The sequence below is a fragment of the Cryptomeria japonica genome, chromosome 2, assembly GCF_030272615.1.
Source record: "Cryptomeria japonica chromosome 2, Sugi_1.0, whole genome shotgun sequence".
Classification (NCBI taxonomy): Eukaryota; Viridiplantae; Streptophyta; class Pinopsida; order Cupressales; family Cupressaceae; genus Cryptomeria; species Cryptomeria japonica.
This window is the reverse complement of record NC_081406.1, coordinates 256,668,986-256,813,164: the sequence shown is the minus strand read 5'-3', so window position 1 is coordinate 256,813,164 and position 144,179 is coordinate 256,668,986. Positions and strand designations below refer to the sequence as shown.

General features: G+C 37.5%; 1 protein-coding gene across 1 annotated transcript; it reads left to right on the top strand.

Moving 5' to 3' along the window:
* Positions 1–45,991: 45,991 nt before the first annotated feature.
* LOC131047115 (AUGMIN subunit 4) lies at positions 45,992–138,373 on the top strand. Its single transcript, XM_057980958.2, has 13 exons — positions 45,992–46,314; positions 46,388–46,435; positions 46,516–46,644; positions 48,480–48,830; positions 93,153–93,252; positions 125,375–125,420; positions 135,120–135,213; positions 135,465–135,536; positions 135,762–135,820; positions 137,442–137,510; positions 137,596–137,647; positions 137,859–137,936; positions 138,033–138,373. The coding sequence occupies exons 1-13, from the start codon at positions 46,174–46,176 to the stop codon at positions 138,108–138,110; spliced, it is 1,317 nt and encodes a 438-aa protein (XP_057836941.2). The 5' UTR covers positions 45,992–46,173; the 3' UTR covers positions 138,111–138,373.
* Positions 138,374–144,179: the final 5,806 nt, after the last annotated feature.

The window sequence follows — 144,179 nt, the reverse complement described above, 5'->3', positions numbered from 1 at the left end:
CATTTGCTTTGAGCCACTTGTATAGCCTCATGGTTGGAGGCCAGTGCTCTCAGGACGTAAGCAGTTCCTCATCCTCTTGCATCAAGCCAATTCACTTCATTAACCTTCATATTCTACCCTATTCCACCTATTTATCCTACCCTACCCCTATCCTAATATATTCTCGCCTATTTCCTATCTCGCGCTATCCCCAGGATATGTGTACATCCCCTTGAATCTTCCCTATCCCTTTCTGATTTTCCATTTTTCCCCTCCTAGCTTCCCCGATGGAGATGTTGATCCCCGGTGGCAGATGCGTTCAAAACGCGATGCATATGTCACACCACAGGCAGAGACATTCAACCACAGTCTTTGCCCCCTTTTGACCCCTTCAACCCGGAATGGTGCCTACACATGCGTTAAGCTGCAAGCGTTGGCGTCGGGTTCCATTTTCTAGACCTTTCAATGCCTACAGAGACATTGAACCCCTGCAGAGATGCTAACATGGCGATCAACATCTTCGCCCCACTAATCTTTTGGCCTATTTATTACCCTTCATAAATATTCTAACCTACTAAATCAGGAAGTGGGGTCAAAGTACCTACCGATGGGTCGTTGTGCTCTAATCGCTGGTGTCGACAGACCCTCTCGGTGCGGTGTGTTAGGGTTTCAAGCAGATCCAAAGCAAATATGAACTAACAATTATATGCAGATTTAAATACAAAAGATAAAGAAATAAAACAAGACACAGATAACACAGAGATTTAACGTGGTTCACCCAGAATGGGTTATGTCCACCATACACAACCGTCCAATCTTTCTTATTATTCAACAAAAACAGTACATCAACCTTACAATGCCTTAAGCATCCCAGTCGCTTATAACATGCGTTTTTAGGGTAAAAACAAAGTCGGCCTTTTTAAGGTTTTATTACAATGTTGGTTTTCATCAAAAAAATACCCAAAAAAATTTTTCTTGGGGGCCCCCGAACCCCTGCCCGAGGCGAGGCCCAGCCCGAACCCGGACCCCGATGAGGATACATGCTGAGTGTACAGTACTTTGCTAATCAATCGCCACACTTCAACAATCTCCCACTTGGAGATTGATCAGGCTCCACATCGAACAATCTCCCACTTGGAGACTAATACTACATGACACCACTGTACATGCAACATCCGCTAGATAAAACACTAAGACTCGACTGGTATAAATTCCATAATTATCAATCAAGAAGACCAACAGAAACTAATGAAGAAATCAGCTTCTCCTGTGGGACTACCTTCGTGAACATATCGGCAGGATTCTCACTTGTGTGAATCTTCTCAAGCCATAACTGACCCTCCTCCAAAACAGTCTGGATGAAGTGGTACCCGAGCTGAATGTGCTTTGTCCTTGAATGAAAAGCAGACTTCTTCGCAAGATGAATGGCACTCTGGCTATTAGTATACAATGGGCTATCCTCTTGTGTCTGACCCAATTCCTCCAGAAAACATTGCAACCAAATCATCTCCTTGCTGGCTTCTGTAGCAGTAACATACTCAGCTTCAGTGGTTGAAAGTGCAACAACCTTTTGCAGCCTAGAAATCCAATTGACTGCAGTTCCCCCTATAGTAAAAACATACCCTGTAGTACTCCTCTGTGAATCAATATCACTTACCAACTCAGAGTCAACAAATCCACTCAGAGCAGCATTAGGTCCTTTGAAACATAATGCCTTCGTAGTAGTTCCTTTCAAATACCGAAGAATCCATTTCACAACATTCCAATGCTCCATACCTGAATTACTCATAAACCTGCTCACAACTCCCATTGCATGTGCAATATCTGGCCTTGTGCATACCATTGCATACATCAGACTGCCAACAGCTGATGAATATGGGATGTTAGACATTTTATTAACCCCTTCCTATGCCTTTGAGCACATCTCCTTAGTCAATTTGAAATGACTAGCCAAAGGTGTACTAACTGCTTTTGCATCTTGCATGTTAAATCTTTTCAACACCTTCTTTATATACTCACTTTGGGACAAATTCAAGGTTCTATTTTTCCTGTCTCGTGTAGTCCCCATACCGAGAATTTGCTTAGCTGCACCCAAATCCTTCATAGCAAATGACCTAGCTAATTTCTGTTTAAGATCATTTATATGTTGCATGTTAGACCCAGCAACAAGCATGTCATCAACATAAAGCAACAGGATAATATAGTTGCCATTATCAAACCTCTTAAAATATACACAATGATCAGAATGACATCTATGATAACCGTGTTCAGCCATGAAACTATCAAATTTTAAATACCATTGTCGGGGTGCTTGCTTTAGGCCATACAGACTTTTCTTCAACCTGCACACCAAGTTCTCATTACCTTTGACCTCATATCCCTGTGGTTGCAACATGTAAATTTCCTCCTCCAAATCTCCATAGAGAAAAGTTGTTTTGACATCTAATTGTTCAAGATGTAAATCATCTGCAGCCACAAGACTAAGTACAGTTCTAATTGAAGTCATTTTTACAAGTGGAGAAAATATTTCATCATAATCTATACCCTTTTTCTGTGCAAAACCTTTTATCACAAGTCTGGCCTTATATCTTTTCTGACCTCCTTCCTCCTCCTTTAGCCGATAAACCCATTTGTTAGGCAATACTCTTTTTTCTGCAGGTAAAGGGACTAAGTCCCAAGTCTTATTTTTCATCAAGGAGTCCATCTCCTCTTTCATGCCTAGCTCCCACTGTTGTTTGGCATCTACCTGCATTGCTTCTTCATATTCTTCTGGTTCACCAGAATTCGTTAATTAAATAGAATACAAAGAAGGAGAAAATCTTTCAGAGGGTCTACTTGTCCTCGTAGAACGTCTAACACTTGCAGGAGTTTGTGAGACAATCTATTGTTGCTGAGCATCAGGTACCTGTGGCATTTCATTTTCAGGAATCTCATCCAACACCACATATTCTTGTTTGTCTTATTCATGCTTCTTTTCCTGCATCTGTTCTTTATCCATGACCTTCTCATTGAATATAACATCTCTACTTGTAATTATTTTCTTATTTTCAAAATCCCATAACCGATAGCCATATTCATCTATCCCATATCCAATGAAGGTACATTTATGAGATTTAGCATCAAGCTTGGTTCTATTTTCTTTATCAACATGGACAAAAGCTTCACAACCAAAAGTTTTTAGAAAAGAATAATTTACCTTTTTACCAGTCCATGCCTCCTCTGGAATACCACCATCCAAAGGGGTTGAAGGTCCTCTATTTATCAAATAGACAGCAATATGTACATCATCTGCCCAAAAATGTAAGGGCAATCCAGCATGCAATCTCATGCTCCTCGCGCGTTCCATAATAGTCCTATTCATTCTCTCTGACACACCATTTTCTTATGGAGTTCCTGGAACTGTCTTCTGCTTTCGAATCTCATTTAAGGAGTAGTAATCTTCAAATGCTTTGCTGCAATACTCACCTCCATTATCTGATCTGAGACACTTCAACTTTTTTCCTGTCTCATTCTCAACCAAAGCTTTCCATTTCTTAAAAGTTTCAAAAACATCTAATTTTTGTTTTAGGAAATATACCCATGTTTTTTCTGGTTGAGTCATCAATAAAAATAACATAATAACAAGAGCCACCAAGAGATGATACCTGAGCCGGTCCCCATACATCTGAATGCACAAGCTCTAACTTCTCACTCTTCTTCTCTTTCCCAACCTTGAGAAATCTGACTCTTTTCTGTTTGCCATAAACATGGTTTTCACAGAACTCTAAATCAATCTTCTTTAGTCCTAGCAATAGATTTTTGCAGTGAAGGATTTTCATTCCTTTCTCACTCATGTGCCCAAGCCTATGGTGCCACATTATCGAATTTGTTCTTGCAACATCTATTGTTGTTGTCCATGCAGTAACTTTATCTGTAGCAGATAAGGTAGAGTAAGTGTTACCAGTACACAGATATAATGTGCCTACCTTCGCACCTTTAGCTACTACTAATGATCCTTTACTGACCTTCCAGATACTGTCTGAGAAGGTAACTATGCAACCTTCACTACCTAGTTGCCCTGCATAAATTAAATTTCTTCTTAGGTTAGGAACATGTCTTACCTCCTGCAGAAACCAGTCATTTCCATTCTGCAACTTGATCTTTATCTTTCCTTTTCCAACAATTTGACAGGGCTCATCATCACCCAAATATACCTGTCCAAAATCACCTTGAACATAATCTAGAAAATATTTTTTATGGGGTGTAGCATGAAATGAAGCCCCAGAATCTATTACCCAGGAATCATTAACATTATCCAAACATAAGATTAAAGCATCTTGTAAATTATTACTTGCAATATTAGCTTCCTTACCGTCATTTTCATTTTTGTCTCCTTCTTTGTTTTTTCGAGACCAACAGTCTTTCTTTAGATGACCAGGCTTTCCATAGTACCAGCAATCTTTCTTTCCTCTAGATTGAGAGCATCATTTCTTTGACTTCCCTCGTGACTTCTCATTCCCAGGGCCTTTTCCTCTTTCCTTTGATCTTCTTCTATTCTCTACATTCAAAACACTACCCGATGATGTTGGAGTCTCACCTATGCTTTTCCTTCGCATTTCCTCGCTTAGGATAACACCAACAATATCATCAAATACCAAAGTATTTTTACTAGAGACAGAGTTACTTACAGCCATAACCAAGCTATTCCAGCTTTCTGGCAAAGAACATAAAATCAAGAGAGCCCTAACCTCTTCTGCAAAAGTAATTTTTACTGAAGACAATTGACTGGTAATTGTATTAAATTCATTTTAAGTGCTCCGCTACATATCCTCCCTCACTCATTTTCAAATTAAATAGACGCTTCATAAGAAATACCTTATTCAAAGTCGAGGGTTTTTCATACAACTTAGCCAATGTCGCCATCAAATCTACAGTCATTTTTGCTTCTGTTATATTGAATGCTACAGACAGTGCAAGACACAATCGAATGGATCCCAGTGCCTTTCTATCTAAAATGTCCCACTCTTCATCTGACATTGTAGTCTATTTCTTTGTCTTTCCTTCCAATGGCCGCCACAAATCCTTTTGATACAGGTAATCCTCCATCTGCATTTTCCATAACTGATAATTCTGGCCGTTAAACTTTTCGACCTTGAATTTGGAATCATCCATTGCTCCCACTCAAATCTGAAAGTCCTGCCAATTTACAAAAAACCTCACTCTGATACCAATTGTTAAGGTTTCAAGCAAATCCGAAGCAAATATGAACTAACAATTATATGCAGATTTAAATACAAAAGATAAAGAAATAAAATAGGACACAGATAACACAGAGATTTAACGTGGTTCACCCAGAATGGGTTACGTCCACCATACACAACCGTCCAATCTTTCTTATTATCCAGCAAAAATAGTACATCAACCTTACAATGCCTTAAGCATCCCAGTCACTTATAACATGTGTTTTTAGGGTAAAAACAAAGTCAGCCTTTTTAGGGTTTTATTACAATATCGGTTTTCATCAAAAAAATACTGACATTGTAATAAAACAACTATGTGACAAAGCAGAACAGGGGAATTGAAAGAATAGTCTGAAACTTCAAAAGACACAGCTGGAGTGGTAATTGCTGACACTTATGCTGGTAAGGAAATGCAAAAGAAAGAGGATCAACCTGAGGAAGGGAGATCCCTGGCTCCCAAGAAGAAAAGATGGATTCTTCCCCACTCATGATAAGTTCTGAAATACAAGAAGCCCAAAAATGTGCTATATTGGGTATAAACCTTTTGGATTTAGATTAGAACTCAAAAATAGTAAACAATGTCTCACATGATTCCAGATTCCCTAATTGGGGAGATGAAGATGAAATATCTAGAATCCTCAATAATCCGGAAGTGGTTCTTGAGAAAGAAGTTGACTGGAAAATACCAAAAAATAGGAACAAGAAAGGATCCACTCCCTCGACTTCTCAACTAAGGAAATCTAGCAGAATAGCTCAAGTTGATGTTGGGTATATCTCCTCTTCCCCAGGATGACCTTCTAACCATAAAGCCAAAGACAAGGAGGCCAATAAGAACATTGCAGATGGGACCCAGAAGACTTTTAAGGAGTTAGGAATTGGTAAGTAACTATGAAGATTATCTCTTGGAATATAAGGAGACTTAACAATCCTCATAAACATGATATCGTTAGGAATATGATAAGGGATAGCAAACTTGATGTTTTTCTTATTCAAGAGACCAAAATGAGTAGAGAAAAAGTTGAATCTTTGAAGTTTTTTAAAAATGAGAGTATCAGTGGTGGTAGTTCGGAAGGTGCTTCGAGAGGTATAGCTACCATTTGGAATCTTAATAGTGTCAAAGGCCATGTTCTTATTCAAGAAAAAAAATTCTCTTATATTAGATTTGAGCATTTAAAAGATGGAACATCATGGGTCCTAGCCAATATTTATGCACCAAACACCTTGAAAGCCAGAAACTCCTTATGGAAAAAACTTAAAGAAGTTAGGGACAGTTTCAAAAATCTTAGTTGGTTGGTCATGGGAGATTTTAATACTTCTTTGAGAGAAGAGGAGAAATTTGGTGGAAGCCCCTCTCAGTTGGAGAGTAGGTTGGCCCTTATGGACTTTATAAACATTCAGGCTCTCAATGATGTGGAGATACAGGGATGCAATTATACTTGGACTAACACGAGAACTGGTAATGATGTTATCCAAGTTCTCCTTGACAGGGCTCTTATCTCCGATGAATGGTACAAACATTATTTCTGCTCCCTGTCTGCCCATATCCGGGTTGGGTCAAATCATTTTCCTATCACCTTCATTGCTGACCCAATTAATAAAAGAAGACATTTTCCTTTCAGATTTGAAAAAGTGTGGACTCATCACCCAGAAATCACTCATAATATTCAGAATTGGTGGAATATCCAAGTTGAGGGAACTGCTATGTATAGAGTTGTAAAGAAACTTAAAAGTGTAAAGGACAATATAAGACTCTGGAATAAATCCAACATTGGGAACATTTTTTAGGCCAAAGGCAAAGTCGAGGATGACCTCAAGAAAATACAGGTCCAAATTCAGAAGGATGGCTTTAGTACTGTGTCTATTGCTGAAGAAAATGAGACCCTTAAAAAATACCATGAAATCATTGCTAAAGAGGAAACTTACTGGAAGCAGAGATAAAGATGCATTTGTCTAAAGGAAGGAGATAGGAATACAAGATTTTTTCATATTTCTATGATCAAACATAAAGCGGCAAACACGATAACTAAACTGACAGTGGACAATGGGGAGTTGGTCAAGGAGGAAGAAATTAGGATTGAAGCCAAAAGGTACTTTTCAGAACTTCTCAGGAGGGATCACAGGTTGGATACTGATGCTCAAACTTCTTTTCTTCAAAATATTCCTTGTCTTATTGATGAGCAGATGAATGTCTCTCTTTCTTCTATTCCTTTGATTTTGGAAATCAAAAATGTTGTTTTTTCTTTTGATGGTAATAAAGCCTTCGGACCAGATGGTTTTCCCATGTTCTTCCAAGAATTCTGGGACATTGTCGAGAAAGATGTTTCCAATGGGGTCAAGGAATTTTTTGGGGCCATAAGACTTTTGAAGGAAATTAATGGCACCTTCATTTCTCTTATTCCCAAAACCCAAGGTGCTGACTCCATGGACAAGTTCAGACCTATCAACATATGTAATTCTTTCTATAAGATCATCTCCAAGGTTCTTACTACCAAAATTCTGAATGTCCTTCCTTCTTTGATTAATCATCAACAAAATGGTTTTGTCCTAGGAAGACAAATTCTCGACTTCATTATTACTGATCATGAGAATATTCATTCTCTTGTTAGGGCTAAGAAACATGGTCTCATCCTCAAGCTTGATCTCTCTAAGGCCTATGACCGGGTTGACTGGTCTTTTCTTGTGAAGGTTCTTGTTGCTAATGGTTTTTCCACCAAATGTGTTGACCTCTTTAGTCAACTTATTACCTCAGCCTCTTTTGTTGTTCTTGTGAATGGCTCCCCTTCCCCCTTCTTCCAAGCATCTAGAGGACTGAGGCAAGGGGATCCCATCTCCCCTATCCTCTTCATTATTATGGTTGAATGTTTTGGAAGGTCTATGGAAAATATGGTTATGTGAGGTTATTTTAAGGGACTTCAACCCTCTTCAATTGATCTTATCTGCTCCCACCAATAGTTTGTGGATGATACCATTGTCATGTGGGAATCAAGTATTTCTGAAGCTAGAACCTTGAAGGACACTCTTTGCAAGTTTGCCTCTGCTTTTGGTCAGCTCATTAATTGGGTCAAACGCAAAGTTTTTTTTATCAATACTCCAGAGAGAAGACAACAGAGAATCAACAAAATCCTAGAATGTCATATTGCAGATCTTCCTACCACTTATCTTGGCCTCCCTTTGGGCATTGCACCTCCTAATTCTTTCTGGAGCTCTCTAGTGGACAAATTTCATAAAAAGCTAGTTGGTTGGAAAGGTGCCCTTTTAAGTCAGGTTGGAAAGCTTCAACTTCTAAAAGCTTCACTTCAAAGCATACCTATCTATGCCCTAAGCCTTTTCAGAATTCCTGTTAAGTATGTCGATGCAATTGAGAAAATTCAAAGAAAATTTCTATGGTCAGGGGTTGAGGACAAGAAAAGAATGTCTCTTGTGGCTTGGGAATAGGTATGCAGATCAAAAAGTAAAGGAGGTTTGGGACTGAGAATAATCCGAACCTTAAATGAACCTCTCCTATCCAAACAAGTTTGGAGAATGTTCCACTCAAATAATGAATGGTGGAAAATCTGGTGAAGTAAGTACTCTCTTCTGTCCTCCTCTCTTTCATATTTTATCAATTCTAAAATTAGCATTAATGGGTCCCACATCTGGAATCATGCCTCTAAGTGCAGAGATAACATTGCTAAAGGGGTTACTTGGAAAGTTGGCAATGGTAGGAAAGTTAAATTCTGGGAAGACCCCTGGCTTTTTTATAAACCTTTGACTGATATCCCAGAATGGGGCCCCTATGCCTCCTCCTATATTAGATCTTTTGTTCCTCTAGTTGAAGGGTATTGGACAGGCAATAATTGGCTGAACATTGAAAGCATCCACCCAAGCCTCATTAAGCTTAAGAACCATCTGTCTTTGGTCTAGTTGAATAAAGAGGAAGACTCCCTCATTTGGAAATATGAACCCAAAGGTATCATTATTGTCTCTTCAATGTATGGTGTTCTTTCCCCCGCCCCTCCTGATAATCCTTTTTGGTCTAAAGCTTGGATAAAGGATCTGACCCCCAAAATCAACTTTTTCTATTGGACTATTCTTCAAAGTAAAATCTTAGGCTTATATAACCTCAAGGGTAGAGGATTTGCCTTTCCTAATAGATGTGCTCTTTGTCTTAAGGATGAAGAGTCAATGGACCATCTAGCTATCCACTGTTCCTATTCTGCTTCGATTTGGGAAAGATTTCTTAAGAGTTTTAGCATTGATTGGGTGTTTCCTAATACTATCAGTGAGTTGTTCTACTCCTGGAATTACCATTGGTCTAACTCCTTTTTGAGATCTTTGTGGCAGCTATCACTCCCTCACATTCTGTGGGGACTATGGAAAGAAAGAAACAATCGTATCTTTAGGGACACCACTCTTACTCAAGATATTGTGTTCCAGAAAATTCAATGGGCGATTGTGGAGAACATTGGGATCATTGGGGGCCCCTGTTTTTCGACCAACCCTCTAGAATCTCACATTTTAAGTTCCTGGAATTTGAAGAATGCTGGCAGTTCTGATCCTAAGCAAAACAAAAGACTTGAAGTAAGGTGGCAAAATCCCCCTCATGGTTGGTTCAAAGTCAATTTTGATGGTGACGCAAAAGGTAATCTGGGCTCTGCGGGATGTGGAGCTATTCTTAGAGATGATAAAGGTATATGCAAGGAATTGATTGATGTTCCAATAGGAAGTCAAACAAACCACAAAGCAGAAGCAATGGCAGACTCCAAGGTATTCTTCTCGCAAAAAGATGGAATTTCCCCTACATATGGATTGAAGGGGACTCAAACAACATCATCAAATGCCTCAAGGGGACCTCTAAGCCTTCATGGTCTATTAATAACATTATAAAAGCAACTAAAGACCTCATCAACATTTTTGAGAAAAGCTACATATCTCATATATACCGTGAAGCTAATGGGTCTGCTGACTGGGCAGCCAATGTGGCGGTCAATCAAGATGAAATGATTACTTGGCAGGGTGAACAAGGCCTCCTTAAGGAAGTAAGATTAATCATTTTCAAGGACTGATATCATAGCATCCCAAATATTTTTGATGTACAAACTAATAATGAAACAAATTAAAACGAGCGCTTCGAGCAATTATAATATTGTCAGCACCATTTATTATAACACTCAATCAATCACTTCCCACACTTTATGGGTAAATTTGGTAGCTCCGAGAAACTTTCAATCTAAAGTTCTCTGCAAGTCTCAACTTTCTACTCTAAATAGTGAAAATATGGGTGCAAATAGACACCGATACGAGCCTAGCAGCTGCAAGGAATGGAAGAAAAAGGAGGCGGTCTGGAACATACTGCAGAAGGGTGGTTTTTCTAAATTTATGGAGAGGCTTCATGGACGGGACGCCACAGTCACCAATTTCTTTTGTAAAAACTGGAGAAAGGGTATTTTGAAGATGGGAGACCAGTTTGTTGCCATAGATGAAGACCTTATTGCCCAGGCCACGGGGCTCCGAAGGGAAGGAAGCAACTACTACAGAGATAGAAAAGTGAGCAAGGAGGCCATTGATAGATATCCGGAAACTGAAAAGGAGAAAAAAGGCCTGGTGAAGCTAAGTAAAACTTACTATCCCCGTAGGGCTTTTGTCAAACCATGGAGGGAGGTCCTTTTTGTTATAATGCGCTATATTACTTTAGATGGTAGATTCACTAAAGTATACGGCTACCATTTTGTTTTGCTGAATCATTTTAGGCATGACGAGAAGGTTAACATTTCATATTTTCTATTATGTTCTATGAATGCCACCATAAAAGCCTATAAAGAGAACCCTACAGGGGACATTGCCATGCATCAGGGTTTAATGGTTCTTATTTATGACCATCTCAAGGCTAATCAAATAGCCCGCCCCCAGCCCTCTATTTCTGAGTCTGAGGAGGATGGGTCAGACTCTATTTTTTCCTTAGATGAGGGTTCTGATAGTGATCCAACAAAAGAGTCTGAGGAGAGTATGGATGAATTGGAAGTCGAAATAGGTAAGAAGAGGAAATATTTGAAAACCAAGCCTTCCTCCTCAAAGGGAAAGAAACCCAAAGACAAAATTCTCCAGATTAGCTCGGAGGAGGAGGAGGAGGGCTCGAAAGATTCAGAGAAGGAGAAGCCCCAAGGTTATCAGAAAAAGAAAACTAAAGTCCATACATAGACCAGAAACAAACAAAAGAGAAAGGATGAGAATGTGAAGGAGCTGGAGGATCATAAGTAGAAGAAGATTCTGAAAGCTGACCAGAACTTGGAGGAGGTGACCACTAGAGAAATTCTTAGGGCTGATGACAAAGCTACTATTGGTGACACCCCAAATAAGGAACAGGACAACTCTTGCAAGATTGATCTCTCTATAAACCCACCTCCCCAGGGTATGAAATATTTTATGGACACCATGGAATGGTTATTAACCAGTTGCAAGAAAGTTGTGGATGACAACAAAAAGCTCAGCCACAAAATCCAAACTCTGGAAACTATTAACATAGGGGAAGGGAAGACTATGGCTGATTATATGGAGGATTTGACAAATACTGTTGCCAAAGTTGAAAACATAAGAGACTCCTTCAACCCCAGATTCAAGAAAATCGAGAAAGACCCGTTGGAGAGGAAAGCAAAAGCCAATGCTATGGATCAAACTATGTCGAGAACTGTCAGTAAAGTCAGCAAAATTGAGGAATGTCTCAAAAGTATCGCAGAGCAAAGCTTGAACATTCTAAAGGTCTTTGCTAGCAATACTAAAACTCTCATCAGCAAATTGGATGAGGAGAAGGATACCCTGGACATTAACCCTGACTTTGAAGGCACGGGAGATGTTCAAGGACCCAGAACCAGAACCAAAGGAAAAAAGAAAGAGAAGAAGCCTAATAAGGACCTAGATGAACTCAAAGTTGTTGCAGCCTCCTATGACTAGCTGGTGATTAAGGTGGAGGACCTTCTGAAGAATCTTTAATTGTGCAATATTTTCCTGGTTTCTGTTGTTTTGTTGTTCCTATCTTATGTTGTCTTTTCTGTTTACTGGCTTGTTGCTAGTCGTTTTGTATCTGGTTTTTATGTTTTGGAACTCTATGATGACATTTCTTAATATCCTGTGTTAAAGGTTTCGGGTCCTGAAAACCTATTTTTCTAATTAATCAGAACATTATTTCCTAATTTTTAATTCCTCCACTCATTCTCTCACCTCTTGTCAAATCCTCTTACAAATCCCACTTCCCTTCTAATCTTTTATTATCCCACCTAATCACCTCCTTAATCATTTGCTAGTGGCTAATCTCCATGATTAGCCATCACATCAACCAATGGCCATAAATGGCCAAGTCCACTTGTCCCCTCCTCACCTTCCAACCTTAAATGCACCTAATTGGATCATTTCAAGGATTTCAAAAATTCTCATTCTCCCATGCACTCTCATCTTCCCAAGGAATTTTAAATTCCTTTTCTCATTTCCTTTCCATATGCACTCTATTATTTGAGAATTTTTAATTCTCTTGTTCATCCCCATGGAATTTTTAGTTCTTTCTTGTCTTCCTAATGTACTTGGGATATCTTCCCCATGTACATTATGGAGTGTGAAGACAAGAAATGCCTTTATGAAAAATCTCTTGGTCTCCACACCATGTCCTTTTAATCCATGTGCTTCCTCTCCTTCAATCTCCACCGTTGAGACCTCTTTAATATTGACCGCCCATTTCTCCCCTTTCCAATCCATAATTTGGGGTCTCCTCCCCTTCATTTCACATCTTAAACTTATGCAATCTCATGTTGTCCATTTGAGCTTATAATTCATCCCTAGCAACCTCATTATAGTCATTTTGCATCCATAGTCACTTAGCAATCTAGTCCACTCATCCACTTTGGTATCCATCAATTCATCTCCCATCCATTGTTGTGCATCTTAGAGAGTAGCCCACAAATCCACTAAGGACCAATCCAAACAAGTCAAGGAGGGGCACATTCTTGGCTTCATCAAGTGTCCAATCCGAGGATCAAGTGGTTTCATAGCAAAGGTATAAGGTTATTTAGTGTTTTATTTGAATGTTTATGCTCATTTTGATTTAAACTAACCTTCTCACCATTTCATTGTTTTCCTTTTGTTCAATTGGGACACCCTTGGCTCAATTCCATGAAAGATATACATTCTACTATTCATAAAATCTTGGAATTTCCTCACTATGGGTGAGTCACAATGATCAATCATAGTTTTCTTCAACTCTTAGCCAATGATGGAAACTTCACCCTTGAATTCTTTTGGTCTCAAAAACCTTAACTTTTGAAACCTCATCAAGATATCATTTTTCTTTCCTATCAAAAGCGCAAAACTAATAGGATATCAGCCTTTAGTAGACCTTTGAGGTCCACTTCAACTACTCTTCCTAATGATTCTTCATTAATGGATATAGAAATAAGTGTTCTTGTCTCGCATCCTAGACCTATACTTCTTCCCAATCCTTTTATTCCTCCTATATATGTTGCAATTCCACTTCCCTAATTTTATAAAGGACAAAGAGAGTAAATCCCAACATCTTGTATCTATCAGCCTAGTGTAGTTTCTTCTAGTCCTTTTTTAGTTCCTAGAATAAAAGAAGAAAAGAAACCAATGTTGAGTGATCCCTAACCTTCTTTCATATGAGCTTCAAGATGTAATAAACAAAACCATGCAGTGAAAGAGAACATCAATGAAGATGTCATGCCAAGGCTCTTGATCTTGCTTCTCAAAATGTTCCTGTTGTCATGAAGGATTGCACCCACGATGCTAAACTTAAAGCTCAACAATCCTATGAAACATGGAAACACCTTCAAGCTTGTGGGTTGCTCAAAGTGAAGATGAATCTCCAGATTATAGGTCAAATTTTTGTATTATGAATCTTCTGCAAACTAATTTATGTTTAGAAAAAGGTTAGAAGGAATACTGAAATTAAACCTATCCTATGAGGTGATGCACCGAACATTCTTTTTGAGACCTGCAACTTGCTTAACTCACAAAATCCTTCAACTAGTAGACTTAAATCACTCACAACTCAACTAAACATGTGATGCATCAATATTTCATAGAAAGGATTGAATTTCGAGTTTGCTTGAAGGACAATAATTTGTTTTTACAACTATGAACTACTAAAATCAGCTAGCACAATCTATAACTTGCACCTAGCATGTAACTAATGAATGAGACATAATTAAAGGATTTAAGCACAAATTAGAATAATGACATTAAATCATTCATCCATAACACAATACAAAAATTGTCGAGAAGGAAAATTTTGCTTTTTTATTAAAAAATGAAGGAGTTGATGCTGTTACAAAACTTAGAAAATGAGATTTCATGCTCAAGGGCAGCATTGTAGCTCACATTTGCGAGTTTGTAATAGCAATGATTCCTTTATTTTCAATAAAATAGCAGAATTTTCCTTCTCAACACTTCTTGTACTGTGTTATGGATGAATGATTTGATGGTATCATTATGATTTGTACTTAATTCATTTAATTATGTCTCATTCAAATATGATTAGTGTGAGTAGTTACATGTTAGGTGCAAGCTATAAATTGTGCTAGCTGAAATTAGTAGTTTGTAGTTCTGAAAACAAATTGCTTTCCTTCAAGCAAGCTCTAAATTCAATCCTTTCTATGAAATATTGATGCATCAAATGTTTAGTTGAGTTGTGAGTGATTGAGGTCTACTATTTGAAGGATTTTGTGAGTTAAGCAGGTTGTAGGTCTCAGAAAGAATGTTTAGTGCATCACCTCATAGGATAGGTTTAATTTTAGTATTCCTTCTAACCTTTTTCTCAACAGAAATTAGTTTGCAGGAGATTCATCATACAGGAAGCCGACCTATAATCCAGAGATGCACCTTCACTTTGAGCATCCCACAGGCTCAAAGGTGTTTCCATGTTTCACAGGATTGTTGAGCTTTAAGTTTAGCATCACAGGCGCAATCCTTTGTGACAATAGTTCCCTCTCCTAAGTATTTATACGTTGAATAGGTCACATTTTCCCAACCTTCACCTAATCCTAGGGAGGTGCTTTATCTTGATCATCCTTGTCAAAGATTAAATTTATCTAGACGCAAAATAATTCTTCTTCATATTATCCACATATGAGATCTCCTATTATGGTTAATTTGGATGATGATGTTGATAATAATGATGTGAATTCTAATGGGGTTCTTCCTATAGTGTGTTGGTTAAGTGGTGGTACTGTTGTTGTAGCCACCAAGGTTCAAACCCTCGTTGGACCATGGTGATTGTGAGCATGTGCCTTTATTGATCTAATGTACTTGTGGGTTTGAGCCTTAGCTTTGTTATTTGGGGATGGAGTCCCCTATTTGTGTTGGACATTGCTACTGCTAGGATATGTTGTTGTCATTGATGTCAACATATTCCTGTGATTTATTGCTCCAGTGATTGCAGATTGGTTTATTGGGATCATGGTTCGATGTATGGGATATTTATAGTATCAGTATATATTTTTGTACTAGTTTTAGTGAACCGAGAAGCTTAATTGATCATATCAATGATCCAGTTTGCATTTTGTTTTTTCTGATCAATGCTTTGCAAAGTTCAGTATTTCCTCTAGTATATTCTAGTGTGATCAGATCTTGAACTGAGATTTTGGTAGATTGTTTTGGATATTCTTGTGTATCTTCATTGCAGATGGTTCATGATTTGGTGCTCCACAAGTTATCTTTCATCGTGACAGTTGCTACTATTTGAATATTCTTGAGGTTCAGATGTTGATTGATGAAGATTTGATAAGTAATGTTGGTGCAACTATTATTGATGATTCTAATGTGCTTGTTGGTGTTTGCTAATCATTTCTTATTTGTTTTGATGATTTGAATTGATCGTTGTGCAAGTTTTTGGTGATTTTGTTGAATCGGTGATGTTCTTTGTGTTATGCATTATTCTTGGTGGTGTAGCGTGTTGCGGTTGATCTTAGCGTGATTTTTGATGGTGTTGTGTGTTTGGAGATTTGATTTAGGTCCATGTTATGTGGTCTGGTTGTAAAACTTTGTATCATGTGATGTAATATTGTATTTGTGAGTTGAGGGTTTGGTCGACCTTGTTGTTAAGGTTGATGAATTGTATAAATAGGTGATATAGTCATGTAATTTAGGTGTCGAGGTTGTGTCTGCATTATTAGAGAGTGGTATATGTGTGAACAAAGGGATTCATCTTTTAGTGTGGAGTATTGAGCAGAGATTGGTGAAGAGCAGACATATGTGCTTAACTGGAACTGCCATCAGGCATTAGTAGATCCTATTATTGCAGTTCATTCCTTCTGGATTGTAGTCTGAATCTTGTTGTAAGTTAGTGAGACTTCCCTGAGGGTTGCAACCTTTTGGGTTATTGTATCTTGAGCAAGTGAGCTTTAGGTATTGTGCCTAAATGTTGGTGCATTCCCCATTGTAACTATTTATGCTTAATACTGCAAAGTATCATGTTATTGTGGGTAGGTTCCCACCATGGTTTTTCCCTTAACCGAGTTTTCCACGTCAAAATATTGGTGTTGTGTGTTGTGTTATCCATTTTCTTATCTTTGTTATTGTTGCAATTTATGATATTTGCTTTTGTGGTTAAGTTTGCCAATCTGGTGAAAACTGATTCACCCCCCCTCTTAATTTTCCTTCATTGTTGTTGCCAATAGTTTGTAACCTCATCGGTTCACAACTCTAGGTCAAAAGTGTTTCATGTGGAGCCAAAAGGCGTGTCATGACAACATCACCAGCCAAATTAAAAAGTTTACTAGACACTTATTTAAACAAAATTGATGTGAATTCTAATGATTTTGATATTATGTATGAAGTTGAGTTAATCAAGAGTTATCTTAAACATTTTCAAAAGGTTTAACTTTAGCTCCTAGTGACAAATATTCATCATTAGAGTATGGTCCTTGTTTGACAGTAGTGATAGCTCCATCTATTGTACTAGTTGTGGGGTATGTGTAGGATCATGGTGTGCCAAAACAAGCCCTTATGTGGCAATGAAATTTCATAAAAAGCAGAGTTATCCAACTTGACATGAAAATTTTAATAAGTTATGAACATTATTTTTAAAATATGTAAGAAGAGAATCTATAGAAAATTGAATTTAGTTTCTAAGCTACTAGTTGTTTTTTGGGAAAAAAAAATCATATTTGATGAAAATTTCAAATTTCAATGCAATCGTACTAAAATTTTAGGAAAAAGATAAGAAGTAGGCGTATGTCTGACCACCCTAATCACAATCAAATCATAATATTTTTTAATAAGATTTATAATATAACTATTAGACTCATGTCCGGATGTGACACATATTTAATGTAATTTTTTATAAAGTAAATAATAATTTATGAATTTTTTACTACAACTTTACAGAAATTCAAAAACTCCTACGTCTGACCACCTTAACTTGGTCAAAACCTTATGAAATTCATTTTTTAATTTTTTCCCCCTATAGTAGACAAGCATAGGATGTCACGCATGTTTCGGATTCAAAAAATATTATACCATTTGAAAGTTATGAGTGTTTCAATCAATCTATCAATCAGGACTTTTTTCAGAATCCAATTAGAAATAAATAATAATTATTTATTAAAGTCAAAATAAGACAAGCCTTATATTGTTGTAAAGTTGATAACGTCCTTAAAAAACCCTTTTCATTTTATCAATTTTGGTTATAGAAAAAGTCGTCAACCACTAGTGTAAAGTCTGGAAAATTATGGAATACTGAAAAACATGTTTTTTCAGTTGACTTTCTAGGCTTGTCACTTCCAAGCCAAATCCCAAATCAAACTCGAGCCAAAATTTGAAATTTGAAATTTGTACAACAAAAATCGAATATTCAATTTTAATAAGTAAATTCAATAACTAAATTTGCACATAATTAATGTATTGTTTATTAATATATTAATATATAGCATATTAATATGCAATATATTAATTTATAAATATATTAGTATATATATTAGGCACAGAGAGAGAGAGAGAGAGAGAGAGAGAGAGAGAGAGAGGGAAGGGGGAGAGAGATTAGGGGAGAGGGAAGGAGAGGGGAGAGAGAGAGGGAGGGGGAAGGGGTCATATTGTGTCCTATGACCCCTTAGGACACCATATGACCCCTTAGGTGTCAAATTTTTGTAAGTAGTATTGGCACTACTTTTTATATTGTAATAATGGTTCATCTTTCCACCTAATGACACACTATGACCAATTAGGACACCATATGGTGTTGTTAGGGGTCATATGGTATCCTAAGGGGTCATGGGATACTGTATGACTCCTAAATACAACATATGACCCCTTATGACACCATATTGGGTCCTTATGGGTTCTATGGTGTCCTAAGGGGTCATATTGTGTCCTATGACCCCTTAGGACACCATATGACCCCTTACGACACAAAATTATGTCGTTATGGGTCATATTGTGTCCTAAAGGGTCATATTGTGTCATATGACCCCTTAAGACACCATATGACCCCTTAGGACATAGTATGACCCTTTACGACACTATATGGTGTCATTATGGGTCATATTGTGTCCTACAGAGTCATATTGGGCCCTATGTCCCCTTAAGACAATATATGACCCCTTACAACACCAAATTGTGTCGTTATGGGTCATATTGTGTCCTAAGGGGTCATATTGTCTCATATGACCCCTTAAGGCACCATATGAACCCTTAGGACACAATATGACCTCTTATGACACTATATTGTGTCATTATGGGTCTTGAGGGGTCATATGGCCCCTCTCCCCTAATATCTCTCTCCCCCTCTCCCCTAATCTCTCTCTCTCTCTCTCTCTCTCACACTCCCCTAGTCTCTCTCTCTCTCTCCCTCCCCTAATCTAGATTAGCTTTTCTGATGTAGTAAATTCTTTTGTGTTTTCTTGCATGCAATGTACTCCCTATAATGTGATTCTTGGTGTGTCTTTGTAATTTGTTAAGCTCTCTTTGGATGACCCTTGTTTCTCCCTTGGTTCAAGGAAAAAAAGGGACTGACCCTATTTGTCTATTTGTATCTCACTTATTTTATATATTGTATACATTATGTGTACTAAACATGCTTTTGTGTTGTTTACTTGGGGATGATGTAAAGTGTTGAGATCTCTCTTTTTGGTCTCTTCCATGTTGACCCAAAAAGACTTTTGTATTATTCACCTTATGTGATCTTCTTCCATTGTGCTCATAGTTTCACAATATTTAAGGGATGAGGTCAATTTATTACAATCATATTTTATATAAATTATTTCTTTGATGCATATATTGACCCCAATTAGTGGATTTTTTATGTTATCTTTCATGTCTTGTGAGCCATATGCCTATGTTTGGGGGTATTTCAATATTGTGACATGCTTGTCTTTTGGATGTATGTATGCTACCTTAAAGTAATTACCAGTGGTAAGAAATACACAATCACTTTAACATGGGAGAATACACTCTTCTATATGTTACACTTTGTATACACACCACAAGGTTTGGTTTGTACACTTTGATCATACATAATGATATGCTTGGTGCACAATACAATGCCCATTTTGTAGTTAATCTTTTTTGGATTACTTTACAATACAAGGTTTGTTTAGTAATATTTGTGCTTGGTGCATTCTGCAACACCCATTTTATAATCAATTTTTTGCAAGATTATTTAGAAAACTAAGTTTTTACTTCATAATATCTCTTTGTGCTAACATGACTCATAGTAAGTAGCTCCTCTCTCTCTCTCTCTCTCTCTCTCTCTCTCTCTCTCTCTCTCTCTCTCTCTCTCTCTCTCTCTCTCTCTCTCTCTCTCTCTCTCCCCTTTCCCCTAATCTCTTTCTCTCCCTCTCCCCTAATCTCTTTCTCTCCATCTCCCCTAATCTCTCTCTCCCCCTCTCCCCTAATCTCTCTCTCTCTCTCTCTCTCTCTCTCTCTCTCTCTCTCTCTCTCTCTCTCTCTCTCTCTCTCTCTCTCTCTCTCTAACTAAAATATGAGTACTCCAATTTCTGCCACTACCATTAATGTGGCAATAGTAAAAAAAAAAAGGCGGCAACAAGAATTATTTTTGGGACCCCAAACTTAAGCTTTAAAATCGGATATCCGATTTCTGTAAATAAAAAAGAGCCTTGTGAGCCATTTTGTGGATTCCAATAGCTCACATTCTTCACAATCATGTGTTTTTAGACGGGTTGAGACAAATTTGTGCTTTTGAGAGATTCTTAAAGTCAAATCTTACATTGTTAATCATTTAGGAGCATCTTTGTGGAGGTAAATGGGGAGTAGTAGTCGTCGGATGTCTAAACGCAAAAGAAAGATTTAAATGACCAAATTGAAGTGTATAGATAAATAGATAGAGAAGGTCATAGGAGGAGAAGACAAGGTATGTTAAATATTGCTAATGTTACTTCAAGTGAACAAGAAATTGAATTTGAAAATGTTGAACAAATTATTGAAAATGAAAATGTAGATTTTGGAAGTGAAAATGTTGAATATGTTGAAAATGCTCAACATGATGTGAGAATGGAAAGTGAAAATTTGGGAGTTGACAATGAAGGTGTTCATAATTTTGTTGTAAATATTAAATTTTTTGACATTGAAGGTGAAAATGTAGAAAATTTTGACATAGGAGGTGAACATGTGGAAAATTTTGACATTGGACGTGAAAATGTGGAAAACTTTGACATTGAAGGTGGAATTGCTCAACCAAGTGAACAATATGTAACACCTAATTACTTCAAAAATGAAGATCCTCTCATGGATGAAAGACAAATTCCAAATCCAAGATCTTCAAGAACCCCAAAACGGTTACTTGAAATTGATGAGAATATTATTGTGAATCTTGAAGGCAAGAGGTCAACAAGAACTGTTCGATTGTGGGCTACACAATTTTTTGACCAAAATTTTAGCAATAAGACATTTACCAAGCAATGCCAACTTTTTGTTCAATTGCTAAAGATGATAAAGATGAGGCCATTGCTAAACAAAATCAAGATTCGTATGAACAAGAAGATAGAGAGAAATTCTATTATTGTCAAAAATCTATTTAATACTCTCAATTCTATTGGAAAGAATACCAAGGAAAGAGATAAGAGAGCCGCTCCAAGAGTGATTACAACCTCCTTAGTAAGCCATCAATTGAGGAAGGCTTGTCAAATGAGACAAACTTGTGTTGATTTGAATATAAACCATAAAAATTTGGATAGAGCACTTGCACGAAGACAAAGACTTGACGATCCACTTCAACATGATACATGGGCTTTTGGTGGGAGGCTTCCACGGGTTGATAGAAAGTTGATTGACAATGTGAAGGAGGAAATTAAACAATTTTGGCACTCTAATTCTAGAGTATCACCCAATGTAAAAGATGTTTTTAAATTAAGAATCGACAACTGAGACCGCACACCACATCCTAAACATTTCTTGGAATCTAGCCAAACAATGTTGTACAATTTTTTTTGTGAAGTACATCCAACTTTGCAAATATCAAAAAGGGCATTTGAATCTTTGAAGCCATTTTATTGTGTACCTCTTAAGATTCATAATACTTGTTGTTGCAATTACCATGTGGAGTTTTCAATGTACCATGAACTTTTATGCCATATTCGTTCTATGATGCATACTAATAAAATGTTGCAGGAGTGTGGTGCAATGCTATTTCCGAGATCATCAAGAGACTTGCAAGATCTATTTTTATGCCCTAGAGATGATGGCTGCTATTTCTATAGAAATGATTGTTTGAATGAGAAGTGCTCGCAATGTGGTGGGTTGTCAAAGTTTGTTTCATGTTTTCATGAGGGCAGCGAACATGAGTTTGGAAAGAATTATGTTGAGAAAAAAAGATATGAGACAGTGAAATATACTTTGAAAAGTGGAGGTGAAGGTTCTAGATGCGAATTAGTCTTAAGAGAAGTGAGTGTTGCTGATTTTATTTTGGATTTTAAGGAAAATCTTTTCTACAAGTATGCAAGGCACACCTATAGGTCTCAGTGGTTGGATCAATAGTTCAGGATGTGTAAGAACTCTTTCTCGATTGACACTATTGTATCAGTTGTTGATTTTGTAGAGAAGTATACATTGCAACCACATAATGAGGTATAGTCTCAGTACTACAAGTCAATCCAGATTGCCATTTTGATTCACATTACATATAGACATGCTCCTGATAGTACAAAAGAGGACAAGAAGATAATTAGGGAGTATCATTTTTATGCGAGTGATGATAGATCACACTCCTCCGAGAACATTCTTTCAAGAATTTTTTTGAGTTCTTCCATGAGAAAGATATTGCAATTGATCAACATCTCATATGGTCAGATAACTATACAGGTCAATTCAAGAATGCTTGTATGTTTTATTGGTTGAGTAGAATGCATGTAGAGAGGCGTATACCTCATATTTGGTGGTTTTTTTAGGCAGGGCATGGGAAGGGGGAGCATGATGGAGCAGGTCCATGTTTGAAGAGAGCTCTAGTTAAGGAGAAATTGAGGATTTTAGGTATAAATTTCTCTGATGCACATTCTATTGTTGATTGGTGTAGTTCAACATTGTCACGTGGAGGTACTCTTGATTCAGTAGTGACCATATTATTTTGGTTAGTTGAGGTGGGCATAGTGGGAGACAGATTGGATTGTCAAACAATTAAATATTCTTCAAAGATGCATTCATTTCTCAGCTCAGATGCAAGTACATGGACCATTTGGACATGAGTGTTGGCTTGTTTTTGTCAGAGTTGTGTTCGATGTGATTGGGATCAATGCGAGTCAAGTGAGTGGGCTAATATGTGGGTTCCATAATATCTAACTCCTTTATCTCAAACAATATCCTTGTCAAACGATGACATGGAAAGTTCACTTGAGTATGACCGTCTATCACATATTGTATAGCCATGATATGTTTTTGTAGTTGTTGCACCGCAAGGGAATGAAGAGAGATCGGAATATTGGTTGGCACGATGTGTACAGGGAAAACATAATCTAACACAACTAGTGACAAATGATGATGGGTTCACATATCCTACAGGTTCAGTTGTTGTTGTGGGAACTTGTGCAAACATTTATGATTAGAAAGAATGGCATACCTGCATTTGAAGACTATGAGAGACACAAAACCATTCTCATGTATTCACACCTTATTATAGCTATAAATGTCAAGTTGTTGAGGGATCAAGCAAAATTGAAAACCAAAGAGCTATGGACAATGACTACTGTTGATCATGAAGCAATACTAGATACTCTTAAGCAAAGAGATGACCCTTCAGGCACACTTGAGTAGTAGGTCTTTAATGGTGTATTATTTTTTTATCATGCATTTCATTTCAAACAATGATCGAAAAAACCTTAATGTTCAAAATGTAGGTCTATTGATGAACATTTTTTTTTTGCAACACGATTTTTGCATGCACATAGTGGATACACTCGATATAATTCGAAGGGACATATTTTGCAACATGCCTTATTATCATGCATTTGATGAGAATTACAATTATTGATAATAGACAACACTATTTGACCATTTTTGATGATATAATTATCGCAAAACCTTTATGCTCATGCAGGTCTTTTTTATGATATACAACACTATCACATTATGATTTTTGTGTCAACATAGTGGGTTCACTCGATATAATTCAAAGGGATGTATTTTTACAGTATAGAATCCCGCCTTTTCATTTATTATCATGCATTTCAGTTGAAGTGATTATCATAAAGCCTTTATGTTCATGCATGCATTTTATGTGTAGACTAAAAATTCTTAAAAATACATGTTCATGCCAGATCATTCGTCGTTGACTAGTTTACTCTTGGTGATGGTACATATTCCTCGGGCTTATCAATATTTAGCTACTTTTTAAGTTTTCTTTTCAAGAATTGTAAAAATTTACAGCCAAACACAAACCGCATGCTCTATGTGCATTAATGAGATTAAAATTTGGGTGTAAACACTAAGTCCCTCACTTTGTCAATGTGATTAAATTTTGTAAACTTTCACACACTATGTCAAGTGAATGTATTGCCATTCAGAAATGACAATATCTACCATCATCTTTAACCATGCAGAGAATGCAGTGAGAAGGGCTTTAATCAACATGTGTCTTTCTTCAAAGTTATGCTTGTAGACTTTGTAGAGAAACTGGTAAGTTCTGTAATTATACAATCTTGTACGTCGTAAAAATGTTTCAAATGATCTATTTGTAATTTGACAAAATAATTTGTATTAAGTGTTATAATTTGTTTCTTATAGCACATTCATTCCACATAAAAAGGTTGCTTATTTTGGTCTTCATTTATATGCACGCATTGCTCTACGTAAGCTTTTCTCTTAGGACATGAGGATGTCTGATGCAGATGAAGTGGGATGTTGTATTTGTATATGGATGTGAATTGATGTAACTTTGTTATGATGATATACGATGTCCATGAGCAAACTGGTTTAGTTATATTGATGATATACAATGTATTTGTACATGAGTACATTGGTGTAGTTGTATTAATAATGATGAAAACTCATGTTTGCATATTCATTCATGGATGTCACATGCAAGTGTAATGGTAATTATGTGTATACAATACATGGAAATATTGATGATCATTATGTGTCTATAGTGTAATGCTTGTTTATCTATATTTTTTCATTGAATGAGTATACGACATTTGATTGAATGAGACTGACAATTTTTTCACCAACTAAAAAATTGTTGCCCTAATAAAACCATAGGGAATCTTGAAAAACTGAGATAGGCTTTTGTAGGGACCACTCTCATGGCCCTGTAGGTTTAAACAGATTGTTTGTAGGTGCCACAAATTCTGAGTTAGGGCCCATCAAAGTTTGACAATTTTTAGCACTTAGGGCGCTCAAGGGACGACGCTGATAGGGTATGACCCCGAGCGTTTGACCAAGTGGGGGGGGGGAATAAGAGTATGAATAGGGTAAGAATGCCTAACTGGAAATGTCATAACCAATAGTTCATGATCACGATGAGCAAAATGAGAAATTGGCAACGTGAGAACATTTGATTGAAGGAGACTGACGCTTTTTTCACCAACTGAAAAAATGTTGCCTTAATAAAACCATATGGAATATTGAAAAACCGAGATACACTTTTGTCCTCTCATGGATCTATAGGTTCAAATGAATTGTTCACGGGTGCCACAGATTTTGAGTTAGGGCCCATCAAATTTTGACAATTTTTAGCACTTAGGATGCTCAAGGGATGACGTCGATAGGGTATTACCCCAAGCGTTTGACCGAATTGGGGGGCAAAATAGGAGCATGCATAGGGTAAGAATGCCTAACTGGACATTTTGAAACCAATGGTTTGTGATCATGACGAGCAAAACAAGAAATTGGCCACGTGACAACATTTGATTGAATGAGACTGACGATTTTTTCTACAATTGAAAAAATGCTTCCCTAATAAAACCATAGGGAATCTTGAAAAACTGAGATAGGATTTTGTAGGGACCCCTCTCATGGCCCCGTAGGTTAAAATGGATCATTCACAGGTGCCACAAATTTTGAGTTAGGGCCCATCAAAGTTTGACAATTTTTAGCACTTAAGGCACTCAAGGGACGACGCCAGTAAGGTATGACCCTGAGCATTTGACCGAGTTGGGGGGGGGGGGGGGATAGGAGCATGCATAGGGTAAGAATGCCTAACTAGACATGTCAGAACTGACGGTTCATGATCACGACGAGAAAAATGAGAAATTGGCCATGTGACAACATTTGATTGAATGAGAGTGACAATTTTTTCACCAACTGAACAAATGTTGCCTTAATAAAACCGTACGGTATCTTGAAAAACCAAGATAGGATTTTGTAGGGACCCCTCTTGTGGCACCATAGGTTTAAACGGATCATTTTTAGGTGCCACAGATTCCAAGTTAGGGCCCGTCAAAGTTTGACAATTTTTAGCACTTAGATGCTCAAGGGACGATGTCGGTAGGGTATAACCTCGAGCGTTCAATCAAGTGGGGGGGAAATAGGAGCATGCATAGGGTAATGATTCCTAGCTAGACATGTTAGAACTGACAATCCGTGATCACGATGAGCAAAATGAGAAATTGGCCATGCGACAACATTTGATTGAATGAGTGACGATTTTTTCACAAACTGAAAAAATGCTTCCCTAATAAAACCATAGGGAATATTGAAAAACCAAGATAGGTTTTTGTAAGGACCCCTCTCATGGCCCCGTAGGTTCAAACAAATCATTTGCAAGTGCCACAAATTCCAAGTTAGGGCCTGTCAAATTTTGACAATTTTTAGCGCTCAAGGTGCTCAAGGGACAACGCTGGTAGGATATGACCCCGAGCGTTCGACCGAGTTGGGGGGGGGGGGGGGGGGAATAGGAGAATGCATAGGGTAATAATGCCTAATTGGACATGTCAGAACTAACGGTTCATGATCACGATGAGAAAAATAAGAAATTGGCCATGCGACAATATTTGATTGAATGAGACTGACAATTTTTTCACCAATTGAAAAATGCTTCCCTAATAAAACCGTATAGAATCTTGAAAAACCAAGATAGGATTTTGTAGGGACCCCTCTCATGGCCTCATAGGTTCAAACAGATCATTCCCAGGTGCCACAGATTCTGAGTTAGGGTCCGTCAAAGTTTGACTTTTTAGCACTTAGGACGCTCAAGGGACGACGCCGGTAGGGTATGACACCGAGTGTTCGACCGAGTGGGGGGGAAAAATAGGAGCATGCATAGGGTAAGAATGCCTAACTAGACATGTTAGAACCAACGGTTCATGATCACAATGAGAAGAACGAGAAATTGGCCACAAGACAACATTTGATTGAATGAGACTGACGATTTTTTCGCCAACTAAAAAAATGTTACCTTAATAAAACCATAGGGAATCTTGAAAAGTCGAGATAGGATTTTGTAGGGACCCCTCTCATGGCCCCATAGGTTCAAACAGATCATTCACATGTGCCACAAATTCCGAGTTAGGGTCTGTCGAAGTTGGACAATTTTTAGCACTTAAGGTGCTCAAGGGACAATGTCGGTAGGGTATGGCCCCAAGTGTTCGACCGAGTGGGGGGAAAAATAGGAGCATGCATAGGGTAAGAATTCATAACTGGACATGTCGAACTTGATAGTTCATGATCACAACAAGTAGAATGATAAATTGGCCACGCGACAACATTTGATTGAATGAGATTGATGATTTTTTCACCAACTGAAAAAATGATGCCCTAATAAAACTATAGGGAATCTTGAAAAACCAAGATGAATAATTTCGACACATGAATCCCCCATCGACATCTTTTTACAACTTTTGAGCAATTTTGCCAATATGAGTAACCTATGACTAGACATAACAAATATTGGTCTAGATGACCTTATTACATAAAAAATGATTATATTTCACCTTATTTACATTGAGAATCCATCAAAACACTTGTCTTCCAAATTTGACCTCATGGAGGCCTAATGAGCAAGGAGGTCATTAAATTTGGTGAAGTTGCCAAAGGCAACCAAATTTAACACTTACGATTTAGATGAAATGAATTATATATAATCTGAAGATTATACAAACAACGCTTACAACGAAATGAAATGAATTGTATTGTTCATTAAATAACTATTATTAACCATTGTTAATTATTGGATTGAAGATTAAAGTTTAAAATGATAACACCGTGCACACATGAGCAACAATTTATATGATCAAATATCAACTTCTGTATATATGAAAATGTCAAATGATTACAAGTGTATGTCCATACACAAATATGGCATAAACGCCAACTCAAATAAAATATATGTCTGTATATGTGAATGTATGTCCATATACAAAATATACATGCCAACTAGACATGTAAGCATCCCAAAACTATCTATATAACTCACATTTGAAAAGTTAACATAAAAATGAACTATAATTGAACTATTCTTGTTTACCTCATCTCCACGTTTTCTCTTCGACTTTGGAGGACTCTTGATGTATGTCTTCGGTAGAGGAGGTATGTTTTCAATATTTTCATACACAACCTACATATTTTCACAAACATGATATTGATACAAGTTAGCATATAATTGTCACTGATAATAACAAATTATATCTACTAAAAGCAAAATAAAATTAACACATGTACCTGAGGCATCTCTTCTTCTTCTTCTTCTTCTTCTTCATCTTCAGGTATAGTGGATGTAGTCAACAAGGATGCGAAGCTAAGAATTTTTTGTACATATATACAAGTATGTGAAACTATCAATCTATGTCTAGACGTGTATAATCATTATGTTATTTAAACTATTCATTCAATCATATTTGCATTCAATTACCTTTCCCTTGTCTCCATTTGCATTACCAGATCTCAAATCGCACAACCCCGCACTCGCACTACTTGTGCCCTACAAGAGAAATAATATATACATGCAAATTACTACATAATCTAATTAATGCCAATATAAATGATGAGCATGTATGTACAATAAAATACAAATGTGCAATAATATATTGTAGCGTCCTAAAATTGTGACACTTGCAATTTCGACTGTATTTAGGTCTTCACGATGGCGACGCAACACAGAACCTGAATGGAGACCCCGAAACTTGTCCATGACACTAAAAACTGCATTTTTCCTGCACCCTGCCTGATCCCTCCTTGCACCCTGCTGTCCCGGGAGGTGGGACCACAGCGCCCAGCGCCTTGGTCCTTCAGGACTAGGGCGCCCAGCGCCCTATTTTGGGCCCGGTCTCCTATGGGGCTTCGGGTCTTTATGTTTGCAAATTGGAAAATAATCTTTCTTGGTCGGCCTAAGGTCGGAAAGATCAGTCTATCAGCCCTAATTGACAAATATATAAACTCCATTTCCTCTTCCATTTTGGTAGATGAGAGGAGGAAGGACATATGTGTACAAGACGCGGAAACGATATTCAAACATTCAAGCATTCAAGCATTCAAGCATTCCTTCAAGCAATTGATCATTCTAAGTCTCCATTCAAGGCTAAGTGTTGCATTCAAGGCAAGGATTCAACCATTGAAGAGGAGATCACATACAACTTACAACATACAACAACATCTACACCTTCGCATGTAAGAATACAAACATTCTTACAACAAGGTACTAGTACTTGTTTTACATTACAAACGTTTACATTTACAGCATTTCTCATTTCTTGGTTAATTCCAAAACTGGGGTTTGACCTAAGGGCAAACCCCTAATCCCTAACCCCCCAATCGTCTTCGCTTTTCTGTGTGTAGGTTGCAGGTACGCGGCTGAAATTGAAGATCTGGAATCCTTGTGCAGAGACGAACAGATCCCCCTTCGTTTCGCGGATTTTTTGGAGGACCGTGTGCACGCCGGGTGCCATCGTCCCGTCAAATTTCGCTCAAATTTGCAGGACAGCGTCGTCTTGACATTTTACTACTAATTCCAGGTCTGCAACTTCATCCTATATTCCTATCTCTGTTTATAAGCGAATCTTTCTCACTTTACATGCATTCCTAGTTCAATCTTTCTATCTACATTCTTTACAAAAGAGGGTAGCCTTGCTATCTTAACCCTTGAAACTCATTTAGAATCCAATCTTGCATTTTGTGGGATTGGATCTTGTGGGTTTCAACCCCTCTTTTGAATGTAAAGTCTCCCCTAAGTGAAAACCGCCAACCCTAGTGACCTCCCTTCTCTCTCCTTGGAGTTGGAAGAGGGGAGAGCAACTAGGGTTCGATTTTTCCGCTTTACATTTTGGTGAACCCGACGTGAACATCCTTTCTGATTATTCATGGTTAGATCTGAAAATTGGATTCCTTGATTGCATTTCCATGTTTGATCTTTTGCAAATTTTAGAGGTTAATTGCATAAAAACCCTAAATTTTCTTTTTAGTAATTGAGCTTGCGAAATGTTTAATTGTTAATGCTTGTTTCAGATCTGCCCTTCTATTACAAATTGTCAATTCATATTTGTGCTTTAATTCTAAAAATTAAGTGGTTAATTGTCAAAACCCTAATTTTTGAAACCCTCTTGATTCAACCTTTGACTGACAATTTCACTGATCAAAACATCTCCAAATCAGCTGTAACTTTGGATTCCGCAATAAAATCACAATATCTTTCATCCTTGAAATTTTGGAAAAAAGTTGCGAGGACCGTGTGCACCCCGAGCGCCATCGTCCCCGACATTTTTTCCGAAATTTCGGGAGCTAGATCTTACTGTATTTTTCTGCTAAAATCCAGAATCTTGGCTAATTTTATCAATTACAACACTTTCAAAATTAAAGTCAAAGTTGGTCTTGTGATTGCTTGGATTAAGGCTTCTAATCATTCAAAAATTGTTGAAATTGAAATTTTGTGTCAAAATTGTGTTCTTACTATCCTAAATCTGAAAAGTGTGTTTGCATTCATTCGAAATTTCAATGCTTTATTCAAATTCTTGCAATTTGTGACTTTTGAAATTAAGTGTTTAATTGCAACAACTTTGATTTTCGCTTTCAAAATTGAATTTTGCGTGAAATTGAGTCAACTTTTAAATTTCAAAACTTGCATTGCTTTTGGTATTCCCTCTAAAATCATAAAATTCAAAATTTCAGTTTCCCTCTCTTTTTCAAAATTCAAATTTTGCATTTTTCAACAATCTTGGTAGGGTTCAATTTTGAGATTGCAACTTTAATTTGGCCTATCTACAGATCGTAAAATCACTCAATTTTTTCAGATTAGCTTTAAAATCATCATAGCTTTCATCTCTGAAAATTTCGAAAAAAGTTGCGAGGACCGTGTGCACCCCGAGCGCCACGATCCCTGACATTTTTTCCGAAATTTCGGGAGATTGTTATGATTGCATTTAACAGCCTAAATCTAGGAGATTGGCTGATTTTATTGAAATTTGCTACCTCTAAATTCGAAATCTTCTCTCTCTCTCTAGTGCATGAGTTTTACAACAATAAGCCCTACTTACACTATTCCCGTTAGACGAAGCCTTAGAATTAAGTCTTTCCAAGGTTTAATTACCGAGGAGATGGAACCTAATTTGAATAGCCTTTTTAACGAGGACACGGGTAATTTCTCTAATCCTCGTATTGATGAAGAAGCTCTCCATGAGGTTTCTGTAGAACAACTTTCGAAATTGGATAACCAATTTGATGATTTTCAGCAATGGATGTCTCATGAGTATCCTGATAGTCAATCTCTTTCATTAATCGAGGGTCTAAAACGTATGGTTCAAAGTGATAAGAATGGAATTGATATTTTGCGTGGTATTGCACACATTGTGGATTCAAATGTGATGCCTATGAAGAGTTGTGCCGAAACTTTAGGTTATACACAACCTCCCACTCAAGTCAATCATTCTGTTCCTTTAACAACTTCTATTGCTGGCATACCTACCTTTACATCAAACATAATGACCACTTCAATACAAGATATTTCTCCTATGATCACCAGTCATGGGGGTAATCCCTCTTCTTCAATTAACCCTCTTCCTTCATTCAATCCAACTTCTTCATATATTCCTTCAATGAGTGTTCCTATTACATCTCCACAAATGAACATGACGCAAGGGGGCAATTCATTTAACCATTCAATTCCTCCTTGTAGTGCTCCTCTTTTCCAATCATCTCCTATGACTAACTATCATAGTGTCCCGCCACCTTACTCTCAATCAATGCCTTCTTTCAATAACATAACACCTCCATCACAATCTAACACGTCTAATATGAACTCTTCGACTGAAGCGACCATTAATAATCTTGCACAAACTGTCTCTTCTTTACAGCAACAAATCGCCTCTATGAATCAATCTAAGTTTAGTGTGCCCACATTTGATGTTGCGAGCCCACTTTCTCTTGACATTGTTCGAGCTATCCCTCCTAAGCATGTTGAAATCCCGCATTTGGAGCTTTATAATGGTAAAGGTGATCCTCTAACACATGTTAAGACTTTTCAAACAATATGTACTGATTTTGCTTATGACCAAAGGTTGCTTGCAAAACTGTTTACTAGAACATTAAGAGACAAAGCCCTACAATGGTATTGCTCATTGCCTTCTTATTCTATTACTTCTTTCGAACAACTTGCAAATGCTTTTATTCAACAATTTCAAAACAATATAAGTCCTAAAGTTACTTTGATTGATTTAATGCATTGTAAACAAGGTGTTAAAGAAAAAGTGACTGATTTCATTGGTAGATATAAGCATTTGTATGCTCAAATCTCTTTTCCAGTGCCTGACAATGATATTCAAAGAATCTTTATTTCTAATTTACAAAAAGATATTCGAGACAAACTTCTGTTTTCTGAGTTTACTTCTTTCCAACAGTTGTGTGCAACTCTTCACAATTATCAACTGACTGTGAGTCAAATGGAACAATCACATCCTATGGCTCCGAGTGATAAGGGTGATAGTAGTCAACAACCATTTGGGAAGTTTAAACCAAACAGAGAGTCTGTTAAATTCAATGAAAACATCATCAACAACAATGTGAATGCAGCATCAGGTGTGCCTTCTATTTCTAAGTTTTTCAAGAAAGAAAGAAAGTTTACTCCTTTGAATGAATCATTGCATAGTATTATGAATAAGTTATTGGAACAAAATGTGCTTACTCTCCCTCCTATAAGGCAAATCGATCCTGCAAAGATTAATTCACCCTATTTTGATAACAAATCTTTTTGTCAATTTCATCGTCAACCTGGGCATGATACTGAAAAATGTTTTGCTTTAAAGGGTAAAATTCAAGATCTGATTGATAATAATACTATCTCTGTTTCTGGAGTGAATGATAAAGGCAACACATCTGTAGCTCCTCCTAACCAAAATCTTCAGATTTTTACTGATCCATTACCTTCTCATACCTCTAATGCGATTGAGGCTAATGATTCCTCTTTCTCATCTGATGGTCTTGTGTCTATGACTCCGAATTTGTAGAGCAACAAGAAAACCCTAAAGAACCTTCCATAACATTTGATTCTAGTGAAACTATTAGAGCACCTGATGGTCCTTTATACATAGTTGCAAAAGTCAAGAATACACCTTGCCGTGGAGTGCTTATTGATCCTTCGTGCATGGTTAATGTTATTACTGAAGAATTTCTCTTTACTTTGCAATTGAATCAAGTGATCTATGACAAAACAGATGTGATTGTGAAATTATTTGATGCATTTTCTTCTCCTGCAATTGGTTCTATTACATTACCTATCGAAGTTCATAACAAATCCCTTGATGTGAACTTTGCTATTATTCCTTCATCCGAACAATTTCGTGTGAAGCTTGGCTATCCTTGGCTATCTTCCATGAAAGCTATTGCTTCTCCTATTCACAAGTGTTTGAAATTTCCCCATAATCGTGAAGTTGTTACTGTCAATCATAGTCTCTTTAAACCAGCTGAAAGAACTTCTAGCATTCCTATTGATTATTTTTGGCCTAAACAATTCCAATCTCTTCCTCTGCGAAGTGATCATCTTTTCAAATCTTATCAAAAGTGGAAAATAGATATGATCCTATCTCTAAGTGAACCTAGAACACCCAAACTTGATATTCCTATCGTTCTTGAGAAGGAAGTTCTTCCTTTGAAAGATAAAACTAATGTCTTTCCTCAAGAAGATTCCCAACCCATCCCTATGGATGTAACTATGTCTATGCCTAATAAACTTTCTAAAAGCAGACCTATACCTCCTCGTCATGATGGACTTGGTCTCCTTCCTAAACTAAATATTCCTCCTTTATATGGAGCAATTCCTCCTCCTTCCTTTTATAAAGAGAAGAGACCTTCCTCTTCTCCTATTTTCCAACCTAAGAGACCACAACCTAAACACCCAAGTGATAAGGATGAGAACATTCCTCCTCCTCAATCTTCTCCACTTCCTACTAAGACTAGACGAAATCGTTCTGCACGCGAACGTCGACGAAAGCGTCGTCTTAGAGCTCAGGCAGCTGCTTCTCAAACTTTGCAATCTCCAAAAACACCTTCAACAAGCATTATTCCATTTTCTCCTCAACCAGAAATTGAGCCAAAATCTCCTAAACATAAGATGCATGATGGTCTTGATCCTGTGCGTGTTAAAGATCCTATTTTTATAAATCTTGATGATGATATAGATGAAAATGTTATTCATGATGAAAATGTTACTTCTCTTGCTTCTGATAGTGAATATGAACTTGTTGATATTGATAACCATTTATCTAACGAATTTTCTAAAGCACTTATCCTAGCTCCTAGACAAGAACAACGTGGCTTGGAACATGAACATAGCCCTTGTTTGGATCTTGTGATAGCTCCATCTGCTGTGTTGGATGTTCCTCCTCTAGCGTACTCCCTGCCTTCCCGAAACATTGATCAGCAAGATCGGGGGGTAGATGACGTGCTAGACTAGTTTCATTAGCATAGCAGATTCTCTCCTCCTCTCTTTTGTTACTTCTTCTATGTTTTATTCTCATTCTTCTATTTGTTGTCCTTAGTGTTGTCTACTTGAGGACGATGCAAAGCATTGAGATCTCTTTTGGTCTCTCTCATGTTGACTCAAAAGACACATGTGTTCCCTTCTTCTAGGTGACCTTCCTTGATTGGGGAATGAAGAACAATTATGCATACATACATATGATATACATGAATTATCATACAGCATACTGACCCCGAGGAAAGTGAAGTCACCTCGTGATTCATGTTTTGTGTCTATTATCCTTGGGTTTATCTCACACTTGGGGGCTAAATCTTTGTGATAACGTGCTCCTTTCCATTCTCATTTCTTATGTGTATCACTACCTTAAAGCAATCACCCCCGTTGAGGCGTGTGCGATCACTTTAACGTAGGGGGGCATACACCCCATCTATCCCTTCAGGATACTTGAAAATTTCTTGGCGAACTTAGCTTTGCCTTGAAAATTTTTGGTATTTCTCTTGCATGACTCATAGTGAGGGAACCTTACTACTGACAGTCATGGTTCTCCCTCGTGATCTTCCCTTTTACTTTGTCAATCGAAGCCGTAAGATCCTTAGTCCACTGGGGGCTTGGTGTGTCTTGCCTCCTTGACGTTGTGAAAGTCTTTCAATGTTGTTTCCTTGTACTTTACCGGAAGTATGAGCGTACGCTTATACTCCCGCTAAAGTGGGGGCTAAATGTAGCGTCCTAAAATTGTGACACTTGCAATTTCGACTGCATTTAGGTCTTCACGATGGCGACGCAACACGGAACCTGAATGGAGACCCCGAAACTTGTCCATGACACTAAAAACTGCATTTTTCCTGCACCCTGCCTGATCCCTCCTTGCACCCTACTGTCCCGGGAGGTGGGACCAGAGCGCCCAGCGCCCTGGTCCTTCAGGACGAGGGCGCCCAACACCCTGGTCCCCCAGGACCATGGCGCCCAGCGCCCTATTTTGGGCCCGGTCTCCTATGGGGCTTCGGGTCTTTATGTTTGCAAATTGGAAAATAATCTTTCTTGGTCGGCCTAAGGTCGGAAAGATCAGTCTATCAGCCCTAATTGACAAGTATATAAACTCAATTTCCTCTCCCATTTTGGTAGATGAGAGGAGGAAGGACATATGTGTACAAGACGCGGAAAGGATATTCAAGCATTCAAGCATTCAAGCATTCAAGCATTCCTTCAAACAATTGATCATTCTAAGTCTCCATTCAAGGCTAAGTGTTGCATTCAAGGCAAGGATTCAACCATTGAAGAGGAGATCACATACAACTTACAACATACAACAACATCTACACCTTCGCATGTAAGAATACAAACATTCTTACAACAAGGTACTAGTACTTGTTTTACATTACAAACATTTACATTTACAGCATTTCTCATTTCTTGGTTAATTCCAAAACCGGGGTTTGACCTAAGGGCAAACCCCTAATCCCTAACCCCCCAATCGTCTTCGCTTTTCTGTGTGTAGGTTGAAGGTACGCGGCTGAAATTGAAGATCTGGAATCCTTGTGCAGAGACGAACAGATCCCCCTTCGTTTCGCGGATTTTTCGGAGGACCGTGTGCACGCCGGGCGCCATCGTCCCGTCAACTTTCGCTCAAATTTGCAGGATAGCGCCGTCTCGACATTTTACTGCTAATTCCAGGTCCGCAGCTTCATCCTATATTCCTATCTCTATTTATAAGTGAATCTTTCTCACTTTACATGCATTCCTAGTTCAATCTTTCTATCTACATTCTTTACAAAAGAGGGTAGCCTTGCTGTCTTAACCCTTGAAACTCATTTAGAATCCAATCTTGCATTGTGTGGGATTGGATCTTGTGGGTTTCAACCCCTCTTTTGAATGTAAAGTCTCCCCTAAGTGAAAACCGCCAACCCTAGTGACCTCCCTTCTCTCTCCTTGGAGTTGGAAGAGGGGAGAGCAACTAGGGTTCAATTTTTCCGCTTTACATATATGTACTATAAAGCTATTAAGGTCAAATGAAATGACCGTCAAGGTGCCCTCTTGGATCTGTGTCAACTCCTCCTCTGTCATCAACTATTAAATAGACCATGTAAATAAATATTAGTACTTAATATTATCTAGATTATAATTCATTTAAAATATAGAATGAACTATGAAAATACAAATCTTACCACTACATCATCAACGTATGATGAAGGTGTCTCCTCGCCTCTAGCATGCGAGGACTCTCCAAGGTATCCTCCAGTCCCTATCATAACATTTAGTGCATCGTGCATCTCATGCACCTCATAATATGCAGTGTGCGTAGGAGGATCAACAAGTTGTACAACTGGACCCAAGCATAGGTGCCCACACATGACACAACTATGGGGCACACAAATGTGTGGAGCTGAGGAGGTTGTGTCAGTACCACCAGATGCACTGCTACCATCAAAAGAAGGCTGAGCTACTGCCCCAGCCCGAGAAACCAAAAGGCTATTCAAAGAGTGAATAGACAATATGGTTTGTGACGCCACCTCACAGATGATATCTGGATGTTGCACCAGAGGTGGGGGATCAATAGGAGGAGGGGGGACATATGGGCCATGGACTACTTTGATTGGCCTAGGTCTATCTTGGGGTATACCCAAACCCACACCCTAGAAAGGTTGGATGTCAAAGTAGTTCACATGTTTTCCTAAAACAAACTCAACATACAATTTTTTGATGAAGTAGAAGGGGACATCAAGATTGTTGTTGGGTGGTTTATTGAAAACCATTCACCAACGATCCCAAAAGTTTTTCACAATATCATCATTTGTGCACCATTTAATAGAAAGTTTTGTTTTTTGGGGGTCTATGGGTTGATCAGTGTGGGGATTCACAAACAATGCAATGATATCAACTTTGGATATCTCGAGATCCTTGATCTCCTTATAGGACAAGCCATCTGCATATTTTTCCCTCATAGAATCTCGCCACAAAAGAGCGACATTGTCCTCCTTAGTGACAGTTTCTATACTCTTTATGATGGGCGTGAGGGGATCAAATATTGGGTTCAGGCGAGGGATCCTACGATAGACATTTGTAATCCACCTCAATTGGTTCAAATTTTGTGCAATTAAATCTTGAATTGAGGGGGGGTTTGGCAAAGGAGGGTTTTGTGCAGGAGGGTTTGGTTGTTGCGGTTGTGGTTGATCAATTTTTTCACTATTATCCCCCATTTCTAACCTAATTGAATGTAAACAAATGAATTTAGTTAACAAATTGGAATAATTTTGTATTTGATTTAAAAAAAACCTAGTTTTCATGAAAAAAACATATTTTGAATGAAAAACAAATAAACATTAAAAAAATATGAAAATTTGAATGAAAATAATGAAAAACAATAAAAAAATCCTACCTTTTATTGGATTATTTTGCAAATTTGGGTCACAAAATCGGATATCGAGTCCAACCGGATATCGGATTTGCTTGAATTCATGCAGCCAGTGGGTAAAAAATAACCCACAGGCTATCACAATCCTCTTTTATTGTCTTAGAGAAATCGGATATCCGATTTTTATAGTTAAATTATTTTAAAATAACAATATATTATATAATATATTATGCATTATATAATATATAATATAATATAATAATATATTATATATTATTGTTATATAATATATAATATAATATAATAATATATTATATAATACGTATTATATAATATATAATATATAATATAATATAATAATATATTATATAATACGTATTATATAATATATAATATTATATTTTATATTATAATATAATAATATATTATATATTAATATTATATAATATATAATGTATTATATAATATATAACGTATTAAATAATATATAATTTATTTTTTAATTTAAAATTACCTATAGAAATCGGATATCCGGTTTGCCCAGGTGTTTACCATCCCAAGGTGTATTGTAGTACCCCTTCTCGATCAACCTCTTTTGTATGTTTTGAGTTACTTTAGTGACTGTTCTGTGGAACATTTTGTATTTTGATTCGGATATTATGCGATGTTATTTCATGCTTTATCTGGAGTTATGGTGTATGATTTTATGCAGTATCTCAGTGCTTATAATTAATGTTATTTTATGGATCATTATCATGGACTGACACTTTTCCCTTCTATTGTGATGCGTTATTTATATGTTGTGTGTTTGCAAGTGTATTGGGATGCGAGGGGATGATTTTCCTTCACTCACTTCGATGAGACAGGGAATGTCACAATTCTCCTTCATCGGTGTGCGTGTCGTGTCGTGTCTGTATATATATAGGTCTATATGCACGTGTGGTTCTTTGGTGCAGGATATTGCAAGTACTAGCATCGGGTAGGTACGGGGTATTGACTCCACCTGGTTTTGCAGGTCTGAGCATGCCTTATATATCCGATGGGAGTGGAGGAGATAGTTGTTGTACCCTAGCTTGACTGCAGTTACACTTGTGTGAGTGTTTTCAGTCGGTTGTGTTTCCCCCATCTGGCTGTTATGCATGTCATGGTGCCTTGGTTTGGTCATTTGAGAGTCGTCATTTGATCTGTCTTGGTTTTGCGTGTTTCCATTTATTTAAATGGTTATTTAATTTAAATGGATGATGCTATCTTGTGTTGGTGTAATCATTTAAGTATTATGCTCTGTGATTATTGATTTATTAAATTGATGAATTGCTAGATTAAATGGTTAAATGGCTTAATTTATTGTGTTGAGTTGCATTGATATTTTTGTGAAATAAATAAATTGTCTAGCCATTTAAAAAGGTTAAATGCTTATGTTGAAGGAAGTATTTATGGAAAAAGAAATAAATACAAGTTTTCCTTTTTATTTTTTTCCATTTGGCCTTTTTAATTTAATCATTGGAAAGAATTATTATTTTTTGGGAAAGAAATAAATCTGATTGCCTTTTAGTTTTAAAATATTTAAATTTGTTTGGATGAAAACTTTAACCTAGAAGCTTGGGTTAAAAGATATTTTGGGCATCCATTCCGGGCATTCACGACAGGAGAAGAAGAGGATTTTTTGAGAGAAAATTCTGGAAAAACTTCTTGAAGGAGCTGGAAATTCGACCTGGCTGCAAGACTGGAGTTTCTTCATCCCTTTTGCTTTCTTATTGCTTCAAGGTTGGAGGTTCCCTTCTTGTTTTGAATTTGTTTTTGAAATTTTCAGTTTGCTTCCTGTATATGGAAATTCATGTATTCTGCCTATAGATTCTTTTTGGAATGTTGAAATGGAAGAAAGATTGCTTGATATAGTTGATTGTGTGATGCTATAAGCATATGGTTGCATTCAGGAAAGGAATTTGTTCATTTCTTCTTTGTTGTGTGTTATTTGTTTATAGCAAACAATTTCTTGATTTACTTCTTCTTGGAAAGAAAGAATTTTAGATTGGGCTTGTTGGGTGCATCCTTGTTTCTATTCTGTCATGATTTGGCTAGCTATTCTTTCCAGTGTGTTTATTTCACCATTTACCTTGCTGGTAAACTCTTCCTTGAAATTTTGGAAATTGGTACTGTATGTGTGTGCTCGTGAAATAATTCTGGAAATGGAATGTTCCTTGTGGTTATTGATTTTGTGTCTTTTGGCTTTTAGAATGCTTGGAGGCATGTTTCTTGTGCCTCTCTTGTGGCCTTTACCGCTCCCGTGATGGGCTTGCCTCATCATGTGGGTCGGTAGTGTCTGCTACTCGCAGGTAGCAGAACTACCGGTCGGCAGTACCGCTACCGATTGGTAGTGGTACCATTACCGGTTGGTAGTGGTAGTGTTATCGGTTGGTAGTGGCAGTGTTACCGGTTAGTAGTGGTACCATTATCGGTTGGTAGTGGTAGTGTTACTGGTTGGTAGTGGTAGTGTTATTGGTTGGTAGCGGCAGTGTTACCAGTTGGTAGCGGCAGTGTTACCGGTTGGTAGCGGCAGTGGTAGTGTCTGTTTCCCCGACAGTAGCACAATCGCGGGTTGGTTTGACCCCCGCTTAGCTTTGAGCCCTCACCGATCTCCAAACCGGTTTGTGTTAAGAACTTAAAATTTATAAATGGAATGTTTTAAAGTGGTATTGCATGATGTAATGTGATTTTCATGTGATTTTTATTATGTGGTTAATAAATTTATCAATGAAAATTAAGGCATGAATTAGAGATTCAAATGGGTAGATATGGAATATTGATTTGGAAATTGATTAGATGTGAAAGCTGGAAAGGAGTCTTTTATTTAATTTTCAATCAACGATGTTGTAAGTGTTTATGATGCTGATATTTTCAAAGATTGTCTGAGTACAAATTTGATGTATTTAGCTATCCTTGCAAGTGTTTATTGTAATATTTTGGTCTATGGTTTAGTCATCCAGTGGTGGTGTAATTGGCACCTTTGACCAAGTGATGTATGTTGGCTTCGTTGTCTTAACCATGTAGTGTCTTTACCTTATGGTTAGTCAAGAGTCAATATGTCCTTGTTTGACCACTTGTTTTTGATAGTGGTGTTATGGTTGTCTGCTTCGCCATAGGGTCCTCGGGGAGTGACCATGCTTGTGTAGTGTCCTTTGAGAGAGTGGCTTTCGCTTGGGGGTTGCACCCAAAGTGGTAGGTATTACGACCCAGCAAAAGTCAGATAATAACTTGTAATCTAATGAATTGATTAGGTGGGTAGTATCATAACATTAATAAAGATAATCGTACCTCGTGCATAGGTGAGTGCTAGTACAAAGCTCATAATGTTATGAGAAGGCCTGGAATGTCAAACCAACCACCTTGTCTTCACGAAAGGCTGGTAGGGTCCGCATGAGACTTAGTTGGAGCCGGACGGTCAGGAGAGGTTACCAGGACAGTGAGCCGAGACCTATGGAGGCTGTATAAGGGTAACCATCTTAAGCTATGCGATGACACTCTCTCATTTGGTTCACTTGTGTTTAGTGATGTCAGTTCACTTGTGTTTGTGAAGTTGAGTCACTTGGATTTTGGTGGAGTCTTATTGTGCTGTCATGGAGTCGTATTGTTTTGTCGACCATGTCATGCTTATGCTTGTTTGAGGGTCCTCAGCTATCTCCTAGCACGGTGGGGTGATTCCATTTGGGAATTACATGGTCGGGTGGTAGTGCCACTTCCCATCGGATGTTTGGATTTGTGCCTTCATGCGAGGATTGGCTTCATAGGTGTTCCCGTGGTTCATGACTCATGCTTCATCTCATGTTTTGAAGATTATTGGTATTTGTAGACCTATGTGGTCATTGCATCATTGTAATATTGATCTTATGTAACCTTGTAATTGGATGAGATCTATCCTTTATGTTTATTGAGAAGCTATGTATTGGAAGAGCAATGTAATCCTATGTTTGGGTGTTTTTATCAGTTTCCTTGATGATGTTAGTAAATGCTTATTGAAGTGGAAATTATATTGTATCCTTTCAATCTTTCTATGATGAATCTTTATTTGCTTTGGCTTCTTGTGATCATTGAGTTAATGATGCATATGTGGATTTATGATGTTGTGAAATTTATTCTTGAAATTAATTCTTCGTTGGTAACCCTTAAGGAATTTAGGTGTAAGTCTTCCACTTGTGTTATCGTGCATGTTGTGTAAATGCACTTATGATGTTTATACTTTAAAAAAAAAATTATTTCACCCTTGTTGTGGGTTTTCCTTCGGGGTTCCTAGCAGGGCATTACATGTACTGACACCCAATCCAAGCAAAAAGTCAACATGGATTTTCGCATTTTTAGGCGAGTGGAAAAGGCTATTTTTTCACATTGCCACTTTTTGGCCAAGATTGGAAGGTGGATGATTTTCTAGATTATCTTCACTCGTGAAGTAGATTATTTTGTGTTTTTGCTTACATGTAATGTGATCCCCATAATGTGATGCTTAACATGTCTTTGTGTTTCATTAAAATCTCTTTGGATGACCCTTGTTGCTTGATCGACATAAGGCAACAAAGGGACATAACTTTTCATGACATTCCTCTTTTGTATCTTACTTATTATATATATTGTATAAATGTTGTATTGTAAATGTGCTTTTGTGTTGTGTACTTTGGGATGATCCAAAGCATTGAGATCTTCTTTTTTATCTCTTCCATGTTGACCCAAAAAAACTTGTGTTGTTCATCTTATGTGCTTTTCTTCCATTGTGAACATAGTTCCACTACCTTCGGGTTGGGGGGTGTGAGGTCAATTCATATAATCATAATTAATATACATGATTTATATGATGTACATATTGATCCCATATAGTGGATCCATTATGTTCTCTTTCATGTCTTGTGACTTTCGCCTTTGATTTGCCTAGATGCTTGGGCACATTTCATTGTAGTGGCGTGCTTGTCTTTTGGATGCATGTATGCTACCTTAAATAAATTGATCCTAGTAAGGCGTAAACAATCACTTTAATATGGGGGCATACACTTTTCTGCATGTTACACTTAGTGCACACACCACAAGGTTTGATTTGTACACTTTGATCACACACCATGATATGTTGGTGCATGCTACAACACCCATTTTGTAGTCAATTTTTGTTTGGATTACTTTGAAAGACGGGGCATTGTTTTGTAATCTTTATGTTTGGTGCACGTTGCATCGCCCATTTTCCAATTGCTTTTTGTTAGTTATTTAAAAAACCAAGGTTTTTCTTCGTAATCTCTCTTTGTGTTAACATAAATCATAGTAAGCGATTCCTTACCAGGCCTAGAAGCCACATTTCTTCTTCTTTCTTGCATGCTTCATGTGTTGATCATTCTACTCCTTTTATCTTGATATTTTAGATTGACGAGACTCTAAGTCCTTTAGGGCTTCTAGTGTTTCTTATCTCTTTAATATTTTGGTGATATTCTTTCAATGTTATCCTATTCTTTGTTGAGAGTTAAAGCATAAGATCATACTCCTGCTAAAGTGGGGGCTAAATGTAGTGGCATACATTGTATCCTCATACAATTTTATATCCATTTGGACCTCACTTTAGTGTTTCTCCTTTCTTGTGCCTAATTATGTTTGATTCTACACAAACGATGCTTGAATTTGAGGTTTTAGCCTTCTTCTATCTCTCTCTAACTCTACTGCAGCTCTAGGAGAACAGGACTACCTAGACACCTAGCACTATAGTCCAACCAAGCATGGCCCAAATTTGAACCTTCAAATGGTAAAAAAAAAATAGGCAAGAAAGTGCTCTCAATGGAGGCCTTCTTTGAATTTTCAAACATGTTTCATGAGGTTAGGTATAAAGAAAGCCTTATCCCATCATTTGACACATCTTTCATCAAGAAATTCAATTCACATCAATAAATTCAATTGAGCAAGCAATCAAGCATCTTCAAGATTGTGAAGGAGAGGTTAATTATTCAGACTTTCAAACATTCACTATGGCATTCTTAATCAAGTTTAGGTGAAGGAATGGATGATCTTCCATCTAGAAACATAGACCTTTCATGAAGTCTTTAAGGTAAGGAGAATCATAAGTAAATGCATAACATTTCAATTTAGCATTTCATTTCAGATTTAGCCTCTACCCTGCAAAGGAAAGCTCTCTTTTTCTTTCTATCATCATTATAGAGTTAATTTTGATCTAGGGTTTAACCTAGGCAAACCCCTATACACCCAACACCATTTTATCTCTCTTGTGTGTGTGGGTTTTGAATTTGGCAAAGAAGGATTATAGATTTAGAAAGTGAAGATCAAGTCAAAGAGATCCAAATTTTGAAGAAGCAAAAAACCCTGGACACTATGGCCTAGCCACATACTTTGAAACTTATTCAATATAATTTCAAAGAGATAATTTGAGAAACATCCTAATCCTGAATTTGCTCATAATATCTACATCAGACACCTTCAATACTAGGTTGCCTAGCCACATAGTCCAACACTTTCAGACTCAAATTGCAGATAAAGGTTCTTTTTGGTCTTTGTTTCTAGATCCGTTCTTAGAGTTTGGATACCTTTTTTGTAGCTTAATGTTTATGTTGGTTACTATCAATTTTAAATCTTTAGACCTATCAATTGCATTTTATTATTTTAAACCTTACCAATGCATATCAAAGAACAAAGAAACCAACCAATTTCATGTGTCCAACTCTACCAAGATTTTGAAGTTGGGCCTATTGGTTGTTTCCCCAATTTATGTTGATGTGAATGGGTTTGATTCCTAGTTTGCGTGTTTAGACTAGTGAACCCCATTCCACAACGCTGCAATCTCTTAATCTAAGCCCCCAATTCTGTTGGATTTTTTAATAAAAGAGGCTTTTCCCCCCATTTTTACCTACCCAGTATCCATATAATATGCATATTGAGTACTTTCTTAGAGCTTCATAGTATCCATTAGCTACCATTATCCTATTTCCATCATGCTTGTATCATTAATCAACCACACTCCATTTCTTTATGCCATCTTGTGCTAGTGCTTAATGTTGAGAGCAAATTCTATTATCCACAAGGTCTTGAAAGATTGGAGAACAGTGAAGCCAAGATTACCATGTCTATAAAGGTATACTTTGTTTAATTTGTTTGCATGCACTTGATTTAGAGCCCTATCGGTGTTATTCATTTGCTTGTAGATTCTAGCCTTGTGGTTGGGTTGTTTAAGAGTTTTACTACAAAGTTATATTTCAAAAAGTGTACACATATCAATTTTATTATTAATCCAATTGTTTTGTAATCCAATCCAATCAAACATAGATCTAACCTATTTGTTTGATCCAAGTCATGTCCATGGATTCAAGGTCATCACTGTAGTCATGAACTTGATTAAGTTAAATGTAAAAAATAAAACAAATTTTTTTAGTTAACTAATTCCATCTTACGCTTTGGTCCTAGATTGACTTTGTAAACATTTTCACACTACGATGTTGTGTTTATGTATAAAGGAACACTCATTGCTTTCATCTAATTATCTAATATGACATGGCATTAGAAAATACTAGAATATATCAATTCACATTTGCACTCAAATCAAACTACTCTATTATATTTTCTCACACTCACCTTAGCACACACCAGCCACCTAACAACAATTCTTTAAATTAGCATATTTGAAGCTTGTTATTTGTGAATGTATTTTTAAAGACAACTAGCTTAATAGTAAAACCCTAAGAGATTAAGAAAATATCATCATCCAATAGTATAGTTAAAAAAATAGATCAAGTTTGAAAATATGAAGCAAATTCGTTGTTGCAAACTTAAACTTAAACTATGAAGGTGATCCAAATAGAATATAAAATAACATTTTGACTCTCATCTATACACATAATTGACATTTCCATATTCCGCGATGCATCAAATTCACTACTTTATAAATTGATTAAAAATTTCAATCAAAGAATTAAATATTCTCTCTTCATTAATTACAAATTATAACATCATCATATTGACTATTTGATATATTATATCTTTAAATTTATTTGTATTTAATTGTGTTTATTTATCCAATTAACGTCCATGGACATTCTCGTTACCTTCATGGAATATTGGCAATAAAATTATAAATACATTGGTAAACTTGCAATGATTTAGGCTGCTATGGTAAAAACCAGTTGATTTTAGCGCTTGTCCTTTTTAAAAGAACGGTCCCTTGTCAAATACCAGTAGGCTAGAGGTTACTATAATACTTAAAATTCAAACCTTGAACTGCACTCTAATATAAATTAATGGGCTGTGTAATACGGAAATTTGGAAGCGGTTAAAGAAAAATGGTGAAGCCAATCTTGATGCCTCCGCCGGGGCAGAGCCTGCCTCCCGATGTTACCCAATTGATCGAGCAGCTTGAGAGGCACTGCCTCGCTCCTGATGGATCCCTCATTGCCAAATCCGCTTACTACGATCTTCAGCTGGTAAATATAATTATGTTACGGCAATTGGTATAGAATTCCCTCTATTTGATTTGGTAATTTATATCTGCAACAGGCCCGTGAGGAGATGGCGAGAGAGAGGCTTCGTTACTTGGAAGCAATGGTAAGCTTTATACCATTTTGATGTTTTCACTTTTTTTTTGTTTTTACCATCATGTAGAATATGGGGGTCTGTTAATGCAGGCTGTATATTGCGAAGCCGTGGCAATGGTAGAAGAATATCAACAAGCGGTGTCGGTGGCAACAGGTCTCGGAGGAATTCGAGATCTTCAAACGCTGTTTTCTCAGTTGGGTTTAAGAAGCTCTCCACAGGTTTTGAACCCTTGACCTTATACATTCTTATTGATACAACCAATTGGCTGGGATAGTTCTTCTGTCGTTGTGGAATTATGTCAAATTTCACAAGGGACAGGCATTTTCATTTTCAATGTCTTTTTTTATTTTATTTCAAAATGTTCTCTTCTCGGGATAATATTTGGTAATAGTTTTCCTTAGCCATATATTAGCTGGGATGCTTTTTCTTTGGCAGTTTGTGAATGCTGAATACCATTGGATGAGTGATCCAATTTCAATACTTAACACATATCCTGGGGTCCTGGGGAGCTGAACCTGGGGCCATGGTTTGAACGCTCAAGAACGACCACTTAGGGAGGGTACCCTTGGAGAGGCTTGCAATCTCCCAATTTCAATAAATCTGCAAAATCCATAATCGTCCTAAATTTGTGGAGCAGCTGCTGCTTAGGAGAATGATTTCCAGAGGAGTCTACCTGCGGGGTGCTGAAAAATTGCATCGTTTAGCTCTGAGGAAAAATGATTTTCTTGTCAGATTGACAGCTGTATATAATTCACTTTTTAATTATACTTTCTTCCACAATAGTTAACTGGCAGTTCTCGTTGCATATTCAGAAAATAGTTTAGCAGAGCAGTTATTTGTGAAAGCAATGACCTAGTCTCATAGACCAGGAGTTTTAGAGATCTGAATATTGAAAATTAAAAGCTGAGAACTAGTATAAACTGTCTTCCTTAATAACATAGAGTAGAAGTTTATGAGTGCAATTCTGTCCACTGGAGCTTAATGCATGCCTTGTACTGTATAGGGGATCGACATTGACTGAGGGCCTTTACTTACAATTTATCTTTGATATTTATTTGTTAGAGGAATGTAGAGGCTGTCTCAGGAACAATAGCTGAAATGTTAGCATAATAAACACTGGTTAGCTCTTGTAATGCTTCAATCCGCCCAGTGATCGATATGCAACTCTATTGGTCCCTGAGACAAGGTAAACCCAACAAGTGCAAGTGCAAAGATCCCCGTACCCTTAACCAAACTGCATTACTCATCTGACCCCTTTGATATTTATTTGTAAGAGGAGTGTAGAGGCTATCTCAGGAGCAAAACCTGAAATTTCAAGATAATAAACACTGGGTAACTCTTGTAATGCCAAAAGCCTCCTGGCGATTGACATGGAACTCCACTGGTTCCCAAGAGATACGGTAAACACAAGAAGTGCAAGTGCAGATCCCCATACTTCTAACCAACCTACATTACTCATTTGCCCCTCGAGATATTTGGTGGGACCCTGGGGCAAGCTTACAGTCTTGATTGTAGCTTTAAGACAAACCTGCCGGGCCATGGCTTTGTGTGTAAACTGTGGCCTAGGCTGCACGGTGCTGCTCATGACTGTTTAGGAAACCTTCACGAACAGTGTTGTGCAGCCTAGGTGGCAACTTTAAGTTAAAGCCACAGCCTGGCCTTAAGTCAAAGCCAAGCCATGGGTTTTTCTTTAAGCTGTAACTTGGGCTGCAAACTTGGCTTGGGTTCCATTAAAGTCCTTGAAGGAGTCAGATGAGGAATGCAGGTTGATTTGAGTTGTGGGAAACTTTGTGCTTGCTCTTCTTGGGTGTACGTTGTCACTCCGAGTCCAGTGAAGCTGCATATTGATCATCGGAAGGATTTTTGGCTGAATGCCCACTTTGCTGCATGCCATGTACGCATTCAAATAATATCATGCCGGTCTCATTCAGTACTGTTTGTGAGTCTCATGAGTATTTGTTTTTTAATATATTTGATTCACACAAGACTGTTTTGAAAGTTTTGGTGTAGTATGTGAAGGGAACTTTAGTCTAATGCCATGGAATTTCTGCAGGTATATGAAGCTTTAGAACAACGGCTGGTTGTTGCAGAGGCTGCTCAACGACTCAGGCTTCCTCTTCTTTCTAAGGATGGTGAAATTCCAGAGGAGGAAATAGAGAAATTAAGTATAATTTCTAGGAGCTCTCTTGACAGCACCATTACTAGCATGACCAGCAGCTCCAGTTCTAACTCAACTGCCAGTACAAGTGTAAATAGTGTTGGGGGTGGGCTTAATAGTAACATATTGGGAGCTAATAGTTCTGATATTCAGGAGCCAGGTGTTGGAGGGGTTGCTAATCGTTTTCTTGGAGTAACTCCTGGCTGGTTACGACAAATTCATCTTCCTCGAGCACATTTTACAGAGGTAGATACATACCACTCAATTGGCTCTGAAAATACTGAAACATTTTCGATTGTCTTTGTGAACTAGTTATCAAATATTGATCCGATTTTTATGATGCAACTCTCATTGCAATGTTCTATTTGTAATATATCCACTTGAATTAAGTTTTTATATCCTCTAATTGGTAATAACCTATTGTTATTTAGAATCATACTGCTGATTTATCTATTTGATGCCTGTAATTAGAGTTATTGGTGTATGGCTTCAGTTACTCTGTATCTACCAAGTTTAAGTCTAGATGGTCAAGGCAATGAACTGTCATTTTGCTGGGATTTCAAATCGTTATAGAGATTTTATTATATTTACAAGTTACCATAATTTATGGGGAATGTTGTAATAAAAGAAACAATTCCTATGATTCATGGATGATATTAGTCATGCTTTCCGGAATATATTTTCCGTTCAAACCAAGGAATGATTTGTGGGCTAGATTTTGTGTTCACAATATGCAAATGCATTTTGGCAGAGTGTCATGTCCCTGCCAAGATAGGCAGAAATTCTTCTTGGCAACCCTTAATAAATATTGATCATAAAACCTAGGCGATAGCAATTCAAGGGAAAGGGCTGACCAAGGGTAAAAGATACAAAATCTGAAAGGGCCGACCAAGGCTAAGGGGAGTATAATAATAATTAAGGGCTGACCTAGGCTAAGAACATATAATTATCTACAAGGCAGTGCTTGAATCAAGAGGGGATGCGTCCCTAGCAAAGGAGATGTTGTTTATGAAAAGAAGCGACCCTTCACCCAAAAATAAAGATATAAAGGGAGAAACATTTGGTTGTGGCAAGAGAATGGGAAAATGGAAAACATGAATGAAATCAGCAGAAATAAAGAATAAATATCAATCAAGGGAAACAAAATAGAAAGGAAATTGGGACCTAAAAGCAGAATTAAATATCGTCTTCAGCAATAATAATATCTTGCTCGATAAATTTGAATAATCTTAGATTATAAATAATTAGATATATAAATATATATTGCAGAAAGCGAGCAATTGCAGCTATTTGTATGCAATTTTATTACATTGCTTTAAGTTTTTTACTAGCAATTCATATAAAAATCTCCTGTAGTATTCTATTTTGAATTTATTAGAAATGTCCTGCAAATAGGAAGGACAGCCAGCTCTATTGTCCGACCAACACAGCCAATTGCCAATTCACTCCATCCAAATTCTGCTCATTCAGCATGTCCATCACAACCCGAGAATCTGATTCACAAATGATCTTCTGCCAACCCAAGGCAACACCTCTTTCCAAAGCATAGAGCACAACAAGAGCTACCATAAAATTATGGTATGCCTTGGAATAAATATTAATGATATTAGGGCATTTTGATTTAAATAAGAAAGATGATTATATGAAATTAGATGCTATCATGGATTATTAATACTAATGATTTTAATATCAGTTTCTAGTGATTAATATTATTTGCAGGACCTAAAACAAGAATGTCTTATAAAGGGCATTTCAAATGGTTAATTTTATATTCATAAATATATTTTATTTCTTATCTTAATTTGGAATTGCTGTTTTAGGGCAAAAATCAGTAATATCCTAAAAGGGGGGACAATACGATTGGTATAAGTGCGTTAATTCTGCCAGCCTGCGGGAAAAACCTACTTTAATTTAATTTATCATCCAATTAGGGTTAACTATTCAGCCCTCTTTTTAATCAATCCTATATTTAAATTTCATCCCAATTATCTCTTTCCAGGTTAACTAGTTGGTGTAAGATACCATCAGTTGCACCAATTAAAGTTAAAATTCAACATCATTCAAGAGTTGATAAATGCATGGGTTACTCTTCAATCATACTATCCATTACTTTGATATTCCTATTACAAAACATATCTTAACATTGGCTAATTACTTTCCAATATCAAAGCTTCAAACTCATTATACATTCTAGGTCTTAAACATTCTTTACATAGACAATATATTTTTTTTTTGGTCAAGTAATAATTATTGATTTTATTAAGAGATTGGCTTTTTGAACTGGCCCGAACAAGGTGGGGCTACATCTAGGGAGCCACCTCCCCAAATAAAAACACACAAAGGTGTCTGACCACAAAGTAGGTCAATGGTTACATTACTGACTTAACTCTACCTTTCTCATGAGAGCAAAGAGTCATACTGAAACCTTCTACCTTAGCTCTCTTTTCTTTCTTCCTTTTAACCTCTGTCCATCCTCCCTCCTGCCCCACATCTTTTAGCTGCTTCAAATTGGAATCTCCCAACATATCCTTCCCCCCCACTTCTGCACTTTGTAAACAGAGTTGAACCCCATTAGTCTCCGCTTCGTTGCTACACTCCTTCTTTGAACAAGAAAGAGCCCCCAAGTTCTGAGGGCAGTCACTGCCTACCTTATCAGCACAATTGTGTAATGTCCCCAAATTAGTCATACTTTAAATTAACCTAAATTTTCCCAAATCTAAAATAGGTAATTAAGTTTATGGGAGTACCTTTGTTTACTGTTTTCCTGCAACACAAAATTGGAGAACACATATGAAGTAACACTTATAAACTGAAACTTATACTAGTGAATTAAAATGAGTGATACAATTCTTTAATGCTAAGTCACCAGGTTCGAATTCGAATTCGAAGTTCGACAGCTTTGAAATTCGATGAAGTTCGATGCGGAAAAAATTCGAAATGTATAAAATTCGAATTAAATTCGCCATATGTAATTTTTAAATTTTTTTTTAATAAATATATGTAATATATCTATAAATTTGCGTAAATAGTTTAACATTGATAAATAGATTTGAAATCATTACAAAAAGATGACACATTTATAAAATATAAACCGTAGGAAACATATGCTTTCACTATCGCAAAGATGTTCTTTTGTCAAAAAGGTACAATAACAGTCAAAAACTTTAGAACTTTAAAATAACTCTAAGTCATCAAGAGCACTTGGCTGGGATGCCAAATCATCATCATCTGTATCACTACTCAGTTCATCATCTACAAAGTCAGGCTCATCTGCATCTGGCATTGCCATGCCTTCAAGAGTTTGTTGTAAAGAAGTGTTCTTTGCTGATTTGTTCATCAGCAATTTCAAATTGCTGCGAACATAGACAAGATCTCCCAACTTTCCAGTCAGCAATTTGTTCCTCTTTTTGGAATGGATGTGGTCAAAGCAACTCCAGTTCCTCTCACAAGCTGATGAACTTGCTCCCTGACTCAAAATTCGAATAGCAAACTCTTGTAGTTCAGGAGCTGATGATCCATAAGCGATCCACCATCTATATCCAGACATACGTGGCGAGTCATATTTGGCTTCTGCCCCTCCAAACATCCCTTCTCCTCTCTTGTATTGCCAACTTTGATCTCTGATTAGTGCTGCAATTTCTGGATTTGGTACATACCTGCTAATGGCTTGGTAAAGCCCTGCCATGATTTCATTATCACCCCTTCTATCAATAGAAAACAACTTAGGCTCCAAAAAGCAAGCTGCTGCATGTAAAGGTGTGTGCATCATTTTCCATCTGCAATCAACTGCCTCCCATATCTGCCTATATTCTGCTTCTTCATTGTTTAGTGCTTTTTGAATAGATTCCTTACACCGGTCCATGCTTTCATAAAGCATGCCAAGGCAAGGAGTGTCACCATCAACCATACGAAGCACGTCAACAATTGGTTCACATACAAGCAAGACTTTTGCTGCACTTTCCCAGAAATTGCTGTTTAAGATGATTTGCTCTATGTTCTTCCCCTTGGGGCCTTTAGAAAGCACTGAACTTTCCCACTGATTGGAACATATAATAGACCTCAAAGCTGCTTTTTCTTCAACCACTCTTTTCAAAGTGATATAATATGAAGCAAATCTTGTTTCACAAGGCCTCAACAATTCCTTTGATGCATGCTGCCTATAAATACTCAATGTGAGACGATGATTCCGTATGAAATTTGCAATTGCTCTCCCTCTATGAATAGCTTCATTTATCCATGGGAATTTAGCCAAGTCATGAAGCAACAAATCGAGACAATGCGCTGCACATGGGCTCCAATATATCTGTGGGTACTTCTCTACAATCAGCCTCCCAGCTCCCACACAATTTGCTGCACTATCAGTTACCACTTGAACCACATTTTCCATCCCTACTTCAAGAATGGCTTCCTCTAATATTTGAAAAATATACTCTGAAGTTTTTTTGTGGTTCATGGTGTCAATGACTTTCAAAAACACAACACCTTCAGGACAAGACACCAAAACATTAATCAATGGCCTTTGACACATATCTGACCATCCATCACTCAATATAGTGCAACCTGTTTCCTTCCAAGTGGCTTTGACATCAGCTAATTTTTCAGTCACTCTATCTTTTGACCTCTGCAAAAGAGTTGTCCTGATAGCCTCTGAACCTGGGGGTGTGTACCCTTTGCCAAACTCTGCAATTTTCTGAACTGCATTGCGGAAATGAGGATTTCTCGCAACATTGAATGGAATAGCACTTGTGTAAAACAAATCAGCAACTGCATCATCCACCTGTTGTTTCTCTACTGGTTTCCAAAAGTTGTTCAGTGTTCCACTCTGTTTTGGTACACTCGCCGCTTCGGATTGCACAGAAGAGGAAGACATGGCAGATGTGAATCTAGATATATCTCCTTCAATTCTCTGTTTCTTTTGTGCCTTCTTCATTTTGCCTACCGTTGAAGCAGCCAACTCTTTCTCTAGAATAGCTTTAAGTTCTGGAGTCGCACCTGTGCATGCTTGAACACCTCCACCTGGACCCCCTTTATTAGCAAGGAAGTGGTCCCTAAGCCTTGTTAAAGTTCCAATGATATTTGCCTGACACATGTTACATTTGATGTGAGTTCCATTTCGGGTCACATGCTTCCATGCCTCAGAAGTTGATTTGGGAGGAGCCATTAAATGAAAATCTGCATGTTTGGAAAGAAAAATTAAAAAACACACTATTTTTATTTCAACCTTTTAAAAATATATAATATTAAACAATATAATAAAAAACCATTAATATAAAATTATAAATTATATAATAATAATATTAAACAATATTATAAATTTATAAACATAAAAAAAATTGACACCATATTAATATCATATAAAAAAATGAAGCAGAGATATGTAATAATAAATTAATAATATCATATTAATATCATAAAAAATAAAAAAAATTAACACCATATTAATATTAAATTATTAATTATTAAACATAAAAAATATTAAACCTAAAAAAAATTAATAAAATATAAAAATATATAATATTATATTATAAAATATAAATATAAAGCATAAAATATATAATATTATTATTATATAAAATTACATTTTTAAACATTAAGTTATTAACTATTTAACATTATAAACAAAAAAAAAAAATAATAAAATAAAAAAAAATACCTGTGCGGCGGACGTGTGCGGCTGTGCAGGCGGCGTCGCGGAGTGTAGGCGGCGTCGGCACTGGTGGCGGCGTCGTCGCGGAGTGCAGGCGGCGTCGGCACTGGTGGCGGCGTCGGCACTCGGCACTGGTGGCGGCGTCGTCGCGGAGTGCAGGCGGCGTCGACACTGGTGGCGGCGTCGCAGACGGGTGGCGGCCGAGCACCGGTGGTGGCGTCGTAGAGCGGGCGGTGGTCGCAGAGCGGGCGGTCAGGCAGAGCGGGCGGTGTTAGCAGCTCGCGTGGGTGTGGTTGCAACGTCTGCGGCCGCCTATTTATAAAATCCGCCAAAACAAACCCTAAAACGCAAACCCGAAAAATTAAAAAAACACTTTAACAAACCCTAAAATCGAATTTAATCGAATTTAATCGATTTTTTTAATGGTTTTTCAAGTTCGCCGAATTTCGAACTTCAAGGTTCAAATTCGGTCGAACCTGGTGACTTAGCTTTAATGTATTAATTACCATTAGTATTATATTTGTTAGATAAAATCAGATTGGAGGTTAGTTGCCATTCTTTATTATCCAATTATTAGTGCACTAGGGTAGGCTAGTTGGATAGGGTGTCCAAGAGACCCTTCACCTGGGCCCAAGAGCAGATGCTACATCCCTCTTGGCTCCATTTGGTAGGTGTTAGGCATCCATCATGGAGTGGCATACCCAGTGAGGTGTCCTATCGCCGTTCCCCCTCATCACAACCACCTCCTCTCTTAAGCCCAAGAGCAGATGCTTCATCCCTCTTGGCTCCATGTGGCAGGGGTTAGGCATCCTTTATGGAGTGACGCACCTAAGAGAGGGTCCCACACACATTTAGCAATGAGTTTGCCATTGATATAATTTTATAACAGGCTTGTAGGGGTTACAAGTTCCCTTAGTCTAACATTATTATACCATCATATTAACCAGTCCTTATATTGTCCATATTATTGTGTTATATCAGATTTTATGACAGCATTAAATTACATTCATTATCAGCTTTATAAGTTAAATTCATCACATTATATTTCAAGTTATCATCATTATAGAATTAATTCCCATCACATTTATATTTTTATTATATCTGATTGTGTTCATGTATCAGATTGTAGTGTCCACTATATTTACTGTATAACTGTGATCATTTATCAGATGATCACCTATATCACTGAATTATATTCATTTGAATGATCATTCCCCAGATGATCAATTGTATTGCTATATTATATTCCTTGTGACTGTGTCCATAAATTAATTATTTATTGCAGAGACCAATTCCATTTATCATATAGTTATCTTGTGCACGTACCTGGGCTGAATGTCTGCTTGAACAGTTCTTTCTTGCCGTATTTTCTCTTTATCTTTTTCAGTTTTCTTCTTCTTTTCCTTCTTCTATTCCCCCCCTTTTCTCCACATACATCTTACCATTTTTATATCGTATCCTATCTCTATTAAGAGATACAACTCCTCGAATAGTGATGACCATATGAAAGGTCACACATCCATCGCTGCCCTTTAGTTAACCAATCTAATCACTCCATTTCATGTGTAATTGTTACTTATTAGGATATATCAATCATAATACTGTCTGCCTTTATGAAGAGTTAATCGCTGCTTGTAATAACTTCTGACTTTTATTAATTATAACTTTTGCCTTTGTCTAGATTTAAAGTGATTGTTGCCTTTTTACCATCATAATCGCTGCCAGTAAACACTAAAGGCTGATTATCATTGTCTATTTCTGAGGAGACAATCTCTGACACCTGTAGTCCACCTAGTATTTGCTTTAAAAATTAACTTAATTTATTTTGCAGGTTACCGATCAGGATGAATGCAATTCTTTTAAATATATTTTTTATTAAATGTATCTTCTGAACCTATTTATTATTATATTGTTATGATAATGAATATTTACTTATTACATTTTATTTTGTTGGATTCATAATCGGGGACATGGCAAATTGTCAGTATTACCATTGTCCATCACCACAGCCCCAGAACCTCTTGATTTCACTTTAATAATCGCCAAGCACTCCGGTGGGCCAGAGCTCTCTAGGGTCTCCATCTCCTCTTCACTAGCTCCAATCGCTTCACTCAAGATTGGAGAGATTCTATGCTTTTCATCCACTTTCTCCACTGTATAATGAAGAGGGGTCACTTCCCTCCACCAAGTAGCTGATTTCTCCACTCTATGCTTGTCACAGAGGGCAACATTTTTGACCTGTTTTGAAGCATCGCCTACTTCTGAAGGGAACTCCTTCAATGCCCAAGAGCTGCACCCAACTTCCTTTTGAAGTTTTAATAGAAATTTTTGGCGGAAGACCTTTGGAAACATCCATTTCCACCAGGATCCAAGCATAAGTAGTATGCAATAAATTTAAAGAGCCTTCATCACCATTAAAAATCTACCCAACGAGTTCCCAACAGCTTCAAAACAGGAGTCAAACTAGAACTGCATGGGGAGGTTTGGGAGCCTAACCCATAGAGGAATCCGATCAAAAGATTCAGAAATGGGGTTAAAAGCTAGATGCCATGGTTTCAGCATCAAGGGATGATTGTCTTCCCAACACCATTGACTGTCGCAAAGGATCTTACTTTTGTCCTCATTTTCAAAAACTGTTGAGACTATGTAGCTTCGGTAAGATAAATGATTGAATGAGAGACTTCATTCATCTCTCATTCAATCATCTATTCTATCGATAAGACTACAAGCTAATGGTAGACATCATGATTGATTGAACTTGTTATAATCATCTTTATATGCATTTCATGTTTCAAGCATTTCTAATCTATTGTTGATCGAGATATGATCGTATTTCTTATGCAGAGATTTCAGTTATGTTGTGAATGTGATTGGATCTGTATATCTATTATAGTTGTCATATGACAACACTAATTAGTGTTGTCATATGATAACTATAATAGTTATCTTATAAACTTTGCTCTTATACCGATCCTCTATTTGATTTACATAATCGAATTACACTTACCATGTTTGGTATCGATTATCATTAATAGCATTAAGAATAAACCGATTGGTTATCGGTTAAAATGATAATTATATTGCATTGGAAATAAACCGATTTGTTATCAGTTATGATTATGATTAAAATAGCATTAGACATAAACCGATTGGGATCGGTTATTATTCTTTATGTATCGGCATTTATATAAACCGATAGTTATCGGTTTTTCTTAATGAAAAGGCACCTCTCTTGGATTGATCAAGACATGTCTTGATCGGACATGTCAAGAGACATGTCTGGTCAAGGCATGCCTTGATCTTTCAAGGCTATGCGTATATATTTGCCATGAAGAATGCTGTAGTAAACATCGAAATCAATAAATGTTATCTACAACAATCTGCAATATAAGAAGGAACAGTCAATACAAACTGTAAAAGATGAAATATATTCCTTAAGCATTGAAGTAATTCAATAAGAAAGTAAAAGAATATCTAAATTCTTACAACTTCAGATTTTGAACATAAATTTGAATTACATTTACATGGTATCAGAGTCAGGTTGATCGAACCTAAGGCATTCAAATTTGAGAACTTCAAATCGAGGATATAAACATCACATTTCCCATGGCTAATGCTATCAGATTTGAGGATAGACTTGAAGGAGGCGATAATTTCTCAGCATGGAAATTCAGAATTAAGATGATTTTAAAAGAGAATAAAGTTGAATCGTTTGTAAGAGTTGAATCTAAAGAACCAGAGAATGAACCTGACAAATCGACATGGATTGAGGGAAATGAAAAAGCCATGAAGATCATAGTCGATGGAGTGAGAAATCATATTATGCCAATAATAACAAAGCATGAGACTGCCTACCATATGTTCAAAGCACTCGAAAGTGCATTCGAGATAACCAATGCAAGTAGAACCTTGGCTCTAAAAAGAGAAATAAATCATATAAGTATGAACAAAAGAGAGTCAATCAATGCATACTTGTGTAGGAGAAAAAGTGACACTAAGCAAACAGGCCCTAATCTCACTTTCAACCACACACTTGTGGAATACGAAAGAGCCTAGAGGTATCACACAATTGGCTACTTCTTTTTGTGGAAGAGAGAGAGCCACGGGCTACCTATTAGGATTTCTATTCCTTTGTTGCAAATGATAGATAAAATGATGCAAGTTCAACTATTAACCCTAAAGTGTAAGTATGAACTAATAACAAGATTGCAGAATTGAGTTTAAACAATGGAAAGCTGTAAACACAAGGACAAGACAGGAATGCAGATGCGTACCCGGAGTTAAAATCTAAGTGAAAATGTTCGAGACGGGGGTGCGGGCGCCACTGTCCTGATTCTGCCCCTGACACTGCTCCGGAAACTGCTGTTTTGCAACCTGAAAAGCTGTCGGAAATGCTGAAAACTTGTTGTTTGACAGAGGGACCAGGGCGCCCAGCGCCCCTGTCCTGGCAGGACCAGGGCGCCCCACGCCCCTGTCCTGGTCTTCTGTTCTGAAATTTGGTGTGTTGCTCGGTTTCCGTCTGCTTCTCCTGGATCTGTAACTTGCGGCGTCGTTCGAATTCCGAAACCTGCACTTATATCTAAAAAGGTGTGGTGGGCGGCTATATAGGGTTTTGCCTTAGTCAAACCCCCGCTTTGGTGATTTCCACCTCCACGAATAGCCAAGTTGTATTGTAAAAGTAATGTGTGTGCAGACCTTGTGTGTGTGCAAGATCCTAAAATGCAAGTAAGCAAACTAGAGCAACCTAGAAAGTAAACCCTAATTGCTTGTAAATGATAATGTAAATGCTCCAAATCAAGATGCAAAGTGATCTAAAGCATGGATACACATGATATAATGAGGCTTATGCAAAGACATGAAAACAACATGAAATCATACCCAACCCCAAGGGAGGGGTACAAGCCAATCTTCAGTCGGTAATCTCCTATTGCTCTTCAATGTCTTTCAAGCCCTAAATGGATGAATGAAATTGATGAATGCTTGATGGATGGATGTTGAATGTTGTTGAAGTCTTCAAAGATCTGCTCTTTCGCTGCATAGAAGGTCCCTGAAACCAAAAATTCGGATCCTTTCAAATGAAGAAAGAGAGTTCTTATATATGAAACCCTAGGTCTTAATTTCAACTTTTGGCCGACCTAGAGATTGAATCTCCCGCCAATTTCTTGGGGTTAAGCTTTATTTTATGATTGGATCGCGCTCCTAAAATTTCGGGAAAAATGTCCGGGACCATGTGCACTCCGGGCGCCATGGTCCCGACAACTTTTCACCAAATTTTCAGGGCCGTCGGATATGATGATTTTAGAGAGAATCTCGAAGTTACAGGTGATTTTGAGATGTTCTGACCCCCGAAATTAGGCCTTAAAGTTCAAAATAGTGCCTAATTAGGGTTTTTGATTAAATGATGTATTGGAGGAATAACATGAAAAGGGCGCACTTTAATGAAAGGGCCCAACTTTATGATATGGGAGATGATAAAATAGAACCTTAGACCTAATTAATTTAATTAATTAAGTGCTAAAGGGGAAATGTAATGCAAAATGCAAAATGCGTCAAGGCGGGTGCTAAACTAGGTGTGAAATTGTACCACCCTAGCAAGTGCGTACAATTTAAGACGCTACAATACTTAATGCGGATATCAGCCCTAAGGGATGAACTGGCAACGCTTGGATATGAGATCCAAAGCAAAGAGCTAACACTCATTGCTCTAGATGGGTTGCCTAGTACATGGGAAACATTCGTCCAAGGCATTAGTGCAAGGGCTAAATATCCGAAATTTGAAAGGCTAAGAGCAGATTGTCTTCAAGAGGAGTCAAGGTTAAATAAGAAGGGGATCAAGCAAAAGACCATAGATGAAGATCTCCATGTTCTAAATACAAACTCCAACAAGAAAAGCAAGAAGAGAAAGAACCGACATGAGAAAGGGTCATCTAAGAAAGACATCTCCCACATTTAGTGCTTTAGGTGTGATCAATATGGGCACTATGCAGTAAAATGTCCGGATAGAATTAAACAACAAGCTACATTTGCAAAAGTGAAAAGGGAAGAACATGACTCCGAGAAGCATGTATTTTACTCTGCCCTCTCTAGCCAAGTATCCAATAAATCTAACACTTGGATCATTGACAGTGGGTCTTCAAGACACATCACTGGGTATAGAGAATTATTGGATTCCATGTTAGAAGAATTTGATGAAGAAGTAACCATTGGTGATGACTCTGCACATCGTACTTGCACCATTAAGCTGAAGACATGCATGTCCCTCCAACTCACCAGAGCCCTATTCATTCCCGGCATCAAGAGGAACTTAATCTCCGTATCTGCACTTGAAGATGATGGGTACAAAATGACCTTTATGAATGGTAAAGTTCTAGCATGGCCACAAAACTCTTCCATCAAGAAGGCTATAACCATAGGACATAGAAAAAGCTATTTGTACAAGGTATGTACTGAATCTAACCTAGCCCTACTTCTTGAGATTGCAGATTCTAATGAAATTTGGCATACAAGATTAGGTCATTTAAACTTTCGTGCTTTATGTTCAATGGAAAAATTAGTAATTGGTTTTCCCAAGTTAAAACAATACCATTCTGGTACATGTAAGGGGTGTGCCCTAGGCAAAAATACTAAGAGTTCCTTTCAGAATAGTTCTAGGAAAACAAACAATGTTTTAGAACTAGTTCACTCTGACCTATGTGGGCTAATGTCTGTACCATCATTAGGAGGGTTCCTTTATTATGTAATATTCATTGATGACTTCTCCAGGAAGACCTGGATGTACTTTCTTAAATGTAAAGAATCTGAAGAGATCCTCAAGAGATTTAAGGAATTCAAATCTCTTTTTGAAAACTCTTCCGGAAAGAAAATAAAAATCCCAAGGACTGATAATGGGAGGGAATATACCTCAGACATTTTTTAGGGAATTTTGTAAAGAAACTGGGATTAAGAGGGAGTTCATTGTTCCCTACAACCCCCAACAAAATGGGGTTGCTAAGAGGAAAAATAGAACCATTGTAGAAGTAGCCAAAGCCATGCTTCTTGATCAAAACTTAGAAACTCATCTTTGGGCAGAAGCCTCCAACACTGCTGTATACATACAAAATAGATGTCCTCACTCCCACATTGAAGACAAAACTCCTGAAGAAGTTTTCACCAGGATAAAGCCCGATATCACCCACTTCAGGACATTTGGATGCCCTGCTTACTTTCATATATCTGGAAGAAAAAGAATCTTTGTTGGATATAGTGAAACCTTTAAAAGGCTACAGAATATTTGTGCCTAGACATAGCAATATTGAACTTAGTAGAGATGTAATGTTTGAAGAAGAAATAGCCTTCAAAAGGGCTAAATTCTCTATTGAGTCAGAAATCTATGCTCCATCTTCAGACCTAGAAGAGGATACCACTCCTGAGATTTAGAGGGAGTGTTCAGAAGAAAATGAAGTACAGATTCCTCCCCAAGAAATCCCTAAGAAAAGACCTCTATGGGCTCACAAAACAATGGAAGATGCAAGGGACTTTGTAGCTCCTTCAGGGACTTTTAGAGAAAGTAAGAGGCCCCGAAGAGTCACTAGCTATGTAGCCCTAATGAATGATCTCTCCAGATCAGAACCCTCTAGTGTACCAGAAGCTCTTAAACATCAAGTTTGGAAAGATGCCATGTCATGTAAGAAGTCTTGTGCCTAGCTCTCCAATTCACCCTTACTCACCCCAACACCTCAACTCACCCTTCTACTCAAACTCCTCCTAGGTAACCTGTTAGGGTACACTCCTTAGACCTCCAAGGCCTAAACTCTATTGGCTTGCCTCCTAGGTATAGCCTCTTGAAGTTTCTTGTTGGTTTTGACCCAAATCTCTGATTTTGAGATGGTCTCCTACTAGGTTCCCAAAGCTCCAACTAGGCTCCAAAGACCTCCACCAAGGATCTTCACTCTAACAACATGTTTAAAGGTTGTGGTTATGTTGTGCAGGTATGTTCAAGGTCATTTTATGCATTGACAAGGTCTGCACCTTCCTCCCAAGCCCTAGGCTTTCAACTTGCTTCTACTGGCTGCTATTAGGCCTAATTGACTAGCCCTTCCTTGACTGTTTTTTGGGTCTTCTTCCCCAAACTTTCCTAACAACCCCTAGATATTTTTACATATTTAGATACCCATTTGGAAGTTAAACAAGATTATTTAGTTTCCCATTTGGGTTTGTCGTACAACTAGGGTTACTGAAAATGAGCTATTTTTAAGGGATTGAGGGCTTCCAGGCAGTTTTGGGAGATGTGCTCCAAACTCTTCACCAGTCACAATCACCAACCCAAACAAACTTGGATTCTTTTAGTACACTCATAGACCTTTCCAAAACACTATGGGTTGCTAGGGTGTCACTTCTCTATGGCTCTGAAAATGAGCAATCACTGCTACCCTCACACACTAGCTACAAGCTTGTGTGTTACTCATCTCACCCATTCTCCGCCTTGTGGCCTGCAAAAACACAAAACACCCACTCTAAAACTATTTATAGGGCCTACCCAAGCCATCCACCGGATTATAACTTGTGCCATCCGTGGATGCTCAGGTAAAATGCATTTTTACAATCAAAACCCCAAGTTTCAAGCGTTTGTGAGCAACTTTTACAAAAACAGTGATAACTTTTGATCCAAGGCACTTCAAGCCTTCATATCATACTTGCTGGAAAGAAAAAATAAATTCTTAACTTCCTCTGCTATTATGAGCACCGTACCAGACGGTATAGGTCGTACAAAAGCAGAAAATCAAAGCAAAATTAGTCCAAACGTGAGGAAAAACATAGGAAACCCTTGGCAAATGAATTGAATGCAAACCAAAAGTTGATTAACCTGTTATTGGAGATGCTTAGAAAGTTTTATACACCATTTTAAGTTGGTTCCAACCAATTTCCAACGCCATTTCCTTCATGGACAACTTTTGCCTAAAGATGCAAAGTTGTCATGACAATTTTGACAACTTTTACCTATGAGTGCAAAAACACACTCCAAGGCTCTCAAGGCCTGAAACTCACTCAAATGGCATCCCACAATGGATTTAAACCATTTCCAAACATTCTAGCAAGTTTCCAGGCATCCACCTGTTACAAACCAAAAATTGACATTTTGACAACATTTCAGGATAATGACAATTTTGGATCCTGAGCACAACAAAAGTGTGGACAACCAAACTATGGCTTCAAAAAGCATCATAGGATTTCTTCCACCTTATTACAACATAAAATAACTTGAAATCACACAAAAACTCTAAAATGCAAGAAAAGACAACTTTGAGCTAGGTGCTTTGCACCATACTCCCCTGGGGCAAGGAACTCAAGTCCCTTGAGTTATCAGGTTTGCTAGTTGAACTCCATGATGAATTATGTTAGCTTCTGACATCCACATAGCCTCTGAATCAGGTAGACCTGCCCACTTCACAAGATAATGTTTGTAGATGCCCTTTCTTGTCTTCTTGATCACCTTGGTATCCAAGATTCTTTCCAACTGAACTGGTTGACTAACTGGTAAATCCTTCACCCAATCCTCTTCAGATTGCAATGTGGTATCCATCTGAGAGGTCTGAGATTCTCCTTTATAGGGATACAAGTCACAAATATTGAAAATAGGAGATATGGCCAAAGAAGGAGGTAGTTTAACCTCATAGGCATTTTGACCAAACTTATGCACAATCTTGAGTGGCCCAATCTTCTTCATCATCAACTTGGTTGGCTGTCCTTTTGGAAGTCTTTCCTTTCTGAGATAAGCCAAAACTAAGTCGCCAACCTTAAATTGCAAGTTCCTTCTTGATTGATCAACTTGTTCCTTATATTTTTCTGATTTTTGTTCCAAGGACTGCCGTACTTTGTCATGAATTTCCTTAATACCTTTAGCAAAACTCTCTCCTTGAGCACTCTTGTGGGTCATTGTACTGATATCACTAAGTTCTAAGACGCCTCTAGGATGCATTCCATAAACAATTTCAAAAGGACTTTTACCTGTGCTCCGGTTGACTGAATCATTGTATGCATACTCTGCTTGGCTGATCACCAAGTCCCAAGTCTGACCATGCTGCTTGGTGAGACACCTTAGGAGATTACCCAAGGACCTATTGACCACCTCAGTTTGACCATTTGATTGTGGATGGTAGGCAGATGAAAATGAGAGTCTAGTACCCAACTTCTTCCATAAGGTTCTCCAGAAGTGACTCAAAAACTTGACATCCCTATCACTCACAATGCTATCTGGAAGTCCATGGATTCTTAGTATTTCCTTGAAGAAAAGACCTGCAATATAGGTGGCATCATTGGTACTCTTACAAGGGATGAAGTGAGCCATTTTGCTAAACCTATCTATCACCACATAAACACTATCAAATCCTCTTGGTGTTCTTGGTAAACCCAACACAGAGTCCATGCTCAAATATTCCCAAGGCCTTTCGGGTATGACTAAGGGTTGATATAAACCTGCATTACTTGCTGATCCTTTTGCTCTCTGACATATGGCACATTGTTCAACAAATCTCCTTACTTCTGAGTGCAACTTGGGCCAATAGTAGAACCGACTAACCTGCTCCATTGTTTTATCATTGCCAAAATGACCTCCAAGACCCCCTTGATGTTTCTCTTGAATGACGTTTTGTCTCATAGAGCATTGGGGTATACAAAGGAGATGTCCTCTAAACAACAAACCTTCCTGTATCATGTACTCTAAGTAGGAAACATGAGAAGTGTTAGAAAAATCAGAACATGTAGCATATATATCAGCAAAATCTTTGTCTTCTTTGTAGAGGTCTCTCAATTCCTCCAGCCCCACACTGTGCAATTTAATCTCTTGTATGGTCATGACTCTTCTACTGAGTGCATCAACAACTCTATTTGAGGTGCCCTTCTTATGCTTGATAGTGAAGGTGTAAGATTCTAGGTATTCTACCCATTTGAGGTGCTTCTGATTCAACTTCCCTTGTCCATTGAGAAAACTAAGGGCATGGTTGTCAGTATAGACCACAAACTCTTTGGGCAGCAAGTAATGACACCACTTCTTCAAGGCTTGCACCATGGCATACAACTCCAAGACTACACAGAGTACTTTTGTTTGGCTTCATTCAACTTTTCAGAGAAAAAGGCTATGGGAAGACCCTCTTGACTCAAAAAGCCCCTATTGCTCTTTGACTAGTATCACACTCAACTGTAAATAACTGATTGAAATCAGGTAACCTAAGGGTAGGTAACTCAGCTATCTTCTTTTTCAACAACTCAAATCCCTTTTGGGCCTCCTCTGTCCACCTAAACTGACACTTGACTCCCCTTTTGATAGTATTGAGCACAAGAGCACACACATGACTAAAGTTTCTTACAAACTTCCTATAAAAGGATGCTAACCCATGAAAGCTCCTAACATCACTGATATTCTTAGGTGTAGGCCAACTAAGGATTGCCTCAACCTTACTAGGATCCATTTTTAAACAACCTTGTGAAATGACAAAACCAAGATATACAAGTTCAGTCTTGAGAAGCTCACACTTTTCAAGGTTGATTTTGAGTTGTGCCTTTTTCAGCTTCTTCAAGACCATCTCCACATGCTTGAGATGTTCTTCTTTGGACCTACTAAAGATTAGAATGTCATCAAGATATACAATCACAAATTTACCTATGAACTCAACCAAGACTTCATTCATGAGCCTTTGAAAGGTGCTAGGTGCATTGGTAAGGTCAAATGGCATGACCAACCACTCATAGAGGCCATCATTGCTCCTAAAGGCTGTCTTCCATTCATCACCTGGTTTGATTCTTATCTGATGATAACCTGATTTTAAATCCACCTTTGTGAAGTAGCTTGCACCCCCAAGATTGTCCAACAGGTCTTCTATCCTTGGCATAAGGAACCGATACCTTATAGTGATCTTATTGATTGCTCTGGAATCAGTACACATTCTCCATTTTCCCCCTTTCTTGGGTGCTAAGACAATAGGTACAACACACTGACTCAAACTCTTTTTGATGAATCCTTTGTCTAAGAGCTCCTGCACTTGTTTGGCAATTTCTTCATTTTGACTAGGTGTCATTTTGTAGGCAGCTTTGTTAGGCAAACTTGCCCCTGGAATCAGATCTATTTGGTGATTTACATCCCTCATTGGTGGCAAAGAATCAGGTAGATCTTCTCCTATTACTTCTGCATATTGTTTGAGTAGACCCTTCACCTCTTGTGGCACTTCTTCCATTGGATCTGCCTTACCTTCTTCACTAGGTTTGAGCACAATAGCATACCCTTGATCTCCTTCTTGTTTCATCACCTTAAGAAAATTTTTCTCACTCATCATCATCACACTTGATCCCACTTGTTTTTCCTCTTTTGGATTAGGTAATGGATCCATTTGATACCTCTTACCATTCTTGATAATGACATAGCTATTCTTCTCTCCATCATACTGAGCCTTTACATCAAATTGCCATGGACGTCCCAACAACAAGTGGCAAGCATCCATAGGCAATATATCACATAAAATCTTGTCCTTATACTCACCAATCTCATAGTCTACCCATGCTTGCTCATCAACTAAGACATGTTGGCTCTGGTTGAGCCATGACACCTTGTAGGGAGTGAGATGTGGCAGCCTCTTTAACTTGAGTTTATCCACCATTTCAGTTGAAACTATATTCTCAGTTGAACCTGAGTCTACAATCACTTTGCAAATCTTGCCTTGAGACTTACAAGTTGTTCTAAACAAACTCTTCCTTTGTGGTGGCTCTTGAGCTTGAGGAATCTTCAACAAAGACCTTCTTAGCATTAGACTTTCACCATCTGTCACTGGGCCTGCCTTGCTGAGAGGGGAAGACACACTTTGATTGTCTTCTTCCTGCACTAATTGTGTTCTTCTCTCACCATGTATGAGTGTGAAGAGCTCGTTGCTTTCTTTGGACACCTTCCCATTGTGTGGCCAACTTGATTACAATTGTAACATCTACCAGTTAAAACTGAATTTCCTCTTCCCGAGCTTCCAAATCTGTCCCTAGAATTGTTTCTTTCTCTGAAGGATCCTCTAAATGACCCCCTTGAAGAGTCTCCACCACTTTCTTGCCTTGAGTTTTCTTCATTCCTTGATGTTTGCTGTCCTCTACCAAAAGTGCCCCTTCCTCTAAAGGATCTGCCACCTCTAAACTTTTGATTTTGTTCACTCCTCTTGATTTTGTCTTCTGCCCTTAATGCTAAATGAAAACACTTATATGAACGGTATCAGGAGTAAGGATACTGATTTCATCTTGTATATTTTGTCTCAATCCATTCATGTATCTAGCCAATTTCTCTACCTCATTCTCATGCTTCTTAGCTCCGAGGCTTAGTTTATGAAATTCCTCCGTGTAAGCATTGACATCTAGGTCTCTTTGTTTTAGGTTTTGTAGTCTTTTGTGGAGTTGTACCTCATAATCCCCTAATAGGAATTGTGCCTTGATCCTAATCTTCATTCTTTCCCATGAAGTGATATTCTTTACCTCCTTGCACTCTCTCTTCTTGCATCATGTTCCACCATATCAAGGCGGATCCTCTCAACCTTGATTTTGCCACATTCACCTTTTTCTCCTCTGTCACCTCCTTGTAATCAAAATGATTGTTTAGAGCATCCACCCAATCAGTTAACTCCTCTCCATTGAGATTCCCTCCATAGGTAGGTAGCCCATCAAGATTGTCCTTAGAAATGGACTTGACCGCATCAAGGAAAAGTCTTTGGTTTTGTGGCATTTGTAAGAACCCTACTGGTTCTTTGCTGCTATATTGGTCTACTACTGAATGCCCTGTCTGAATTTGTTTTGGTGTTTTGAATAGATATATTGTTTTTTTGTGTTTTGAGGGTTTATTTAAATCAAATAACCTAGAACTGAAACTAATTACAATAATCTGAAAATTTTGAAACAACTGAACTACTGCGGCAATGTATCTTTGTTTCTCAAGAGGATGGGAAAATACATTATTTTTTTAATAATAAAAATAATGGCAGCAACAACATGGAACCTGATTTTTATTTGATTCTTCTTTGCCTTCAACCGGAATTGAAGCATTTTACTATTCACGGGGTACTGTAGCGCGTCACTATTCACGGCAGCACTGTAGTGCATCACTATTCACGGGGTACTGTAGCGCGTCACTGTTCATGGGTACTATTCACGCGTCACTGTAGCAAATAACCATTCATAGCTGCACCTTATCTCTCCCTTATTTTGTGAATTCGATGAACACTGAAATAAATACTGTTGCAGCACAATCAGAACCTCTGTATGAGATTCTCTCAGAATTATCAAAATTCACCAGGTATTTCACTGGATCAAATGATGATCACATAGAAGAACTACGTTCTCCAATGGCAAAGCTGTAAACTCTTCTCAGAGTTCAAAATCACAATGATCAAATATATATTTTTTTTCCTCCCCAGAGAATGAGCTCTTAAGTCCCTTTTATTCTTTTCTTATGAGAGCTCACACACTAACCCGGCCAATGTGGAATAAAAGATATATTCCCACTTTCAAAAAAATTCATTTAAAACTCCATAGTTGGTGCGCCAATAATCCTTTTACATTAATTGTTCACTTGGCCCCATCTATGAGAACTAGACCCTTCACTTAAGTGATTTAAGTTATAATATAAAAATCATATTATAACTTAATAATATGAGCTCAAAACTATTAATATTTATTTAACCAAACAAATATTAATATCTCTCTAAATACTCATCTGTTTTGCACACCGTCTGAACTGTAAACTGGCATGAGGATTTTGCATATGACCAACCCTTATTTCTAAAAATAGCAGGGGTCCATCTCGATCACCCATTGTCTTACTATAAATAGTAAGTTCTGCATGCGGGGCCCAAAAGACTTCAAACGAACACCAATCCTGCGTAACTCTGACCATTGAAGGAGAAGCTCCCCTCAAATGACCCTCTATCCAACCTCATTAGCCTACGAGGGTCTATTATAGGCCAATCTACTTAACTGACGTAATGTCAACTAGAAGGGGACATCACAGCATTGTAGCTGTCCCATCTTCCTTTTCTTCCCCTTCTTCTTCTCCCTCAGTCTCATCTCCCCACTCTGTCTTAACCTTCTCTTTAGCCTTCTTGGCATCTAGAGTCCCTCCTCCATCTTCTTCCTTTGTTTTCAACTCTTCTATCATCTGGGCCACCAATTCCTTGATGGCCTCTTGAGTCATTGCTTTAGGTGGCATTGAACTTGCTTTAGATTCTTAAGGGTCTGACATTCACTGACTGATTCTATAGGTTGGCTCTGATACCACTCCGATGTAAGAAGTCTTGTGCCTAGCTCTCCAATTCGCCCTTACTCACCCCAACACCTTAACTCACCCTTCTACTCAAGCTCCTCCCAAGTAACTTGTTAGGGTACACTCTTTAGACCTCCAAGGCCTAAACTCTATTGGCTTGCCTCCTAGGTATAGCCTCTTGAGGTTTCTTGTTGATTTTGACCCAAATCTCTGATTTTGAGATGGTCTCCTACTAGGTTCCCAAAGCTCCAACTAGGCTCCAAAGACCTCCACCAAGGATCTTCACTCTAACAACATGTTTAAAGGTTGTGGTTATGTTGTGCAGGTATTTTCAAGGTCATTTTATGCATTGACAAGGTCTGCACCTTCCTCCCAAGCCCTAGGCTTTCAACTTGCTTCTACCGGCTGCTATTAGGCCTAATTGACTAGCCCGCCCTTGACTGTTTTTTTGGTCTTCTTCCCCAAACTTTCCTAACAACCCCCAGATATTTTTACATATTTAGATACCCATTTGGAAGTTAAACAAGATTATTTAGTTTCCCATTTGGGTTTGTCGTACAACTAGGGTTACTGAAAATGAGCTATTTTTAAGGGATTGAGGGCTTCCAGGCAGTTTTGGGAGATGTGCTCCAAACTCTTCACCAGTCGCAATCACCAACCCAAACAATCTAGGATTCTTTTAGTACACTCATAGACCTTTCCAAAACACTATGGGTTGCTAGGGTGTCACTTCTCCATGGCTTTGAAAATGAGCAATCACTGCTGCCCTCACACACTAGCTACAAGCTTGTGTGTTACTCATCTCACCCATTCTCCTCCTTGTGGCCTGCAAAAACACAAAACAACTACTCAAACTATTTACAGGGCCTACCCAAGCCATCCACCGGATTACAACTTGTGCCATCCGTGGATGCTTAGGTAAAATGCATTTTTACAATCAAAACCCCAAGTTTCAAGCGTTTGTGAGCAACTTTTACAAAAACAGTGATAACTTTTGATCCAAGGCATTTCAAGCCTTCATATCATACTTGCTGGAAAGAAAAAATAAATTCCTGACTTCCTCTGCTATTATGAGCACCGTACCAGACCGTACATGCTGTACAAAAGCAGAAAATCAAAGCAAAATCAGTCCAAACGTGAGGAAAAGCATAGGAAACCCTTGGCAAATGAATTGAATGCAAACCAAAAGTTGATTAACCTGTTATTGGAGATGCTTAGAAGGTTTTATACACCATTTTAAGTTGGTTCCAACCAACTTCTGGTTAATGCATGATAGCTTCGGTAAGATAAATGATTGAATGAGAGATAAATGAAGTCTCTCATTCAATCATTTATCCTATCGATAATTATAATGAAAACCTTCAAGCAATTAATCATTCATTTGATAACCATTCTTCATTTGCATATAATTAATCTATTAAGTTCGATCAAATGCTTAATATCAATAATCATCCTACATCATTATTTATGTTCACCGATTACTAAATCATGCTAATGCATTCCGATTTATATCGGTTAACATAATTAATAGTAAACAAATGATAAACCGAAATTAACTAAACACCGATTAGTATCGGGTGTTAATTTAAATTAACACCGATTGATATCGGGTTATATGTGCACTGATTAATATCGGGTGGCATGGTAAAGAAGCCCTGATTACCTTCGGGCTGTTAAGGTTAAGCATACACTGATAGTTATCGGTTGTTAAGATAAAACATATACCGGTTGGCATTGATTATTAATATGCACCGTTTGTTATTTATATAATTAGCAAAGAGGCAAGATCAAGTAATGTCTTGATCGGTCATGATCGATCAAGGCATTGCTTGATCGTACCCCGCTTGCTATATATATATCGAATGGCATTTGTGAGAAAGGACATAGAAAATAATAAATGCTCCTCTCACCTGCCACACAAAAGAAAATAGTCACATATTTTAATTCAGTAATATATAGAACAAGATAATATTAAATAGAATATAATTTGCATATTGAATGTAAATTGAACATCATTTACACTTCCAACGCCATTTCTTTCATGGACAACTTTTGCCTAAAGATGCAAAAGTTGTCATGACAATTTTGACAACTTTTACCTATGAGTGCAAAAACACACTCCAAGGCTCTCAAGGCCTAGGCAAAAGTTGTCATGACAATTTTGACAACTTTTACCTATGAGTGCAAAAACACACTCCAAGGCTCTCAAGGCCTGAAACATCACTCAAATGGCATCCCACAATGGATTTAAACCATTTCCAAACATTCTAGCAAGTTTCCAGGCATCCACCTGCTACAAACCAAAAATTGACATTTTGACAGCATTTCAAGATAATTACAATTTTGGATTCTGAGCACAACAAAAGTGTGGACAACTAAACTATGGCTTCAAAAAGCATTAGAGGATTTCTTCCACCTTATTACAACATAAAATAACTTGAAATCACACAAAAACTCTAAAATGCAAGAAAAGACAACTTTGAGCTAGGTGCTCTGCACCACCATGTCTGAAGAATATAAATCCATCCTAAACAATGATGTTTGGGAAATTGTTCCTAGGCCAAAAGGGAAATCCGTTGTCTCATCCAAATGGCTATTCAAAATCAAACATGCTGCAGATGGTAGCATAGAGAAACATAAAGCCAGATTTGTTGCTCGGGGGCTCTCACAGAAAGAAGGAATAGACTATGATGAGACATTTGCTCCAGTTGCTAGATACACCTCTGTGTTGTGCGTTGCACACGCTCCTTGTCGCCGACAGGGTCCTCCTTCCTGTTTTTGAGCCTTTCATTCTCGCCCTGTTGAGTTTTGCACAAAGTGTCTCGCGTCCTTTCGAGTGAATCCGCGGCTGGTCCGTGAAGTGATGATGTTGAGAGAAAAGAGTCGATAATTCCATTAGGCTAGTCTAGCCCTTGGGCACAAATCCCAAAGATTGTTCCAAATTGTAAAAATCGTCGTGAATGGGCATAAGATGATAGAGGATGGTGAAGCTCGCCAGGCAAAGAGCAGTGCGTCTGAAGGTCGCACGAGGACCCAAAATTGTCATTTTTTGCCTAAAGGCGATGAGATGGATTGCATACGGTTTGTTTTTGCGAAATTTACAAGATTTGAATGAAGGATGATTTTCGCCTGTTGGTGAAGGAGGAGGAACGAAGTCCGTTGCAAAATGCTAAAGTCCTCCAAACTCGCCCAAGTGCCCAGGCTCGCACAAAATTGTCCAAGGTTGAAATTTGAGAAAATCACCAAGTTTGCAAAACGCCCAGGGGGCCGAATTTCGGACCCTGGGGTTGAAATTCGAGAAAATTGACAAAGTTCAAAAACTTTGAAATTACACTTTAAAGTTGCAAAAACCTCTGACAGGTCCGAAGTTTCACTTAAGTTGGCAAAATCGCCTTAAGGGCCGAATTTCGGACCTTGAGGGTAAAATTTCAAAAGGTAAAAAATTCCAAAATTGCCCAGTGGGCCGAATTTCGGACCCTGGGGCCGAAATTTAAAAACTTGGAAAAGTTGCAAAAACCCCCAAATGGTCCTAATTTCACTTAAAACATCCAATTTCGGACCCTGGGGCCGAAATTCAAAATTTTGTATAAATTTCCAAAACATACTAAAAGGTCCGAAGTTTTTTCAAAGTCGCGAAAATGGGCCTAGGGTCCGAAGTTTTTAAAAGTTGCGAAAATGTGCAAATAGTCCGAAATTCTTCCAATTCGCCAAGAGAGCCAAAAATCGCGAAATTCCAAACATGCTAAATAGTCCGAAAATATCTCCAATTCGCAAAAACATCTAAACACTCCGAAATTTGCAAAAAAGGGCTAAAGGTCCGAAATTTACCTTGACTTTGCAAAATCGGGCGAAAGGTCCGAAATTCGTGGAATTTGCAAGAGGTGTTAAAAGGTCTGAAATTTTTGATGAATTGCAAAAAATCGCGAAAACTCTGAAACTCACCAAAACACTAAAACATCCGAAAATTGCAAAAGCGTGAGAGGGTCCGAAATTTAACGAAATTGTGCCAAAGGTTCAAAGAACACTTTAAGGCGTGAAAACCCCAAGAGCTCCGAAGATTAGCGAAGTTAGGAAATGGTCCAAACTTAGCTAAAAATCGTGAAAGGGATAAGAACGCCGAAGTTCCCCAAGATAAAACGAAGTTTAAGTTTTGGAAGGGCCTCCATATCCCCAAGATCGCGAGTTGGAAGATAGACGTAGAGTTCGCAAACTCACCAGAAGGTCCGAAAATGAGAAGGTAAAACGCAGTTCAAATTTCAAACCCCCTCCATACTGTCGAAGTTTGCGTAAGAAAAGGATCGTGGAACGGTTAAAGAGAGACAGAGCCAATTTCGCGCGATTCACATTCAAGGTAAAACGCTGCATAAACTATTCCAAATCATTCAAGTTCAGATTACCAATTGCCCAAGGTAAAACCGTTTAAAAGGGATAAATTCCTTTCAAACAGTAACCGTGAAAATTTGAATCAAGGAGATAACTGTTGGAATTCAAAACTTTGCAGAGTCGTCCATTCATCTTTACACAGCAAGTTGGGCAATTCCTCGCCATCCATTTTCATCAGGTAAGTACGCCTTGTCTCTCTTGATTATCTGAAATGTTTATAAATCAGATAAACGTGTGTGCGAAATCTGATTAAAATGCTTAAATTTTCGAAGTTCGCACCTTTTTCCGCTTGTAAAATGTTGTGCAAAGCAATCAAAACTAGAATTTGCTCCTAATATTTAACCAGAAATTGCATTTTCAAACTTAGGAGAATTTATCAAGCTTTGTCCCTGTTGAAAACTAGATCCAGAAAGTGTTAAATTCGCAATCGAAAGCTTCATGAATACTCTGGTTTAAAATCAATCAAGCTTTTAGCTAGAAATGTCGCTCCATGTCCAATCTAAATTTTGAATTAATTCGTGAATGCTGGAGTATTCTCTATCTAACCCGCCTTACTTCTTTTGTATCGCCTCGTAATTCGCGTCCGACTGTGCAGGATAAATGCCTAAATCGGCGGTAGAATCATCAAAGATGCCCGCTACAGCTGAGACATCGCGAGCATCCAAATCAGATATCCCACAAAAAGTTGAAAGGATGAAGTACCAGTATCAAAGAGGAGGATTGAGGGAGTCAAAAGTGCAGAGCGTCAGGGACAATATCGGTGATATCGACCTAGGCCATATCGACATCCAGGACTTCAGGAATCGGGTCTTCTCTCCTAAGGCATATGGCAAGCCTAGACAGATGGTGGAAACTGGCATCGCCTAGGCAGCGGGATTTCCTCCAGCAGTACAAAACTATGAGTTAGTAGTAGAGGCTGCCCGACATTATCAGCCAAATTCCAGATTGGTGCTCCTCGAGAATATGACTCTCGCCAACTTCACTCCTGAGGCCATTGGCGATGCATTCGACATTCCCTTCCCAAACAATCCCACGGCCACAACTATAGATGAAGCACAAGGGGGCATATGATATGAATCCGGCCCGATGCGAAGCACTGATCAACGAAGAGTGGTACAAGGAGAGAAGGCTTCCGAGCGCCAGGATTGTGAAAAAAACCCCAAGAAGTGATTTTCATAATGAGCATGGGGATATGGTCACATTACTCGGTTGGGTTATGGGACTTCCTAAATCCAACTACTTTGAAGAGTGGATGTTCTATTTCACAGAGCAAGTCTTCGCTGGGAAGTCTAAGTTTGACTGGGCCCAGATCATAAGCGACAACATCCACACTCAGCTGATTGAGCTTGAAATGAAGAAATACTTCACTATGACTTCTTATTTGGTCTACATGTTCGCCAAGAACCAGCCACTGCTAGGTTTGATAATGAAAGGTGAAATCAAGAATGGACCCGGTCAGGTAAAGGTCTATGATTGTTACCCGCAACTGCATTACCAAGATATAGCTCAGAGGGAAAAGAGCAGCCCAGCTTATGCAGTTGGCCAATATGAGCGTGTCAATGACGCCTTCACAATGCGCCTGGTCAGGCTAATGCAGGGAGGATTACACATAAGGCTCTCAAAGCAAGCTACTATTCTAGTACAGAGGTACGGGGCCTGGTTCATTCAGTTTCCAAGGTTCTCCTATATCCGAATAGCGGGCTTTGGTGGTGCCCCTCTCCAACTTCCACGGTACCCAACCGACAAAATAATTCTTATGGAGGTCACAAGGCAGTCCCGTCCGACTGGCATCTTACTCAGAGAAAGCAAGAAGGCTGGATTCACATTTCCCATGATTGTAGGCAACCAGGATGTCCACCTGAAGACCCCTACCCTAGCAGAGGAATCCCTTGCAGAGCTGGCCTCTTATGGCCTATAGGACCATTTTCCGAGAAAATATTTCGACCACGATAATTTGGCGAAGAGAGCCTATGGCAGGCGGTACAGACCAAAGGAATCAGTTGAAGACTATTGGAAAAATTGCTCTAATGACTATGAGGTTCGGAGACGTGAATATTCCAGGCCGAGTGTGCAGCAAATGCGACTCTTTGAATACCGTCGGGTCCCAGATCAGCTCACAGATTCAGGGAATTGCCTCCAGGTCCGAGAATTTGAGGTAGTAAGGCACCTTTTGCCAAGCGTTGATTGGTCCCAGGACCTGATCACCGATTTCGAGGCAGTCATGGCAGCCCCAGCCAGATATATAGACCAATGGTTACATCAACAGATTGAGAGGCTAATTCACGAAGGAGTTCAGTTCACCTACCACCTAATGGGTAGCCTTGATTCTCAGTCCTCCAAAGATGAGGGAACGTCCAGTGCACCCCGGGAAGAAATTGAGAAACCAGAGAAAAGAAAGAAGGCTAAGGCTAAGGCTTGCAGAGGGACTCGGACGTCCAAAAGAACAAGAAGGGAGAAGATTCCTATAAGGAGACTAGAGGTCACATCATCGTCAAAGGACACCAGTTCGTCTGACAATGTAGTAGAATTGGATTATATACCTGCTTTGCCTTCTCAGAGTGACGTTGACGTGTTTGAAGCTAATGATCCTCCCGCGCTCGACATGCTAGAAGCTGAGCTAAGAGCCCTTGAATCAACCAAACCGGGCAACCAAATTGAGGAAGGAGAGATTCCATCCATCCAGGGGGTCAAAGTACATGAACCCACTCAACAGAGCTGCCATGAGTTGTTGTTCCACAATACAACCAAGGACGACTCTATCGTCGAAGGAGAGCAAAGGATAGATGAGACTCATGAGCTCGAAAGGACCAAAGAACAACCATCAAGTGAAGATGTTAGACAGTTGTTCAGTGAAGTAGGAGAAAATTCAGCTACAAGCAAAGAACTTTGCACCTCTTCCACCCCTCCGGTAGCAGAGCAGCTGCGAATCTGTGATGAGTCGGCTGAAAACGTCAAAGAACAAAATGCAGACTTAACCTTATCATCAGCCCAAACAGTGCCTCAAGAGTGGTTGATTGCCAGAGCTCAGCGCAAGGCCGCCACCAAATCACCTATTGATCTGGAGGACATCTTCTCGCGCATAGACCAAGCGTAACAGGTCGAGACCTTTGGCAAGAATATTTGCGTGAAGAGGATCAATTCTTGGTAAAGGCATATGAAACTGGAAAAGAAAAAGTGGTTTCTTAAAAGTGCTTTTCCTCTCTAAAATCTTAAAAGTGCACTTTTGCACCAAAAGGTGATATTTGACTTCTAAGTCAACAAAAATGTAAAACTTTATTAATGCACCTTTTTGGATTATTTCTGAAATTGCTATAATTACCTTTTTGGGTAGTTATTGGTCCTTTTGGGGTGGTTGTTGATATTTGCCTCCCATTTATGGGTATGGGCAGCCATGTTTTATGGATGAATTTGGGCCACTTGTTTAGATTAGATCTGGGCCATTCATCCTGTTTTGAAGCCTATTTAAGGGACTGGTTTTCCCTCATTTTGTAAGAAGTTCTTGGATTGTTGCAAAAGTTCTAGCGAAATTTACACAAGATTAATGCAAAGTTAAAACTGTTTTCTTTTCATTGTGAGTGCACGGTCTCCTTCTTCACTATTTAAATTATTTCGTTATGTCTTTCATCTTTCTATAGCATTTTCAAACAAACATCTGATAGAATCTTTGCAGTTCATATCATTGGGGAATGGGTGATTGCCTTTCTCTATGCACGGTTAATCTGAACCTTTTATATGCTTAAGTTCGGTTATTGAATACTCACTATGAATGTAAAAGTTCTGATGTTGTACTTGATAACATGAAAAATCTTATTTTCCTTTGAAAATTGCATTAGATTTATGCAAACATTGTGCTTGGATAGCTGGTGATGCTTAGTCTTGTTATTTGGAGGTGTTCGTCTATTTGATGAAATTGTTATATTAGTTAAAATTTACATTTCATGTATCTCTCTCTCCCTATCCTTCCCTCCTTTTCCCCCTTTTTTATCAAGAAAATCCGCAGTCCCATTAAAAACAGTATCAACTTAACCGAAATCATTTGATAAAAAAGCCCATAAAGATTCCAGGGAACTTATCTATAAATTACCTATCCTATTGTAAGTACCCCTTGTGTTTCCAGCATAAATACATCAAACCACTGAGAAATCCCACAGTCAAGACCTGACAAAAGAAACCTTGAGGTTGTCCCCTTTGATCAAATATAAAAAATAGCATTAGGGACTTCCTTATCTCAAGAGAGGATAGGATACTCAGCTGGTTATTCTATTCTGTGTTGGCTGTATGGAGTTTGCAGCAATGCGATTTCAGACACGTCAACACTCTATTAGAACAGTACTGGCCATGGCAGCAGCCAAAGGTTGGGAAGTCCATCAGATGGATGTGAAAACTGCTTTCTTGAATGGTGAAATTGAGTAGGAAGTCTACTTAGAACAACCAGAAGGGTTTGAGATCCACAATGCAGAGACACATGTGTGCAGATTAAAGAAAGCCCTATATGGTCTAAAACAGGTTCCCAGGGCTTGTTATGAAAGAATTGACAGCTATCTCTTGGGATTGGGATTCTCAAAGAATGATGCAGATCCGAATCTTTACTTGAAGAAAGTCAAAGGTGATATGCTGAAATTGATCTTATATGTTGATGATCTTCTGATTACAGGAGAAGATCACCTTATTGGTCAATGTAAGAAAGACCTTGAAAAAGAGTTTGATATGAAGGATTTAGGCCTTCTACATTACTTTCTTGGATTGGAAGTTTGACAAAACTTTGACAGTATTATGCTTAATCAAGGAAAATACACCTTAGACATATTGAAGAGATTTGGTATGATTAACTGCAGACCCATGACTTCTCCTATGGAAACTAATCTTCACAAACTGAAGGAGGCAGCAACAGATTCCCCATTGGTAGATCCTACTCTCTACAGACAGATGATTGGATCATTAATGTACTTGGTCAATACTAGATCTGATACCTGTTATCCAGTAAATGCCTTGAGTTAGTTCATGTGTGAACCTAAGGAGATTTGTCTTATGGCTGTAAAACATATCATGAGATACCTTCAAGGCACTCTTAACTATGGACTCAAGTATGAGAATGTTGGTTTGGATCTTCACGGGTTCACTGATTCAGATTGGGTTGGAAGTGTGACTGACAGGAAAAGCACCTCAGGGTGCTGCTTCAGCTTGGGTTCAGCCATGATATCTTGGATTAGCAAGAAATAGTCTTCAGTAGCTTAGAGTTCTACAGAGGCCAAATTTATCGCAGCTTCCATGGCTGCACGAGAAGCTGTATGGCTACGGAAACTACTTGTGGGATTATTCGGAGAACCACTGAAGCCTACTATAATTCATTGTGATAATCAGAGTTGTATAAAACTCTCCGTGAACCCTGTATTTCATGATAGATCCCAACACATAGAGATTCCTTATCACTACGTGAGAGATATGGTGGATACGAATGTGATTCAGTTGCAGTATATCAGTACAGGAGACCAGAGAACAGACATACTGACCAAGCTTCTATCCAGAGTGAAAGTTAAACTCTTCAGGAAAGGAGTTGATATGATTGAATTGTAATTTGCTTTATAATCTGTACTAATATATGAGATGTTTAATGTGTAAACTTCTTTTGTCGTGTTATGACTTTATGGGCTCTACCCCTTGTGTACATTTCTAAGAGGTGACGATCTTTTAGATAATGAACACTTGTACTGAACATTACAAGGTGACGATCTTGTAATGTTGATATCATGCTGACTTGATATCATCTTGACTCATGGATGTGCCATGATATGTTATGGTAGACATTATGCAACGTAATGTCAGTGCACATACCATAACCTGGATATAAGAGAATTCAATATTCTCTAATTATTCTATATCCAAGTTATCGCGTGTTATGCGATACTGATATCATGTGCTATGTGATATCTCTATATCACGAGATGATGTGATATATTTTCAATATCACGTGTTATGTGATACATCATGTCACGAGCATATGTGACATGATCTTTTGTATTACGAGGTCATGTAATACATTCTATTATGAGAAATGTGATGCTATATAATTAGATGATTACTTCAATGTTTACGTAGGTCTTCATTTATCTTCCCTAGATAAGAGGGAGTGTTGAGACTATGTAGCTTCGGTAAGATAAATGATTGAATGAGAGACTTCATTCATCTCTCATTCAATCATCTATTCTATCGATAAGACTACAAGCTAATGGTAGACATCATGATTGATTGAACTTGTTATAATCATCTTTATATGCATTTCATGTTTCAAGCATTTCTAATCTATTGTCGATCGAGATATGATCATATTTCTTATGCAGAGATTTCAGTTATGCTGTGAATGTGATCGGATCTATATATCTATTATAGTTGTCATATGACAACACTAATTAGTGTTGTCATATGATACCTATAATAGTTATCTTATAAACTTGCTTTTGCTCTTATACCGATCCTCTATTTGATTTACATAATCGAATTACACTTACCATGTTTGGTATCGATTATCAATAATAGCATTAAGAATAAACCGATTGGTTATCAGTTAAAATGATAATTAAATTGCATTGGAAATAAACCGATTTGTTATCAGTTATGATTATGATTGAAACAACATTAGACATAAACCGATTGGGATCGGTTATTATTCTTTATGTATCGGCATTTATATAAACTGATAGTTATCGGTTTTTCTTAATAAAAAGGCACCGCTCTTGGATTGATCAAGACATGTCTTGATCGGACATGTCAAGAGACATGTCCGGTTAAGGCATGCCTTGATCTTTCAAGGCTATGCCTATATATTTGCCATGAAGAATGCTGTAGTAAACATCGAAATCAATAAATCTTATCTACAACAATCTGCAATATAAGAAGGAACAGTCAATACAAACAGTAAAAGATTAAATATGTTCCTCAAGCATTGAAGTAATTCAATAAGAAAGTAAAGGAATATCTAAATTCTTACAACTTCAGATTTTGAACATAAATTTGAATTACATTTACAAAAACAACAACAAAAAACCCTCGAGCATGAGGGTAAATTTGAACACCTTCCAAAATAGGTTCCCAATGAGCCGAGATTCATTTGTGAAGGTCATAATAAACTTGGCCAAAGCCCCTCTAATGCATCCAATAAGCCCCAAGCCTGAGAAAACCCTTTCGTTATGATCCACTTCTTTTTCCACCTCCTTAGACAGACTCATAGTGAGAGGTTTGGCTAAGAGAGGTTCAATACTCATTGAATCATTGCCCTTCGAACAAAACCCCGCCAAAAGGCCGGGCCTTACAGGCTGGTCAGAACCCTTCCCACTCCATTTTGAGCACCATTCTCCTGCCATAAACCCAGTAGGGGGCCATAACCCCTATCCTTTCCACCTCGCATCGTTACCCCTGCCTGCATCATTGAAGATGCCACAATCCATCCATCCTTGCTCGAGAACAACAACATGCTCCAACCTGTTACCCTGATGCATCACATAAGCCCACAAAACGTGCCCACCACACAAAAATCCATTTGTAGAATACCTCCAACCTTGCTGAGCCCTAACCGTAGAAGTATCCTGCCATGACAAAGCATGCTCACCACACGAAAAACCACCTGCAAAAGAACTCCATCCTTGTGGAGCCCTAGCCATAGATGCATCCCACAACGACTTAATCTTGTTTTTTACATAGACAATATTGACATTAAGTGAAGTGTAGTTATTATTATTAATAGTAGTGAGTCTTCATCAGTTGCTAGATTTATATTGTCCTTCCATGATTTTAATATGGGTGCATTAGAGAATTTCCAACTTGAATAGAAGGATCTGAGAAACACGTCACCACAATGATGCACATCATAAAATTCTAGAACAATCAGTGACCATAATAGTACTAATGGTTGAATCAAGAACAATGCTATATGCACTTATGTGGATTCTGACATGTTAAAGGGGTGCCCAAAGGACAAATCACATAATGCCTAAAAGGACAGAGCAAAACCCCCAACACCAAATAGGGTAGAATGAATTCCCACAATACCCCAACTTGGCACATCAAAGTTACTGCAAAGATAAGATAGGATTTCACCATTCACAGGGCCACAATGGTTCCTCTTACCAAGATCCATAAGATTTATGCATATACCCTTATAGAGGGTTTCAGTAGTCAAGATCTTGAACTTGGAAGTTAATATTTGCAAGCTCTTGAGCCTTGAGAGTAATTAAAAAGAAAATAAAGTGGATCAACATTACACTCTATGTACTAGGACAGTCATCAATTACATACTTAGTGATTGAGACAACCTTTACATCGAGAGCTCTTCACCCAGTGGACTTGGAACCTTTGTTTGCCTTAGTATTAACATTTTGTAAGCATTTCTTTTCCATGTATGCTTTGTGTCTTGTGTGTATGCTTCGTGTCTTGCATGTGTTTGCTCAATGTTTGGGGTGTTTACTCCAAGTGCATTTTATGTTCACCTTATGCTTAACATTTATGAAAATGACACTTCCTAATAGTTTTTTCTACTTATTCAAAAAGCCATAATTTTACAGCCAAACTTGAAAGGAGGTGTCAAATTTTTTATTTTCCGAGATAATTCCAAATTAGCAATAACATTCAAACTTGGGTACCACCAAATATGTGTTTTTAGACCTACTCACAAGTTGTGAACACTTTGCCAGGGAGACAAACCAAAATTCATTTTCGGATCGCACTTCCCCAATACTAAGGCTTTGAGTCCACAAAAGTTATGAAGAATCAACAAAAGAGGGAGGATGTACCCACAACTGATCACATGATTGCCACCTTGCCTTGCACGATATAAGAAAGCTTAACCAAAACTTCACCTTTGTCTTTAATTGCCCATATTAAGTGAAAAAGGTTAGCAATACTTGGCTATTCATTGTGATTGTCAATTTTGTTCCTAGATTAGCATATTTGCTATAACTGACGGCCAGATCCTTGTTCTAGTACTGAAGTAATGCGCAGACAGAATTTTCTGCACCTGCGTTCTGATCCTTCTTGGTGCAGTTCTGTGCCTCTTGGCATGTTTCCATTCCTCTTGGCACGTTTCCATTCCTCTTGGCACAATATTGTCCCTGTCACTTGTGACCTACAAACTTTCACTTGTCTAGACCTATATCTAGATCTGAAAACAAGGAAAGCACCATGGGGATCTGCAGTGTGTACAGAGGACTTAGGAAGGTTTATGACTTCCTTAATAACCTGTCAAAACTTAAACCTCTTAGCCAATATACAAAGATTGAAGACATGCCAAACAAGTAATGCAAAGATGCAATGTTGATAATATATGATACTGCCTTATAATTCCTTTACATCATGAGTAGTAATGAGCCAGGACTGTTTGTAAATACAAGATTTTAAACATGTAACTTGAGATTTTACTCCCAGCTCTCTATCATCCTGATGATGGATCACGGAGTGTGATCCAAAACGTTGATGAAAAAATCGTACACGCAATCTAATCCAGAAAACTCAGCTTAATAATATTATGGATTGTGGAAATATGATATCTTTCATGTAACTTGAGAGTTGAGACCTTTGGTGCACAGGCTGACAAGATAATGTTCATATTACAGGAAAGTTGTACTAGAAACGAGAGATTTCAAATTCAAATAAGAGGGAAAAGCCATAGTGTGCTTTATAATACAGAGGATAGACCCACACTAACAGTTTAAGTCCACCTAAGGGATTTGGACCAGTCCTGTCTATTGCAGGGTTAAAACTACCCTAAATGATAGGTGGAGGGTTAGAGTCAACTAATGCAGAAAGCAAGACAAACTGTGTAATATGACACTATATTTACAGCCACACCAAAAGTAGGTGTAAAACAAAGAAGTTAAAAGGGTAAGAAAGTCCCCTAAGATATATGCATGTTTAATAAGAATATGTAATAGCAAAGGAAACCCTGCAACAAATCAGCCCCAAGGATAAATGAACAATTCCTCAAAATCGTGAGAAATCCCATTTTAAATGAGTAAGAGAATACATTTATCCTACTCACTGCCCACAGCCTTCAAGGCCAAGGAAGTTACAAACAATTTACTCCAAAAATTGCTGGAGATTCTCCATGGTTGGTGGCCAAACAAAAATTGCCACGTATAAATGAAAACAAAGTAACATGAAACCATCCGAATTGCAAACTGACTGGTTAGGTTCTAATAAATATTCCCTTTATGCCTCCTTAAATCTCTTGCAGGAATCCTCACAGTTTATTGATGATTGCAGAATAGTGAATCTAAGATGGAACATGTTTAGGTTTGGGGTGTATTAGAATGAAGTCCTACCAAGAAATATTATATTTCTAAACCTTAGAACTTAGAAACCTTCACTTGCAATAATGCAACATCTTAAGTCATTGTCTCAAAAACATGAAAGGATTCCAACATCACAAATGAAAAAAATAAAACATGAACTGCTTGATTTTCCAAAGCCAAGATAACCACCAAGACAAGCATTAATAGAAACAATCCAATTAAGGACTACTTCTAATCCTTGTCTTTATATGTGAAAAGCCCACCCTTTTTGACCAAAAAGATACCTATGATATTGTGTTAACATAGGGCCAACCAAATCAATTTCTTGCAAATATGATTATTGCTATTACAAAGATGACCATGTTCCTTCTTTCCAAAGTTGAGAGAAAACTTGTCTTAGAATTACAACCTTGCAAATTTCCAATCCTTGGTTTTGTTGTGGAATAGCTCACTTTTAAATCAAGGGCAAAAATATATCCTGGTTGAAATTTGCAACTTTTGATAATATCAGAGTGACGCAGTGGGAGTTGAATTGTGAAATAAGATCTTGATAAAACAATTCTTAAGAAAGATTAGAAGTTTCAGAAACCAAGCCATTTCATGGTGGGAGTCATCTTGAACACTCTCTTGATCATTGCTTGAGGACAAGCAATCTTAGGAAGGGCGGACTGTCACACCACTGCCAAGATAGGGAGCAATTCCTCTTGGCAACCCTTAATAAATATTTATCATAAAATCTAGGTGATAGCCATTCAAGGGAAAGAGCCGACCAAGGGTAAAGATACAAAATTAGAAAGGGCTGACCAAGGCTAAGGGAAGTATAATAATTAAGGGCTGATCTAGTTTAAGAACATATAATTATCTACAAGGCATCACTTGAATGAAGAGGGGATGCGTCCCTGCAAAAGAGATGTTTATGAAAAGAAGTGACCCTCACCCAAAAATAAAGATATAAAAGGAGAAACATTTCATTGTGGCAAGGGCATGCGAAAATGGAAAACATGAATGAAATCAGTACAAATAAAGAATAAATATCCATCAAGGGAAATGAAATAGAGAGAAAATTGAGACCTGAAGGCAGAATTAAATATTGTCTTCAGCAATAATATTGTCTTGAGATATGTTTGAATAATCTTAGATTAAAAATTATTAGCTATATAAATATATATTGTAGAAAGCAAGTAATTGCAGCTATTTGTAAGTAATTTTATTGCATCTCTTTAAGTTATTTACTAGCAATTCATATAGCAAACTCATATAGGAATCTATTTAGAATTTATTAGAAAGGTCTTGCAAATAAGAAGGAACACCAGCCTTTTGAGTTCACGAGATATCAAGCACACCACCCCAAGATGGATGGAGTAGAAATCTTGCCATGCTTGTCAGTCGAGGGGCGTTGAGGGCCAGAAATCCAATCGTGCCCTTGGGCTTCAAGGTCTTATCAAGCACACTAGCTTGAGATGGATGGATCAGAAATCTTGCCATGCTTGTGGGTTGGGAGGCAAATGAGTGTTGTTGGGCTTTGTCAAGGAGGATGGCCTCTAAGGTGGACTGAGGGATGGAGTGCACTTGAGATCTTGCCATGTTCGTGGGTTGGGATGCAAATGAGTGCTCTTGGGCTTGAGGGACTTTTCAAGTACACCATCCCGAGATGCATGCTCATGAGCCGAGAGGCGTATGAGTGCTCCTAGCTTGGGGTTTTTTTTGAAATACGACACCCCAAGATGGATGGATGAGGATCCGCCCATGTTCTTGCAATAAAAGGACAATCATCCTTGATATTGCGGTTTGCAAACATTTCCAATGAATTTCTAATATGAATATGCGTTGGAATAAATATTTTTTAATTAGAAAAAGGGGTAAAAAGCTATTAATCACTAAAGATCAGTAGAAAGCAGTACAAACCAGCAAGCCCAACAATAGTCGAACCAGCCAAAGACAAAAAGACACCCAAACAGGGCAACACCCTAAACCCCCAAACAACCTCTCATATCCTCCATAACAAGCTCCTCCAATATCCAAGAGTACTCAGTGGACAGATGATCCCAGTCTCTGACATTCCACATCCCCATCTACTCAGAAGCCTATTTTGCCAAACAATGTGAAACATTGTTCCATTCCTGAGGAATGTGGCAAAAGGTAACAGAATCCAAAGATCTACAAAGCCTCACAATTTGATTGACCATTAAGGCCAATTGCCAGTTTGTTCCCTCTACCTATCGCTTATTCAATATCAATCACAATTTGTGAATCAAATTCACAGATGATCTTCCTCAATCCAAGGGCACAACTTCTCTCCAAAGCAAAAAGAATAGCAATAGATTCTAGAGTTATTAGTATGCTAACCTTTATACATAGAGAAAAAGAAATGGACAACTCTAGAGTTATCTTTACCAACCCCACCAATCTCAGCATTCCCAAGATTACCTTTGGAGGAAACATCAGTATTTATCTTCAACACATCATGAGGAGGAGATCAATAGCCATTTCGACGAACTTTGCTCTCGGCTTGCCGACCTACCTTGGAAGATGGGGGCCTTCTATTACCGCCATTCAAACCCAACCTTTGAAAGACAACCAAATCATCTAGATCCACCTGGGTAGTCAAATCATATTTTGTTGATAAGGTTTCTTGCAGACCGCTAATAATTTGCATCCAAAGTTGATGACTTGACATTTTCTTGTCTTGAATTTTTTTTTTGTTCCTTTCAAATCAGATTTGCCAAAGAATAAAAGATGGGCCTATGTTAGCTAGGGAATTCCCTAGAAGACCCAAGAACTTAGCCAAGGAGGAAGCATGGGAGCAAGCCTTATTCCAAACTCCCAACCAACAATGCCAAATTTCCCTAGAGAAGGGGCAAAGGAAGAAAATATGTGAGGAGCATTCCTCACTATTATTGCAGACAACACATAGGAGGACCTTGAAATTCTCTCCTTCTCAGACTATCCCAAGCGAGGCACTTATTCTGAACAACCAACCACATGAAGAAATTACATTTGGGCCAAAAGAACTTGCTCCACACTTGTTTCCACCATGGGACCCCAATTCTCCCATGAATCCATTTATCCAACTCCTGATATCCTAAAGCAACCGAAATTTTTTCCTTTCAAATCGGGGCCCGAAGCAAGAATATATTTCTTCTCCAAGGAATTACACACTTTGCCTGCCAAAATCCTTCCAAGCGCTTGATGATCCTCCTTAGAGCCACCTTGAGGCCACTCACGAGGTTCTTTCCATCTAAACACTTCTACTTGACCCAAATTCTCAAAAGTTTTATAATCTTCCACCTTTCTCCACCTTGCCTCAAGAAAAATGGACACAAAGATCTCAGGTGCGGGTACATGGATATGATGGGAGGGGTCCCATCCCAAGAGTCAAACCAGAATAAAGCCTCTAAACCTCTATTGCATATCCAAAAAAGCCCTTGCTTGATTAATTTAGCGTGTCTTTTGGGAGTACTCCAAATCATAGAGCCTTTGCCTTTAAGGTTACAATGAGTAATATCATGACCCTCCACTACCCTCATATACTTTGCAGAAAGGATCATAGCCCAATCCTGATCTTGGGGACAACACCATCTCCAATAGATTTTAGCTGCCAAGGCCTTACCATGAAGACTTGTTTGTCAGAGGTTGGGACCACTTTCTTGCTTCGGTCTACTCACAAAATCCCACTTAACCAAACTCCATTTCTTTGAAAGTAAATTACTAGCCCATAAGAATTGTCAAGAGAGGGCATCAAACTCATGAATGAAGCTAGAAGGAGCTGGTTGCAAAAAACACTTGTATAAAGGAAGAGCCTGAATCACTGACTTAAGAATAATCACTCTTCTAGTAGAAGAAAGCCACCTGCAAGTTCAATGAGTAACTTTCCTATGGAATTTATCTAAAACATCCTGCTAAAACCTTCTAGGCAAAGTGCCTATAGAAATGGGGATACCAAGATACACCAAAGGTAGAGCACCAATTTGGAATCTATGAATTTGAGCAATCTTGGTCTAGATAGGCTTAGGAGTGTTAAAGAAGAAAATGGAGGATTTGTCCTTATTAATCATTTGCCTAGAGGCTGCCAAATAAATATCTAGCAACCTTCTTAGATTGACTCCCTTATTAATTTGAGCTAATCCCATTAGAGTTGTATCATCCACAAACTGTAAATGAGAGCGGGGAAGAATTCTGTCACCCCAGTTCCATTCTTGAATCAATCCATTCCTCACACAAGACATAAAGAATCTTCCCAAGCCTTTAGCCATTAATGTAAATAATTAAAATGAAAGGGGATCCCCTTGACGACGACCTCTAGAAGTACCAAAGAGCTTAGAGGGCTCACTATTAATGAGAACAAAAAAAGAGGTGACAGTTCATGACCCATTTGATCCACTCCTTGCCAAACCTGAAAGCTACTAGAATCTTATGCAAAAAAGACTAGTTGACACAATCATAAGATTTGGCCATGTCAAGCTTAATAAGCATAGTCTTCTCCTTGGAGATTGCCATGGAGTGAATAGCCTTAGTTGCAACCACAATCTCATCCAAAATTTGTCTACTAGGAACGAAATCCCCTTGCTCCTCTAAAATTAGATCGTTAAGCCATGACTTGAGTCTCTAAGCAATCAACCTAGTAATAATTTTATGAGCAACATTACATAGGGCTTTAGGTCTAAAGAGGTCCAAAGAATCAGCTCCCTTTCTCTTAGGAATAAGAGCAAGGAACATAGCATTCATGGCTTTTAGCATCTGTTTATTCCTTTGAGATTCCACAACCACCTCTAGAAGGTCCAATTTGACAATATCCAACCATCCGATCCAAGAGCTTTCCCTTTCTTCATTTGAAACATGATTCCTTCTAATTCATTCAGAGTAATGTGTTGGATTAAATGATCATTCATTTCATTAGAAACCAAAGAGAGAATACACTCCAAAATAAGATCCTCTTCCTCTTGAGCTATGGGGCTAATTTTAGTAAATAGAGTGGAATAGAATTGAATAATCTCTCTCGAAATTGTCTTAAAAGAAGAAAGTTGATTCTCTTTAGAGGACCTAAGAGAGGTAATGAGATTTCTTTGCCTGCTATCCCTAACAGAGTTATGGAAAAAGGCAGTGTTTCTATCTCCTTCCTATAACCAATCAATACGAGACTTCTGCTTCCAAAAGATTTTCCTCGTGCAACTCCCATTCCTCCAAATCTTTCATAGTTGTTGCTTCTAATTTGAAGGATTCCTCTGTTAAGCCATGATCTCGGATCTAACGAGTGATTATATCCAGACAAGATTGGGCATCAGCTTTAGCCCCAAAACATTGCCAAAAAATTGCCTATTCCATCTTTTCAGCATATACTTAACATATTGAAGTCTCTTGGTAAAGGAAAACATTGTTTTCCAAACGCAAACTTCGCTTTGGACCACCAATCTGCTATAAACTCTTGTAAAGAGGAGTCTCGAAGCCACATAAGTTGGAATTTGAAAGATGGATTTTTAGAGGTTTTGTAGAAAGTAGCTGAAAGTTTGATCGGCCAATGATCAGAGTCTTTGAGTTGGAAGTCCAACTATCTCCAGTCCAAAAATTGGACACCAAGAACCTGTCTGGCCTCTCAGAGATAGTATCAACACCCCATTGCCTATTATTCCAAGTAAACATTTCATTAGATGGCTTTATGTCAACCAAGTTCAAGATTTCTATATTATTTTTCAAGAGCCTAGAGTAATGCTCAAGCTTGATAGTACCTCGCCGCTTTTCATTCATACTTAAAATAACATTGAATCCTGTTTAAGAATCCATGGTAAATAAGGGGCAAGGGATCTAACCATCCTAATATGAGACAAAGCAAAGACTTTCTTGAGAGATTAGTTGGAGCATATACATTGGTGGGGAGATTAACTTCACTAGATTCCATACTTGAAGCAACCATAGTCAGTGAAGATCTGCTAGAATTCCATAAAGGGATAGCTTTTCTTGGATTCCAAAGGCAAGCCACACCATCGGAACTTCCGTGCACCCCAATGCATTGACATTGACCTCTAGCCTAGATCCTAGAAGCTAAGCTCAACATACCCTCTACAAACATCTTAGTCTCCTGAGTGAAGACAATATTTGGAGAATGAGAACGAATCAAATCTCAAATAGCCTTTTGTCTAGGGATACTATTCAAACCCCTTACATTCCATGAGAGAGCTATCATTTTTGGAAAGGAGAGAGATGGGAATCAATGGTTTTCACCAAGCTAGACTCAACCAAAGTCTCACCAATTAATTTCACTTTTTCCTAATCTTTCTTCATACCCACCTTAGGAGGCTTCGTTGGAGACTCCTTTTCGAGAGTTTTTGTTGTAGTCCCAATGCAAGCGGGGTTCCCTTAATTTTACCACCATCCTGGGAGTCTTTCTCTAGATTGGCTACTTAAGTAGCTGCACCTGGACAATCTTTCACCTCTTTGCTCCCACTTGTTATCAACTCTCTTGAAGTTAGCAAGGGAATATCTATATCCATATGAGAATCTAGACCACCAACCTGTGGGTCAATAGGAAGAATATTGTCCTTCTCATCAACTATTTGTTTTGTACCCATTGATTCCAGGCCAATAGTCATTCCTACAAGAATCTCATCAGCCTGGTCTTAATCTTCCAGCACATCAAATTTGTTAAACACCTCATCAAGTTGTCTATTCTTCAGAGTTCACTTTTTCCCTCTTCCCTTGGGATGAAACCCTCTTTGTCTTCCATCATAGGAGTTTTCCCTTTATCCTGTTCATGTTAGACAATTATTGGAGATACAATTCATAAGATCAACCATTACCAGGGCTAAAGAACATATATTCATAGTCATTTTAATCATATAAAATATCTAATTTATTATTTGGTTCAACCATAATGGAACTCAGATAAGGAGACATGATACGGTGCCCAAAGTGATCCTCCACCCTAAGAGCAAGAGCGGATATACCATCCCTCTTGGTCTCATGTGGCCTTCCACCATCCATATGAGGTGGTGTACCTAGTGAGGAATCTTATAGCTGTTCTCCCTCATCATGCCACCCTTATTCACCCTCCTATGATTGAGACTCCCTTGAATCCATCCCACCAATTGATCAATGTAGACGTTGGAGGAGAACCTACAGTAGGGTGCCCAAAGCGATCCTCTATCCTAGGCCCAATAGCGGATATACCATCCCTCTTGGCCTCATGTGGGCTTCCGGCATTCATATGAGGTGGTGTGCTTAGTGAGGAATCCTATAGCCGTTCTCCCTCCTTGTTTTCCCTTCCTCACACATACGTAATTGTTTCCTTGGGAGACTAAATGAATAAATTAAGAATCTAGGAAGATTAGCAATTCACATAAGAAATAATATGCTGGGTAAATATCTTCATCATGCATACTAAGCATACATCTCATGCATACCACTGTTGAAGAGGAATGCTATGGCCTGCAATAAATAGTAATCGCTGGTTTGATCTATCTATGTGCCTGATCGCTGATGTCTGATGAACTGATTGGATTGTGTGAGCCCCAATGCTAATTGGAATATTGTCTTTATGCCTCCTCCCTTGTGGTCTTCCTGCGGTTATAACTTCATGTCTCTTGAAGAGAGACAACTCTTGGAGGCTGTTGTCCCTAATGTCTTTTCATAACCGATCTCTTAATGATATTCCCTCATAACCAATTGCTGCCATTAATTGTTGCTTCAAGCACCTTTTGAATATTCTAACCACTTGTATATATTAATCACACAATATGAGTGTTTGCCTCTTTACTAATAATCACAGTTGGTATTGATTGCCTTCTAGAATAACAGAATTGCTGCTTTGATATATTATTGTTGCTGCTGCTGCTGTCTTGTTAACTTGCTGCTTTAGGGTTTATCTCTGCTTATGTCTGCTATTATACCCTTGAATCTTTTCTTCTATTTTTCCCCCCTTCATCTTCCTTGGATTACCCCTTTATACCTCTCAGCATACCTCTTCACCAATCGAGGCGACACTCCAAGAAGGGTCGGCCTTAATGAAAACATAGTTAATTTATTATTAAATCCTCTCAAGGAGGTGCTGCTTTAGGTAGGGTTGGTCCTCATTTGACTTATTTTTTAATTAATTCTATTTGAATGCCCTTGGAAATTTTCTGCCCTTAGGGTTTCTATGCTGACCCTTATTGGACCACTGTCCTGCTTGTCTTTAGAAAATAAATAATCACTGCTTGTTTTATTTATAATTTTCTTATTGCCCCTGGGTCAGCTTCTCAGAAGACAATCGCCCAAGCATTATTTATATGGATATAGTTTTTGATTTATTCTTAGTTTGGGGGCATGCCACATTTTCCCCGTTACTGCCATTATTCATCCCAATACCAGATGGCATTATACATCTCATTACCCTAAACAGAAGGATCAACTCCTGCCCAACCAAGATCAGTACCCTGGACTACCCCCAAGCCACAAAATCCCAGATAGAAATCCCCAAACCACTGCAGAAAAACCCTTACACACCTCCATGCACCCTGCTCACCCACGCACTATGCAAAAACACCCCTGATCGCAGTTCCCAGCACAGCAAAAAGGCTCAAAGAGGCTCTGCTAAGGCCGGTTGGCCGTAGCATGAGCTGTATCTCGTACCTACAACGCCATTTTTCCCTCAACAACTTCACCTTGGAATAAACATTAATGATATTAGGGTGTATTGATTAAATTGGAAGGATGTTTATATGAATTTAGATATTATCATGGATTTTTAATACTTAATGATTTTAATGTCAGTTTCTAGTGATTTGTTTAGTTTGGAGGACCTAAACCTAGATTATCTTATAAAGGGCATTTGAAATGGGTAATTTTATATTCATTAGTGTATTGTATTTCTTATCTTAATTTGGAATTGCTTTTTCAGAGCAAAAATCAGTAATATCCCAAAAGGGGACATTACACCGAGAAATTGCTCACAGTAAATGAGAATATTATACAACTTAATTGTATTTACTTATTAACAGGTATATTAAATAATTAATTTACTGGTTTTTCAGGATGGCACTGGCTATCAGATGTCTCTCATTCTTGAGATTGAGTCACGTTTGAAAGCTAAATGTGACAAACTTTCTGAAGCATTTCAGATGGATGAAACAGGTATATATACAAATAATCCTAGACAAGAAGATATAGGATAATTGAATCCTTTCTAATGTGTAATATGTAATTCATCAGTTATCAGTGAGATCCTTAAAAATATGCAAAATGTGTCTACAAAATTGAAACATAAAGGAAAATAAGGTAGATAAGACACTATCTGCTTCACTATTGGGTTTCATCATGGTTTATATCAAAGATGTTTTGGCAGTTCTTTACATAGACTTCACTATTTCAGTCTCGTGCTCTAAGCATTTCAGAAATCTGACAAGTTTCTGCTTCTGCTACATATTCTGTTTTTGTTGGGCAGAATTTTTTTGATATGTTAATTCACTTGTCTTTGGTATTTAACTAACTCTTTTATTCTTATTTTATGTATGTATACTGTCATTGGATTATGGGCAGTGACAATTACAGATATTTTAGGTCTATGGGTTGCTCTCTAAAGACACTTCACCCCTTTATTTTTCCTCATTCTTGTTCTGTGAGTAATTTGCAAGGCCTTTGTACCTTTGTCCTAGTCTGAGTATCTGGGTCTTAGATACCTGTGCAATTTCTATTTTAATCGAGCTCCAGATAATGTGTAGACTTGAATTTCTTTATACTTTTTTTAATAATTTCTCCTGTATTTTTTTGAGTATTCTGAACTGCTAGAGAATTATTTCCAAATTAGGGAGGGATTATTTTTTTATTGAATGGCCATACTCAACATTTGTTAGGAACTTAGCAGTGATTTAATGGGTCACATATGCAGGCATGTTCAACTTATGTTGCTTTATTTCTGGTAAGGTTGATAGATTCAGCACACAATTTTTGAAATGTTTATAATTCCAAGTGAGATAGATCTGAATTGTTACAGGTTTAATATCATTTAATCGATGAAATGGAACAATCCCTACGAATCAAATTATAAAGTCCAACAAGAGCAACGTTATTTGCTAATTGAATTATTGGACAGATCTGGATTTACTTGTATTCGACACCATGAACAATTGGCATAACAACCAGTTTGCTGCAAATTCTGGGCATATATGAAGAATATTTGTATGAACTTATCGTTATACTGTTTAGTTCTGTCTATATAGGCACTTAGTTTTCTATTAAGATAGTTCAAATGACAATTACAGATTTTTTAGGTCTATGGGTTGCTCTCTAAAGACACTTCACACCATCATTTTTCCTCGTAATTTGCAAAGCCTTCATACTGTTGATGTGTTTTTTATGCACAGTCTAACACATAATAAAATACCCAAAAATATCTTATCCTCTCTTGATCAAAGTTACTCAAATGTTGAAGATTCGCTTAAGGATCACTTGAGATAACTCCAAGGTTCTTATATGTCGGGTCACAACGTGTGGATAAACTCGTTGGTTTGATATGATTATGCTGGAATCACAAAGGGGACATACGTTGAATTGTTGAATGCTTGAATCGTTGGTACTTACATTCTTACTATTTGCTGGGAAATTAAAGAAAGAGCAAAAGCATGGGGTTTAGAGAGTCTATTTTAATCCTAAGAATGCAAGAGAAGAGCGAATGATTCGATGGAATCCTACTGGGCAAGGTTTCACCATCAAACTGAACAATTTGACACAAGCTCAATGCAATCTTCTAAGGGATAATTCAAAGATTTTCAAATCATTATCATCAAACCTTGATTACCATTCAAGTTAATGCATAAACAATGGATATATAACAATTTGAAGTTAAGCTCATATCACTCTAGTTGACTACACAAGGCACACTTACAATCAACAAGAGGCTAGTGGTATGGACTAAACGGATTTCACACAAATGCATTCAACAAATTCTTCCATTCAGTTGAATTATTCATCATCTAACATGAAGATCCAACAAGAACCCATGCACTTTGTAAAGAAACAACACATTCCACCATAACTTCAATGAAAGGAAGTTTATTTACAACTTTGACAACAATTTCTGCCTTCTCCTACTCTACTCTAGCTACTATCTAAGCTCTATTCACTATTCCTTTGCTACTTACGATTACCATTCTATTATTAACCCTTACAAATGAAGAGCTTTGAGCTTTATAGAAAGAGCTCATTACAATGAATGACCTGGATTGAATCTCCATCAATGGCCAAGATTTTACAATGAAAACCCTAGTTAGGGTTTGTTACAACAAACTCTTCTTAGCCAATGAAATAATTACAACATTGGGATACATGTCCTCTTTAGAATAGTTGACCAATAGATAGTGGGGGTAGGTACATTGAAGTTTGTGCCCCCATGAATGAGCCCGGTTCATTGAATCTGGATATGCTGATGCAGAACCTCCTCTGATTGGTGGAGTAGTGACTATGATGATGACTAGGACGCCATCTCATCTTGCACTTGTAGACATGGTTCATCATCACGAATGAGTATTGCAATATCTCTTGATACTCATCATTAGTCACTTACGCAAAGCTTGATGTGATGATGATGAGAAGCGAACTTTGATTAACTCTTCTGAAACTATCTACTTCCTTGATCATGTTTGATGTAGATTGTGTGATGACTTTGATTGATCTTCCTCGCTCATGATACACTTGGTGGGATTAGACTCTCAATGTATTGGCTTTGATTCTTGGATTTCGGAAGGGAATTCAAGATTGTAAAACATTCTTCCATCATGTAAGTTATCTTCCTTTCTGACAAATGCTTTGATTCTAATCTTTGCATTGCAAATCTCGAACTTGATCTTGATGTTGAACTGTCTTTGATTCCTTAATCACCTCTTTATAGTGCGAACCTTGTTTTCATATTGTCTTCTTATCGAATCCAAGTCTCTCATTTTGCAATGTCTTGAATCTTCCTCCATGCTCTTGAATTGTTCTTGATGTTGTTTGCGGTTCGTATCTTCATCCTTTGTTACCTGCAAAATAAACAAAAATAGTATTAAAAACACATGGATAGGTTTCATAAACCTACAATTTGGTATACCATCAAAACGATGATGAGATGGTGATTCCATCTTTCATTCCCATATCTGATTTGGAAGTTCTTCAAGGTCTTTGTCACATGTTTGGAGATCTCATTCCACCTTTTATATGCAAATGTAGGGTTGATTACACAGAGATTCTGATCTGAAAATGCCTTTAAAATCAGAATAATGATCTTCAAATTGATTCCATTCTCCTTGTCACTGTGTGTTTGATCAATGAAATGATCAAATCTGTCAAAACTGCTACTTGAAGGTGAATTCGCCTCCCTTGTAGATGAGTGTTTCAATCAAAATCATTTTTGTGGAAGGAAAATCATGATTTCCAGAGATGCAGCTATGAATATCGAATTAATTTTCACCCCTCTTGCAAATGTGCAATGATCAAATTTGCTTTGTCTATGTAGACAAATTCGCCCTTCTTGATTGTTGAACCTGCACCTATTGTGACTGAGTTTGTTTCATTGCTGATTGAAATTTGCCTGATTGTTGTTGAATTAACTTTGATTGCAAATTGATTCTCGCTTTGATTTGATGGAAGAATCTACTTTCTTGCTGAAGGAAGAATTCGCTTTGTTGCTGATTGAGTTCGCTTTCTTGCTGAAGGAAGAATTCACCTTGAAGAGGTGATTAAATGATTGCATCAGGTCTCCTTATAAAGGTGTTGGAGGTAAGAGTCACATCCCTTGAGGATAAGGCCGACTTGGTATAATAAAAAAATTTAAACTTTACTTTCCCTAGGGTGGTTGACTTGACATTTCGTTTTGTGACCTTTACATCTTTGGCGGATTTTGATAAGACCTTTGCCACCTTCTAACACTAAGTCGGCTGATAGAGAGAGCTTTGCCATCTAGGCTTCAAATCGGAAATTCACAAGTACTAGGCCTCAAATCAGAAATTCACAAGTACTTTGCCACTTTGAAGGTGGAATTTTGAGTTGGCATTGCCACTTAAGCTCTAAGTCGGAATTTCTTATGACTGTTGCCCTCATAGCATCATGGCGGAACTTTGGATGACCTTTTTCATTTGACACTTGATCGGATTTTTGGGGGGTCATTGCCGGCGAAGATCCATTTCGGAAATCAAGGGGGTCATTGCCGACAAAGGTCCATTTTGGAAATCAAGGGGGTCATTGCCGGCAAAGGTCAATTCGGAAATCAAGGGGGTCATTGCTAGCAAAGGTCCATTTCGAAAATCAAGGGGGTCATTGCCAACAAAGGTCCATTTCAAAAATCAAGGGGGTCATTGCTAGCAAAGGTCAATTTGGAAATCAAGGGGGTCATTGCTAGCAAAGGTCCATTTCGGAAATCAAGGGGGTCATTGCCGACAAAGGTCAATTTGGAAACCAAGGGGGTCATTGCCGGCAAAGGTCCATTTTGGAAATCAAGGGGGTCATTGCTGACAAAGGTCAATTCTGGAGGGAGCATTGTAGTTGAAGACCTTTGCAGTCAAAGACCCTTTGTAGTGCAAAGCTTGAGTGGTGAAACTGACTTGCTTTACAGTTTGAGACTTGATTGGCCAAATTAGATAGCTTTACAATACAAACTTGATATTGTTAAGCTTAACATCTATCAAGATTGATCTTTTGAATAAAACCATGCCTTTGTCAGGTTTCACATCAAAACCCTAGTTCATGCCATCTTGAACCCCCAATGCCCTTTGACATGCAAATTGACAACCTTCAACAACATTAACCACCTTGACAAGGTTGACAACACAACCTCAATCCTGACTTGACAAGACATATTCACTCCTCATAGGCAAGAGCTAATAGCTACTAAACTCATCGACCTAAGACGACCTAACTAAACACCTAAGCCTAAGAAAAAAGTGGTGGGTTCCCCATTTGCAATGGGGCGATGTGTGAAAACGTCACAACATGTACCTTTGTCCTAGCCTGAGTATGTGGGTCTTTGTAATGTCTCCTTATTGGAATATACACATATTTTACCCTAGAACACTAAATGAGGTATTAATTCTATTAAGGAAGTGCAACTTGCCACTTTAAGTCTTTATTTAGACCTTGCAACCAGGTTAGTTATCATTATAAAAGATGAAAAAACATATAACCAGCAATATTATAAGAGAATCCTAATCATCATTGTAAATTGCATAATGTGCATGTGGGATTCAATGATATCTTCCCTAATAACCTATCCTCATTATGGAGTCCCTCAGAAAATCATATAAGGTGCCTCAAGCTTATTCCTTTCCATCAAGCCCGATAGTACAGTGACACCTGCCATTCAGCCTCCTGGCCCCACTCATGGTTGGCGTACTTGAATGGAACTTATGTGCTACTTGCATCCCTTATGTATTCCATTCTTCCCTCCATAATGTGATGGTTGGTTGGATGAAGTATTAAGGAATCTACACTCTAATTTATTATGTACCATACCATAATGGCAAGGATAGAAATATATAAAGATATATATTAACAATAATATGTTAGTTACATGGAAGACAAGATAACAAATCAGTAAGATCATATTCTATTCATTATGCATCATACCCAATAGTTGTAAATATATAAATCTGCCAATTATTCTTATTAAATCTGAAGCTACTTGCTTCTTCTTGATCAATTGCTCTTCTAATAGATGCAGATAGAATTCCCTTTCTTGTTCGATGCCACCTTGAATGGATGATGTGCTGTAAAAATATCTCAATGTGATGGAAGGTTATGTCTTTTCCCAACGGTCATCTTCCTTTCAAGGGTGGTAACCTTTAGTACAATGTGTTTGACTAAACTGCTGATTGTTATTATCTTAACAAAATCATTTCCCTACACCCATGTCTCTTTACTAATGACGTGTGGCTGTAAACTAATGAGGTTGCTGTGTTAATCACAATAGAGATCGCTGCTTCATTAAGGTTGAGATCACAGCATTAATTAATAATAAGATTGCTACCTTAATAATACTTATATATGCCTTGGTCAAGTGATCGCTGTGTATATAACAGCGCATGAAAATTGCTTTGTACGCTAAAAATTATCTAAAGAATATTATGGATGCTTAAGCCCTTATCTTTTGACCTTCAGCCTTAGAAAAAAACCGTGCAGTCTTATTAATAAGACGATTTTCTGAAGTGTGGAAAATGTTATTAAAGTGGGGGTAAGACAGTCCACCCTTCTCAAGATTACTAATCTTTTCAATGTGAGGGTCCCTAAACTAACCCTTGGAGATTTGTCTTGTTTAATTTGGTTGACCCTACGTTTGCACAATATTGTAGATATCTCTTAAGGCAAGAACTTTATATATTAAGACAATGATTAGAAGCATGACATGTATCTCTGTCCTCAAATGCAATAATTCATTTATTGTTTGGTTCACTATAATTTTTCTCATATTCTAGATCAACTAAAATTAGAAATCTCACAATGATAGGAATATGTTTTTAGTAATCATAGACACTCATGGAGTAGACATATTGGAATGCAATATCCCGAACTGTGAATTTGAGTCAGATTGCTGATTTGTTTCCAATATTTGTCTTTGACCAGCGAAGAGGTTTTTACTCATTTTTGTTTTGTTTTGATGTTTTATGATTTTTTGGTGTTTTTTTGACTTGAATGAATAATGAATGCAAGATACAAGGAAATAAATGGACTGAAAATAATTTTCAGAATTCTGAAATTTACAACAGCAAATTATAATTTCAATTATAGAGCTTATTTCACCACAAGAGACAAATTTCATACTAGGAGTCAAAACGCCTAGTTTGGAAGTGCACTTTTTATTGAAGGATCTCACCAAGAATGACAATATGGAGTTATCAAGCTGAGACAATACCTCCAATGAGGTTTATTTGCTTCCACTAGAATTATCAAAAACAATTATTGAACAATCAAGTAGTTTTGCTACCAATTCCTCCACTCTCCCAGGCAAGATCATTGAATTTGCTCTGTAATCCTCAAAGAAATGCTCACACTGCTCATATAAGCGTGAGAAAGTCTGAAAGAACAATTTATTTGCTGGTTACTATCACTAACAATGAATTTCCTTCAATTTCCAAACCCTTATTGCTGCTGTTTTATTTATTCAACCCTGTTGATGTCCTCAAGATGGTACGACCAGCATGGGAGAACCACGTGGGGCTGAAATATGATGAATGTTGTCTTCTACTACCTCAAATAACTGATCTCCTTGCTGTAGAAGGTCTGCAAATGCTGATTAAGACTGAATTTTGAAGCCCAATTTGGAATTCTGAGTGAATTCCTCTGTTATATGGCTTAGGGTTTTGTCCAAGCTTGCTTGGAATTGAAGAGTTTTCATTCTCCAACACTTGTATGCTGCTGATCTGATCTTAGAGCTGCAATTTCCCAAAAGAGATGAAAAATGAACAATAGAATGATGAAAAATGACCTCCTAATGCCTTTTTAAAAGGCTCCAAACCCTAGGTCGTCACTTTTAGGGTTTCCATTTTCAACTTATTATATGTTATTTTATCATATAGTGATTATAATATCACTTTAATATAATTTATTTAAATCCATAGCCTAGGAAATATTAAAACATTTCCTTATTTATTCATAAAATGCAATCTAGGACTTGTTGTAAGGTATTCACACATCGCCCCATTGCAAATGGGGAGCCCCACTTTTTTCCTGCTTTCTAGGATAGCGTTTTGAGTCCTTAGCTGTTAGCCTTTGCATTAGAGGGGTATAGGTGGTCAGGAAGCCAAGAGTTAGGTGGATAGCTGTTAGAAATTAGGATCTAAGGATACTAATCATTATAAGCAAGATTATAAAGTAAATGAAATATGAAACATACATGCAAAATGTACACATTACACAAGATATACATGGGGAAAACCCTTTTGGGTAAAAAACCCCATAAAGCATCATTTAATTAAAACACTTACAAATATAGTCTATAATAAAATAGACATGAACCTGGGGACACTCCTCCAATACTTCCACATGGCCAATAATACCTCATATGCATAGTGATACAACTCACCATAAAGCTCCAAATTCACACACCTCTCAAATGAGAGAGAACCTCCTTAAATATAGGAGGAAGGGTGACTTCACTAGTCACACCTTTTCAATAACCCCCACTCATAAATAATTAATAATCTAATAGTCATTAGATTATAATTATTTCAAATGGGATATTCTTATAAAGCATATAATATATAAGGTTTTATAACCTTATATTAGAACATTATATATAAATGTTATAAGGATGTGATCCCTAATAACATTATGTTCTAACACTCCCCCTTAATGTTAATAGGGGATCACATGTCAATTTCCATAGAAGAAAAAATGAAGCACCCCAGTAACGTAGGTCTTCTTTGACAGTGATAAACAGGGACACAAATATATGTCAACACGAAGATCATGCATGCCGGACTACATGAAAGTCATCTTGTCATAATTTATAATCTTAGTGTTTTAAAAATGATGCTGAGAGGTCTTAAAAAATTATATTGGAGCCGCGGTCCCCTCAAATTAGCCTCTCCCCAGGTTCATTACATAGTGCCCGTAGGTCTTAATACAATGCTTTTATAAGTGGAAGATTTACAAGGAGAAGAATTTACAAATGCCCGTAGGACTTAAGCACAAATGTGCCTATAGGACTTACTAATGCCTACCCGCAGTAATTAAAATAAAAAAGGACTTACATATGCCCAGGCTTAAAGGACTTACTAATGCCTATATAGGTCTTATTTCATACCTATTAGGACATAAGCCTACCCGTAGGATTTAAAACCTAGGATTTAGCCACTAGGTGGTGTCATTGGCATGCACACTCCCTCTCAATGGCATCACCTAAGGCCAAGCATTATTGAATTTGGAGCATATAATGCCTAAAGGTCTTATGCCTATTAGGTCTTAAATCTAGGATTTAGCCACTAGGTGGTGTCATGTACACTCCCCCTTAATGGCATCACCTCAAAGCCAATCACTGCATAGAGGATTTCAAAGTGATGGCTAAAATTACAATATATAGTATGTGCCCATGATCTTCAAAGTATCTTTATTATATAATGATTTTACTTGAGTGAGGTGCCCATGATATTCAAGATTATAGAATGCTTTCACTTGAGTGAGGTGCCCGTGATCTTCAAGGTGCCTTTATTATAGAATGCTTTCACTTGAGTGAGGTGTCCATGATCTTCAATGTTCATTTTGATCTTTAAAAATAATATTCTCTAGAAAGAGTAAAGTAACTTCAAGTAATATGGTACTTTCATATGTATCCAAATGGAACTTTTCCATAAATCTTCAAGGCCATATTGATTCTTCAAGAGTTACATTCATATTTTGTCCATTTGATTCAAGGACACATAGAAGATAGTCTTCTTATTAAAGTATTGCACCGTCCATGTAATAGCACTTGCACCATATGTTTTGAAGGCATAACCTCGCTATAGAAGAAACAATATAATTAGTAACATATTAAACAATTAAATTTGATTTTTGGTGCAAAGAAAGAACATAATAGTATGCATTTTTCATTTGCCAAAGATCATATAATATTCCTCATAAATGTAAAATATAGTTCAATAATTCATAGCAAGGAGATCAACATATATTTTCATGAGAATAAGCATGAATAATTAGTTTTCTTGTTTAAAAAATAGACATACTACTACATATAGTAATGATCCATAAAAAAATAGGCAACGGGTGAGCTATCCTTTCTAGGTTTGCTCCCCAGACAGTTTATAAGGGCGATAGTCACCCATTATAAATAGTATGAAAAAAAATGGATCAAATATAGAGTAGAATAACAAATCATTGGGATCTCCAAAAAAGGATGCTAATGAGAAATTTTTAAATTTACTTATGCATATTTACTAGCTTGTACATTTCATAAAAAATATGTTACCCTACACTTATAGATAGATAGATGATTCCTTTTTATCATTGTGATAATTTGATATTAAGGAATTTTCTTATCAAACATAGATCATATCATTTAATCCAATCCACCTTTAATGTCATGTTTGAAAAAACATAATAATAATAATCTTACATTAATCATAGACAATGAGATTTTTTTACATTGACCATTCTTAATGATAAGATTATTTACATGTATTTGAAGTATGCAAGTTTGGTGGAGACCTTTCAAGGATGTATACATGAGTTAGTTGAAGATTTCAAATTTGAGCTATATAAGCATGTGTAAGATGGTGGAGAATAGTGAAGAGCACCCATACGAATGTTTTCCCAAGTGAAGATTATTCTTGATGTCATAAGGTATTTAAGTGCACAAGAAAAAATAAGAATACTTTAGGATGTTACTTTTCATTATAAATGAAAGGATTGCCACAATAGATATTTGACTCCCTTTTGATAAAGGTGGCTTTCACTTTTATGTTTCGATGAGAAGATTAAAAGTCACAATTAAAATTATTATTTGACATTATATTAGGATTTTTTTTGTTAAATAAGAACTCATGTATTAAGAGATACAAAATTTTAATATCTCAAAATTCATTTTGAGTTTTAAATATGTTGACATAAATATGAATTTAGTCTTTAATACATGAAATATTTCTCAGTTTCTTAAATTTGCATGCTACATGTCTTTTGGAATTTAATTTTATGTATATCTATAGATCAAAAAATAAATAAAAAATAAAGAGAATGAATCTTATATTTAAGCTTAGGTTCATGAAGGTAAATAATACCCGATTCAAGGGGATTAAAAATGACATCTTCATATCCTTTGAGATCATAATACACATATATGGTAGATGTTCATGTCATTAATAATATGTTTTAAAAAAGGAGTTCACAAAATTGTCAACATCATTATTTATAAGATTGAATCTAAAAAAAATTGTTCAAACACAATTGCATTCAAAATCAAAATATAACAACTTAAATTAAATGTTTTATTAGTGTAAAAACAAAACTTGAAATGCTATTAGAGGTTGCTCCTCTATCTTTTACGTAGAAGTTTAGAGAAAATAAAATGTATATAAATAAATGCAAAACAAGTGCATTAGAAGTTTATCTCATCCCAACCTTTACACGTTGAGAATGCTATAATTTTTGGAATGAAAGAAGGGAGCAATGAATGTTTTGTTTATGGTTTAAACTTTATTTTTAATACCTATTAAACGGTTGCAAGAGTTTCTTTTCTTTTCACTAACGGTCACCTCTATAGGACACAAAAAATTATATTAAACTTGCCCTTCAAAACACTTCCACTGCGATGAGGATTAATGGCATTTTTTCTTATAAAGTAGATATATATAACTCTCCCTTAAAGCATATGGTGTTGAAGGAAAGTAATTGATTTTTAGAATAAGTAAACTTGGTGAACAAGTTTTCCAGCTTTTCAAATGGGAGATGTTTAATTTATATTTTATTAATATATCGGTCCATTTAATTAGATAAATGAAATACAAAAAATATTTTTCTTTAACAATCTTTTCCATGTGAAAAATATTAAAAATATTGCAGAATACTTCCCAAGGAATTGTGAAGATGCTTGTCATGATAATATATTTTTAAAGGATCAAAGCTGATAATTTTTTAATTATTTAAATTTTCTGATTGGCCATATGACATGGAGTCGTGGCTGACTGGGTGTTATGCAGCAACATCATAAAGCTGTGATCATTGTCTATGCTTCCATTGTGTGCTATAGCTGATTTTATCTGTTCTTGCTGTCAATTCTTGTGGGCCGTACCCTGTCTTTCCTTAGCACAGCTGTCACTTCACCCCAAAATAGCATTTTAATATTGCCATTTCGAGCTGAAGTTGATATCAAATTTTGGTAGCACACAACATTTGTACGTCACTTTGTTGCTATTATTGATGAATGATATTTGGGTTGCTGCACTACAAGTAACATTAGTATTGTTTTTTGAGGATTTGGCTGTGGAAAATCAAAACTTTAATATGTTTCCAGAGTTCTGTCATTATTATGAAATTTGATGCTTCTTTGTACCGAAGGTCGTGATTTTTCAAAGGTGGTCGTGATTTTTCAGAAAGTCATGACATTTATAAGCGTTGCCATGCTCAACCTTTAAAGAACGTGTCTTGTAATATTATTGAATAACGGAATTGACATTTCAAAGGTTATTAATTGACTTGGAAATGAATGGTTTGTATCTTATCAACCATTCACTTAATTTTAATTTGATTTGGAAGATAAAAAAAATTATTTTGATTGATTGTGAGTAGTGTCTTAAAAAAAGATGTAGAAAAATATTTAGTCATATTTATCTCATGAGGAGGAACTATTAAGTCATATTTATTATTGGTATCTTTATAAGATGATGTGGTTCTTATTGATATTTTATTTTCTATCTTTTACTTGAAGATGGAGGTCATAATGATAAGACAAAAAGGATTATGAAGACCACTTGAGAATTGGTAATAATGAATCAAGGTTTCAAATGAACCTAAAATACATTAAGGACTATAATTTGATGGAATTTCTATCTCAAACTTCTTCACTCCAAAAAAAAATGTAAACAAAAAATTAATGTGTCATTTATTTCAAAATAAAAGAAAATTTATGATATCTATTTAAAAAATTCATTGCATTTTCTTTCTTCTCATAAGAATAAACATCATTCTTTACTTAGTAATCAAATAGATGCTAATATGAGAAAAAAAAAGAAGAAGGTATCACTTAAAAAAAATGATTAGAATTTTCTAACTTAGCCTTAATAAATTGATTTTAAAATAAGGAGACGACATACCAGATGCATTTAAAAAAAATAGCCCTACATATGTGTTGATTGACCATGAGAAAATTTTTTCATCAAATTATATGTATCTTCTAGTATAATCTGTAAAATGATTAGTATAGCCTAACCTGCTCTGATACCATGTTAGAAATTAGGATCTAAGGATACTAATCATTATAAGCAAGATTATAAAGTAAATGAAATATGAAACATACATGCAAAATGTACACATTACACAAGATATACATGGGGAAAACCCTTTCGGGTAAAAAACCCCATAAAGCATCATTTAATTAAAACACTTACAAATATAGTCTATAATAAAATAGACATGAACCTGGGGACACTCCTCCAATACTTCCACATGGCCAATAATACCTCATATGCATAGTGATACAACTCACCATAAAGCTCCAAATTCACACACCTCTCAAATGAGAGAGAACCTCCTTAAATATAGGAGGAAGGGTGACTTCACTAGTCACACCTTTTCAATAACCCCCACTCGTAAATAATTAATAATCTAATAGTTATTAGATTATAATTATTTCAAATGGGATATTCTTATAAAGCATATAATATATAAGGTTTTATATTAGAACATTATATATAAATGTTATAAGGATGTGATCCCTAATAACATTATGTTCTAACAATAGCCTTGTGTGAGATGTGAAATGAGTGAGTTTGTTAGCCTCCATAACATCCAAATCACATGAGTAAGTTCATAAAGTCTAGATTTCATGTGAGTCAGTCATGAGTCTAACCGAGGAGTGTGAAAGATTGTTAGTACTCGAGGTTAAAGGCGAAAGCTTCAAGTGCTTCTCATGAGGAGCGAAATTCACTTCGAATACCCTTGACTGAGAATGAAGTTGTCCCAAGAGCTTTATCTTGCAAGTTTGAATGGAGAGAGTAAAACAAAGTGAGAGAGCAAACACTTAATATTTAATTTCAATCCACTTCATCTCCAAGCCCCCAGGAACGAACTTCAAGAATTGACCTATAGGAGCGAACTTCATCTTTGGAGGTAGGAGAGTGAATTTCTCGTAAAAGCCTTGTTTGAGTGTGAATTGGAGTGTTTGAATGAAGATAGTGAGCATGATTTTGATTTGAGATCACCTCAAGTACTCCTTTTTTGGAGCAAAATTCACTTCATGTGTTCTTTGATAAGAGCAAATTTTGCATTCATGAGGAAAATTTGACATGGTTTTTGTGAGTGAAGACTTAAAAAACCTAAGAATTGAGTTGATGTAACAATGAAGTGACTAGAGGAAAGTTTGTTTTAGTTTGAAATTCACTTCATCTGCAAGCCTAGAAGAGGGCCTTCATGTCTTGAGGTACTGGAGCAAACTTCACCTTCAAGCCCAGGGGAGCAAACTTCATGTTTGGAGGCAGATGAGCGAACTTCATGTTTGACCATAGATGAGCGAACTTCACAAATCAAGGTACATGAGCGAACTTCACAAATCAAGGTACATGAGCGAACTTCATGTTTGGAAGGAAGGTAGCAAACTCCACGACCAAGCCCAGGGAGTGAATTTGTTTCATTTGCCCAAAACAAGATACAAAGCAGCTAATAGATCATTTCCTTAAGATGAATTGATGCCTTAACATGTTTAGGAGAGAACAATTTCAAATATTAAGATGATGAAAGGCAAGTTTACTTCAAGATTCAAGACACATGAGTGTACTTAACAAATCAAGGTACAAGAGCGAACTTCATGTTTTGAAGGAGATGAGTGAACTTCATGTACATACCATGTGGAGCAAATTTTCTCTAGAGTCCTTCCCTAAGGGTAGTTTATCACGTTTGCATCAATAAATGGAGGAAAGACTCAATGCTGAAACCCATAGAATTAAGAAAAATGAATGAAAGGAAGTTCAAAGATCATTTAATGAGCATCAAAGTGAGAGCGAAAAGTCATGCACATCAAGGTGAGAGCAAACTTCAAGTGCCCCTTTCCTAGAGCGACCTCAACTTCAAGTGCTCCTTCACGAAGGTGAATTCTCTCTAAATGCTCTCACTAAACCTACAAACCACATGAAATCACATAATTATATCAAACTAGGAGATTATATAGAAGGTATATATATCATGTGTGTTTGATGCTTGCTTGTTTGTTTTGCAGGAGATGAAGCAAGAAATCAAGGGGATTGCATTGAAGGAGGATCGAAACAAGTCGCTCGAAGATCAAATTTCAACATCAAGATTAAGATACAAAGAAGATACCCTCAAGGGAACTTCATAGACAAGCACAAGAAGGTGATTACACAAGAAACATTCACTAATACAAGGGCATGATCTAGCTACTCAAAGTCTAATGCATTGAAAGAATCAACGACATAAAGGGAGTCAGAGAGAAGGAATTCCAAAGGAGAGAAGTAGTGGTGACATCAAAAGTTCGTTCCAACGTAACATCAATACATCAAAACCAAGATCTACACCTTACACCTCCATGATTGAAGCCCTCAATAAGATAGTTTCAAAAGAGTTAATCAAAGTTAAAAGATCATCATCATCATCATCGCTGAAGCTGGATAATGTTGAGTATCAAGAAATATTCCTTCATGATGATCTATCAAGCCTACAAATGCAAGTTAAAGGTGGAATCCTAGTCATCATCCCAATCACCACTCGCCAATCAGAAAAAGTTCCACATCAGCATGTCTAGATGCAATGTACCTGACTGATCCACAATGGCACAAACTCCGATGTACCTACCCCCACTATTTATTGGTCAAATATTCTAAAGAGGACACGTGTCAAAGTATTGTAATTATTTCATTGGACAAGAATTGAGTTTGTTGTAACAAACTCTAATTAGGGTATTCATTGTAAAATCTCGGCCATTGATCCTAAATTGCTCTGAGCCATTGAATTGTATTGAGAGCACTATAAAAGGCTCAAATCTCTCATTTGTAAAGGTTAATAGTTAGAAAAGAGTGAATAGAAGAATTAGTGAATAGGAGAAGAATAGAATAGAAAATAGAATAGAAGCTCGAATAGATTAGGAGAAGAAATTGTTGTTAAAGACTTGTCAATGAGATACTCTTTTCATTGAAGTTATGGTGAAATGTATTAGTTCAACAAGTCTCATGGTTTCTACTTCTCATTTGCTTTCATGTTGATTAGACTGAGTGGAAGAATTTGTTGAATGCATTTGTATGGAATCTGTTTAATCCATACCACTAGCCTCTTATTGATTGTAAGTGTGCCCTCAAATTGTTATGCATCCAATGTTTATGCATTAACTTGGATGGTGATCAATGTTTTATGGTAATGATTTGAACATCTTTGAAATGTCCTTTAGAAGATTGCACTGAGCTTGTGTCAAATTGTTCAGTTTGATGGTGAGACCTCGCCCAGTAGGATTTCATCTAATCATTCATCCATCTTCTTACATTCTAGGCCTTAGAATAAACTTTTTCAACCCTTTCCTTTTGCCCTTTTTTTCACTTCAAGCTAGTTTAGGACGAAAAGTATCACAAGATTGCAACATTAGATGATCAAGTTCCACTGATTCAAGCATTTGACAATTCAATGTAAGTCCCCTTGTGATTCCAGCATAATCACATCAAACCATTGAGCTTATCCACACGTTGTGGCCCGACATACTAGAACCTTGGAGTTATCTCAAGTGATCCTTCAACTAATCTTCAACATTTGAGAAGCTTTGTTCAAGAGAGGATAAGATACTTTTGGGTATTTTATTTTGTGTTTGCATGTGCGTAAAAAAAAACATCAACATGACTCAGATCTGAATTCTATTTGAAACACTGTGGTCATTGATGCCACCTGAGTCCTGCAAGCTAATTGACAGTTCCTCCTAAAAATTAGGAACCTCACTCCAAACTCTAGAAACTGCTCAAAAGGCTCCTGCTCTACTCCGTGGTCCCCTGGGTGGTCATCTAGTCAATTGCTAGTTCTCCCTAAAAAATAGAAGACTTCCCTAAAAGGTAGGAACTGTCGTATAAGCACTCAAAATAGTTCACAGAGCCCTTGCAAAGCTCTATGCCCTTTAGAATGTCCCCTAACCATTTTTCTGACCTACGGGAACCTAGATAATAGGCTGACCATGCTCATCTGCTTGTCTCCTAGAAAGGGAACATTACATGGAAACACATCAAGTATGAACCAAACACAAAGCATACACATAAAAACACAAAGCATACACATGAATATATGCAGACACGAAGCATAAATGCAAATACTAGAATGCATTCATTGATTCATCTTAACCCTGCAAGCTGGCAGGATCAAGACTTTGATACCAATTGTAATGTCCACTTATTGGGTTATTCCTATATTTTGCCCTAGAACACTAAATGAGGTAAAAATTATATTAAGGAAGTGCAATTTGCCACTTTAAGTCTTTATTTAGACCTTGCAACCAGGCTAGTTAGCATTATGAAAGATAAAGAAACAAATAACCAGCACTATTATAAGAGAATCCTAATCATCATTGTAATTTACACATGTGCATGTGGGATTCAATAATACTTTCCCTAACAATCTATCCTCATTACGGAGTCCCTTGGAAAATCATATAAGGCACCTCGAGCTTATTCCTTTCAATCAAGCCCAAGAGTATGGAATGGCACCCACCATTCAGCCTCCTGGCCCCAGCCTGGGTTGGCATACCTGAATGGAACTTATGTGCTACTTGCATCCCTTATTATATATTCCATTCTTCCCTCCATAATGAGACGGTTGGTTGGATGAAGTATTAAGGAATCTAATTTATTATGATCCATACCATAATAGTAAGGATATATATATATATACAATAATATGTTAATTACATGGAAGACAAGATAACAAATCAGTAAGATCATATTCTATGCATTATGCATCATACCCAATACTTGTAAATATATAAATCTGGCAATCATTCTTATTAAATCTGAAGCTACTTGCTTCTTGATCAATTGCTCTTCTAATAGATGCAGATAGAATTCCCTTTCTTGTTTGATGCCACCTTGAATGGATGATGTGCTGTATATATATCTCCTTGATGGGATGGAAGGTTATGCCTTTTCCCAACGGTCATCTTCTTTCCAAGGGTGGGACCTTTAGTACAATGCATTTGACTAAATCACTGATTGTTATTAACTTAATAAAATCGTTTCCCTACACCCATGTCTCTTTACTAATGACCTGCGACTGTAAACTAATGAGGTAGCTGTCTTAATCACAATAGAGATCGCTGCTTCATTAAGGTTGAGATTGCAGCATTAATTAATAAGAATGTATTGTCCTCACTTTGAAATAGAATTTAATGGTAAATAATAATATTAAAATAAAAATAAAAATATAAAAGAATATAATTAAGTATAATTAAAATTTAATTAAGTTAATGAATGGTCAGAAGACATGGAATGAAAAGTTGTGATTCCCTCAAACATGAGATATAAAAAGGAGAAGAGAACCTCATTTGACAGGGGGATAATTTGGGAATCAGAAATGCAGATCTGATTTAAATAAGAAGTCCGGGTCTGATTGTGAAAGGTTGTGTCCCTTTCAAAGGGCAGAAATAATGAAGAGTTGCACTCTTTCAAAGGGTGTTAATGGTGAAAGTGTATGTCTCTTGCCAAAGGGCATACATGATGAAGAGGTGTGACCTCTCCATCACATTGAGAGATATAAAGGAAAGGAATCAAAAGCATTCAGTGACATGACCATTGATCAGATCAGATCAGAACTGTTATTAAGTTACAGGCAATAACTTCCTTGTTCTTGCTGGTATGGATGGGGATGTGCTGCATATATATGCTTAATATACGAAGCCTGATAATATTCTTATGCAGAATTTAGTAGTAATATTAATGTAGACTGCAATATGTATGACACTCATACACATACAAATTTTTTAAAACATTCGTAGTACATGAAAGACTATTATATATATAGATCAGTCCTTAGACTTCTTCTAATACCAATGGAATACCAATGGAGGATGGGAATGATTTGTGTGTAGGGAAAGGTGGTCTAATTCCAACCAATTAGGAAGTCCTGAGATGGGGAAGGATCAGATTCTGTAAACCTTGAGGGTATAATCCCAAGATGGCGTAAGGGTCTACATCCGTAAACCTTGAGGGAGCCTGTTGCAGTTTGGTGTCTCAGCACCCTAGCAGCATAATCACGCCTTCCTCCCTTAGGGTATAGGGTATGGTAGTGTTGTGACGTTTTCACACATCGCCCCATTGCAAATGGGGACCCATGTTTTTTTGCTCGTTTTGTTCGTTTTCGCTTTGCTTTTTTAGGGTTTTGTTAGTCAGTTGGTCGTCTGGATTTAGGGTCAAGCCTTGGGGTTTTAATTTTTTGTCTTTTCAGGCCAAAATCCAGCCGTTTTTGAGAGCTTTTGAATTTCCTTTTCTAGAATGTAAATTTTGAATGCAATGAATTCGCCAGAATGGTCTAATTTTCAATTGGAATGTTGATGCAGAGCTTAAATTTGTCTAAGTGTTGAAGATGAAATGTGAATTTTTGTCCAATTGAATATTTTTGACCAAATTTTGACTTTTTTGAATTTTGATCCTAGGCATTTCAAATGATTTGTTTTCGCCTTGTGAAGTGATAAAATGTGTAAAATCATGATATTTTGGCCTGTAGGAGCAAAATCGCTCCTGTCCCTCAGTGAAGGACGGGAGCTCGTTTTCAAATATCTTACTATTCCTGCAGGGTCAAGATGAATTACGAATTGGAAGTGATGGAGAAAGGCGAGATCTTTCCATTGAATATAAATTGAAGATTTTCATGAGCACAGAAATGCCTCCAGGAGCAAAATCGCTCCTGTCCCTCAGTGAAGGACCGGAGCTTAAAATCAAATATTGCTTTGTCCTTGCAGGATTTTAACGTCTTGATGATGTGAAAAGGTCCAAAGAGGTACATTTTATCAAATGAATATAACTTGAAGTGCTGTCGGGGAGATCACATGGATAAGCAAGTCCGGCTTGAGTGAGGTCCTGATCCTGAAATTTGGCTAAGTCTGGAATGTCCTGACCCTGAAATTTGACTAAGTCTGGAAACTGAAAAAACCTCCAAAAACTAGATTTTGCAATATAACTCCTGGAGGTCTGAAACCACTCTCAAACATCCTGAAAGTATATATGGAATATAACTTAAAGTATAAGAAATGTCACTTATACTTAAATGTTATATTCCATTAAAATTGTCCTGATCGAGAGTGCGAAAAGTCAAATTTCGCTCGTGTCCTTCTCCAAGGGTCCAGAGCGAAAAGCGCTCCTGTCCCTCTCCAAGGGACCAAGGCGAATCGCTCGTGTCCCTCACCAAGGGTCCAGAGCGAAAATGCTTACTTGAGCCATTCTTGACCTTGTTTGGACGAATCGAGACATAAAAGGCATGGTGAAGGACGAAATGAACATCCAGACTTGATCAAAAACAATGAAATGATGAAGTTTTGCCTAGAGGGTCAAATTCGCTCCTGTCCCTCACTGAAGGACCAGAGCGAAGTTCTTCATAAGGTACGTCCTGAACAAAGACCAAGCAAATTTTATGTTCGAAGGCAAGAAAGGAGGTCAATCGGAAAAGTCAAATTTCGCTCGTGTCCTTCTCCAAGGGTCCAGAGCGAAAAGCGCTCCTGTCCCTCTCCAAGGGACCAAGGCGAATCGCTCGTGTCCCTCACCAAGGGTCCAGAGCGAAAATGCTTACTTGAGCCATTCTTGACCTTGTTTGGACGAATCGAGACATAAAAGGCATGGTGAAGGACGAAATGAACATCCAGACTTGATCAAAAACAATGAAATGATGAAGTTTTGCCTAGAGGGTCAAATTCGCTCCTGTCCCTCACTGAAGGACCAGAGCGAAGTTCTTCATAAGGTACGTCCTGAACAAAGACCAAGCAAATTTTATGTTCGAAGGCAAGAAAGGAGGTCAATCGAACCCGTTGAAGACAAATTGAAGATTATCAAACGTCAACAAAGGACCAAAATGCTTAAGTTCGCTCCTGTCCCTCAGGAAGGGACCAGAGCGATTTTTGTTGTAGATGATTTTCTCACCAAATTTCAACCGATCTCAAGGCATGATTGAATGAAAGGAGGCATTGCGAATCCGTTGAATATAATTTTCGAAGGTGATGAAGTAAAATGAGGCCCACAAGAGCAAAATCGCTCCTGTCCCTCTCCAAGGGACCAGGGCGATACAATAAGTATGTTGCCTTTTCTTCAAGTTCAAAACCACTCCAAGGCGAAGAACAAGGTGGCAAGGACGTCTCAAGGCATTTCCATCAAGCAACAAGTTACAAAGGTCGTCACATTGAAAGATTTGCACTAAGACTCCCAGTTCGCTCCTGTCCCTCAGGAAGGGACCAGAGCGAAATTTGTATAAAGGCTCTAAATTTTGAAAGTTTATCACGCATCAAGTGATTGAGGAGGATTAAGGGACCACGTTTTACCCAATGAAGACAATGGCAAGTTGAAAAAGGCAAAGACAAGCTCAAAATCTTGAAATTCGCTCCTGTCCCTCAGGAAGGGACCAGAGCGATGTTGAATATATTGGCTAATTCATACAAAAATCACGTTGAGTCAATGTTTTGCAAGGTGATAAAAGGTCTAAGGCGTCCTTCGAAGGTGATATACCAAAGGCTTCAAACGTCAAACGATCACCAATTTGTACCAAGAGGCTATATCGCTCCTGTCCTTTGGACAAGGACCAGGGCGATATCACCACAAAAGGACATTCAATCGCAAGGATAAGTCAATCAAGTTCGAAGATCCCAAGGAAAATGGCAAATTCAACGTAGAAATGAAGACCTTGGACGTAAAATATGCAAGGATCATGACCAAGGTAATGGATCGCTCCTGTCCCTCAGTCAGGGACTAGGGCGATGAGGTACGTATCCTTCATCTTCAAAATTCGGCGCTCAAACACATTTTTTTGAATTTATTTAAATGCTTGGAAAAAAATCGATATTTAATTAAAAGCATTTAAATAGCGCATGGTATGTATTTATTAATTATTTTTTGCCTTTGTAAAAAATCGAAATTTATTAATTAAAAATAAAGGCATTTAATAATTAATTATTAATTTAATAAAAATCAAAAGGGAGCGCTTGGGTTTATTTTGTCAAGGTCGGCCTTTATTATTTATTTAAAAATTGTTTTAATTGCTATATTTTGCAAAAAGTCGGCCTAAGGTCAATATGAAGGTGAGCGCCTATAAAGGAAGGTGTTTATTTCATTTTCACATCATCATTTATCATCTCTCATATGCAACTTGGAGAAGGCAAAAGAGGAGCGAATTTTATTTCAAAGCAAGGTGGCGTGAAGTACTATCCAAGGAGGTGTGAACACTTGAGCGAACTTGCTAAGGACATATCAAAGGTGGCGAAGTTGTCATTTTGAAGAAGAATCACGTTGAAGACTATCTATACGTCAATTTTGCCTAGGCAAATTTTTCTCTTTTGCATTCTAGAGTTAGCTCTCTATCGAGGTATGGCGATTTATTATTATTGCTTTATTCATTCATCGTCATATTTCAAATTTTGAAATTTTGAATTTTAAATCTCTTGGCTCAATCATTGTTTTTAGGAAATGATTAATAAAGGACTTATCATTAAGTTTCCTAAAAAGTTGCTCTCTAATTTATGTTATGTATTGCAAAATCATGGTACTAATTTTGAAATGTTGTGTAGGCATCAAATGGAGGTCTCATCAAGGAAAATCAAGCCGGATCCAGGACGGTCTTCGCCAGGACGGTCTTCGCCGGGACGGTCTTAGCCAGGACATGGGCGACCTCTTTCAATCCAGCGTTCCAAGGCGAGGTACATCATCTTCCTGCACATCAAGGACGCAAGGAGTTAGAACAAGGGCTCGTTGAAGAAGCAAAATAGTTCCAGATGAATTAATTAAAGCAAGCTTCTCAACAACATCAAGTTGAATATCTACCAAGTTCCAAGTGTCAAATGAGGTGGCGTCCTAGTCATCATTTCTTCAGTCAGTGTGGTCCACCTCAGCATGTCCAGATTCAATGTACTTAACTCATGGAAGGTGGCACAAACTCCGATGTACCTACCCCGGCTATCCATTGGTCGATTTTTCTAGAAGGGACATGTGTCCAAGCAATACAATTTTATCATTGGTCAAACATTAAATGTTATGTAATGGTTGTAACAAACCCTAATTAGGGTTTTCATTGTAAAATCTTGGCCATTGATCTTGAATTGATCTAAGCCATCAAATTGTATTGTGGGCACTATATAAGCCCAAACATTTCATTTGTAAAATATTATTTTAGAATTAGAGAGAGATAGTATAGAAATAGTTGAAAGTAGTTAGTAGATAGAGAGTAGAATAGGAGGACAAGGCAAGAAATTGTTGCCATTGATTGTAAACAAACTCCATTTTCATTGAAGTAATGGTGAAATATGTCGTTTTCTTGCAATTTGCATGGTTTCTTGTTAAGTCTTCAATCTTAGATGGTAGATAATTAGATGAATGGAGGAAATGTGCTTGATTGATGGTGGAATTCGTATATCCATACTACTAGCAGTTTGTTGATTGCAGACTTGCCTTGTGTAGTCAACTGGAATCGTTCAGCTCAAGCTCAATTTCAATTTGTCGCCTCTTCATTGATATGCATCAACTTGGATGGTATCTATGCCTGCGGTGATGATTTGAACATCATAAAGCTTCCCATAGAAGATCGCACTAGTCTTGTGTAGATGTTCCATTGATGTCAAAACAAGACCTAGTTAGAGTTTCATCAAAAATCAATCATTGCTCCTACATTCTTAGTATTAGGATTAGATCCTCTCTTCGCCCTTATCCTTTTTCCATTTTTTCCAAATCTAAGTTAGTAAGAGCCTGTGTCCAGCAAAGCAGATCGGAAGTTCAATCATCACATGTAAGTCCCCTTGTGATTCCAGCAAATCACATCATACCACTGGAGCTTGTCCACACGTGGAGACCCCACTAAAAGAACCTTGGAGTCTACCTAACTGATCCTTTACGCGAATCTTCAGCAGTTAGAGACTATTTTCTCAAGAGAGGATAAGATGCCTATTGGTATTTTATTCTGTGTATGATGGTGTACAAAATACACGTCAACAGGTAGTAACAAGGTTAGATCATAATATAGAAAGCTATGAATTATGAAATGTAGAATTAATTAGGCATAATAACTTGGTAATTGTAATGTCCCCTTCTCACTAGTACTCAGACATTGATGGAGTTTGGTCTATTCCTTGAGCCTCGTAGGCCAAGGAGTTGATGAGAGGGTCGCTTGGGCAGTGCTTGCGGCTTCACATTTGATTTATATATGATTTTGGGTGAAATAATGTACTTTCACATATGATGTTATTTGCACTTTATATTATAATGATATTTTAATATTATTTAAAAGTTCAATTGAATATTATTTTATTAAAAAGGAATCTTCTAGAAGGTGGCCGACCTCTTGGAGAAAAAGAATAAATTGAGGGGGTAAGCTCATTATTGGATCATCCAATGTTTAGACATCTTCTTTTCTTGATAGCTTGTGGAGCCAAGGGTTTCTGCAGTTCATTTTCAATCATAGATAACGATAACTCTCTTTGATTGGCATAACTGAGGTGGTGAAAGATCCTTCAAAGGGTTGCTCTGGGAGTGAGGGATACTTCAGTCCTTCATATTGGAGCTTATTGTGTTTTGCATCAGCATTCATGGAGATGGGTTTGGAGAGATGCTTCAGCTTTACGGATTATTGATATCCATTCTTCATCTGCACTTTGAGGAAAGATAGGCAATCTTTTAGAACCTATTTGGCAGTGGTTTTTGAGAAGATTAGGGGTGATTTTGAGACATATACCAGGTCTGCCATGGAGGTCGATCAGACCTACTGAGCTACATATTTTGGTTTGTTGCTTGTGATTGAAGTGGCAGAATTTAGTGGGCAATTGTTCAATCAGTTCATCTGGCTGAGGTGATCATTTCCATCATTCTTTGGAAGCGACAAAGTGCTGCATTTATTTTATCTTGGACCTGCAACTCTAGGGCATATGGCGGCCAGCTCCTAGTGGGATGACTTCACCCTTGGAGGTCTCAAAAATCCTCAAAAAATCCCTACATGTTCATTGGGAACCACCCTCCCTTTTGGCATCTCCAAACCAGATTTTTGATCATTATTTTTTAGTGACATAATTATTTTTGTGAGTACTGGTGTTCAGAAAATTATTGCAGCCATTGAAGTGTTTTCATATGTCATTTGTCTTTGAGGAAAAAGGGTTGTTATGCATCTTAAAAGAGTTTGAAATTGAAATCAGAAAATCATAGCAGCAGTATTGTTACTTCAGACTTCTTTTCTGAAACATTTATGGCAAAGTTTGACATGATGAAAAATTGATATCTATTGAGGTGTTGCCTTCATGTTTAGATTTGTTACATGTTTTTCCTATGAATCACAATCAGTATTCGATAGTTTCAGTGTGCATGTTTATTGTTTGACAATATTCCTTGAGTGTGAATTCTTCATTTTCTACCATATATAAGCAAGGGATATTACAATAATGCATTCAGTAATGTATAATCATTGTTGGAAATATGACAGCTTCCAAGTAGGGGACATTACACTTAAGATTGCTGCCATAATGATAATTATATATGCCTTGGTAAAGTGATCGCTGTGTATATAACAGCCCATGGAAATTGCTTTGTTCACTAAAGATTGTCGAAATAATATTATGAATGCTTAAGTCCTTATCTGTCAACCTTCAGCCTTAGAAGGAAATCATGAAATCTTATTAATAAGACGATTTTCTGAATATTTACATCTGAACTCACCCTAAGGACAGTGTGGAAAATGTTATTAAAGTGGGGGGGCATGACAGTCTTAATATCTGTGCAAATTTTATTTTAGTCGACTTCGAGATAATGGGTAGACTTGAGTTTCTTTATACTTTTTTAATAATTTGTCCTGTAATTTTTGGAGTTTTTTTTTTGATTAGTAAATAGCTGCTAAGGGGCAGCACCCATTGTATTAAGCTTCAAAAGGATTACAAAGTATTCAAGTCTGGATCCATGCCTTATAAAATAATTTCTATCATCTTTTCCCCTTGTAACCATCCGCCCTATAGTCTAGTCACATACACATCTATCATATTATCAACATTAACACTACTGCCCATTAGACTATACAAAAAGTGGGCTTCCTATCTAGATACAAAGCAAAAATTTTAAACCGCAAACTGAGCCAAAATTTCCACCATGTCTACCCTTGACAGCTTTTTCATTCTTCATTATTCTCTAGCATCGCCCTCTTCCTTTGCTGCTTCAGCAGCCGTCATCCGCCGCACCTCAATTGCACTGACAGTGACCGGGCAGTCAGCTCCATGAGCAACATGGGCAGGGCTAGCATCAACCTCCTCCACATCTCTCGGTTCATTTGGAATCCATTCCTCCCTGTTGTGACGTCTTCACACATCGCCCCATTGCTAATGGGGACCCCCACTTTTCGCTTTTTAGAGTAGAAATTTTGCCTAATTTCCTAGTGTTTGCCTTTGCCAATGAGAGGGTTTTTGAATTTTGAATTGGATCATGTTTTTAAAATGTCAAAATGTTAGTGTGATCCTGAGTTTTGCCTAAGTCTAGGGGGTTGCCTTGGGGTTTTGACTTATTCTTGCTAAGTGTTGGAGTTTTAATTTTGCCTTGACATCTGAGCGTAAATGCGTCTAAGTGTGTATAAGTCGGTGATATTTTTGTGCCTAGGTGTAAAGAGGTCCTTTAGGAGTTGTTTTCTCGCTCCTAGGAAGTTATTCAAGTTGATTTTGCACTTTATCCCGACAGGTTTCCTTGTTTTTGCTCAAATTTTTGATGAATTTGCCTAAGTCCAGATGAGTTTTATTGAGTTTTGAAGTTTCCTAGTGACTTTGAGTGGAAAAATAATCATTTTCTGGATGAAAATCCATATTCTAAGGGTTAAAAGGTCAAAATTCCACACTAGAGGTGCTTTTCCCTTCATATTCCTGACTACCCATGGTTTTCCCCACTCAAAATCCAGACTGGACATGGATTTCTCTTGGAATCCAGACATGACCCATTTTTCCACCATTGAGAATCCATACTAGGGGTGATTTTCCACCAGGATGATTAAATTTTGTCTAAGTGTTGGGAATTTCCTTGACTACCTTCAAATTTTCCCTGGGGAGTGTGGATGAAGTTGCGGATGACTTAAGTGAGGATTCCTGATGACTATCGATTTTCCACTAGGACTTTTGTGATGAGATTTCATGGATTTTAAATGCGGACAATGATTCCAGACTTTAGGCGAATTTCCACAAGTGATGATTTTGACAATTTTGAGTCCGGATAACTGTCCAGACAGGGGTTGATTTTCCCCTAGAGACAAATTTGTGCAAGTTTGATGAAATTTTGTCGGGATTTTTATCCCAACATGGGGCGAATTTCCCCCAAGAGCATTTTATTGAGTTTTTTATTGGGATTTTTATCCCAACATGGGGCGATTATCCCCCAAGGGTTAATTTTGATCTAAATTTTGGAATATTTTAAATAAATTAACCCCAAATTTAATTGTTTTTACAAGTGTTGACGATTATTTAAAAATTAAAAACAATTATTTAATGACTTGCAATGTTTTAAAAAATTAAAAAAAATTATTTTCTAGGCAAGTTGATTTTCCCACAAGTGAAAAAGAGCAAAAGTTTTATCCTGCTTTGCTTGTGTGGTGAGAACTCAAGGTGAAAACATGTTTAAAGAGAGGTGACCAGCATTAAAATATCATTATATTTGCTGAGTGTGATTGCTAAGTTGCTGATTTGGGTGATTTTCTCCAGCTGGGCGATTTTGGTGAAATGTCTACTTGACACATTTGGAGCTGAAAGTTAGTTTTGTTGTTCATTTTCTGCCTATTCCCAGTTGGGCAATATTTCTTGGCAGCCATTGGAGCAAGTTTTTGAGAGTAATTTTCAGATTTGGGAGGTGGCGCCATGGCTGAAGTTGGGCGATTTTATTTGGGAGGTTGATTCCTCCATATCTTGATGAATTTTGGTGATATTTTTTGTGTGTTAAGGGGCTGCCATTGTTTTCAGACCTTGCTGGGCGCCACTGCTGGGAGTGATTTGACCTCCATTGTTGGCTGGGAACACATTTTCAGAATTATTCTTCATTGCCCAGCTCATCCACACTAAGGCGATTTTGGTTAAGGGTTGTTTGGAGGAGTTTTCAATGCATTTTCAAGGGCTGCCATTGTTGTTACAGTCTGAAACTCCATAGTTGCAGGTTGTCTTCAAACTGATTTTCATTTCCAGCTACTTGCCAACGTGGAAAATTTTACTTTGGCGTCATTTCTTATGAGTTTTTTGGGCATATGGTGGAGCTTCCATTGCTGATCTAAGTTCGAAACTTCACTTTCAGATTTGTCTTCAGACTTAGATAATTTTTACCAACCTTTTGTTTGTATCTAGATTTGACAAACTTCACTTTGGGAAGGCAAAATTCATCAAATACATGTGTTTCCTATGAATGCGACAAGTTTAAATGACTGATTTATTGAAGTTGCAGGTTGTCTTCAGACATTGGGCAGCCATTGTTGGACCTTGGAAGGGTGTCTTCAAACTTTAAGAACTAAAAATCAGACTTTTCCACACCCTTTTCCAAGCATTTTCAGAATTGTGGTATACTTCCGGGCATCATTTTTGACCTTTTTTTTGAGTATACGAGGTTGTCTTCAGACTGAAACTTCATTTCCAGCCACATAGTTGTGCCCAGATGTGACCATTTCTGAGTTTTGAAGGTCAAAATAATTCAAATGCAAGCATGTGACATGGCTGTGACCACTTCCAGCCATTGATATTCATCATTTTCAGACTTTTTGGAGCCATTTTCAGACTTTCAGAAGGTGTATTCAGACTTAAGAATCAGAAAAGTAGACTTCAATACACCATTTTCTGAGTATTTTTCAGGCATTGGAGGGCGTATTCAGACTTTGTCCTTAGAAAATCAGACTTTTATTACAAATTTGATATAAAAAAATCAGTCACTTTTTGAGTGTTTTCAGACCTCTTAAGTGATATTTTCAGACCCGGACATTCATTTTTGAGCACCAAATCATACATTTTCTAATTTGACAGGGGTGTCTTCAGACTTATTTATTGCATTCAAACTTATTTTAAGTCTGAAAAATCGGGTTTTCTTGGGGAGAATTTTCCAGATTTCAATCCGGACCTTCATATTTTTTAGAATTGGTGTTACAATTTTCTAAGATTACCTATCACATGTTGGGACAAATGTCAGGAACAAAGTCCCTATGAGGTTCTAATTTCCTCTCAACACATGATGTTCAAGGACAGTGAGTCTGGATGAGGGTTGGATTTCCACTCCAGTACGGAATTACAAAGGAAGGAAGGTGTTCAGATAGGCATCAAATTTCCACCAAGTGAAGAATGGACAAGGATAATGCGGATGGTTTTGAGGAATGATCAGTCCATATGGAGATGAATTTCCCACCAACGTTGAAGTTAAGTTTATCATACTAGTGTTTTATTCAATGCTTATTTGTTTTGCAGGACTGTTATGAGGAAAGGAAGCATGGTGATCAAGGCTTGAGGTGAAGGAGGATGCACGCAATGCGGATGAGGAAGATCAATACTTCAAAGATTGGATGAGGAATAGATCAATCATGAAGAAGACTTCACTTTGATGGTGAACAAATGAAGGAAAGCAAGTTCAAGAAATGAACACAAAAGATTTTACATCAAGAAATCCAAAACTACATCAAGGAATTTCAATATCAAAGTGCGTCAAGGAAGGAAATATTTCAGGATTCCAAGATTGGGAAATTTTCCAAACATAAGGAGGGAATAGGTGACACATGGCGCTACATCAAATATTATTTATCTTACCTACCCTCGTTTCTTATTGGCCAATGTAATGGTGGTTGTACAAATCCTAATTAGGGTTTTATCTTGTAATCTTGGCTGTTGATCTTGAATCAATTTGGGCCATTCATTTTTTTTGAGGCTCTATATATACCTCATTGCCTCTCATTTGTAAGGGAGAGTTTTTGTAGAATTGTTGGTATATGCTGCAACTATTTGAATCTAATCATTGTTCAATTGTAGGTGATTTTGCTCTTCAAATGTTGTCTTTGCATTCATGGTTCTCAATTCCTCCAAGTTAGATTAGACTTTTAGATTAGAATTTATTTTCATGTTTATTAGTTTGAGTGAAAGATTTGTTGAATATATTTGTGTGAAATCCTTAATCCATACCACTAGCCTCTTGCCGCTGGTAAGTGTGCCTTGTGTGGTCAACTGAAAATTTGAGTAAGCCTAACTACAACTATTATGCGTCCCTTGACAAGCATCAACTTGGATGGTGTCAATGTTTGATGATAATAGTCTGAAAATCCTTGAGTATACCTTAGACGATTGCACTAAGCTTGTGTCAATACCTGTTTGTGAGACCTTGCATAGTTTGATTCCACTAAACTTGTTCATCATTTCCTACATTCCTAGGCCTAAAATAGATTTCCTGAACCCTATTCCTTTTGCCCATTTTTTAGTAAGAATCAAGTCCAGAGCTTCATTGCCAAATCCTAAGTTATCGGCATACCTATCCTGATCCATGATAAGATTGAGCATTCATGTACAACGTTAGTCCCCTTGTCATTCCAACATTATCACATCAAACTACTGAACTTATCCACACGTCAAGACCTGACATTTCGTAACCTTGGAGTTGTTTCATTTGATCGCGAAGCATAGCATATGAGAGACTTTGTTCAAGAGAGGATAAGATACCTTGGTATTTTATTCAGTGTTCGCATGTGCATAAAAAAAACAGCAACACTCTACAAGGCCCAAACCCCAATCCTCATTTCTCTCAAGCTCCAAGACTCCGTCCTCCCGCTCACCACTTTCTATGAACTCCAACAACCCTTCATCTTCCAAATATCTCTTGACCCATCCCTTCGCAGGTGCCATGTCCACTTTTGTCAGTTGCAAGAGAAATGTGATGCTCCACTCCTCCGGCTAGCTCCTCTCCAAGTTTTTCGGCTCTAAGGTTTGGACCATAGGGTATTTTCTCACCTCTCCGCCCCTTCCACAAGACATATAATAGTTCTGCGGCAGGGGAATTAAGAGGTTCCCATCGATATTATCCAGGGCTGCATCTATTTCTCCAAGAACGACATTCATGAAGAGCATTTGACACATGTTTTTGGCCTTGGCTTTAGTGATACTCATATAGATCAGCATCACCAGAAACATTGCAATAACATCAGTGTTTACTCTGTATCTGTGATACGCCCACACAAACTCCTCCAAACACCATTTTAATTGCATGCAAAACTAGAGGATGATCTGTCTCCATGATAGCAAGCAGGCTCTTCTCCAAGACTTCTCCAAGAAACGACATTTTTTCGCTTTGTTGCTTCCAAGAGTATCGGCGTGTCCATTTGCTAACAATCCACCTAGCTTCAGAGAGAAACAGGAGCAGCAAGCATAATGACTTCATCAACCCACACCACCTTCTATTTAAAACCGTTTTCCACCTATTATCATGATGAGGGCCCAAAAATCATTAATTGTCCTCCTCCTTAATGTGCTTTCAAATCTTTCCGCACACCTTGCAAGAGATTTCGCACACATTTTCCTTCTTTCCAAATCAAAATAATTTTCAGAGTGTTGTGAACTGCTAGAGAATTGTTTCCAAATTCGGGAGGGATTAATATTTTTTATTAAATGGCTATGCTTGACAATTGTTAGGAGTGATTTTATGGGTCACATATACAGGCATGTTCAATTTATGATGCTTTGTTTCAGGTAAGGTTGATAGATTCTGCATGCAATTTGTGAAATGTTTAAGACCAAGTGAGGTAGATCTGACCTATAACAGGTTTAATATCATTTAATGGATCGAATGGAACAGTCCCTGCTAATCAAATTGTCAAGTCCAACAATAGCAACGTTATATGCTAATTGAATTTATTGGATGGATCTGGATTTACTTGTATTTGGCACCATGGACAGTTGGCATAACAACCTGTTTGCTGCAAATCCTGGGCATATATGAAGAATATTTGTATGAACTTATTTTTACACTGTTTAGTTTCTATTTAGATAGTTTCAAGTTTCCTGGATAACTTTAAAATCAGGGTTATATATCCCTTTCTTGGGTTTTCTTACACTTAATATGCAAAAATGTTTTCAGGCAAGAGATTTAAGCTGCTCCTTCTGCAAAATAATTAGATTTGTTGTCCAAGTTCTGGCATAAAATTAATTCCCTTTCCGTTCCTCGATAGATCCTTTTGCTCTATTAAATCCTGGATTTTGATTGGCACTTCCTACAAAGTTCAATTCTGTTAGATGGACTCTTAGATGGTCCTTGTTTAGATGTCTTATTGTTTTCTAACTTAACTTCTATACTAAGCAAAGGATTTAAAGCTTTTGGATTCATCTTGTAAGTAGCATATAATGAGATATTCTTTTTTGTAGCATCAATATTCCTTTTGGGTTTCTCATGTGCATTAATCATGTTTTGTGCCTCAGATACAAATGGAGCCGATTCTGCTCAGAATTTACGACTTCCAGAAAGGTTAGAATGTGCAATCATGCAATGTTTTTCTTCTTTTTGTTGCATATGATATTTTGAACCATTGTCAAGATTTAGCAAAAGAATTTTAGAAGGCTGTTATTTAAGTAGTCATTATGATTGGAATTGCGCAATAGTTTTTTATTTTATTTAATAGGATATTTGGAAGCATTGTCAAGGTTAATATCAAAGCAATTTCAGTATTTTTTCAATAAGATGGTTATTTTAAGTGGTCCAATCTTATTTGTCTTTTAAATATTAAGTTATTGGCACGATTGGTTTGCTTAAATTATTGATAAGCTATACATTTTGTTTTCCCCAGTGTTCCACGGGGACGCGTCCCCCTCCTTTTTGGGCACGTCCCCCTGTCAGAAACGTCTCGGGGACGGGGGACGGGGACGCGACATCCCCCGTCGTCCCGCCACCGCCACCCAAACACCGCTGGGACGTGGACATCCCCGCCTCTCCCAGGGAGACAAGGAGACGTCTCCTGGGAGACGAATGGGCGTCTCACGCGTTCCCACGTTAATGCAAACCAAAAAAGGCATTTTCTTAAAAACATGTGCCTTTTGGGGGGGTTAAGGGGTAACCCTAATTGGACGTGGGCCTGTTGTGACGTATTCACACATCGCCCCATTGCAAATGGGGACCCCTGCTTTTTTGCTTTCTAGGGTTTGCTTTCTGGGTCTTTTAGGGTTTTGTCTGTTAGCCTTTGGAGGATGAGTGCTGTCGAGGGGATTATTGAATGGCAGGCTCTGCTTGAGCCAGGGTGAGTCTGCAGGGTCCTAGAATTAGGGTTTCCTTGAGAGTCTTCCTTAGGGCCTGGTTTTGCTCTCGTTGCTAATTGTGTCTTGCTTAGTGAGTGGGTATCGTTCTTGAAAGTCTGAGCTAGGTCGAGTTGGTGAGTGATGAAGTCTGAAATGTCATCCTGACCTTCAAATGCCCTGAAATTTGGCTAAGTCTCGAATGTCCTGATCCTGAAATTTGGCTAAGTCTGGAATGTCCTAATCCTGAAATTCAGCAAAGTCTGGAAAACTCAAGAATCCTCCAAAAACTAGATTTTGCAATATAACTCCTGGAGGTCCGAAACCACTCTCAAACATCCTAAAAGTATATATGGAATATAACTTCACTTATACTTAAATGTTATATTCCATAAAATGATCCTGATGGACAGTACAAAATGTCAAATTTCGCTCCTGACCCTTCCAAAGGGTCCAAAGCGAATTTCGCTCCTAACCCTTCCAAAGGGTCCAGAGCGAAATTCTCCATAAGACATTCCACTTTGACCAAAACTTAGAACTAATGCATTCCTAGGCTTGAATGAAAGGTAAAAACGCTTGTTTGAGTGAAGAAATGTGAAAATGAAGTCAGGATCTTGGCCAAGATTAGGAATTTCGCTCCTGACCCTTCCAAAGGGTCCAGAGCGAAAATCTTTATAACTCTTGTTTTCCTCCTTATTTTGGCTAGGCGTTGGCTTGATGAGAGATGAATGGGTATGTTTTTGCCTTGAGAGGGAGTTTGATTGATTTTGAAGAACAAAATTTTGGCCTAAAGGAGAATTTCGCTCCTGACCCTTCCAAAGGGTCCAGAGCGAAATTCATCATAAACTTCATTTGCTACCTTGTTTGACCTTGAAACCTTCTTCCTCAGGTGGAAAATGATCTAAGTTTGCTTCTTGCAGTGGTTTGAAGTTCGAAAAGTGAGTAATCTAGCCTAGAATGAGATTTTCGCTCCTGACCCTTCCAAAGGGTCCAGAGCGAAAATCTTCCCAAAGCACATTTCATCTTAAGTTTGGCTAATCTTTGACTTGCAGGGTACCTTGGAAGGAAGGATGGACATTCTTGTTGCCTTTGAAGTGTTTGAAAGCGTTGAGAAATGAAGGATTTTGGACCAAAAGGGAAATTTCGCTCTTGACCCTTCCAAAGGGTCCAGAGCGAAATTCCTAAAAGCTCTTATTTTGTATTAAAGAAGGTCAAGTTTTTTGACATGGATGGAAGAAGAATGACTTGCTTTTGCCTCTTGAGGTTGTTTTGAACTGAAAAAATGAAGGATTTAGCCCAAATGGAGAATTTCGCTCCTGACCCTTCCAAAGGGTCCAGAGCGAAAATCTCTATAAGAGATATTTCTTGCCTTGTTTGGCCAAATTGAGGTGTCTAAGACATGATGAAGGGAAGAAAGAGCATGTTGAAACCCTTGGGCATGCTTAGAAGTCAAGAAAATGAAGGATTCTGGTCAGGAAAGGAAATTTCGCTTCTGAGCCTTCCAAAGGGTCCAGAGCGAAATTCCTTGTAAACCTATTTTTTTAGCCTTTCTTGGACATGAATCCTTGTTGCTAGGACAATGAAGATGAAATCCCACCTAGCAATGAAGTTTCAAGGTAAAAAAGAAAAATGAAGATTTTTGGTCAAGATTGAGAATTTCGCTCCTGACCCTTCCAAAGGGTCCAGAGCGAATTTTCTCAAAGCTTCTTTTGACTATCAAGTTTTGCTAGGACAAGTGTGAGATAAAGTAAAACATAGAAGGAATTGCCCCTGGGAATGACTTGAAGTGCTAAGAAATCATTGAAAAGTGAAGGAATTGAGCCTAAGAGAGATTTTCTCTCCTGACCCTTCCAAAGGGTCCAGAGCAAAAATCCTAAAAACTATCCTTTATTCCAAATTTTGGACAAAACTAAGCTTGGACAAGGGTGTGAGAAGAGAATTTGGATTGCCTTAGAGTGGAATTGGGTTGCTAAAATGCCAGTTTTGAAGCCAAGAGAGAAATTCGCTTCTGACCCTTCCAAAGGGTCCAGAGCGAAATTTCCAAATTCTCCTTTTTCCTTGCAAATTTAAGACAAGATTTCGCTTTTCATGACTTGGATGGAAGTGAGGCATGATGTTCTATGCCTTGGAAATGATTTGAAGATGAAAGGATTTGAAAATTGCCTTAAAACCTAATTTTCGCTCCTGACCCTTCCAAAGGGTCCAGAGCGAAAATCCTAAAACCAAAATGTTCCTTTCAAGTTTGTGCTAAGACAAGACTAGACCAAGGTAGAAAAGGCCCTTGAGACCACCTTTGGGTGGATGTTTGTTTCAAAAAATGATGATTCTAGGTCAGAGAAGGATTTTCCCTCCTGACCCTTCCAAAGGGTCCAGGGCGAAAATCTCAAAATCCCCTATTTTGCCTTGCAAGAACAAACCAAGCTTGGGTGGAGTGAATGAAGAAGACCATTGCCTATCCTTGAGGGGTGGATTGAAGTCAGAGTGATGGAGGAGTAAGCCTAAGCAAGGAAAATCGCTCCTGACCCTTCCAAAGGGTCCAGGGCGAAAAACATCAAAGACACCTTTTCCTCCAAAATTCAAGTGAAACTAGGCCTGGACTACAGTAAAAGAAGCCATTTGGAATGCCTTGAAGAAATTTAGACCTTCAAAAAATGAGAATTTTGAGCTCAGGAGAGAATTTCGCTCCTGACCCTTCCAAAGGGTCCAGAGCGAAATTCCCAAAAGAACAATATTTCCTTCAAAAATTGATAAGCCAACTCAGTGATTGAGATGAACAGACCCTGGAGATTGCCTTGGAGGAGGTTAAGGATCAAACTAAGGTGAATTTTGACCTAAAAAGTAAAAATCGCTCCTGACCCTTCCACCCTTGCAAAGGGTCCAGGGCAAAAATCACATTTTCATCTAATTCGCTCATGAGAAATGCTAAAATTTGGAATGCAAGACTTGGTCAGGTCAAACATGAGCTCGCCTTCCGGAAGATTTTGGAGTCAAGAAATGAGATATTCAGGACCTAATTGGAAAAATCGCTCCTGACCCTTCCAAAGGGTCCATGGCGAAATCATCAAAAGCCTATCATTCAACCTTGTTTGATTATGTCAAGGGCAAATTGCAAGATTGTGAAGACAAGGACATTAAATTTGCAAATATTGGTTGTGAAAATTTCAATTCATGAAGTGAACAAGCTTGGATGTATAGTTCAAACAAGCCTTGAAGTGGTTTAGACCTTCATCATCTTGGATATTTCAATGCCTAAGGAGGAAGGAAACTTCATTGAGCCTTAATTAAACTTCCATATTCCCAAATTTTTACCAAATTTGCTAAAATTAAAACATTTGGGGAGGTTAAATTAAGTTCGCATAATTTGAGGCCTTTGTAATTGAATTAATTAATTTTCAAGCCTTAAAATAAATGTAAAAATCCACCCTTAAAGCTTTGAAATTAATTCAAAAAATGAAAAAATTAAGTTGAGCGCTCAATATTTGTTATTTGCCTTTATTTGCCAAGTCGGCCATTCTTCAAAAGGGGGGTTTTATTTCATTTTATTTACTTTTTGTCAAGTTGGCCTCAACAAGAATTAGGGTGAGCGCCCTATATAAGGAAGGAGTATTGTTTCAAAATTCAAATCATTCATTCATTCCTTCTTATGCGAACTTGAAGAGCATATTTGGAGGTGCGAAATTGAGCAAGTTGGAGGATAATTTCCAGATTTTGGAAGGTATTTGAAGGCGAATTTCCAGATTTTGGAGAAGCTAGTGGAAGGTGAGGCCTTTTGGAGGCTAATGGAGGCATGATTCATCCAAAGGAAGACCACAATTCAACTCTTGTCCAGCAAAATCCGGTCTTCTTTCATTATTTTCCGAGGTTTTATAGTTAGGCTTTCAAAGGAGAAGGTATGAAGAATCATTTTGAAGTTCTTATTTAAGATTTATTTTGATTTCATTGCCATTAATTTGAAAAATTAGAATTCTGGATTTATCATGTCATTTCCAAATTAATATCTTAAATCATTCTCTTGGAAGGTCCTAAATTCTATGCTTTAAGGTTTGATGCTCAAAGACTAACTTTAATCTTTTGTGTAGGCATCAAATGGCGACCCTGGAGTCGGAAGATCAACTACTTGGTGGACCCTCATCAAAGAAGATCAAGTCAGGACAAGGACGATCTCCTCTAGTCCAGCATCATTAAGGACGACCTTCTCCATCTATCTTCCAGTCCAGCATTTGAAGGAAAGCATCACCAAATTGAGAATCAACCAAGTGTTAGACAAGGTGGCATCCTAGTCATCACTCCTCCAATCAGGTTGGTCCACCTCAGCATGTCCAGATTCAATGTACCTGACTCATTAAAGGTGGCACAAACTTCGATGTACCTACCCCAGCTATCCATTGGTCGAATATTCCAGAGAAGACATGTGTCCAATTAATACAATTATTTCATTGGTCAGAATTGAGTTTGTTGTAACAAACCCTAATTAGGGTTTTCATTGTAGAATCTTGGCCATTGATCTCAAATTGATCTTAGCCATTGAATTGTATTAAGGGCACTATATAAGCCCCGACTCTTCATTTGTAATTGTAAAGGCTAGTAGAAAGTAGTTAGTGAATAGTGGAAAAATAGTGGGTAAATAGTTAGTGAATAGTCAGTTAATAGTATAGCAATTAGAGTAGAGTAGAGAGAGAAGGCAAAGATTGTTGCCAAGATGTTGTAAAAGACTTGTAAAACTTCATTGAAGAAATGGTGAAATCTATGGGTCGATTCAACAATTTGCATGGTCTCTATACTTCTCAGTTTTGATTTCATGTTATTAGATGAGTGGAAGAAATGTGTTTGATTGATGGTGAAATTCGTATATCCATACTACTAGCAGTTTGTTGATTGCAGACTTGCCTTGTGTAGTCAACTTGAATCATTCAGCTTAAGCTTAACTTCAATTGTCGCTTCTTCATTGATATGCATCAGCCTGATGGTGTCTATGCCTATAGTGATGATCTGAACATCATAAAGCTTTCCTCCGAAGATCGCACTAACCTTGTGGAGATGGTCTTGGGATGTCAAAACAAGACTTAGTTAGAATTTCATCAAAGATCATTCATTGCTCCTACATTTCTTAGTATCAGAATTAGATCCTTTCCTCGACCTCGTCCTTTTTCCTTTTTTTCAAATCTAAGCCAGTAAAATCTTGTGATTCCAGCAAATCAGACGTTTAGGTCATCAAGTGTAAGTCCCCTTGTGATTCCAACAAAATCACATCATACCACAGAGAGCTTATCCACACGTAGAGATCCTACATACAAAGAACTTTGAAGTCATCCCGATTGATCCTTTTTGCAACATCTTTAGCATTCGAAGACTTTATTCAAGAGAGGATAAGGTTCCCCTTTAGGTATTTTATTCTGTGTTCGCATGTGCATAAAAAACACATCAACAGGGCCCCACCCTATCCCCCAAAACAACACAAAAGCATGTTTCTTTTAGATTTCACTCATTTTGGAAAACTGATTTTTTTTCCAGCAAGCTGAAGAGGAGGAAAAACTTGAAGAAGATTGATTGAAGGGGTGAGAAAAGTGATTGCAAGCGTGATAGGAGCTAGAAGAAGCAAGAAGAAGAGGAAGAAGAAGATTCTTCTACATTTTGGAGAGATTTTTCAAGCACAGGGTAGGGTTTTTCAACTTTTTCTTGTTTTTTTTTGTTTTATTTTCTGATTTTCATTGTTCTATGTCATTTTTGGTTTTTTTTTTCCTATTCATCTCAAGACTCAAAATGAGATTTGATGTTGAATCTTGAGGGCAAAATGAAAAATTAAAAATATATTGTTGACCTAGGCTGATTTTATTTTTATTTTTATTTTGTGAAATGCAGTGTCAATTTCACAATGAGCTCCCAAGGCATGAGTGAAGATGACATGGAAATCCATTCTCATAGTGAGAATGATTCAGAATATGAACCTGAAAATGAGGGGGGTGACCATGGGGCTGATCCTGGAGCCCAATCTAGTTCTATGGCGAGTGCACCAGTTAGTACAGGTTGTCCTTCAGAGTTGTTGGCACCATATGCTAGGGGTCATTTTGATCCTAAGTCTCCTCTAAAACAGTTTGCTTCACGAATATCAGTACAAGGCACATCACATTCAAGTGGGGGAACAAGGAAGTGGAAGTGCAATATTTGTGACACAATGGTTCAGTAGCATTAGTAGGGTGAATGCACACTTTCTGTTTTGGAGAGGAAAAGGCATGAAACATTGTAAGTTTTTGGAGGAAGCCAAAAATATACAGTACAAAATTGAGTTTAACAGGCTTTGGGGGGTTCGAGATGACACAAATATTTCAATGCCTACTACTTTGTCTGCTAGGGCAGCACTTCACGGCAACCAGAATGTGCCACATACTTCTCATGCTTCGCAGATGGGAGGAATGATGTTTGGATCTCCATCCACTTCCACTTCTACTGCCACCAGGGTTGGGAAACGTAGGTTGCAGACACCACAGAGCAACCCCATTGCTGATATGTTTAATGTGCAGTTGAGAGATGAGATAGATGAATCCATTGGCAAGTTCTTCTTTGCCAATGGCATTCCATTTCATGTTACACGGTCTCCTTATTATAGGGAGATGATGGCTATGGTGGCCAAGGGAAGACCATCTTATGTGCCACCAGGGGAGACGAAAATGAGGACCTTGATCTTGGATAAATGCTATTCCAAGATCAATATTTTGATGGAGAAGATGAAGGCATGTTGGGTGGCATCGGGGTGCCGCATAGTTATGGATGGGTGGACGAACATTAGCCATCGTCCACTCATCAATGTCATGGTCACATGTGCAGAGGGCCCATACTTCCTTAGAGCAGTTGATTGTACAGGGCATCGTAAAGATGCTGATTTCCAGTTTTAGGTCCTTAGGGAGGCTATTGAGGAGGTTGGGCCACAAAATGTGGTCCAAGTAGTGACAGATGCAACCTATGTGTGTAGAGCAGCAGGGAGACTCGTTGATGCAGCCTATAGACACATTTGGTGGACCCCATGTTGTGTGCATGCCATGAACAATGCACTCAAGGACATGGGGAAGATTGACTGGATTAGAGGAGTGGTCACCGATGCGAGAGATGTGCAGATGTTTATCTGCAACCACCACACTTCACATGCACTCTTCAGGACCTTCGCGAAGAAGGAGTTCTTGAAACCAGTTGAGACTAGATATGCATCCTATTTCATTCTCTTGGAGAGAATGATTGAGTTGCAAGAGGCATTGCAACTCATGGTTATGACTAATGAGTGGAATAGGTGGGCTGAGGCCAAGACAGAGCAGGGGAGAAGGGTGAAGGAGATAGTGAAGAGTGATGTGTTTTGGACTGATGCAAAATACATTGTCTCCATCATTTCTCCAGTATTCCAGGTGATCAGATATGGGGATGGGGATGCACCTAACCTTGGAGAGGTGTATGAGTGCATTGACTCTATGCTTGACCAGATGAGGGCTGCTGTGCGAGTGAAGGACCCCTCTCTAGCATTCTACAATGAGCAAATCCTGCCTATCATTCAGAGTAGATGGGACAAGTTGAACACTCCTTTGCATATGGCTGCCTTTGCCTTGAGTCCTAAGTGGTACAAGGCTAGACCGGGTAGAATGACACCGATTCCAGGTGATGAGGTGAAGGCGGGTTTCTTTAGGTGCATAGAGAAGATGTTTGATTCCAGAGATGCTGGCACAATGCGCACTGAGTGGGGAAGATTTTCCACTCTTAGAGGTTATTCAGATGCGGCAAAGATGGATATAGACACTATGGCACAAGAGGACCCACTTTTGTGGTGGAATTGTCATGGCCCGGAATCTTTGACCACCACTCTAGCCATCCGTCTGCTATCCTAGGTTTCCAGTTCTTCAGCTGCTGAGAGGAACTAGTCTACATATAGCTTCATCCACTCTCTTAAGAGGAATAGACTTACCTCTAAGAGAGCAGAGAAGCTTGTGGCTGTACACAGTGCTTTGCGTCTCATAGACCGCAAGACACTTGTGTACAAGGAGAGTCCAGCGACACGATGGGATGTAGAGCCAGAGGAGCCTTCACAGATTGATGAGGATGATCCTACCACTTCAGATGCAGGGCTAGTTGGTGTGAGCTTGAGGGACCTTGATCTTTAGGAGTCCAGCAGTTCCAGTGAGGAGGAGTTCGCAGATGATTAGAGGCCTCCATTAGCTACATTTTGAGTTTTGTCATTTTGTCTTTGACTCTAGTCTCTTTTGTAATGCTATTGCTACACGTATTTGTATTTGGCTACTCATTGTAATGATGAATCATGTAATCATCTTTATTATTATAGACTTTGCAATGGCATCAGATATTCGTATTTTCGTTTTCCTTTTTCGATATTCATATGATAGAAATGAGAAATCTCCAATTTGACAATTTCATTTGTCAAATTTTATTTAGAATTTAGCAATTAGTATTACTAATCTAAGTAATCTTGGTATTTCCTATAGTTTCATTTGAAATCTAATTCTTATTCAGTTATACTGTTATACATCTTTTCAAAACTAGTTTTTCAAGTACTATATGTATATGTATAAGTATATGAGCACCACCACCTCGCCACCCCCCCCGCCGCCGTCCCCAAATTTAGGCCCTTGGTCCCCCCGTCCCGGAAACGCGTCCCCCTATCCCCAGCGCTCGTGGAACACTGGTTTTCCCCCAAAATTGGTAGTATGACTTGGATGAAGTATGTTAAATTGCCATGGTATGTTGTTTGTATAATATGCATGCTTTAATTATTAAACATGCTTAACACATTGATACTTAAGTGAGAAAATATCTATTTGAATGGGAGATTGAACTTCCAGCATCCCCAGGGTAGAAATATCTGTGCATTTCTTTAGTTGTATATATCAAATTTGTTTCTTATGTGAAGACTTTCTTGCAATACTCACTTCATTTATCATTACAGAGTGAAGTCAGCTGTTGAAGAGATTGAACGGGAGGAGGCAGCACTGCTGGAGGACCTATATTTGGCTGACAGAAAATTCTCAGAATATTACAATGTACACAAATTTCTATACTCGGAATTTACTAGCAATTAGTCTACTTCCCACTGCTTGTTTTGTAGATTTTATTAAAAATTTTCTTTCCTTGTCTTGTATAGGTTTCCACTATAATTTACTGTTTAATACCATGAGCTGAATTTTTATTTGCTGTCTTATTGATCCCTATGTGTTTGCAGGAATTTTTTTTCCCTAATTTTTTCACATCTATGGGTCTGTTTGAAATCTGTATGGTACATATTTCTGTTCAGGTTTTAGAGCAAATACTTGGAGTGCTAATTAAACTGGTCAAAGATTTCAAGCTGCAGCATCAGCATCAATATGTATGTCATCCAACATTGAGTTTTATTTTTGTAGATGTATACATTTTGTAGTATTACATGAAAGTAGTAGGCTTTGCATATGAGCCTGCAATGTTATTAACTTATTTCTTTTGGTTTAGAACAGGATCTTTTACTCAAGTTTGAGTTTCACAAATTGAGTCAATACAGAATTACTAATAATAGCTGCTTTTAACAGTTCTTTCTCATCTTTTGTGGGTCATGCAGGATGAACTGAGGAAAGCTTGGCTTTGCAAGAGGTGTGAGACAATGAATGCCAAACTAAGGTTAGTTATTTTATTTAAGTTTTTTCAGTTGTGGCAAGTATTAATTGTTATTATGTGGGCAACTTTTATTTGACAAATGATTTGTTAAGATTTGAGGGTGAAATTTAAAATTAAAATTTGTTTATGATACAATTCCTTTATATCTATGTTCATACTCCCATGCTTCTGTTATACTAAAACATACAAAGCAAATCTAATCATTGCAATATCATGGAGTTCGCGTGCTATTAAACTTTGAGTTTCTTTCATAGTGAAAATTTTATATTTCTAGCTTTTCGGGGGTTCTGTCCTTTGTAGTTAGGAAAGTTTCACTCCGTTCAAGTTTACAAGTAGACATGTTGGTACTCTTTGCCTTTATGGGGTGAGGAATTCTAACATGACACTCACCTAGATTTAAAAAAAATGGTTAATGGTAAAATATAGTGTAATATAGGAGTTATGATATAAAGAGAATACACATGCAATTGTATGGCACATAAAGAGAATTTGAATGTATAGTAAATAATATATTCTTTTGTGTCTCATGGTATCAAGTATCAACTACATAGGAGTGGGAATGACTGTAGATGAAAATGTGCAGCATCCAAAATTACAGGCAAGCCTTAAGAATCAATTTTTACATAAATAATGGAGGACATGTTGTCGACTTCATCCATTTTGTTTATATGGACTAGTTTTTGTTTTTAAGCTATTCATAATTTGTGAAGTTGTTACTTTACATTTATTATTTCAAAAGAAGTATATTGTCTCGTTATGCTTGTTTGCATATTTGGACTTATTATATGCATGAGCAGCCAAAAGAGCCAACTTCTCGTTTCTATGAGCTAGTTTTATGTTTTTTGATATTCGAAATTTCTGACATTTTCAGTTTCCATTTTTTATTTCAAAAGCAAAATGTCCTCATTACTCTTGTTTACATGTTTGAACTTGTGATGCACATGAGTAGCCAAAGAAAGTGATGGTAGAACTAACTTCTCTTTTGAGTGTAATGAAAAACATACAATTTTATTGCTTTTCGTTCTTTATGGAAAACTAACCATTAGTTGTTACGCTTCAGTCAAAAGATGGTTTTTTCTACATCATTTACCTGTAATTTTAAAAATCAGTACGTAATTTGTATGTTCTGGATGTTCTAGATGTGGCTGAAGCATATGAAAGTGGACAATTTCAGTTTTTCATAGAATATTGTGGTCAGTACACATGCATTGGATTGTTCTTGTATGAGTGGAATTCAAGCATTTAAAACTGTCATTCAGATGTTCATTAATTGTCATAAATTTTGGTTTTGCTTTCCTTAAATGATTGTCACTTGGAATTGGAACAATTCAGTTTAATGGTTGGTGTTATTTGGAATGATATGTACTATCTATACTTGCAACTTTGGGTTTGGTAATCCTGAAGTGCATATATGTTTCCTAGCATCTCTAATGGAATCTTTACTATAGGGTATCTTATTGGAACTCATTTGTTGATGCAGTGTCATCTAAATCTTCATTGATTATTAGCTGTTTTGAGGCATGGGTATTTGTAGAGCTTTGGTTGGACTTTCTGGATTTTCAATTGCTACACTTTTCAACTGAAGGAATTCTTATTTGTGATATGCTTTTAATGGCCAATGCAGGGTTCTAGAACATCTCCTTTTGCGTGACACTTATACTCAAGAAGCAGTACCTGCACTTCATAAAATTAGGTATGGAGGGTGGTAGCAGAGGTTGTAACTCTTTACATTTTTTGAATGTAAGTTCTTTGAATTCTCTGGCAACGCTTGCATGCAGGAATTATTTGCTTGAGGCAACTGAGGAGGCATCTGCAGCTTATAACAAAGCTGTAAGAATGAAATTCTTGACTGCTCTATTATATTTTTGCTAGAAAGTTAGCAGATTTGACCAATATTATTGGACATTTTTAAAATTTAGGTTGTTTTAAAATTGTTCTCTGTCACCAGCTATTTATATATTTTTTAGCTGGGGATTTGGCAGTCAATAAAAGAATCTTCCTCACTCAATTGTATATTAAGATAATGCATGGCTATTGCCAGGTGACACGGCTTCGTGAATATCAGGGAGTGGATCCTCACTTTGATGACATTGCAAGGCGGTACCATGATCTAGTAAAGGCATGTTTCAGAGTTTATGTTTTCTGTAAGTTATGTTTGTTTAATGGACTTCTTAAATATATTTTAGATGTTTACTCTTATGTAATGCTCGCGCAGAAGTTGGAGGGAATCCAGTGGACCATCCGTCAAGTGGAAATGGATTTAAATAATCCTAGTGACCACTCAACATTATAGATGATCCTAAAATATGCTTTTACTGGCTTGATTTTGGAAGTCAATACGGCAAATTTATTGTTTGCATCATTATTGTTTCATAGTTCACTAGTAGTGAAGATTTTTGTATGTTGGCAATAGACAAGAGTTAAGGACTGTTAACCATGTCTGAGCAGAAATGTATCAGCACTCATTGATCTGATAGTGAAACAAATTGTATATTAACATTCTGTTTCTGTTCAATCTTTCCTCCTAATAACATAAGGTGCCATATTTTGAGAAAATTCCTGAGTTTGATTTTGGTACACTTTAGAGTGGGGTGATGGTCCAACATTTGTAGTGTTCAAATGTTGTGGTAGCACCCATTGATTATGTCACATGCATTTTATTTGAATGTCTCAACAATATGAGTTGCAGTGCTTTAACTCTAGACAAATGTTGATTTAGATATATTTTATTAATTGACAATTCTTGATAAGGGTAAAAAGCAAATTAATATTGTTAATTATTTGTGAACAAGTACCTACCGAAACTATTGCTTTATTAATTTGGACATGTTGAGGGCAAGGTAAATTGCCTTCAAAATTTGTGAATTGCCTAAAAAACAAAAGGGTTATAGGGAAGAAAATATATTTATCAGAACTCAAAATGAGTAACCGAGCTCTTTTCTATTTGTGATTCTAATTTTCAGTGCTCTTTTATTGTTTAGACACATAAAATTTTTCATTAAAAGTATCCTCTTATTTTATCTCAATTTTTCCAATCAAAATTGGATCCATATAATATAATACTATTATTCTCCATTATCTCATAATATTCATTTTTCATTATTCCATTATTCCTCACTATATCAATATTCAAATCATATAATATATTAAATAAATCTATTTAATAATATTATTATTCATTAAATCCATTTTTATCCACTTCTTAAATCTCCTACATATCTATTTCATCCCCTATTTATCATTTTTCATATCCATCTATTACACTCACCTATGCATGTGAGACCAACATCTCCAATCCAATATTTTATCCCACATTTATCCTATGATTTGGATTCCACCGTGAGAACACTATAAATACTTTGCTCCTCATTTTCAAGCCTAGCAAGTTAATCCATTGTTTGCATCTTTCAATCTCCCAAGCATATAGTTAGTTCATTCTTGCATTCATCTCATAAGCTCCGTTCTCCATAGCTTCTTGTGCACAATGCTCTGAGAGCAAAAATATTAAAAACACAAGACCTAGGTTGACAGGAGGGCAATGGAGTCAGAAATCCATTTGCGTGCATGTGTGTTTTAATCAATCATTTTATTTTGCATGTGTGTGTGTTTGGCAGGTACTCCATTGATATGATGTCGGAACGTCTAGATCTCGATTCATGAGGTTTCAGACTTGGTTTCGAATTTCGCATCTACATTTGGCACGCCCGGTGGGACAAACCTTGTCCTTTTGTTAATTTAATTTTCACCTGATAGAAATAGCTTTGTTTGTATTTGCAGGTGAAAAGATGCATTCAATGCCTAGTCTATGCATTTGAATGATCTTATAGTTATCATGCATGGACACCAGTGCATTGGCTTCAAGGTTTTTGAAATGGTGACTTGATTTTTTAATTTGGCTTTGAAGACTGTTAATTGCATTTGTTTTCAAAGTTTTTAGAAGCCCTTCAACAAATCTATTTGTCCGGTCTTGCAGTCATTTCATTCCATGAGTAATGAAATCTTGCGAGACATTGCATTTAACGCTTCCATATTCATTTTAAATTCTGTGCTTGGACATTGCATTTGCTTGAAAGTTCACACTACTATTGTGGCATCATTGGATTCCATGATATGAGATCTTGTGAGACGTTATTTTTGTGAAACATCTATTTGCAAACATTTATTTGAAGCATTTATCTGCAAATATCTTGTAACGTGCTTCCACGTTTTATTGCATGCAAAAAAAATAAAAAAATTCACACCCTACCACGTGGGAACTCTTCGTGAGGTATTATGCAAATATTTCATGGTGCCCTCCCCTACCATGTGAGACTACATCTCACTGAAACGGTTCAGCGTGCCTTGTTTATGTTTGCGTGGTTGTTCACTTGCCTTGTTTGCATTTCGTTCCAGTTTGTGAGACCACGTTACCTCTTTCAAGCATTTTACAAATAATCTCACATAATACGTTTTTGTTTGACTGTCTTTATATGCAAGGTGTGGCAGTATTGACAAGGTATTGATGAGTTTGTGCCTTCTTGCAATCATAACATTGCTCCATGTTGCATTTGTCAATCTGCCTTTATTTTTTCCCCCGTACTGCAAAATCTGTTTCAACAAGTCTATTTATGTGTGTATCCTCCCATTATTGCATATTTTGGGTGAGCTTTTTCTTTTTAAGCTATTTCCATTTGGCATTGGTTGTTTTGAATTTTTAAGTTTCTATTATTTTAGTTTTATGCTCATAGTAGCTAGTGTTTAAGTCTTTAAGTTTTAGGCTTTTAAATGTTAGTTCCCGTGTATCTCTTCTTTTTTAGTTTTTAGTTTGAACTCTTAAATAGTATGTAGTTTAGTTTTTATTTTATTAATTTAGTTTTTTAATTTATTTACTAGTTTAGATTTTTAAGTTTGTTAATTAGTTTAGACTTTTTAATTAGTAATAGTTTAGATTTTTCTAATTTTTAATTAGTTTAGATTTTTTTTAATTGTTAAAATTAGTTTAGCTTTATTTAATTGTTAATTAGTTTAGATTTTTCTAAGTTGGTAGTTGTTTATTATTGGGTGTGATTTTTTTTGTGTGTTTGTTTTGATTTTGGGGACTAATCTTTTGTTTGTCCTGTGTAGGGCATCTATTCTTGTGTGTCAAAGACATAATTTTGAAACTACTAATGTCATTTAATGCAGGACGCATGTCGAAGAAATGGTGATTTGAAACTGATTGTCTGACTGTTAGATTAGATTACATTTCGAATTAGTGCTTTAAACTTAACTAATGTCTTTTGTGTTTTGAGCAATAGGCTTTTTATGTTTTACCTTTTAGAGGGCCTTGTCCTGTGCAGGGTATCTATTTTCGTGTGTCAAAGACATAATCTTGAAACTACTAATGTCATTTAATGCAGGACGCATGTCAAAGAAATGGTGATTTGAAACTGATTGCCTGATTGTTAGATTAGATTACATTTCGAATTGGTGCTTTAAACTTAATTAATGTCTTTTGTGTTTTGAGCAATAGGCTTTTTTTGTTTTACCTTTTAGAGGGCTTGCCTCCCGAGAAGCCCTTAAGGATCACAGGTGCTGATTAGTTCATGCTGACAACATGTCTCCCCATAAACCCTATAGAGCGCAACCTCTACAGGCTGGGAGCCTTCTTTAACGGAGCATACGCCATCGCATGTATGTCCACTCGAACAGATGCCCTTACTAGACACCTTTTATGTTAGAAGCCAAAAACCTTCTAGTTGTTGACGTAGGAGGTCATACCTCTGAAGTGGCTCACATTCTTACGATTCTTAGTAGAGATACAAAGTTCATCACGAGGAGATTTCATGGGCATTGGTGCTTGGCTACCCCGGAAAAGTGAGTGTCGAGGGTGGAGCTAGTGGGGTCAAGCATCTAAGTATCCGCTCTGAATTGCGTAGCTTGAGGTAACCCCCCAAGTGAGATTCAACAACTATTGTCCTAACCAGCCTTAGGATTGTGCTTGCATGTGTTTTTATTGTAAAATCAAACAAATATTCTGTTTGCCGTGTTTTCTAAGTGTGTACAAAACAAACAAACAAATTTCACAATCAACACCACACTTGAAACAGAAACATCAAACTTGCACTTTTATTGGTCTATCTAATAGCACACTTATGTCCCACAAGTTCGTGAAGAAGTTCATATACCATCACTCTAGGAAAAAGCAGTCCAACCCAAAAGTCATTAAAAAAAGAGACACTTCTTATACAAAAACCATAAACTTTTGTTGAAACATCGCACATTTCTACATCGTTATCGAGACTTCCAAAACGTTCTTACAATAGAATTTGAACTTGAACCCTTGAGATCACAAGCTTTCTTTTTTTAGAAGAGCCTTATCGCAAGCGCATAACAGAGGACAATACATTCAACCATCTTATCTCCCAATACCAGTAAGCTTGTAGAGACATCGTTTTGCAATTTTGATCTTTTTAGGTTCTTGCATTGTCACATCATTCTAGCTTGTCATACCTTTTAGGTCCTTGTATAGTCTTCACCTAGTCGCACCTTTCATCCTTGCATATCTCATTTAATCATACCTAGACCTTGCGTATTAAGATCACCCCATTTAGTCATTCATTCAGTCCTTGCATCACATCCTCTCACATGATTCCCTTGGATCATACCCATAATCTTTGCATAACCTTACACCATTTTCTTAGGACACACCCTTGATCCTTACATACCTTCATTAGGTCATACCTAAATTCTTGCATATTCCCATCTCCCTTTAGGACATAATCCCACCTCTTACATATTTCAATCAAAATTCCAAAAAAAAACCCCAAAACATTTCTTGCACTTAGGGTTTCTCGTCTTAGGTTCGACATCAACTTTTGATCATCAATCACCCTTATCACTTGAGGTGCATCATCCTTGAGTTAGGGAACCTATCAATGTCTTTGAGTTGGTATTTTGCTTGGAGTTCATCATCTCCTATCATAGCATGCCTTCTTTTTGATCACTTATCCTTGTGTCTATCCATCTTAACACAAGTCGAACCTCACATTTGCAAATCTTTTCAGACTTGGAGTATCCTTAGTCCTTGCATCAACCATCATTCATCCTCATATCCCATTTAGGGTTTGGCTGCACATCACTTTCCCATCACATAGATTGCATTTTTGTATTGATCCTTATCATATCCCAATCTCACATTTCCTATCACATAGTTTGCACCTTAATCTTTGCATTGATCCTTAGTTGCATCCTAATCTCAGCCATATCATATAGTTGAGTCTACATTTTTAGGGTTTGCATTCCATCTAGAGTCTCATACATTGTCTTAGGTCAAAGATCATGACTATAATATATGCCTATGGCTACCTTGGCTCAAATTCAAGATCTCAAGAGAACAATATATGCCATTCAAGTCCAACAAAAGGAATCAACGACATGTGTTCAGAGACAAATTCAAGATATCAAGAATGACAAATTGAAAGGAATGCTAAAATGACTATATGATTTGGAACAACAAGTGATTGAAAATCAAAAGCCAAACCTCAAGCAAGATCACATGACTCCTTCACCAAGACCGCAAGACATTTCTTCCAAATATCGCTTAGATAGACAATTTACACCTTTGGGGCAGTCTATTGAGTCATTTTGAAAGAGCATCTTGAGCACAATCTTATCATATTGCCTAACAAGTCCACACGGGGATGTGAATTTTTGAGTAATTATTGTGCATATCATAGACATAACAAACATAAGACTTCAAAGTGCATGGAATTAAAACATAAAATTCAAGACCTTCTTGATAAACTAAGGATAAACTAGATGCCATTACCAAGCATGATCAAAATTATGAACCTGTCTAGCAATGGCCCACATGTAGCCTCCATCTCTTCCATGATGCCTCCACCTCCTAAGGCTTCTCAACAACAATCCATACCATATCCCTCAAACAACGAGCCTAATGGAAACTTCTCATGTTGACTCTCAAGAGCTATAAACAGTACAAATCCAATCTAATCCATTTTTTCATACAAATCCTTAATACGATTCATATATCTTAGATCCTATGCCATCATGCACTCCAATTCCAACATACCCACTCTAGAAGGCCCCATCCAAAATGCTTCTCCATCATGCAAAAACATGAACACATTCCAAGAATCCCCCATGCATATAAAAAATACTACCCCTTCCTTAGAAGTGGCTCCATGTCAAGAGGATAATTTGAAAAATGAAGAAACAAGTCCTATCATAAATCACGATCAAGACACCAAAACTCTCCAATCCCCTCCAATGGGTGAAAAAGTTCCCACCTCCCTAGAACCCCATGATAACCGCCTTATACCTTTCCATTTCTTCCAAGATGATCCCCTTCTATCTCAAGAGCAAAGCATCCTTCCAAATC

Bases quoted from the DNA above. Each gene is read 5' to 3' on its own strand.
- LOC131047115 (XM_057980958.2), top strand. From the start codon at position 46,174: ATGGTGAAGCCAATCTTGATGCCTCCGCCGGGGCAGAGCCTGCCTCCC. The intron at 93,253-125,374 runs GTATATATACAA...TTTGTGCCTCAG, and splicing joins ATTTCAGATGGATGAAACAG to ATACAAATGGAGCCGATTCT. The intron at 125,421-135,119 runs GTTAGAATGTGC...TTATCATTACAG, and splicing joins AATTTACGACTTCCAGAAAG to AGTGAAGTCAGCTGTTGAAG.